The sequence below is a fragment of the Mauremys reevesii genome, linkage group 9 (assembly GCF_016161935.1).
Source record: "Mauremys reevesii isolate NIE-2019 linkage group 9, ASM1616193v1, whole genome shotgun sequence".
Lineage (NCBI taxonomy): Eukaryota > Metazoa > Chordata > Testudines > Geoemydidae > Mauremys > Mauremys reevesii.
In genome coordinates, this window is record NC_052631.1 from 49,273,993 (window position 1) to 49,405,337 (window position 131,345).

General features: G+C 46.2%; 2 protein-coding genes across 3 annotated transcripts; both read right to left on the minus strand.

Annotated features, from left to right (window-relative positions):
- Positions 1–10,215: 10,215 nt before the first annotated feature.
- On the minus strand, positions 10,216–48,494 carry C9H3orf70 (chromosome 9 C3orf70 homolog). Its single transcript, XM_039489903.1, has 2 exons — positions 48,233–48,494; positions 10,216–13,839 (listed from the first exon to the last, which is right to left on the minus strand). Exons 1-2 carry the CDS (start codon positions 48,405–48,407, stop codon positions 13,283–13,285), a joined length of 732 nt encoding a protein of 243 aa, XP_039345837.1. The 5' UTR covers positions 48,408–48,494; the 3' UTR covers positions 10,216–13,282.
- A 10,201-nt stretch (positions 48,495–58,695) lies between these two features.
- Positions 58,696–112,610, minus strand: EHHADH (enoyl-CoA hydratase and 3-hydroxyacyl CoA dehydrogenase). 2 transcript variants are annotated; one of them, XM_039489689.1, is made up of 7 exons: positions 112,435–112,610; positions 101,338–101,441; positions 98,862–99,037; positions 92,951–93,062; positions 91,930–92,034; positions 78,306–78,647; positions 58,696–60,201 (listed from the first exon to the last, which is right to left on the minus strand). In XM_039489689.1, the coding sequence occupies exons 1-7, from the start codon at positions 112,503–112,505 to the stop codon at positions 58,931–58,933; spliced, it is 2,181 nt and encodes a 726-aa protein (XP_039345623.1). In that variant the 5' UTR covers positions 112,506–112,610; the 3' UTR covers positions 58,696–58,930. The 2 variants fall into 2 exon arrangements, with proteins under 2 accessions (XP_039345623.1, XP_039345624.1); XM_039489690.1 differs by having other exon boundaries at positions 78,306–78,428; positions 112,435–112,609.
- Positions 112,611–131,345: the final 18,735 nt, after the last annotated feature.

The window sequence follows — 131,345 nt, forward strand, 5'->3', positions numbered from 1 at the left end:
GGAGTCACCTACTTGGAATCGATATGAGCAATCACTTGAAGAAGAAAAAATGGTTACTCACCTCTTGTAACTCTTCTTCGAGATGTGTTGCTCAGATCCATTCCAAACCTGCCCATCTTCCACTCTGTCAGAGTATCCGACAAGAAGGAACTGAGTGCTGGGTCAGCAGGATCATGTATTGAGCACCATGAAGGCGCCACTCCAGGGGGCTACACAGCTGACCCGATGGATGCTGCTAGGTGAAAACTTTCCAGCAGCCGTGCCCGCGATGCACACACACCTACTTGGAATGGACACGAGCAACACATCTCAAAGAACAACAGTTACGACAGGTGAGTAACCATTTTTCACAATCCTGCTGCCTGGTTAAATAGGTATGTTACTGGCTTGAGGACAGCCCCTCTTCTGAGGAATATCCCACCCCCCAGCCTCCCTTGGGGAATCTCCTTGCTCTTTCAAAGAGCTGCTCCCCACAGCCTAGTGTCTTGGGGCTTAACAGCAGCAAGAGCCAGAAGCCCAGCCCTGAGGCATGGAGAGCAGTCCCAGTTGTAGCAGTGGCTGCTCCAGGAACTGCTAGTCAGCACTAGATGAAGAGCAGGAGCGGCGCAGAGGTCTAGGGCCAACCAGGCAGTAGCCCACTCAGCCCTGCACATTCCAGCTCTGCCAGCCAGAGCCTATGAAATGTGCAGGGTCAGCTGTGGACAGAGGTGAGAGTCCTGGGGTCCAGATCCTGCCTGCACGCTATGTTTGACACCCCCATCCCTGGGCTAGAGAGTGAGATGTGGGAAATGGAAGGGGAGAGAGAGAGGAACAGTACATTACAGACAAGGGAGTGATTGGAAACACTCGCAATCCCAAGAGCTCCAGTGAACGGGAAAGAGAGACAAACTGATGCCTCTATTTCAGAACGAAGCAAAAATGCTACTAACACGTTTGTGAGTGATCTATAAGGGAGGTGATAGTGACCCACCCTTAGGCCAGCTGTGGCTATCTGTGTTTTCTACAGGCACTGACACCACCAACTTCCACGTTTGTAGGCTACAATCTGAATGGTGAAGTCAGGGATCTCTTATGCCCTTAATTCCCTCAAAATGGGGCCCTCCTACCCAACAAGATTGTCTCATGGAAAAAATAAATAGCTTTGTCCTTTGTTAGAGACCAGGGTCCCCTTGGGGAGCTGATAGAAATGTTTCTTTGCCTGTAATCAGCAGTTCCCAATGAGTGGTCAGATTTCAGCCGGCTCCCAAGGACACCTGGGTAGCTGGGAGCCTGTGTCTGAGGATGCACTTGCAGGGGTATGGGAGGGACATTTCTACTGTGGGATTCTTCCTCTATGCAAATGCACATGCATGATTTCTAGCTGAATAGGAAAATGGACACAAACGCAGTCACCTTGTTCCAAGGCATCTGAACTATAAGAAGGCTGTCTTCCCAGACACAAGACATTTGATGTGTACATTGTATAATGCTTTCGCACACACTCTATCTGCAGGTAGCCCAGTTGTGCCATTTGGGCACTAAATGGGCACAGAATAGCCCAAAGTGTCATCCAAAAGAAAGCATTACAAGCCACGTGGAAAAGGCTCTGAGTTCACGAGGCTACCCTAGAAGCAATTAGAAAAAAGCACAACCGCTCCCCTCCCTGGTACTTCTCAGAGCTGTGCATACTGACGGGAGAAAAGCCATTGCTGGGGAATTATCTGGAGCCAGTGCTGCCAGCCCAAAGGGGAGATAAGAATGGTGACCTTTCCCTCTGCTCAAAGGCTGACATTTGATACAAAGAAACAAATAAGTGGGAAATGACTTTTTTTTTTAACTGCAGTGAATTACAGAGGAAAGGGGGAAGGCGGCTCTGATACAATTTTAATGAAGGCTGTATTTTTCCCCTGCATTAGGCTGAATAATCAGTCTCCGGCTAATTGTCAGGCAGGGTGGGGAAAGTGGCCAGCCCTTTCATGTTCAGGAAGTGGAGCGTTGTATGCTAATGTGCTGCAGAAATGCCCGGGAATCAAAGAGAAGAAAAAAGAGTTCCTGCTATTTCTAGATTAAAGGGCTCGCAGTGCTGCGCTGCCCTTTTAGTCCCCATGTCCCTGCGTTAAAGGGCCAGCTCTTCCAATCACATAGATTTCAGTGGAGGCATTTCGAAGATGTTTCTATTCAAATCCTTTAAAGGGCTTCAGACCATAAGGCCTTTGTCACTGTGCAGCTGCTCCCTGTGGGGGGAGGGGTCTTTGGTAACACATCTTCCTTCTCTTCCAGCCCCTCAACACCCACAGTGAATTCTTTTCTGACTAACGAGCCCTGGAGGCCTCCTGGCAGACAATGACATTTTGTTGATGGCAGTTCCCTCAGGAAGGCTGTATGGCCTAGGATCGACCACAGGATGGGGGTGCAAGATAGCTGGGTTCTGTTCCCAGCTCTGTCATTGACCTGTTAAGTGCCAAGTCATGTCCCTTCCCTGTGCCTCACTTTCCCCTTTGTCTTGTCTGTTCAAACTCTGAGGTTCTTGGGCCAGAGACTGTCTGACTCTGTCTCTGTGTAGCCTCTAGCTAGGCTACTATGATACCAGTTTGGTGAGATTTGCCAAAGGGCCATTCTATGAAGACATCTGACCTAGCATATGTCTGCCCCCTGCCAGGCAGCTAAGCTGGGCCTGACATGCCCCAGTAGGAAGTCAGAGCAGTGGCAGAGATTAATGAAGGGGGATTCTCAGCACCTCCCATCAGAGTAGGGCCAAACTCATCTTTCCCTTCCTCCTGCTGGGAGGAGCAGGGGTCACTCATTTATTTAACAGTGGTGCAGTGCTGACTGCCTGATGTTTCAAGGAGCAAGGACCCATAGGGTAAACCTTCTAGATCAAAGTGCTGTCAAGCTGGCACTACAATGGTTTCAGTCCAGCCTAGAGGGCAACTACATCTTGATTCAGTCAGACAACACTGACTGACATGGTTGTATTTGTGAATAACTGCGGGGAAACAAGGAACAGAAGCAATGGAAGTCATATGATGAGTGGAACACTTTCTCTTATACCTCAGAGTGATTCTCATAAAAGGAGATATGAACTAAAAGGCAGACTGGCTCAGCAGCTGCAAGGTCAACTCCTTCAAGTGGGTCCTGAATCAGGAGGTCTTTGAGTTAATTGTTCAGCCTTCCTTCCGAGTGATAGTCACAGGATCTGCAGTTTCCTTGGCAGAGAACCACCAGGTAGCCAGGTTCTTATCAGTCCTATTAGCCATGCTGGCAGTCAGGCTGCTCGTTCCGCAATGGGCCTTACTGCTCAGGTTGAGAGCCCTGACAAGCCATCTTTTTGATCCCCTCATGTCAGGGTCAACGTTCTTTGTCCATCCACTCGTGATTGGTGATAGCCACCTCTGTGATTTTCTGTGGGGCTCCCCTCAGGCCTCCAGCTATCACCACTCTGTGGGCCAGAACCCATTGTCCTCTCCCTCTGCATTACAAGTTTAGGGGTACAGTCCCCCTGCAATTCACTGTGACTATCTCAACAGGTCTGACCTTAGTCCTGCACCTGTAGGTCACTCTCAGGGACAGTGACAGGGTCACCAGTAACAAGCTGGCTTTCACACAGCCAGGGCATTTATTTTAAAACAAAAGCATTTCAGAAATAAACATAACTAGTCTACACAGATGCCATGTTAAGAGGTGTCACCTAGTGTCCATGTGGAGCTCTGCCAGGTTCTAGGTCTCCACACCCTTCCAGCAGGGTTAAACCCTCTTGGATACAGTCTCATGTCAGTTTTGGATCTCTGACTCTGTCCTGGGATCTCACCCCCACTTTGAGCTTGTGGGTTCAAAGATGGGGACCCGCATGGATTTTGCCACCATGTCATAGGGTCTCACCCCCACTTTGAGCTTGTGGGTTCAAAGATGGGGACCCGACTTGGTTTTCCTCTAAACTAAAATTCTAGTTTAGATCTAGTAAGCTGCCACCACTCAATCAGGGAATGTGGATTGAGACACAGTCCTTCCCCAAAATCCTAGGGGATTCCAAGAGCCCCAAATCCATGGAGTTCTTACACCCAGGAGAAACAAACCATTCCCCCTGCTTCCTCCCCCCTCCCTTTTCCTAGGAGAGATACCGGGATCTAACTACAGAGGGATACCCCACCCCTTCTCTTTCCCTGAGAATCCACCCAAGGAAAGACCAAACAAGTCCTTAATAGAAAAGAATTTATTAAAGACTAAAAAGAAAATACAGAATCTCTATGAGCCCAAGCTGGACACTCATAGGGTATAACCTTATCAATCTCTGGAGAGAATCCCCTCTCCCCCTTTCTTTCTCAGTGAAAGCAAAGTAACAGCAAACAGGAATAAAGAATTTTCTTTAGCAAACACACAATTGCAAATATAGAAATTAAATCATAAGACTAATTCGCCTTTCTAATTAATACTCACTATTAATTAGTAGAAACTACTCCAGGAGAACTTGGAGACATGACTGGTCTCTTTTAGATTTAAAAGAGTTCTAACACAGACAAAGGCTTCCCTCCACAGAGATTTGAAATTATCTCGTCTCTGATTGGTCCTTTGGTCAGGTGGTCACCAGGTACTGCATGTTAACCCTTTACAGGTAAAACAGACTTTAACCCTTAACTATCTGTTTATGACAGACTCAGTCCAGGCTTCCCCCATGGTACAAGCTCTTGCTTTGTCTCCTGGGTTTCTTGAACCTGGTCTGAACTAGCATATACAATTTCCCCAGGGCCTGGTACTTCTCTGGTGTTGGTGGCCTGGCCTGGGATCTGCAGTAATTTGCCACCATGATTTTAGTTGCTTGGGGACGCTCAGTAGCCCTCCACGGTGGAACAAGAATCCAATGGCTCGCTCACAAAGACACACAAGCTACCAAAGTTTATGACTAAACATGGTCCCTAAGCTGTCTGGCATATCTAGTTGCCTTTTAGAAGTTTCCATACTTCCAGGGTCTCACCTTTATCACATGCCCTGCACCCCTCTCCCCCGAGAAGTGGTGATAGCAATGGTACCTGACCAGAAGCCTAGGGGAGCCCGCTGACAAAGCTGGTGCCGCTGCCCTTTTCTTGTAATTTCCCATTTTATCTCCACCTATAACCCAACAAGCCAGCATACACTAGTCATGTGCTAGTCCAGCTCTTGGCTGGATCGGTAGGTGGCATTCTCGGGCTCCTGGTTACCCTGTAAGCCTAAACCTTTGGGGCTGAACTTGAGCTCTGGTGCTCCCACTCCCACCTCTTGCTCACGGTGTCAGATACCCTGGTGGTGGTTGCAGGTTTCTGACATTTAAGGTTTTGCATAAGCCTCACTTTAGACAGACTGGGACAGCATGTATGTCTGGCTCTCCGGGACAGGGCTGTCACTATACAATGCTTTTAACAGCACTAGGATCCCAAAATGCTGCCAGGGGACAATTTTCAGTCTTCCCTCAGAGCCAAATGCCTTAGGCCAGGTGCCATTGGGGGGCTGGCACCGGTCTTCTGAGGGTTCCATGCTGCCAAGCGCACACCTCTGTCACCAAGCTCATGATGCTCAGTTACAGGGAACCTTGCCTTTCCCCTACAGCCACTAGTGGGACATGGAAGTTTGGTAAACACCAAGGAGCACAAGGCTGTGATTTTTTTTTTTTTTTTCCTTCACAGGCTTGCCCTCAGCGCCTGTCCCTAGCCCAAGGTGGAAGGGGAACATATTCTAGTGTGTGTCAGGTTTTTTTCCCCATCCCGGTTAGTTAGTCTGGTACTGGGGGCACAGGACTACTGTGCCTGGCCATGGTGCTACTGGCTGACAAGCTCCAAGGGCAGCAGGACCTGCCACCTGTTCAAGGGAAGGCTTTCTTCCTAGGCCAATGGTACCCAGGGCCACGCCATCGATCTATATACACAAAGTATGATTTCCTGCCTGGCTGTACCCACAGGACCGTGCCATCTAGCACCAGAACATGCATGGAGGATGCCATTGGGGGAGGGGGGTAAGACCAGCTGCCTACAACAATGGCATCTTCCTCACAGCATGACCATGCATGCAACATAGACACAAGGCCACATTTTGCATGCAAGTGCCGCAGTGTCTCTCTCGGTTCAGGTGCCTTTCTTAACCTGGCCTTACAGTTTGCTGGCCTCTGAGAGGCCTATTTTGGGATGCTTGCTAACAGCTAACACCATGCTGTGACACTGCTGTTCTGCCTGACAAACCCAGACTACTTATTTTAAAATAGGTTTGACCCCCAATCTTTTCGTAACTGCCAGTCTAATTGTTTTTAATGCTGAAGTTGTTCATGTCTCTGACGGTGTGCTCATCTCATTCGTGACCAAAATGCATGTCACTGTGGCTGAAACTGCCTTGTCCAGTGCACTACCAAGCACAGTTATGTTGCCCTGAGGGGGACAGACGTGTACCGCCTGTGATGCTGGTAGACCAGGTGCCACCTCATGCCAAAGGACCCCAGCTTAATTGCACACTGACAACTCCATAGCTGGAATCTGTTGGATCAACTGAGTGTTAGTATTGTTAAAATAGGTATTGGAATTATAAAAATGTATTTAGCCTTTAGGGAATATTTGTAAATTGCTGCATGCATTAATCTCACTTATGAGCGCTATAGCCCTTAGTGTAAGGTAACATTTGAGCAGGTGTACTGTAAAGTTCTGTGACCAGACAGCACAGAGCCATTAAGAGGTGTGAAATGCTCATCAACAGAAGTTGTTACATCCAGCCCAACACAAATGGTCCATTAACCCCCCAGGGCCACAAGCCAGTGTTGTTCTGCTTCCTCCCATCATCTGACTACAGCACAGGCGGAGGCATTAAAAATCACAAACAAAAGGAACACATCATCTCGATGCTGCTTGGACGCCAGAGGGCAGGGGGTTTAGGCATAAGCAAGAGATTTCCCCCTAGTGGTTAGCCGGGTTAGCCCGAAAGGACATGGGTTAGGGTACGTCTCTACTCCAATCAAGCACCCAGGGCAGGCCCATATAATCTGAGACTCAGGCTGTACTAACGCTGCAGCTCTAGGCACATGTGCATTAAAGCCCCCCTTCCCCCCCCCCCCCTCAGTGAAATACAATGGTGACCATCCCTCTCCCTGCTCAGCTCACCTCACTCAAAAGGCACTGCAGAGCAGTGAATGGGGGCAGTGCTCACCCACAGCCTACTGCTGCTTCTGCTGACATTTCATTCACAGCAATGAGGGCAGGACTGGACTCTCCCTGCTTTATAGACACCACCACTCACTGTGCTCCATTGCATGTGAGTGGCTTCAGCCATAGGTGGTGCAGGAAGTGCCGGGTGGAGAGAGTCAGTGACAAGTCAGTTTTGAGAAAGAGGGAGGCAGAAATCATGGGACAAGAGCTAAATGACTCGCTTTCTGCAAAGTTTGGGGAGTATTTGAAATTTTGACTAATCAGTTTTCTTTGTCCTCAGTCATCAGTCAAGAGGGGTGGATTGGGGGGGTGGGGGGAGAGGGAGGATCAGTCAGAAAACAGTTATGCAGCAGCTGCAGAGCACAGCACAAGGGGGTGGTGTGTTGAAGACTGAAGATAGAAGTGTGCCAAAAATTAACTGTTAACTCACTATCTTGACCCAAACAAGGTACAGCTGAGTTATTCCAGTCATGAGAGAGATCTTCACACCAAGCTCATGTCTTAAAGCAGAGGTGACAGCAGCAAATGGGAAAGCAACCCTGAGGGCAGGGAGGAACAGCCTGGGGATGACAGAACCCCAATGCCATGCGGGGGAGCAGTGGCATCCCCCGCTGCAATGCTGGATGCACTCTACTCACCCCATCTCAAACAGGAGAGTGCAGAAACAGACAGGTTCACAAATGAGTGAGAATGATTAGAAGCTAGGCCCCCAAGTCCACATGACAAGTGATGGGATGGCTCTGCCAGCTGAGACCTGATCCCCAATGGCTGAGTCCCCATATGCTGCCAGAGGGCCACAGGAAGCCACCTGGCCCACCTCAAGCCCCCAATGCCAAGTTTCTGACTTTCAAACACAGGTTTTTAAAGATTATTTTAACTACAACTCTACTCATGCAATATTTATGCTGAAGCTGCACATCTGTCCTCTGCTGTGTCTGCAAGTCTAGATAGGAAGTACCCAAGAACATCATCACTGAGGAAATAATTCTTAGCAAGTCATTTGGTGTCATTTCATTATAAACTTTTCCTCTGGGCTAAAAGCAAGGTGGATGGAGTAATATTTACTCTTTGGTACTAATGTACCTTTCAGCTACATGCCTCTGAGCCCCACTTCTAAAAGTAATCTGGTCCTTTTGATCGCCCTCACTGGCTGATTGCTGTACTTTGCATATTTCCTGCCAGTCCTAAATAGATGACTGGCAAAGCTAGTGGGCTGAAATAGAAAGTAATCTGCAGGTCACAAATGCCTCTCCAGCATTTACTGCATTCAGAATTTTAAGTCCAGAAGGGGCCATATGATAGTCTAGTCCAGGAGTTCTCGTGGCCTAAGAGTGCAGCCACCTACTCTTGCTGGTGGCCACTCTGGCAATTTTTCCTAAAACACTTAATTAACTTTAGGAAAAACAAATAAATATGCACATACACACGTCCAAATCATTGTAATTTATTTATGTAGGGTTTTTTTGGAGACTTGGTAATAAAAATAATGTACAATGTCTTTATTCTTTACTGGACCTAAACAGACTAGCTTTGCACATTCTTGTGGGGGGTTTTTTTTTGGCAGGTTATTTATTTATTTTTAAGATTTGCTAGCTAGGAAGGCTGCTGCTGTGAAAACTATTGTGTATCACTTTTCACAGCAGACTTGCTAGCTGGGAGGCAGTGAAAAGTGATAACCAAACATACAAATATAGCTGTTCACAGCAGACTTGCATAGCATGGGCAAGCCAGAATTAAGCTGTGGATGGAGAGGTGGGTAAGGAGGCAGTGGAGCCCAGGACTGGAGCCTGAAGCCCCCCAGCTGGGGATGGAGCCTGTGGCCAGAGCCTGGTGCCCACCACCGCAGGGCTGAAGCCGGAAGCCCAACCCCACCACCCCTGGGTAGGTGGGGAACTCGCACCAGCTGCCTGCTCCTCCGGCATTTGTGGCTCCAGCAGAGGGCTGGGCCCAACTCCTGTTGGCAGCCCCAGGGGAGGAGCCACTGCTTCCCCCTCCCCCCCATCACTATCCGAAAGGCTGTGGCTGCAAGAAAAACCTCTAGGGGCCACATGTGAGAAATACTGGTATAGTCTGACCATTTACACAACACAGGCCATAGAATGCCACCCAGTGATTCCTGCTTCAAGCCTATAATTTATATTAAGCACAAGAAATTAAATAAAGAGGCATCCAATCTCGATTTAAAAACAGTGATGTAGAATCCACCACATCACTACATAAATTGTTCCAATAGTTAATTACAGTCACTGCTGAAAAGATGTACCTACCTTTTGTCTGAGTCTGTCTAGCTTCAGCTTCCAACCATGGGACCTCGTTATGCCATGTTCTGCTAGATTAAAAAGATCTCTATTAGAAATCTCTTCCCCATGTAGGAACTTGTAGACGGCGATCAAGTTACCGCAACCGTCTCTTAGGGCTTATCTACATTACCCCCTGGATCCACAGGCAGTGATCAATCCAGCGGGGGGGTCAATTCATCGTGTCTAGTCAAGACACGATAAATTGACCGCCGAGTGCTCTCCTGTTGATTCCGCTACTCCACCAGGGTGAGAGGTGCAGGCGGAGTCGACAGGGGAGCGTCAGCCGTCAACTTACCACAGTGAAGACACTGCAGTAAGTAGATCTAAGTACGTCAACTTCAGCTACGTTATTCACGTAGCTGAAGTTGCGTAACTTAGATCGATTCCCCCCCAGTGTAGACTAGGCCTTAGATAAACTAAATAGACTGAGCTTCTTTACTCTCTCATTATATGGTATGATTTCCAGACCTCAAATTATCTTGTAGCTCTTTTCTGAATCCTTTCCAATTTGTTTACATCCTTTTGGAAGCATGGACACCAGTATCCAATAATGGTCTCCCTTATTTAAATTAAAGTCAGAACTTGTGTTGTTTAAACTTTCAGACAATATTTGTGATCGAAGCTCCAATGCTGCAAGGTACTGAAGCATGTGACTTCAACACAGCTACTTCTGTCCGGAAAGCTAGATGTCTTGCTGAATTGGGGTAAGAGTGACTGTTACTTTAAAACTGTGAAACACTTCACTCTAATATATAGGATACACAGTTACTTAAGACAAGCTGTGCTTCAATGGTTTAAGTATTTTATTAAAGAGGAAATACATACACCTGAAATAGGACACTCCTCGGTCACCCAAATTAGAACGTATAACTTTGATATCAGAAAGATATTCTGTAAAAGAAATCTACCTAAATCTGTGCTTGTGCAAAAGAAAACAAATCACATTTATTTAAGAAAGTAGTATTTTTCTGAAGTAGTACACACAGAGCGATCTGTTCAGAGTCTGGTTCAAGAACTGAACATAAATTTGAGAAATGTATTATAGAATTAGTTGTTAAAACATTTGCCAAAATCTTGCCCTTCCCTATCCCCAAGCACTCCACTAAAATCCATGGGGTTCTATAGGGTGTAATACAAGTTAGGATTTAGCCCATTGTGCTTAAGACTTTTAAACAGATCATGGTAAAGAGACTGACACAGTAGTTACTAACAGTTTGGAAAGAGATGTATCCTGGCACAACGATGATATGGAATCTGTGTCACCAGTTAATCTTAGTCATGACTACCTGACTAATTTTCACTAGACACTATTACAGCTCTGCTGACAGCAGGCGTGTTTACGTAAGTTCAAAGGAAGAAGGGAGGTCTCCCCCTTCAGACGACTGAGGTCTCAGGTTGCCCTTTTCAATATTCTGTTCCTACCCCAAAATATAATTTGTAATGATTTCCACTGTTCTCTCCAGCAGGGCCCCTCTGACAATGTTAGATCCCTGAAAATACACTTAGTCATCAACAGGAAGAACCCCTCCAGGGGGCTAAATCAGCCAGGCAGGCCACAAGATGACAGATTTTCAGATTCTTCAGAGTCTCAAATTACATTTGAAGGATTATACTACAAATTCAATAGCATTAATTGAGTTCCATAGGTAGAAGAAAACTAATTTATGAGAATGCTTAAGACAGAACAACACCAAAGTAAAAACCCTGGTTACCCAAGAAAGATAAATCCCATATTAAAAAAAAAATTAAAAAAAAATCCCATTTAAATAGCTTTTTCTACAATCTTCTTTAAATGTCAACCAAACAGCATGTTTCTTGAAGTGCCTGGTAAGACTATATCTGCTCATGCACATGGGCCGAATTCCTCATCTGGTTAACAAACATTGCACTGTTTATATACTTCATCAAAACTATAAAACCTATTATTTCTCCTCTCAAAGTGTTATTTTAGTCAAAAAGTACATTACTTTATATAACAATTCATGTTAAATTCCTACCACACACACTGTAGTCTAAATATTTTCTAAAGGTGTCGATTACAAAGTGTATAAAAATTAGCAATAAGTCAGGATACAGTGGTAAAGATTTTTCCATTCTACAACATAGAGTAAGAGATTCTAGTATTGATAACTAAAACTGTACGTTTATATATCCTTATTCTCTCCAATAATTTTGAAAGGTAAATAGCAAACAAAAGAATTACAACAAGGCTATGTTTACAGTCAGAAGCAGAACTGTTATTACAACTGTACCTAACTGGTTCAGTCATACAGAACTTTTCAAAGAAGAACAATACATTTAGAGGTTGTCAAGGGACTGAAGCATGTCAGAAAAATGTTTATTTTACCATCTTGCTTAAGTGTGATTTAGAATCCATCAGTGTCTAACCGTTGAACTGATTAGAGAGTACCTCTTTATCATTCTCCAGCTAAAATACACACAGAAAACTAAGGTGTCACAGACGTGTATTTCTTAATAGCACGACTATTGGTAACTGTAACCCAGTATTGTTTAACAACTCTACAACAAATACATGTACATTGGGACTTTAAAGTCTTAGTTAAGGTAGATAATCCTTGTTTATCAAGATTTTCATCTAATCAGTGCCAATAAATTTAAATTTGGAGGAAATAGCATAAAAACACTTGAGATCAAATTAGGAAGAAGGGCTTGAGGAAAAGTGTTAGACCAATTAATCATTTTCTGTCCTGCAACTCTTCACCCCAATCTGTTGTCTTTAGCGTTTACCTTAAAGTCAGACAGATTCAGACTTGGTCTTAGCAATGGCAACAGTTTGGACCAATTCAACTAAATCCTAATCACACCAAAGAGGATGCAAATATTCAGACAAAGGACAGAACTGAACTATTCGTTCATCTATCCCACCCCCTTTCAATGCAGGATGGTTCTTCACAGAACATTCGTGTTATTTTGGAACCATTTCTGATTGAGCTCTCTCTCCTTTAGCTGTCACTTCACAGCTAAATCTGGAGTGGCTTTTTTTTTACAACCGAAATCTCCACCTAAAATAAAAACAAACAAAAACTAGTGCCGTTCTTTTTTGTTTACGTCAGAAGAAAGAATGGCTGGCTCTGACTAAATGATAGATTGGCAGCAAAACAATTCACTCATCAGTGGAGTTTAGCTCAGTCCCTGGCTTTTACGTTAGCAGGAGCTTAGCTATTGTGGATGCATTATGCATAGCCTGGAAGAGGGTAGGAGGCACTTTGCACTGCTCTCTTATCAGCTGGAAGAGGGGGAACTGATAGGGTTTGAAAGGAATCACAGAACACTCCTTTCTCCAGTGCAGATATCCGGGGAGCCTTTGGCAGGAGAACAGAGGAAGTACCTCGGATCTCCAAACTGGGCACAGATGTATGCGTTTGTGTGACAGAAGGAGAGAATAAAGACTTCTCGGCCATCAGGCCAACTGCATAACCTTCCCCATGCTGCTCTGTAATGCCCCCTGTGCTGTGAAAGTACATCATAAATGTCCCAACAGAAGAAAACAGCAGGAGGGTGCAATTCTTGTTACAATTAACTGCAAAGGAAGTGACCCAGACTAAGATAAGGCCCACTTTGTCATAAAAGCCATATAATTTTTTTATCATCACTTAAATGTAGAAGTGGGAGATCCGATTAGTGAGGGAGTGCATTAAAATTAATTGGTAGAATTAGTTATTCAAATAACTAACTCACTGATGTGCAAGTCTTGTTACTGCTCTTCTGTGAGGAGGCTGAAAAGTCTCAAGTGCACTGGAAAAAAGGACTTGTCAGAAAGAAAGCAAATATAAATGCTATAAAAGCAATATTGGTTAGTGTATGTGGGACTGATTCTAACACGGCGTGTCACACGGTGGTTTCTATAGTCTCGATCACTTCCAGTTCACACTGTGAGGGTGACAGAAGGGGGCATTCATCTGGCTCCCAACTGCTGTCTGGATTATAATCTTCTTCAGAACTTAGCTCTGCCCCCTCCTCAGTGTCCTCATCACACGACTCCATAAAGGGAACCCCAACAGCATTGATCCCAGAGTCCTCGGAGCTGGAAGGGGAAGAGCAGTGATCTATTTTTGGTTTATTGCTCTCTTTTGAAATTAAGGCATTGCGAACAGCAAGCTCCTCAGGCTTCATTTTATGGGGCGCAGCAGGAGGCTGCCGCTGGACATAGCACATCTTCCCATTGATGCATTTCACACGGTAATTGTCGATAAAGAGGTCGGAAATTGTGCAGTATCGTGGGGAGTCAGGGGGTAACGGCAGCTGGAAGACAGGTGCAAACTTCAAGAAGTGTTCAGTGAGTGAGACCGAGATCTGAATCGTGTTTGTGGATTCCCTAGGTTGGATAGGTATTTCAGTGCTTGGAAGCTGTTCCACAGGAGTCATTGGCTGATAGACATATTTACCTGTAGGGAATATAAAAATAACAGTTAAAAACCATAATTGCTACAAACAGATTATATCATCCTATTATTACTAGTTCATCAATAAAGAAGAAAAATACATGGTGTTTCACCAAACTGGTTTAAAAAACAAAAGAAAGCAGTCAGAAAACTCCTGTGAAGAATATTTCACATTAATCTTGTCCTTTAATAAACAGGGATCAGTTCTGACAGATATTTCCTTTGATGACCTGAATTATTTTAACATTAATTAGTCTATTCTTTGTCAAAATGAGTTCATTTTGTTAGTATATTTGCATTTCCCTTTCTCTAGTCTCAAAACGGCCTCTGTGTAGTTAGTAGATGGAATTTTAAGGCAGAAAACAAGGGAACTCCAAAGCTCTGGGAATGCCTATGGCATTTTGATTATCTGGCTATGTAATAAGAAAATAGGATTATGTTGGTTGTATAGAGCAGGGGTCCCCAACAACCGGGCCGTGAACCGAGCGCACACGGAGCTCCTGCGGGCAGCCCAGAGCCCTTTGAATCCCGGCCGCAGCCACGAAGCAAAGAGCTCTGGGCTGCCCGCAGCCGCGGGGAGCCCTTTGAATCTCAGCCGCGGCCGGGATTCAATGGGCTCTGGGCTGCCCGCAGCGGAGGGGAGCCCAGAGCCCTTTAAATCCCAGCCGCGGCCGGGAATCAAAAGGTTCTGCGCTGCCCGCAGCGGAGGGGAGCCCAGAGCCCTTTAAATCCCAGCCGCGGCCGGGAATCAAAAGGCTCTGGGCTGCCTGCAGCCGCAGGGAGCCCAGAGCTCTTTAATCCCAGCCGCTGCCGGGAATCAAATGGCTCTGGGTTGCCCGCAGAGATTCCCAGCCGCGGCTGGGATTTAAAGGGCTCAGAGCTCCCCAGGGCTGCGGGTAGCCCAGAGCCCTCTGATTCCCGGCCCACAGCCGCTGTTTGCCCCCTCCCCAGACCTCTGCCCCAACTGCCCCCCAGGACCCCCACCCCCTATCTAACACCGCTGGTCCTTGTCCCCTGATACCCCTCTCCTGGGACTCCTGCCCCTAATTGCCCCCCAGGATCCCACCCCCATCTAAATGCCGCTGCTCCTTGTCCCCCAATTGCTCCGTCCCAAGACCCCTGCTCCAACTGCCCCTTGGGACCCCAGCCCCTATCTAAGCCTCCCTTCTCCTTGTTCTCAACTGCCCTCCTGAGACCCCCAGCTTTCCCCCAGGACCCCACCCCCTACCTGTCCCCTGATAAACATTTTCAACATCCTATCTTTGTGAAGCAGGGTTTTCTGCAGTGACAGCAACCAAAACGAGATTACGGAGTAGACTGGACATAAGCAACACACTTCGGGTGTCACTGTCTCCTATCACCCCCAGATGGGACCGTCTAGTTGCAGGAAAACAAGCTCAGGGCTCCCACTAATTCTGCATTATGGTCAGTTGTATAATTATTTCATTATATATTACAATAATAATAGAAATAAAAGTACAAAAATAAATGTAATGCGCTTGAATCGTCCCAAAACCATCCCACAGGTCCGCGGAAATTTTTTTTTCTACAAAACCGGTCCCTGGTGCCAAAAAGGTTGGGGACCGTTGGTATAGAGGACTCCAATGCTGAATTGATCAGGCAGTCTGTAAAGCTATGCTAAAGAAAGAAATAAGGAGAAAGAACTGAAAACCAGTACTTTGTTATGAAAGACAGAAATCTGAGACTACTTCAAAGGACCATAAAATGCAGCATTTAGTTTACATAATTACCTTCTAAAAGGGTTAAGTCTTACTATGACTTTCACAAACTATAAAGCTCAATTACAGAACAGTTACAAGCACAAGGGTTACCTAAGAAGAAAAAAATAAGCTGTAAATTATTTAAATTTCTAATGCCAGAGCTGTAAGTAGGTAAGAACAAAACCCCCTTTTTGTACACATCTAATAGAATCCTTTGGGTATCCCAAGTGCTTTAGAACCTAGCAGAGCTACGTAAGCAGGAGTGAAGCAAAGTAGTCATTATGTGCTTAAGAGCAGCTCAGACTGCGACATCCACCATAGGTGGAGAAGGAGCACTGTTTATCCTACATCTTTTTTTCCCTAAAAGTACCCTGGACTCTAAGCTACCACAGCTGAGCTGTACGGACATCCGCATAACTTTTGTTCTGAAGGGGTGCACTCCCTACCATGAGCAATGGACTGTGTGCGCTCAGCCAAGCCTTGGTGTGCACTAAATTACAATCTTTTGATCCAGAGGCAAAGTACCATAGGTGGTCAGATACCAGAGCGAATGTTTAAGTGTGTAAGCAAGAAATTTAATATCAAAGCCATGGATTTTTGTTGCAGTTCCCCTCATTAGCATCTTGCTCTTTTTGACTGTCTAGAAGTCTCCCAGTCCTGTGGCTTAACCATCCATACCACTTTCTGTAGCGTCTCTCAAAATTATGATGAGCTCAGTATACAATGGAGCAGGGCTCCCCGCAAAGCAGGCCTTTGATGTTTTCACTGTTTGTCCCAGATATTCCCTCCCCTGACTTTTAACTCACACTAGTCAAAACTAGAACCAAAACACACATTTCGCAATGTATTTCATTTGAATCTCAAAAAAATCTCCCACTTACAGGACACTGGAGCCTCTCTAGCTGGATTGTTTCTAGCTCTATTTAGTTTGATTTCTATATTTGCTTTGGGAATTTTTTTAAACAGGGGCCTACCATAAGCCATTTGTTAGCAGATTACGGGTGGTTGCCTTTTTGAGGCTGCTAACCAGGAGGGGCTTTTGAGCAAGGGGACTGTTTCAAAGTGAATGGAAGGCATTTCCTCTTATTCTTACTGTGAAGATGTAGCTTAAGAGGAAATACAGTTATTGGACGACTTTCTGATGACGAGGTGCAGCACTGCCTAACATGGTTCAAAATGCAGATTTTGTCCTTTGAAAGCACAGGATTCTTTATTATTTCAGTCAGTGCAAACATACAGTGCACATGTTGCGCAGAGCAGAGACTTAGGACTCTGTGTGAGAACAGTGTCAGACCACAGCAACCCAACCGGCCAGGGCAGGGAGTGCCTAATATTGCCACCTCTAGCAGACACAGAGCTGGATCTAGTGACACATCCAAGCTTATGCTCCAATACATCTGTTAGTCTATAAGGTGCCACAGGACTCTTTGTTGCTTCATCCATGGTTTAGTAGGTCTTGCAAACAGTCTCCTACCTCTGTACAAGCTGGGCGTCATGGAGATTTATGTATATTTTTAAACTCTCAACTTGGCCTACATCCTGATCATCCTTTTCAAAAGCCCTAATGCATTACAAGGGTGTGAATTATCACTAGGAACAGTGTCACACCAAACTCTCCTCACTTCAACCCTGTCGTGGTACAGGGCTAGGCCTGGTACCAGCAGTGGAATTCATGACTGGATCGTTTGTAGCCATCCCAGCACTGAGTGTTGTGGAGTGTAACATCAGATACCAAGCCCAGAAGGAACCAGTGTGATCATCTAGTCTGACCTGTGTAACACAGGCCAGAGAACTTCCCCAGAATCATTCCTAGAGCAGATCCTTTAGAAAAACAGCCAAACTTGATTTTAAAATAGTCAGTGACGGAGAATCCACCAAAACCCTTGGTAAATTGTTCCAATGTTAATTACTCACTGTGAAAAATTTAATGTTTTATTTCCAGTCTGAATTTGTCTAGCTTCAACTTCCAGCCATGGGATTGTGTTAGATCTTTCTCTGCTAGATTGAAGAGCCCATTATTAAATATTTGTCCCCCATGTAGATCAAATCACTCCTTAACCTTCTCTTAATTATGCTAAGATTCAAAGAGCTCGATCTATTATCATTATAAGGCATATTTTCTAATCTTTTAGTCATTCTCATGGCTCTTCTTTGAACCCTCTCCAATTTATCAACATTCTTCTTGAATTCTGGGCACCAGAACTGGCACAGGATTCCAGAAGCAGTCAAACCAGTGAACTAACAGACATTGGACATGGGCATAGAGACAGGAAAGAGACTCAGACAGCTGCCTCCAGCATCCCACATTTGCTTCTCTTTGATCCTTCTCACAGGAAGGCTATGTCCCACTCATAGATTTCACATACTTGTGTTGAGAGTTATACCCCCCAACGGAAATCCTCACATATGATCAGATATATGAGGCCCCCAGGCAGTGGGATGAGATAACCTTGTTTCATCCAGGGTTTCCTGCTCACTGATTCTAGGGGCTTGTGGGCATTCCAGTGCAGCTATCCATTGCTCTCTTGCTGCTCCCTGCTGCTTTTTTTTGGAGCGGGGAAGAGGGGGACTTCCCTCTCTCTCTGCTCTCAAGAAAGATGGTTTCTTCCCACCACCCAAACCCTGAGTCCAGTGCATTCAGCATTCCTGCCAGCAGTTTAGCATCAGCCAGACAGAAATTATGGCAAAACAAGCACTTCTGCAACTGCCCCCGAGTCCACTGCCATGGGCTATCAGTGAAAACACAATGGGCTTTTCAGAAGCGATCACACGAGCCAGCCAGAAAGTGAAAAACTAGTTTTGCAAAAAAAAAAAAAAAATTCTACATGTTTTCATTTAGAAGAGATCTTAACAGACCCAACGGGGGTTTCAAAAGTGTTTACACAATTCTGGCCCTGATATTTGTCATTCAAAATGACCATCACACTTTTAGTTTACCTAAAACCAGATTTTGGTGAACAAACATTTTCAATTGTGTGTTTAATAGGTTTTTTTTTTTAATTGTGAAAGGCACAAAAATTTTCAAAAACATTGATTTTTTGGTGAAAAGTTTCATTTTCAAAAAAGGACTTTTTAAAAAAAAAGAAACTTTTAATTTGAAAAATATTGGCTGGCTCCAGTTTACACACAGTAGGTTTTTGTTTGTTTTCTAAAACTAACCACACTAGAAAATCAGGAACAAAGGACACAGTTTAAGGTTATTATACCAAAGAAAATCCAGATTAAAAAAAACAACACACACTTCTACCCAATAGTCTACCACCACTCACTGCAGTGTGTGTAATTCTGACAGACAACTCCATTGTGCCATCAATGTCTGCCCAAATAAAAACTGAGTGATGAAATTTCCTAATGCACATACAAGCAAAATTGAACTGCTTTGTCTTGGTTATTTTTAGTTTTTTTCCCTCACAGAACAAGGATAGTGACTGCCCTTCACTGAGTTTTCACTGCACACCTGGCTGGGCATTTTACCATTCAGCAGGTTGAACTGATGGGAATACTGACTTAGCGTGAAGACCCCTGGAGAATTCAGAGTAGGATCTCCCTAAGCTCTAACCCTTCTGGCCACTGACCCTGAATCCCTGGCTCAGCCACGGCTGTTAGATTATCTTTCTGCTAGTCTCTGAGCCCAACATTTCAAGTGTATTATGTCCCACATTTCCCTACTCCTACCATACCAAGGTCCCTGGACTTTGGTGCCTTCAGAAAGAGTACCAACACATTCATTGTTTTCTGCTGAACATGGGGAAGAGCTGCTGGCAAATGACCATGGTGGGTTGGCCATTCCTGACAATGCTGTTTAACAACCTGATCAATGACACTGTACACAACAGGAATCTCCATCTCCTGAGCCGTGAGCAGTATGGGGTCTGCTACTGAAAATGTGTTTCAACCCACCTGTCATAGGCAATGGGGGTGCCAGTAGCAGCTGCGAGGCTCAGGCTTTGATCTCTCTCAAGCAACCCCAGGAGCTCCCTTACTGGTACATTAGGAAGGGTCTCCTTCACCCATGTGCATGGCACTATGCACACCTGTGCACCAGTGTCCCACAGTGCCGCTGCTTTAACCCCATTCAAAAGGCATCAAAGAGGGTTGCCAACTTTCTACTCAAACAAAACTGAACACCCTTGCCCTGCCCCTGCCCCCATCCCTCCTCTGAGGCCCTGCCCCCCCACTCACTCCATCCCCCCTTTCTTCTGTCGCTCGCTCTCCCCACCCTCACTCACTCGCTCATTTTCACTGGGCTGGCTCGGGGAGTTGGGGTGCAGGAGGGGGTGAGGGCTCTGGGATGGGAGCAGAAATTAGGGGTTTAGGGTGCAGGAGCGGGATCTGGGCTGGGATAGGGGGTTGGGATGCAGGGAGTTGAGGGCTGCAGCTTGGGGTGCGGGCTCTGGTGTGGAGCTGGGGATGAGGGATTTGGGGTACGGGAGGGGGTTCTGGGCTAGGGCTGAGGGGTTCAGAGTGTGGGAGGGGTCTCTGGGATGGGGAAGAGGGTTGAGGTGTGGGGGGATGTGAGGGCTCCGCCTGGGGATGAAGACTCTGGGGTGGGGGTGGGGATGAGGGGTTTGGGTTGTAGTAGTGTGCTCTGGGTTGGGACCAAGGATTTTGGAGGGAGATCAGGGCTGGGGCAGGGAATTGGGGTGCAGGGGGGGAGGGTGAAGGCTCTGGCTGGGGGGTGCAGACTCTGGGATGGGGCTGGGAATGAGGGATTTGGGGTGATCTTGACAAACTGGAGAAAAAGAGTCAAATAAATAGGATGAAATACAGAAACAATCAACTGCACAAATACAAAATGGGAAATGATGGCTAGGAAGGAGTAGTGAAGAAAAGGATCTGGCAGTCATAGTGGATCGCAATCTAATTATGAGTCAAAATGTAAAATGGTTGCAGAAAAAGAAAAAAAAAGGCAAACATCATTTGGGGATATATTAAACAAGAGTGTTGTAAGTGTAATTCTTCCACTCTACTCAGCACCAATAAGACCTCAGTTCTGGGCACCACACTTCATGAAAGATGTGAAAATTGGAGAAAGTTCAGCGGACAGCAACAACAACAACAACAAAAAAAGATTACAAGGTCTAGAAAAAAACAGAGGTGAAAGTAAGCCAGTACGGGCCGGTACAGCATACCAGTAAGAAAGTGGCTGAAGCATTCAGTACAAATGGGTAAAATAGGCTAGGTTTAACTGTAGTAATCACAGCCGACAGCGCTTTAACTTGGCTGTGTAGTTGTGGCTCCAGTTCTCCCAGCTCTGTAATAAAACAATCTCCGCAAGGGGAATAGTTCCCAGCGCTGTAGCACTGGCTACACTGCCACTTTACAGCACTGAAACTTGCATCGCTCTGGGGGGTCAAGAAGCAATGGGGACAAGAAGCAATGGGTTTAAATTGCACCAAGGGAGGTTTAGGGAAATCTTCTTAACTGTCAGGGTAGTTAAGGACTAGAACAATTTGCCTAGGGAGGTTGTGGAATCTCCGTCACTGGAGATTTTTAAGAACAGGATAGAAAACCGCCTGTCAGGGATGGTCTAGATAATACTTAATCCTGCCTCAGTGCAAGGGACTGAACTAGATGATCTATAGAGGCCCCTTCCAGTCTGACATTTCTATGATTCTATGTCTAGTTCTAATAGTCCCATGGGTTTCTCAATTTCTTATTTATGGCAACTGTCTCTCGGTGGGATCTTTGGGCTTGGTTGGTCCCTTGAGGTCCCTTTGGAGCAACTGGGTGTAGTTTCCCTTCCAGTCCATTCCATGAGGTATCATTATGATATCCAGATTAGTAGCGCTCTTCATTCCCACACCGCAAACAGTGGTTGCATGTATCACCTTTGCCCCCCATCTAGCAGTTGGGATGGCCTCACCTCTGAAGAGCTTTCTGTGGGATGGATTGGAGTGGTCTCCTGTCATGATGGGGTACCTTCAGAACCAGCTTGATAACAGCCATCTCCATTTGTAGCTCTTACCTCTGCTAGGCTGCTCTTCAATTCTCCAATCTCATCCATTAAGTTGCTGACACAAGGGTTTTTTTTGTTTGTTTTTAAATTGGTGCTGCGATCTCGTCAGTGTCTGGCTCACCAACAACAAAGACCTGTTGTAGTACATTGGGTCTTCAGCTCTTCCTCGTGCCTCTCTTGCTACTTTGTGTTTTTCCTCTTTTCCTGCCAGTTACAGAATTTAGTTTCTCCAAAAGAGCTTTACCTGTGACTGAGCTATCTTGGAAATAGTTCAGTCACAGATTAAGAGATTGTAAAGTCTGAATGTTGTTATTCTGCAGCCCACTGGAGACTGAAAGAAGGAACATATTTTGCACGAGGAGTGGATCATATATCAGAGTGGAATCGGCTTCCTGTGACGCAAGCAGTACTTTCTGTCACAAATCCAAAGCAAGTACCAGGAAATCCTGAGGTGTATCTTTAGGACCCTGGGCAGCACTGGAAAAATTACAATACAGTTCAGTTGCATCCATCACTTCACAGTAGGATCTTAAAATTCTCAGCTTTGGTAATGTCATGGTACTATTTCCTTCCATCTAACTCCAAGGGCTTGTTCCAGGGGTAATTGCTTTAACCACTGCTTCCATTACATCAAGGTTCTGCATAGCCACTTCATGGTCTTGTTCCTATCTGCACTAGAAAAACTTCATCCAACCTTCTGATTCAAACAGACAATCTGTCCTGTCACTTTGAACTCCATTTGCAGCAGGGCTGCACACTGCAGAGCTCGTACTGCTGTTTCTCTCTTGCTGGGATTGCATTCTCTCCGGTTTTCTTCCTTAGTGGCCGACTGGTTAGGTCCAGTGACAGAGACTTGATTAATATATCTAATTAGAGCCAACCAGGTCTTTCCTATAACTCTGCTTCAATTCTCTCCTGAAACATTTAAGTGATCACAAATAATGAGATAGTCACTCTATAGCTGGTAAAACTGCCTCTCTATCTGTATGCATATATTTTCCAGCTCAGCACTAGCCATCTTTGTTTCCTGTGTTCAGTACATCCCCTGAACTATACCTACTTGCAGGTGCTAGATGTATAGCTTTTTAGGTTCTGTTCTCTGGAGGGGTTGTTTTCCAGCTTCAGGGACCAGAAGCTCACAACCCCTCCTGGCTGGCTTGCCAAAGTGTAAGTATCTCAAAATGTGGATCCTATCCTCTGAAAACACAGAATACTTTATTATTTTAGTTAATACAAACATACAGCATGTGCCTGTAACAGGGCTCCAAAATCATGGTGTTTGTCCCCATGCCACAGCAAGTGGACAGGGAGTGTCTAAAAATTACCATCTCTGGAGACACATTGGAGGTTTTTCCAAAAAGTTCAACCAGTGTGTGTATGCCTTACAATTCCAGGATTAGAGAACTGTCATAAATAAACAGATCAGGGTTAAGGTCTCTTTTCCCTGGAAAGGGTTAACAAGCTCAGTAACCTGAGAAACACCTGACCAGAGAACCAATCAAGGAACAGGATCATTTCAAATCTCTGTGGAGGGAAGCCTTTGTCTGTGTTCTTTGTTTGCTCAGAGCTTTCTTTGGATCTAAAAGAGGCCACTCATGTCTCCAAGTTCTCCTGGAGTAGTTCCTACTATTCATTAGTGAGTATTAATTAGAAAGGCGAATTAGTCTTTTGAGTTGCTTTCTATATTTGCAATTGTGTGTTTGCTAAAGGAAATTCTTTATTCCTGTTTGCTGATATTGCTTTTACTGAGAAAGGGGGAGGGGGAATTCTCTCCAGAGATTGATAAGTTTAGACCTGTATATTGTTCCATCTTGGTTACAGAGACCGTGACTTTCTTTTTTTTTGTTCTTTAATAAATTCTTTTCTATTAAGGACTTGGTTGACCTTTCCTTGGGTGGATTCTCAGGGAAAGGGGAGGGATCCCTCTGTAGTTAAATCCCGGTATCTCTCCTAGGAAAAGGGAGGGGGGAGGAAGCAGGGGGGAATGGTTTATTTCTCCTGGGTGTAAGAACTCCATGGATTTGGGGCTCTTGGGATCCCCTAGGATTTTGGGGAAGGATTGTGTCCCAATCCACGTACCTGATTGGGTGGTGGCAGTTTTACCAGATCTAATCTAGGATTTTAGTTTAGAGGGAAACCAAGGCAGGTCCCCACATTGGAACCCAACAGCTCCAAGTGGGGGTGAGACCTATGACAGGAACACAGGATATTATTGGAATGTGCATACTACACATGGAATGTGAATGTGGTTCCCCCTGGTGTAGGCCAACACACCTTTTGTGTTTTCTTTTGGTGTCCATGAATGATGCCCACATCTAAGCCAACCCCTTTGTCAGGCTCCTGCTCCATTCAGAGGACTTTCTGAACTATATGTGGTTTTCTTCACTTTGTTTGAGGAAAAGGATAGCAGAGTCCTAAAGAAATATAGCCAAATAATGTCATATGATAAAAACCACGGTGAATGCAGTACAGCTTAATACGCTTAGAGCGGGGACTGGAAATTCAGGAAACACACATTCTATACCCGATTCAGTTTGACATTGGGCAAGTCAGTTAACATCTGAGAGCTAAAACCCACAGAGATAATACCCACCTTTATGTAAAGTACTTTGAGAGAATTACATCTCAAATATTATTGTTGGGATGGTGCCATTTTATTGTGAATTACTGTGGCTGATATGAATGAATGTGCTAAGCATGAGTTTGGTATGACTTGATACATCTGAATTTGCTAGAGGATTCTGGGGGCAGGATTCTCTTAGCATCAGACAGTTGATGTGGAAATTTACTGAAAGTGCTAAAATTGCACTTGAATGGTTAATAAAGGCTCTATCTGTGTGTATGTTTCAGCATCGACCTTTGAAATATATCAGCCAAGAACAAGCTCACCAGGTAAAGAAAACGTAAAAACATGCTATCAGTGAGCTTGGTACAGGCTGACCTGGGTCAAAATGACCCTTCTGAATGGCATCACGCTCAGGGCTCAAGTGAATGTTTGATGAGCGGGTAAACATCAATTGATATTTTGTCTGTCTCCGTTTTGCAGCCCCCTTCTAAAATATTAATTAGAGAAAACCAGTAATGAAACACCCACAGGGCATATTTCTGGGACCTGTGACTCCTTTGAGAATGAGGAGTCATAGGTAAGCAGAGTAAATTAGTTAGCTCCCCAATTAACATCAGAAGAGGTTCATGATGCTGTAAGACAGAAGGCCTTGGGGTAACCAAGAGCCTGCTTCAGGGGACATTTGACAGACCAAGTACCTGAGAGGGGAGAAGAAGAGAAGACAAGAAGTCTCCATCTAGGACTGGTAGCTATACCTGCTTTGTTTGCCAATCAGGATACTGTGTAAGGCCAGCATTGTTACTGAGATTTTATGTTTGGGGAATTATGGCTTATTAGGGAGATGTGTATTCTATAACCCTTACTGTTTTTGTGATTCCTTCTCAAATAAATTACTCAAATACTCAAATAAATTAAGCATACTGTTTCCAAATTTTCACTGGTACCAGTAACAATCCGCCTAGCTGTGGGCCATTAAAGATCCGTTTCAACAATTATTATATATACACAACATGTGATTACTAGGACGGTAGTTACAGTATAATAATGAGTGGCCTGACTGATCTATGGTGTCCAAGATTCTGGGCAATCACCAAGTATAAAGAGGTTTGGTTTGCACTGTCTGGGTTTCCTTTTCTAGCACTGTCATTGTTCAAATACAAGGGCCCAATCCTAAAGGGAATTCTTGGTCAAAAACGTTAAGGCTCCATTTTTGTTTGTAGATAACCAAAGAAGCTCCTTAGTCATGCATTTTTCCCTCATATTTTTTACTTTCAAAAAATTAAATTACATTACAAATTTCTACCCTTCCTTTATAATCTCCCCATTCTAAGCAGAGACGTCACACCAGGATATTGTAAGGCTGACCTATCTCAGTAAGATTTCTACAAACTACAGTGGTTATGATATGAAAATAACAAAGAAGGAATATTTTAGATGCCCCCATCTTCTCTATACATGATTAAAAAGCCACCACAGGCTTTTCTCAATGCATTAACAAAGTGAGTTGTATTGTGGTGAAGGGACATGCTAGCCATTACTGATTTATGCTGTGAAGTTGTAGCAATGTTGGTCCCAGGATATTAGAGACACAAAGTGGGTGAGGTAATATCTTGTATTGGACCAGCTTCTGTTGGTGAGAGAAACAAGCTTTCGCGCTTATCTCATACATGAAGAAGAGCTCTGTGTAAGTTCTAAAGCTCGTCTCTCTCTTTTATTGGACCAGCTTCTGTTGGTGATAGTACCTCACCCACCTTGTCTCTCTGATAGATTTATGTCACACATAAAAGAAGAACTTCCTGTATAGGGCTTCTCTGTTGCCAAATGAGTTCTGCTGGGATCTGGAGACAAGAGATGAACAGAAAAGGTTGAAAATGCCTTAAGTTATGCAACAATTGGTATAAAAGTTGCTCTATGTTTCAACAGAAGTCTCTGTCTTTCTTCAGTCACAGTCCTTCACTTACTTTGATTTCCAACACTCATTTTTCAACTCTGTTATTCTAATTTTCTTTTTTCTTGAAATTGGACTTGGTTTACAGACTTTATAAAGCTTGTGTATCCCTCCAGCTTAGGGAGGCTGAGAATATGGGGTAATATTGATCAATGCCTTGGCCAGGTAACCTAGGGTATGGAAGGATAGACTCTTCTCCTTTCTAGTGCCAGAGCACATGGGAGGCATTTATACTTAGATACTAACAAGCCAGGGGCCAATGCAAAAGCTGTAACTCTCAAGCTGGGTCGAAGGAAACCACTGTGAGGAATCCCAGAATTGGGAGCAGGGGGCTAGCTTCACAGCTGGCTGATGCCCCTTCCCAGTGGAGGGGACAGCCCCATTTTTTGTATCTGACTTTGGCTAGTAGGCTTCATTCTCTGGTTATTAGATGTTTATTAGATTTTTCCAAGCCTTAGCTACGGATGTCAGGGTGGGCAGGAGAAAGAGGGAGAAACTGATGGAATAAGCAACAAAAAATAAGTCTATGCAGGGAAATGTATAATGCAGGGAAAGGGAGAGAGCAAGACAAGACTTACCGCGTGCTGAAATGTTTAGTTTGTTCGGGAAATTACTGTTCACTTTAGATGGGAAATAATGTCCTCGGCTTCAGAAGTTCTCTCTGACCATTGCTAACAAAGTAGCAAAAATCCACTGATTAGTGTTTTCCATTGTGAACCTAACGCAGTTTGATACATACATGGGCAGCTGATCAGAACTGCTGAATTCACGCTAGTGTTTACATTTGGAGTCTTTTCTTTGCACTCAAATATAAAAAAAGTAAAACACACTCTGTGGTACAAGATATATAGGGAAAAGTCTTGAATTTCCATCTATATGTTCAAAGTAATAAACTTTATTACTTTGGTCAGAGTAAATGGTGGATTCTCTGTAACTTGGAAGTCATTAAATCATGATTTGACAACTTCAGTAACTCAGCCAGAGGTTGTGGGTCTATTGCAGTAGTGAGTGAGTGAGGTTCTGTGCCCTGGAATGTACAGGAGGTCAGACTAGAGGATCTGACCTTAAAGACTGAGTCAACAGCCTTGTTTTCCCATATATGGGGGGGGTGCACCAGTCTAAATTACTCTTCTGAAAGAAAAGCTGAGAAATCAAAATGAGGGTAGGGGACAGATCAGGTGTTATCTGAGATGTTTGCTGTTTGTTACTGCATGCTGCTAGCAATGGCATAATTCACAATATGTCTCTGAAATCTGCCACGCTGGCACTAATTTCAGGGTAGAGGGAAACAGTAGCTATTCTATTAAGAGAGGATTACCAGCTAAATTGTTTGACCTTGTAGTAGCTGAAAATACATTCAAACATATCCCAAGACAAGCCATGAAGAATAGCATAATGGAGAGTTGGAATCACCTTAGGCAAAAAAATCTACAAACCTTTATACAAAAACACACACCCAGATGAGCTCTGCATGTTATGAAAAATAAATCATCTACATAAACTGATGTCTGCTGCTGTTACTGGCACCTGGAGCATATCTTTAAAAAGCCGTGAATATATTTTATTTTTAAAAATACAGCTAGTTTTAAGCCCAATTTGATTTTTTTTAAACATACAGACAAATGAAACGTTTGTTTTATGTGATCAGTTCTCTCTGAGAAAGCCATGGCCACCAAGCTCTGCAGCTAGGAAAGGTCAGTCAGGATGGAGATGATGAGAAGGTATACTCCCTGAAGGAATCATGTACAAAAGCTGTGACAAGTAATGCTAGCCTCCTTACTCTAACATAATGACTGTAAATGTAACCAACTAACAGTGCTATATGCCTACTGACAAAAACATATGGGAATTTCAAAGAGAATAACTTTCAACTTATTAAAAATATCACCTCACACAAAGCTGGAATGGTTGCATTGGAGGGCATCTCCTTTCTATGGAAAAGAAATCAACCAAAGCCTAATTTACCTCTTTCTATCTTAAAGGCCAGGACCATCAGTTCTTATACCAAGGACACAGGGCCTAACCCAACTCCCACTGAAACAGATAGAATCTTTCCACTGATGTTAATACGAGTTGGATCAAACCCTTGAGATGTTTTTCCCCACCCATCTTTAACAATTTATACATGTTTTAATCTGCCATTTAATGTATATTTTTAACTCATAATTACACAATGAGCTGAAGGATTCTGCTACAGAAGACCACTTCCACTGATGAATGCTTGCTGTAACTTACAATGCTTTGTCAAGATGCAGGTATTGAACCAGGTAAATGCACAGGAAATAGATTGTTGGAACACCTGCCATTTCTGCTTATGTGGAAAATGTAGCTCTGCTAAGAAAAACCTGGGACATATCTAAGATGTGCTCTTTTATCCTTTCGGTACTTGGCTTCTGGTCTAAAAGATGGAAAATAATGCATTCCTGTATTCAATGGAAAGCAGAGTTCACAGTGTATATAAGGTCCAGGAAGCGATTAAGTTCTGCTGTATCTTTGTTATAGTAGAGACTGGTAGTGGCTACATAGTTCATGTTGTGTTTATAATGGGATAAAAATCCTGGGTGTCTCTCGTAAATGTTTAACAAGAAGTGTTTGAAACTGAGCTCTGCCTGATATTTGTCCATGACACTTTTTCCTTTGTCAGCAGATCTCTTCACAAAAGTTAGTGGAGAGGTGAATGGTGAATAGATGTGGTGCAATGGGTAATGTTTTTAAAATATGGATTTAGGATAATTTTTAGCCATTGTTTGTCATAAGGAAACATTACTCACCCTATGCAGTAACTGTACTTCTTTTAGATGTTTCCCCTTATGGATGTTTTACTTCAGATGTGCATGTGCTGTAAGCTCAGAGGCCTTTTCCTGCAGTCATACTGTAAGGTCTGAGACTACTCTCCCCCCCAGCATCCATATTAGAAGAGCAGCAGCCGTGACACAGGAAGTCACATCCTCACATTCCTTCTAAATTACCGTATATACTTGTTCATACGCCAAATTTTTTTAGTAAAAAAGGGAAGCACCAGAGAAGGGGGTCGGCTTATGAATGGGTATAGAGAGGGAGAGGTGGGACACAGCCCCTCCCCCCAACAGAGGGAGCAAGGAGAGGCAGCACAGCCAGCAGAGACAGAAGGGAAGAGGTGGGGCCAGTCTCTCTCCGCTTCTGGCCAAGCTGCTCTCCCCCCAGCCTCCAAAGCAGCTGCAGCTCCGGGGCTGGCAGGCTGCAGCCATGCCGCTTGGCCCCCACCCCCAGAGCAGGTTGTGGCCTCGCAGTCCGAGTGCCGGAGCACGCTGCGGCCATGCCACCCGGCCCAGCCCAGTGGAACATGCTGCAGCCGCACCGCCCGAAGCAGCTCCAGCCAGGTCAGAGACATCTTCCCCTGGCCCTCCCCAGATAAGGGATGGGATGAGGAGAGTGTGGGGGTCCCGGGGTAGGGTCATGGGGGGGTGGTCACAGGGGTTACTCCCCTGACTCCCAGCTTCTCCCCCCCAAAAAATTTCCTCACCAGTTGCTGTCCCAGCCCATCAGGGTAAGCAGCTGGCACGCCAGGACACTTTGTTTACTTAGGTTTACCTCCGAGCCTGTGGATGCTCGAGGTAAACAAACCATCACAGACCACCAGCGACTTATCCTGATGGCCTGGGAGCCAAAGTTTGTTGACCCCTGAATTATAATAATTATAAATTTTTCATTTTTACTTATCCATCTTGGGGGTTGGCTTATAAATGAACCGGCTCATGATCAAATATATACGGTATATCAAAACAATGTAATATTGGGCTGTTAAGAAAGTACCCCTCCTAATAGTACCCACCATCACCAGATAAGTAAGGAATCTCTTAAGATGGTTAAAGAAAATTTTGCTTGATGGCATTCTGCCTGGCAACGAATCACTTAACAATTGTGATTGTAAAATCTATACTTCTATTGTTTTGCCTTTATGGTCCCTACTTCTCTATTATTTATCTGTATTTTTTTTTATTGTTTGTCTGTTGCATAACTAATTTTGTAAGATTTAAATCAATTAAGGTGGTGAGGTATGATTGGTTAAAGAACTATTTCGCAATATGTTAAGATTGGTCAAAGAATTATTTTGTAATATTTTAGTTAAATGATTGGTTAAGGTATAGTTAAGCAGGACTCAAATTTCACTATATAAACTGGGGTCCACAAAGGAGACCAGCTGAAGAAAAAGAAGAAGAAAAGACCTGGAAGAAAGAAAAAGAAAAAAGAAGAACTACTCACCTCAAAGACACAGCCTAAGATCAGAGTAGCTAAGACTCCTCTGCACGACCATGACACACAACGAAGTTATAGACGAGACTGACCTTGCCTGGCCAACAGGGAAAGTCCACCTGCATGATCAGGATTGGTGAGCTTAGCATGTGTATTCTGCTTGGTAATTGTTAATAAATATAAGATAACGATATTACTGTGTAAGCCTCTTTCACCGGTCTAAGATCCTGAAAACCCGCAGAAGAGTACACCCTTAGCCCTAGGAACTGGATAAGGGTGGATACTTAAATTGAGCAGATTTTGCCCTGAGCCCAAGATGGGAAAGGGTGGGATACCTAAATCAACCAGGTTAGGCCTTGAGCTCACAGAAGGGTAAAGGTGAGGTGTCCTACAGTGTGCGGGTAACAGTGCCTCTTGAGTCCTTGATTGGCAGTTTCTAGCTAACAGTACCGGTTCAACCCACACATGTACCTTATGCCTCCTAGTGGCAGACACCAAGGCTATACAAGGGTATGCGGGTGAACCACCCTCAGTTCCGTCTCTACTCAGTCATCCTTTAGCGAACAACTGAAGCAGAGGGGAAGAAGGGTGGGTAGTGGAGCAGCCACAGGGACACATCTCAAAAGAGCTACATTTACTGCATAGGGTTAGTACATGACCTTCTTCTTTGAGTAGTGCCTCTATGAGTGCCACTTCAGGTGGCTTCTGAGCAGTATCCCTGGGCCCAGAAGAAGGGTGCTTTGGAACAGGATCCAAAACTGAAGACAGTACTGCAGAGCCATGTGCCGCATCTGATCTGAAAACACACTTGGGGCCGAGATAGGCCGAAGGGAAGCACTCAGTACTGAAAATGATCTTGGCCTATGGAGAACTGTAGGTACTTCCTGTGCAATGGGTGTATAGTTACATGGAAGGAGGCATCTCATAAGCAGAGGGATGAAAATAAATCCACTTTCTCTAGAGAAGGACTTATAGTTGCTAAAGTAAACATCCAGAACTTTTGAGGCTTCACAAACTTGTTCAGTTGTCTTAGAATTAAGATCAGCCTCCAGCCTCAGTACTTCTTTGGTACTAGAAAATATTTTGAGTAGAACCCCCAGTCCCTGTAAGGGGAAGGGACCAGTTCTATTGCTCCTAGCTGAAGAAGAGAGTCCACTTCCTGCCTTATTAGAAGCCTGTGAGAGGCTCAGGGAAGTGGGATGGAAGAGAGGGAGTGCCAAAAACTGGATGGCGTAGCACAATGTTATGACATCCAAGAATCATTGGTCCACGGTGATCCGCTCCCTAGCCTGATGGAAATGGACAAGTCAGTCCTTAAAGGGCAGGACATGGGCTAAAGGACACAACTGTAAAATCAGAGGAGTGGGAGAATTTGAATCCTTGCCCAACCCATCAAAACTGCTGTTTGGATGATGCCTGGGTGGTCATGGAGGGCGGTTGGGCAGCCTCTTCCTCTGAAACCTCTCTCTCTTTCTGAGGGGTTCCCCTGGGACTTTGGTACCCCAAGAACTGAGCACGGCGTGACCTCTGGGCACTCAGTGACCTACTGAAACATTTCTTGCTCATGCGTGTGTAATCTGGGTTAAAATGTCTGACAAAAAAGGGAGCAAGCTTGTTGGTGGATAAATGAGAGATGAGGAAAACAGCATGTGCTCACTTCACCAATTGTGTTGAGCCTTGTGTCTGGGCGAACCCTGGGGGATGGAAGGCTGACTAAGTTAATTGGAAGGGAGATGAGAGGAGGACTGCTCTATCTGAAAGGAGCATGGGTGATCCCCTGCCTGGTGTGTTGCCTATTTTGCCCTGAAAAAGGTTTGCCAAACTACTCTGGGAGAGAGCAACTGGTCTTGGAAACACTGAGGGGGCCCCCTACACCGTGGGGACTTTTCCCATGAGTACTGCCTGTTGCTGCCACAGAGAGGTTGGCCCCCTGGGCAAATCAGCACCCTCATCACCTCACCACACTCAAGCAGCTTCAGGCCTGCAATGCTTCATCAAAGTATGTGCATTCCTCTATGTTACAGAACCCACTAGTATGGAATAAACAATTTGTGAATCCAAAAAAAATCAACCCTGGAGATTGTTTCTTGCGAGTATATGCTGTTACTGATGTATCCTCTCCAAATCCATCTTCCCCTTTCTTTATATGCTTCCTCTATATTTTACCCTTGTAAATAAAGTGTACGTTGGATTGTTGGTTCATCCATTATGGAGGTATCAGAAGAGTACATGTATGAGATCTCAGGCTAGGCATAATGGTAAGTATCGGGTCAGGGATAATTGAAACCAGAGAGGCAGCTTGTGGGTGGAGGGATAGAGGATGTGCAATTGTACGTGGCTTAACTCTTCATTTTCTTTCTTTTGCAATGTTACATTGTGACTGTAGCAACCTTAACTACTTCACAACAACTTTTTTTGGATTAATGGAAATACAGAGTATGCCTGCTCTATGACAATATTCCTAGCTCTGACACTATGCTAGCTGAATTAATTGTGTCTAGAACTATTCCTCTGAAAGGAAAGAAAATTTTTACCCTTGGAGCCTGAATGGAGGTTGTGCCTACAAGCGTATAGTACTGAACTGAGTTTCCATGTGGGACACATGACAGAGGAAGAGATCAAATTATGGCTCTTAAAAGCCTTGACATGAGTGAGCGAAATGTTAATCAGCAGCTTCCTTGAGAAGTGTCTCTGTGACTTAGTGTTGCCTCTTGCTGTTAAAGTGCTCCGTGGATTCCGACTACTCATTTTGTAAATTGTGTTGGCAACTTAACCAGCCTGTTATGAAATTGTAGCTTTCAAAATCAAAACAACAGTTGTCTACCCATTGGAACAAGGAAACTGTCTCTCAGACACCATGAGAAAGTATCGCACTACCATTTAACTCCTTTTTTTGATATCCATAAAAGGGGAACACTTTCCCACCAATGGCTGAAACAAAAAGTTGTCCCCAATCCATTCTAAGAACATTTCCAACAGATATCTGGGTAGTTAAAGTCCCCCCATTACTACCAGGCTTTTTGTCTTGGATATGTCTGTCGCTTTTGTACTTCACATTGCTTAATAATGTTACTACATAATTTTCAAAACTGTTTCTTTAATATTTGAGAAGTACTCTGTCAATATAAAAGACTTTATAAACTAGGTGTGATTATTTTTTTAACCATGCAACCAGTAATCTTACTATTTGGTTGTAATATCCACTTTTATTATACACCATGCCATAAATAGTCTTGCTATTTTGTTGTTACCAGCACTTTTATTGTTTATTCACTGGGCATAAAGGACTGTTGGTGCTAGAATAATTTGTGTAACCTGTAAGTTTTTTGAAAATACTAGCACATTTTTTTAATGACTGCTACTAACATCTTCAGTTATTAACAGTGAAATTTCTAAAAAAAGAAAAATCTTTTCAACATTTATGCTGTGGGTTACTTTTCCTTAATTGGGCCAATGAACACAAAATGGTCATGTTCAAATTCTGTTTCATTGTACTAATGCAGTCTTAGTTCACAGCATTTCAGCAACATGATTAAATAAACTGTGTTCATTTAAATATGGACGGTCAGGATAATATTTATTCAAATGATGTAAAATTCTTCTGTGAAAGCCATGTCCACCAATCCTTATCTCAGGGCTGGTGCCTTCCTTACAGCACCTTCAGGAGTGTGATGGGCCCCAAACCATAGTCCATCAGGTACAAGTAGCTGTTGTAGTTAACTCCAGTAGTGTGGTATGCTGCTTTTCAGTTGGAAATGTATGTTTCAGCAGTGGTGAAGCCTCAGATTTCTGGACAAGGATATTTGTAATTTAGAAATGCAAAAAATTCTGTAGTTACAACAACATGTGCCCCTCCTGCCCTGCACGCGTGCGCGCACACATCACTGCTTCCCAACTTTTTTACTGTGGCGACCCACCAACTGCATTTTGTCTTTTGTGTGTGTCTGTGACCGACAACCCTAATCCTGGCCCGATGCAGAGGGAAAGACAGGTGGGAGGTGGATTGGCGAGCAAGCCTGCCCTGCACTCATCCCTGCAGTGACAGGTCCTGTCCCACAGGGCTGGGACTGGCTCCAGGCATTGCACTCAGGCACACAGGGTTGCAGTGTCTGAGTGGTGCACCAAGTCACAACAGTTGGAATGAGGAGCCAGGCCCAGCCCTGGGAGCCAGGAGCCATCAATGCAGGTGAGTGCGGGCTTGCTCTCCTAACCACCCCCACCACTCTGGAGGCTTCCCTTCTGCACTGAGCCGGGAGAAGTGTATGTTTGTCTAGGTCCAGTGTTTGGTCACCATGTCCAGGGCTGGATTTACTCATCTAGAACCTTCCCATGACCCACTGGTGAGTCAGGATCCCCCCAGATTCATGGAGGAAGGGAGAGGTCCCAGAAGACTGGAAAAGGGCAAACATGGTACCTATCTTTAAAAAGGAGAACAAAGAGGATCTGGGGAATTATAGACCAGTCAGTCTAACTTCGATATCTAGAAAGATACTAGAACAAATGATTTAACAACCAATTTGTAAGCAGCTAGAAGATAACAGGGGAAATTACAAGTTAAACTGGAGAAGATGGGGATTAAAATCAGGATTGAAAGGTGGATAAGGAACTAATTTAAGGGGCAACTACAGCAGGTCATACTGAAAGGTGACCTGTCAGGCTGGAGGGAGGTTACTAGTGGAGTTCCTTAGGGATCAGTCTTGAGACCAATCTTATTTAACATTTTTATTAATGACTTTGGCACAAAAAGTGGGAGTGTACTAATAAAATTTGCAGATGACACAAAGTTGGAAGGTATTGCCAATATGGAGGAGGACTGGAATATCATACAAGAAGATCTGTATCGCCTTGTAAACTGGAATAATAGAAATGGGATAAAATTTAATAGTGCAGTGCAAGTTCATGCACTCAGGGATTAACAATGAGAGTTGTTGCTATAAACTCGGGATGTATCAGTTGGAAGCAACAGAGGAGGAGAAAGACCTCGGTGTATTGGTCGATCGCAGGATGACTATGAGCTACCACTGTGATGCAGCTGTGAAAAAAGACTAATGCAGTCCTAGAATGCATCAGGCGAGATATTTCTAGTAGAGACAGGGAAGTGTTATTGCCATTATACAAGGCACTGGTGAGACCGCATCTGGAATACTGTGTTCAAATCTGGTCTCCCATGTTTAAGAAAGATGAATTCAAATTGGAACAGGTGCAGAGAAGGGGTACTAAGATGATCAGAGGAACGGAAAACCTAACTTATGAGGTGAGACTCAAAGAGCTTGGCCCATTTAGCCTAACCAAAAGAAGGCTGAGGGGAGATATGATTGCTCTCTATAAATCCATCAGAAGGATAAACTCCAGGGAGAAAAAGAAGTTAAGTGCCAATGTGGACACAAGAACAAATGGATATAAACTGGCCATCAACAAGTTTAGGCTTGGAATTAGATGAAGGTTTCTAACCATCAGAGGAGTGAAGTTCTGGAACAGCTTTCCAGCGGGAGCAGTGGGGGCAAAAAAACCTAACTGGCTTCAAGACTGAGCTTGATAAGTTTATGGAGGGGATGGTATGATGAGACTGCCTACAATGGCATGTAAGTGATCTGTGACTGCAAGCAGCAACTATCTCCAATGGCCAGAGATGAGACTCTAGATGAGGAGGGCTCTGAGTTACTACAAATAATTTTTTCCCAGGAGTCTGGCTGGTGGGTCTTACCACATGCTCAGGGTCTAACTGATCGCCATGTTTGGGGTCAGGAAGGAATTTTCCTCCAGTCAGATTGGCAAAGACCCTGTGGGGTTTTCACCTTACTCTGCAGCAGGGGCATGAGTCACTTGAAGGTTTAAACTGGTGTAAATGGCAGATTCTCTGTAACTTGAAATCTTTAAATCATGATTTGAGGACTTCAGCAACTCAGGCAGAGGTTATGAGTCTATTACAGGAATGGATGGGTGAGGTTCTGTGGACTAGATGATCACAATGGTCCCTTCTGACCTTAAAGTCTATGAGAAAAGCAAAAATACTCTATCAAAGACTATCTGGTCTTTATACCACACATAAAGACCTGACATGGGATAGTAAGTATACATGTAGCAAAGATATACTGGCACCTGAAGCCCCATTCTGTCAAGATTTTAAAACTACAACTCTGTGGCTCCAGACTTTTCCTTTCTTAATATGTGTTTTTACCTCTCAAACCCTTTCCAGTAAGAGACTTTCCATAATGTCCTTCAAATTAAGTAGTCTAGGTTAACCCTATTAGCATAAAAAGTGTCAATTTAAATGGCACTCAGTGAGGCAAGTCAAGCTCAGTATAAAGGACAGTATCAATAACATACACAAGTCCATTTAAATAGCATATAGTTTTTAGGCACTAATGCAAAAATAGTGGAAAACAAAACAAAACAAAACCATGCCTCAAACTTTAAATCATAGAGCAACAGATATTCAAAGTCTTTGTTAAATGTGAATCTGAAAAGAGTTCACAGAAATGCCACCAGGATCAGAGTTCTTATTCAGCCAGTATCAGAAAAGCCAAGAAAGGCTACAAACAGCATCAGCTCATTATACAAGTTTTTTTTTTAAAAGCAGCCATCAACCTACTTCTTTATGGATTGCTCAGTTCCAACAGCCTCTATTTACTCCACAGAGTTTGAAACAGATTGATTAAAACTTCATTCCTAGTAACAGCAGGGACTTTTCCAATGCCTATAAGAGACAAAAAGTTCAGAGACCCAATTTCCTAACAATTGTACTCAACTTGTAATTGTGGAGTACTTCCAGCTGTCTGCAGAGCTACTTCCATCACAGTGGGGAAGCATGTATTATTGAAGCAATCCTACCTTCTTAGAAAGTTTTGACTGCACATGCATCCACCTGCAAGCAGGCTCCCTTATATAGCTGAGCCTGTCTGTATTGCTGAACAAGAACTGAAGCCTATACAAGAGTCTGTGTGCCTGGCTGGTGTATGCAAATTCAACTATGATCAAGTATGCTGACAAATAAATCAGAGTGGTAGCACACACAAAGGAGGACAGTGCCAAAGTACAAACATTTAAAGAAAATGCCAGACTAAAGCTCTTAGAACCACTGAGGACTTTTAGGCAGAGTTTGCAGAATAAGGTCGTAACGGGCAAGGGAGTGACATTGCCAAGATGATAAAGTGGAATTTCAATACTGAGCCTTTAGAAATTATCATGGCTTCACTTTAGCCTTGAAGAAAAATTAGTCTAGTGGGCGTGGGGGGCTGCTTTATATCTATCACTGTATCAGGGGCAAGGTTTTTATTCCTTCGAAGACTTAAATAAGAGCTATAGTCTAAACTGAGGGGCACATTTTCAAGAGCTCAGCACTCAAAACCTCCCATTCTGACACTTATTGCCAAATTTTCAGAAGAGCTCAGCACAGTGGATACAGAGCTCTTTTGAAAGTCTGGCTACTTATATTTTGGTGCCTGAGTGGGAGGTAGGTCCTTTGAAATCCAAACACCCCTTGTGTATTGGAATAGCAGATGAAAAACTATACATACCCTGGGACCAAGGAGCTATATTCTCAAACTATTTTCAAACAAAGATTGAGCTAACCAAACAATCCGCCAAGAACTATAATTGCTCCACATTACACTGGAGTTTAGTCAGTGATCAGACAAAGCAACAGCCTCGTTGTGCAGGCTAAAACATTAGGAGGAAAATTTTGTGTTGATTTGTGTGGATGATGACGGGGGATGGTGTGGTAAGGAGGTATGTATGTTTTTGAAGAACTGCTGGAGTTGGTTCAAGTAATCCATGTAGTCTTCTTCATACAATGAATGAAACTGTTGCATGCAAATTAACTGTAGAGTAAGGGTGGTGATATCTCAATGGTCAAGGCATTGGCATAGATACAGGGCACAAACACATGCTTTGCGGTAGCTGTACAATGTACACCACACAGATATAATTCATCAAGTCAAAATGGCTGAGAACTTAAAAATGGGATGGTAACAGACAGCCAATCCCAGTGATGATTTAACCTGAATATGCTGAACAAAAAGAGCTCTCTGCCCTGCTTGCAGCTGTTTCCATCACTTCACACTGAATCAGACATTTCAGATTTCAGAGTGACAGACAGATGACAGTTCTGGAATCTTATATAAATCATGCATATACGACACCTTTTAAATTGCCTAAACTAAAGAAAAGATACACTAAAAACAATCCCTAGCTGCCACACTCAGACAGGCCATTAATATGGGGAGAGAAGCAACCTTTATGCTACTCTAGGCATCAAGTTGTCTTTACGAACATTTTTATGATATTAACTGGTAAAAACTCCTCTTTTCTATTTCTTACAGGCTTTATATAGCATTCATCACCCTAGCATCTAAGTGTTTCTTCACCATTACTTCCAGATACACCATCTTAAATTGGATTTGAAAATTAATCCAGTTCATCATGTGAATTCTTCTTTGCACAAAGTACATGATCATGGTGAATAAGTATCTACATGGGAAGATTTCTGATAGTAGAGGACTCTTTAATCTGGCAGACAAAGACCCAACCAAATTCAATGGCTTTAAAACTGAATATAGACAAATTCAGACTAGAAATAAAATAAAATGGCCAGAAGTTGGTCCCATAAAAGATATTATCTCACCAACCTTGTGCATGTCAGAAATAAAATGTACAATTTTAATAGGGAGGGTAATTAGATATTGAAACAATTCATCAAGGGATGTGGTGGATTCTCCCATTATTTGACATCTAGTTCAGCTACACATTATTATCTTGATGCAAGAATTCACTGGGTGAAATTCTATAGCCTGCATTATGCAGGTGGTCAGACTACATCAGGGGTCGGCAACCTACGGCATGCGTGCCAAACACGGCACACAAGCCAATATTGAGTGGCATGCTGCTGCCTGCCGCGGTCCCGGCCCCCAGCCCCACTCAGCCCCCCCTGCCCTCCCCTGCGGGGGCAGGAGGCAGAAGCTTGGTCCTGCAGCAGCCAAGCTTCTCCCCTCCCCCACTTCTTCCCCCAGTGTGCTGCTTTCCTGCCCCTCCTCCTCTGCTTCCCTGCGCCAATCAGCTGATGGCCCTTGTGAGGGGGAGGGGGAGGAGGAAGAGTGGCAGCATGCTGGCTGCTCCGTAGAGGAGGCAGAGAAGAGGTAGGGATGAGGCCTTGGGTAAGGGGATGGAACGGGGCATATCCCTTCCAGCCCCCTGCCATAAGCCACTCAGGGCAGGGGGCTAGAAGCATCCCCACGAGCCGAGCACCCCAGCCCTCTGCCCTGACCCCTGAACCCCCCCAGCCCTCTGCCCTGACCCCCACACACCCCCAGCCTTCTGCCCTACACCCCCACACCCCAGCCCTCTTCCCTGAACCCCACACACCCAGCCTTCTGCCCTGACCCCTGAACCCCCACCACACCCCAGCCCTCTGCCCTGACCCTGAACCCCACACCCTCCCAGCCCTCTGCCCTGACCCTTGAAACCCCCCACGCACCCAGCCCTCTGCCCTGCACCCCCCACATGCCCCAGCCCTCAGCCCTGACCCCTGAACCCCCACACACCCCCAGCCTTCTGCCCTACACCCTCCACACCCCCCAGCCCTTCCCTGATCCCTGAACCCCACACACACCCAGCCCTCTGCCCTGACCCCTGAATCCCCACACACCCCAGCCCTCTGCCCTGATCCTTGAAACCCCTCATGCACCCAGCCCTCTGCCCTGCACCCCACATGCCCCAGCTCTCTGCCCTGACCCTGAGCCCCACACACCCCCAGCCTTCTGCCCTACAGCCCCACACCTCCCAGCCCTCTTCCCTGACCCTGAACCCCACACACCCAGCCCTCTGCCCTGACCCCGAACCCCAACACACCCCAGCCCTCTGCCCTGACCCTTGAAACCCCACACACACCCAGCCCTGTTCCCTGACCCTTGAACCCCCCACACACCCAGTCCTCTGCCCTGACCCCTGAACCCCCCCACACACCCAGCCTTCTGCCTTACACCCCCCAGCCGTTCCCTGACCCTTTAACCCCCCACACACCCAGCCCTCTGCCCTGACCCCTGAACCCCCCCCCACACCCAGCCTTCTGCCTTACACCCCCCACACACCCCAGCCCTCTGCCCTGATCCCTGAACACCCCCCACACCCAGCATTCTGCCCTACACCCTCCCACACCCCCACTGCCCTCTGCCCTGACCCTTGAACCCCCCCACACACCCAGCCTTCTGCCTTACACCCTCCACACACCCCAGCCGTCTGCCCTGACCCCTGAACCTCCCCCCACACCCAGCCTTCTGCCCTGAACCCCCCCCTACACACACACCCAGCCCTCTGCCCTGAACCCTGACCCTCCGCTCAAGGTCTGGGGTCCCGGCTGCCAGCCCCTTGCCAGCCGGTGTCCTGGCCGCAGGCCTCGCTCAGCCCGCTGCCGGCCTAGGTGAACAGAATCCCAGGCTGAGCAGGCTGGCAGTGTAAGATCAGCATTTTAATTTAATTTTAAATGAAGCTTCTTAAACATTTTGAAAATCTTGTTTACTTTACATACAACAATAGTTTAGTTATATAATATACAGACTTATAGAGAGAGACCTTCTAAAAACATTAAAATGTATGACTGGCATGCGAAACCTTAAATTAGAGTGAATAAATGAAGACTCGGCACACCACTTCTGAAAGGTTGCCGACCCTTGGACTACATGATCATATTGGCCTTGTCTAGCCTTAAACTTATGTGTCAACTTAGTTTATCAGAAGAGAAGAGGTGACAATCAGTCTTTAAACATACAGACAGGGAAAAGATATTCAATTTTAGGGAGATCTACATTTCCTACATACATTCACTATGCAGGAACAACTTCTGCTCACCTGGCAAGTTTAACAGTCACAGAAATCAGATATGGAAGGGATCTTTTAACTCATAATGTGTAGCTTGCTAATGAAGGATTATTACCAACTGTATCTTGTCACAGAAGTGAGCCCTATATTTAAAGACTTAGGCAGATTTCCGTTATAAGTCTTATTTTTGTTGTCCCCCCTCACTCTTTTTATAGCTCAAGTCCCTTTGTGCTGCTAAAGCAGTATACAAAGACAAATTCTTAGCACTGAAAATGGCATGAGAAAGATCCGGGGAAAAGTCAAATTGGACCCAGTTTTCAAGAAATTAAACACCAGAAACTGTGTGTGTAATGGGGATTGTTTGAAAGGGAAAATAAATTTCAAAGTCTCTTTAGTATTTAAAAGAAGAGCAGCAAAAAAAAATTATTGCTATAAAAATGAGATTATAAATTATGACACAAATTATGTACAAAAATGTTTGATTACTCTAAAGATCTTTATCCAGCACACCTAAAGGGGGAACAAAGTGGGAAATATCTCCCTTGCAGCTGAAACATCTTTGGCAATGAGTTCTTGAAGAAGTCTTTTTCACAAGCAACTCAAGTTACAGTTATCTAACACTTGCCATTATATATCCCTGCTTTCAGTTGTTTATAACTTTGCCAAACTTTACCATACCAGGTTGCCTCTGGTTTATTTATTTTAACATTTCAGCAAAAATGGTTCAGCTGTTTCTGAAAACAATGTAAGAGGGCAATGTTTTCCCCATATTAAAAAACTCTTACAACTGTTTCATGGAGAAATTCTAGCACTTCCATGCTTTGAAGCTGTGCCTTTTGCCATCCGTGTGAAAATCCATCTGAATTTTGCCAATTATAAACCCTCAAAAAAACCACAACCAAATACAGTTTGCACATGCTCAGTAGAGGTTTGTTAAAGGCTGACAGCTAAATTCTCAGAAGATTCCATCTGCACTGAGCATGTTCCATCCTCACACAGCTCCTGTGTGCTGACTGGACTGAACACATATGATCTCCACAGAGTGACTGTGCATGCACCGTTCCAGAGCGGCAAGGGCTGAGCAGGACATTTTTTGCAACTGCTCCTCCTGGCTGCCAGGGACCACTGTGGCACTAGACAGAAACAGAGCAGGGAGAACATCTCTCTTTCAGTGCCCACTCTGCTGGTACCCAGACACGCTAAGGGATGGAGATGGATTTGGGGGAAGGTGTGGCTAGGAGCAAGGAAGACAGGGCAGGATCAGGACCCAGGGGGAGAGGCAGTGTTGCAGGAGAGCAGGGCAGAGGCAAAAAGGCTACAACCACTAGAGCACACTTTCTTCCAGAATCTAGAATTTAACCCACTATCCCCAACTCTTACTATTCCCTCTGTTGTCAGCATATAGCTGTGTAACCCTGTGGCAAAAATGTACCTTCATCCTCTAGTGGGTGGGCCACCTAGAGCATAACAGCTTACTACTGCTATCAGTTAACCTATTAACTAAAGTGGTAGAGATCTGTGCTATACCTCTAAAGGTTGCAACCCTGCCAATGACCCATATAGGAACTAATATGGTTCCACATGACGGAATTTGTCTTTTCAGTTTGCATTTGTAAAAAGTTAGGAACTTACAGACAAAAATTACTATGTTAAGGTTGCCAAGTCAAGCACTCAAAGTGAGGAAATACCAGAATTAAGGTTGCCTGTGCAACCTCAATTTGCCCCCTATGTATGTACACATTGTGATACACTCTGTAATTGGACGATTACATACTACTATGCTTCAGTCAATAGCTTGGCCAACTGAAATAAACAAAAATTTCTTAGGTGGTGGGAGAGTTTGGCCTCCCTTGCCTCCAAAACAGGCTCTGGATCAGAGAGAGTTTAAAATGGGATTCACTCTTGCAGAGTTTGCTCTTTGTAAAGAGAGAACCATGTTATTGCCAAGCTGTGACATGACTGGCTACACCTAAGTCCCTTCGCAACAACAGGGAATGGATCACTTAATGATTACCTGTTCTGTTCATTCCCTCTGGGGCACTTGGCATTGGCACTGTCAGAAGACAGGATACTGGGCTAGATGGACCTTTGGTCTGACCCAGTATGGTTGTTCTTGTATTCCCAACCCAAAAGTGCTCAAAACTCTATTTTCACATAGCAGTGTTAAAATACCACTAAATATAAAAAGTATTCCTACTCCAGGAGGAAAAAAAGAAAGCTAATAAGCAGAATTATAGACAGGAAAAGGTGAAGCATTCATTCAAAGCAAGTGAAAATATTAACTAGATTGGAAAAGACTTGAAGAAATCATGAAGGGAGAAGGTAGGCTAGAAGAGGATGATACACAGCTGCACAAATAATTAATGTTTTGGTTTGATGGCCAACCACTCCTACCTCCCCCGCCCCAAAAAACCAAGACTTGGTTTGTTTGGAACCCAAACTCATTTTCTTCTGTTTTTCTTGCCAAAATGAAAACCAAAAAAATTTTGTTCAGGTTGATTCGAATCAACGTTTTCAAAACAAAATGTTGAAATGGTTTGTTTTGAAGATGTACAATCTTCTTTTGACGTTTTTGAAAAAAGTCCTCATTTTTTCTTTGGCTGAAACTCTTTGCCAAATCTGCAAATAAGCGTTGGTCACCCTGAAACTGCATTTTTCAGCAAATTTACTATTCACCAAAAAAAAATTGGCCAGCTCTACTGAAGGACACTTGTCACATTTAGCAAAAGGTCAATTCCACTAGCCAAGATCTGTAACAGGAATATTGTGACTGCAAACAAACCTGCACAAATTAGGCAAAAAATTATTCCTTGGGGCTATAGTCAAGGAAACCTATACACAGACTTCTTCCAGAACTGTGTTTGGTTATATTTAATATGAAGGATGATACTGAGTTTCCAAAATCAAGAGCGGGTCAGAAGGGAGATTAAAAAACTCAAAACCTTGGCTCACTCCCCCACCCAATGTCAATACCACTGATATAATATAAAATGGAATAGGCCCACTTGAGACCAGAAGGAAGAAATGGAAAATACCAAGAGAGAGGAACTGTATAATAATGATTGAACATGTATAACAACTATACAGTCAGAAAAATAAAAGTATTGTTCATCAAAAGTGATACATCTGGATTTCCAAAACCAAGTTTTAAATTTAAATTTTGTTTATAGAAAGACTTTCACTTTCTTGAGCCATCATATATACTTTTCAGGATTGTCACTTTTTGCTCCTCCCTTTACACAAAACCTGCAGCTTGAACAGTGCTAGAGATAAAATGCCAAGTGTTTTATGCTGCAATTTATAAACCCTCATGGGCACAACCACTGTAAGAAAAAACAATCTTTCAGGCTGACAGCCTGAAACCCAGCAATGTTTTTGTGATAGGGCAGAGTCTCATAAAGAGAAACAGTTTTACTAGATTGATCCCATTAGTATTTTAGGAGAAAGGAGGATCTTTAAAAATGCATTTACACAAAAATACAAAGAAAAAAAATAAAGAAGTTGTAAGATAAAGGAAAACTACAGTGAATCTTCCTGTAAAACACAAAAGCTTCCTTTAATAGCATAAGCTGGGACATGAACATATTGTATTTTCAGTAGACGGAAAACAATCTATTTGCAAGGCTGGTTGAGAGTATCAAAAACAGAACTGGGAAAGCAACTTTTCTGGCTCAAGATAAACAAATGGTAACCAGGACCACCTGGAGTGGGGCAAAAGAGGCAGTTTGCACCCACCCCCCAAATTACAAAGAGATCTCTAGGCTAAATTTGAGCCAGAGGCATTGCGACCTGGCGCACAGGGTCACAGATTGCAGCGCCACTCACCTTTGGCCCAGATCCCACCATTGCAACCACTGGCTTCATCACACCAGGTCCCGAGGCAATCTGCCAGGCCAAGAGCCTGCATGTAGAAGTAGAGTCAGGGATACCACTCCCACCAGCAGTGGAGCTGGAGCTCAAGGAAAGACAGGACCAAGAGCAGACTCTGGCCACACATAAGGCAGAGACCCACCATCCCAGCAGGGTGGGCAGCATCCCCACAGGCCTGGGTCCTCTCTGACCCCCCCCCTTTGGCCCCCAATCCCAGCAGGGAGGGAAGTGACCCCACAGACCTGGGCCCACTCTGTGCCCCCCATTCTCCTCCCCTCTTCTTAAACTCTTTCATCTCCATGGTAACTTTTTTTTTTGAAGGGCGAGAGGCCCTCAGTTTCACATTTTGTCCCAGGTTCCCAAAACCTTTGTGTGGCTCTGATGATGACTCCAGTTAAGATCCATCATATTTTTTGCTACTAGAGACGTGCTTGACTGGAGGGGGTTGCGGGGAAATGTGCTTGCATATGTGATGGTTATGTCCAGGAATTAAATGCTCTGGGAAAGAAATTATTAGTGAGATTCATCTTATGACAAAATGCCAATTTCCTAGAGATCATAGGCACCGACTCCATGGGTGCTCTGGGGCTGGAGCACCCACGGGGAAAAATTGGTGGGTGCTCTGCACCCACCGGCAGCTCCCCACCCTGCCCTAGCTCACCTCCGCCTCCACTCTGCCTCCTCCCCCTAGCTCCCAGCACTTGCTGCCGCAAAACAGCTGTTTTGTGGCGGCAAGCACTGGGAAGGAGGGGGGAGGATGGGGAACGTGGCGCTCTCGGGGAAGAGGCGGGGCCAGGGAGGGGATTTGGGGAAGGAGTCCAATGGGGCATGGCGGGGGCAGAGTTGGGGTGAGGACTTTGGGGGAAGGGTTGGACTGGGGGTGGGGCAGGGGCGGGAGGGGGCAGGGCAGAGGTGGAGTCAGGGCTGGGGTTTGAGCATCCACCGGAGCTGGGAAAAGTTGGCGCCTATGCTAGAGATTCCCTGACCTGCTTACTTAATGCACCAATAAAATCAATCTGCATTTTAAAGAGAACATTTTATTAATTATTTTTATTAGCAGTTGCTAAACTCTATTGCACATTATTGGACATGTGTGACCCACCCCCTCCTCCTAACATACTGTGGTACAGTAAAATATGGACTGTCCTTGTAATAGAAAAGTTTTCACAGCACTTACGTACCCAAGAGATGCACCAAGGAGAGTCTAGGTTTTGACAAACTTGGTCTCCCTTTCTATCAGAGGAGGGCTCCCCAGTCAGCAAACCAAAATCTTTAGCCAGGATCTTGGAACATTAACCTGAGCCTTCATAAGCAATGTTAACTTTTTATTGTAACTTTGCCCCAAGTTAAAAAAAAAAGAAATAAATGGTCATGGCATACTGATAAAATTTACTTTTTGACCAGCCTCAGATAGATGAAAATTATACTGAAAAACTCACTAACTATACCAGTCAAAATGTGAGAGAAAGTGCAAAAAAGTAATATGACGCAAATGTTATCCACTTTCTTCTACATAGTCGGTGTTACTGACATAATGTCTCCCCATTACCATACCTCAAAATGCAATTCCCAAAAAATTTATCCTTGGATTACCAAAAAACTTTACATTTAATAATTTTATTTTATAAGACTTTACAATTAAAGAATGCATGAGTAAGTTCAAACCAAGGTGTTCATTTTTGGACACCTAACTATGGAAAGCATTTATTTGGTCTTAATTCCCATTTTATATCAAGTTAAGGTGGAGATCCTTAAATATCACAAAGACTCAATAGTGATGTACTATGACTCTAAGCCTCACTGATCGATGCTTGCACTGTATAAGTATTTGTACATTTAATGAATTTTAAGACCATAAGTCCAACCTCCACTAGCCATAGAATTTTATCCCACAATTCCTGCATCTAGACCAACAACCCACTTTTGTACAGCATGTCCTTTAGAAAGACACCCAGCCTTGATTTAAGGACTCAAAATGATGGAGAATTTACACGCCTCTAAGAAATCTGTTCTACTGGTTAATTATACTCACCCTTAAAAAAATGTTATTTCCAGTTTTCAACTGCTGAATTCAAACAGTGAATTGACAAAGGCAGTTGTTGAAGCAGATTGAAGCAGGCGGAGCGCATGATACAAAGAAGAGGGACAGCTGTAGGGGTATGCTGCTTGCTCCCCGAGCTTTCAGCAGAGGGATGGCTACCCTGATTCCCCCCCTCTGCACACACCACACTGACTAACTCGCACATCTCAGTCCCAGTCTGCACCAGGCTCAGTTTTAAAATCTAGGCTCAATTCTCTGATCAGGGTCTTCAGTGGCTGGCCCAAAGTCCTTGTCCGGAGCACACAGGCACCACCCTGGGCCATCAATTGCACAGTGCCATGGTGAAGAGAGGACAAGGACCACAGACCAGCAACCGCCTTTTCACTCATGGCCACCACCAGGGCTGAGCGGGCTCAGCCAGACCAGGGAAGGGCACAAAGCCCTTCCTGGAGTGGGGCACCGCCAATACCTACCTCCACAGCCTCCCCTGCCTGGATCAGCACCATGGTCAAGGCCACTGAATGCGTCCCCAGCCCAAGCGCAGTGCCCCACCCCGTGCCCATAGCTCTGACCCTGCACTGGCCAACTCCCACCCAGCGCCAGCCCCGAACCCCTCCCCAGCCCCACTCTGAGCCCAGCCCAACCCCACCCCTGCCCTACTCCAGTCCCAGCCCCCTTCCCCAGTCAACCATCTCCCCTGCCCCATGCCATCCCCGCTCTAGCCATGGCCCCATCCCTGGCTAACCTCATATGACAGCCCCACTCCAAACCAAACAACCCCTTTCCCCCAAGCCAGCACCACTCTGGCTTCCTCCATGGTCAACTCCCCGCCCCTGTGACTGCCCCCTCCATGGCCAACACCCCCGTGACAGCCCCTCCATGGCCAACACCCCCGTGACAGCCCCCTCCATGGCCAACACCCCCCGTGACAGCACCGCTCTAGCCCCCTCCAACCCAACCCCCTCACCAGCCCCACGCCAGCCACGCTCCCACCCCCGCCAATGGCGCTGGAACAATTTATCCAGCAAGGGATGCTGAGAGCCATTGAACCAAACTGTAAACCCTGCATCTGACAGTAACTGCTTCAAGCAGGGGGGCGCGGCCGCACCCCCACACCCTTAGTCCCAGCTCCGACCCGGCCCCGCGCCGGCCAACTGCCCCCAGCTCCGACCCCGGCCCGCCCGGTCAACTCCCCCCCCACCGGCCCCGCGCTCCCGCCCAGCTCCGACCCGGCCCCCGCACTCACAGTGGCACCAGCCCAGGTGGCAGCACCAGTGCAGGCGGAAGCAGCGGCCGTGGCTGTGGGTGGCGCAGAGCGAGCGCCCAGCGCAGGGCTGGAAGTCGGGTCTCCCCGCGCAGCTGCGGGCCAGCGCCTGAGCCTCGTCCCGCTTCTCGCTCTTCCCGGCCGCCGCCCCGCTCATGGCGCCGCCGAGCCGGGCTGAGCCGAGCCGAGCCGCCAGCGGGGAGCGTCCCCGCGCCACAGGGCAGCGAGCGCCGCGGGCAGAGCCCGGCCAGCCCGCCCGGCTCCGCCCAGCGCCCGCCCCGCCGCGCAGGGGCCCGGCCAGCAGGCGCCTCCCCCGGCCGGCCGGCCAGTGCGGGGCGGGGCTGCGGCGTTCCGGAGCCCGCCCAGGGGCCGCAGGCGGCGGGACCGCGGCCCTATCCCGGGGGCTCCCGCGCGCCCCGACCCCGATCGCAGCTGAGGAGCCTCTGATCCCCCGCCAAATCGACCCTGCCCCCAACACGGCAGTTCCCCCACAGCTCTGCCTCCCCCGCGCCCCAGCATCTCCGCTGTCCCCCCCCCCCACACACAGCTGGGCAGACTCTGCCTCCCCCCGCCACAGCGGCTTTGCCCCCCATATACACAGCTGGGAGGGAGCCACTGCCCCCCACACCCCCTATCAAGTCACTAATGTGTGTTAAGCTGAGAGCCGGGCGGCCAGGATGTGCCCTGTGCGGGGCTTGGATGATCCGGATCCCTTTGTCCCTCTGACAAGGATGCTCCATTGCTGAGTCAGGGGCGGTTTGCTATGTAACCTGCTGCTGAGTGGCCTATCCCTGGCCCCACGCACCCCCTGCCCCCCACTCCTTGTACAGCTGAACAGCATCCCCCCCCCCCACACACACCTCTGTGCCCCTCCCCACTGCAGAGACACTGCTCCTTCTGCACCCTAGCAGCCCCCTTTCCTCCTCCAGCAAATTCATAATCAGAATGATCTGCTGGGATGACAAGACATAGCAGTGCTGGCAACGTGTAGAAAAACCCAGGCAACTGAGGTCTCTGGCAGAGGTAATTCAGCATCTTCCCAGGATAGATCATCACAGCAATCTTTGGGTTTTATTCCCTTGTAGCCATTTGCCATTAATATGTCTAATTTGATGGCAAATTATATGACACTATTTCTCCTCTCATCTTATTTCCCCTAGTATGAGAGCTTTTTTTCATTCGCTTCAGCGCCAAGTGTTATTTATTATTTTTATGTATTTATTTGTGGTAACTCAAGAAAATATCATTGGTATATTACTTCATATTGTGGACACTGGAGTAGAAAATATCTTTCCATTTCAGTTTCTTCTCTCATGGTGGTTGCACAGTCATTCCTCTTTGGGTTTGCATTGTGCTTTGTTGTTCCCAGTTTGTGGTCACTGATTCTGTATTTGGGAACAGTCCGCCTCGTTTTCCTGATCTCACTGCAGTGAGTTGCTTGAGAGTTGTATGTAGAGATCTATTAAAAGTCTGTCCTGTTTCTCATCTGTTCTCCCCTTCCACGATTTGTATAGAGGTTTTGGGTTTTGTCTGATGTTTTCAGTAGTCAGTCTGGAGTGAGCCTACACCCCACTTCTCAGCGCTGTAGTGATGCTGATGCCTGGATGTAGAAGCAGCATGTCTTCCCTTAGTTGTCATTTCTGGTAGTGAAGCACTTTATTTATTAAAAACCCACAGCTGACTCATGTCAGCTGAGTCTGGCTCATGGGGACCCTCCTTCTCCCACCCCCACCATCCCAGAGCTCAGGCTCCAGCCCGAGGCCAAAGATCTACACCGCAATTAAACAGTCCCTTAGCCCAGCAGTTCTCAACCGGGGATTTGCAGCCCCCTGGGGGTCCATGAGCCCTTTCAGGAGGGCCGCAGAGCCTCTTGACTGAAACCCGGTGCCCCAAGCGCCAGCCCAAGCCAGCACCCCTCCCCCAAGTTTGGGAGCAGCAAGGGGCTGAAGCCAGCGGTACCACCCCAAGCTGGGAGTGGCACAGGGCTGCAGCTGGCAAACCTTCCCCCCTCCACCCAAGGCAGGGGCAGCAGGGCGCTGAAGCTGGGAGCCCCCCCCCACCCATACACAGCCCCTAACTACCCCCTGCCTGCACCCTGAGCTACCCCCTTAATTTCATACAGCCCCTAGCTACCCTCTCCCTGCATCCTGAGCGGTTTTCAAACTTTTTGAACTGAGTACCCCTTTGAGTTATATTTTTTGGTTGCATCCCCCCACAGCCCAGACAGGCTGAGTGGCCTCCTGAGTGAGTCAGGGGATGGAGGTGGCGCTCCCTCCCTGGACTCTGCTATGCGGAGCTGGCTTGAGCCCCACCAGCCCTTACCCCCCACCAAAATAGAAGTAAATCTATGCCTATGCCCAAGGGTCCGTCCCCCCCCGGCCCGGAGCCCTGCACTTCCCTCTCTCCTCCCGGGCCCTGGCATTTTTATAGCATGCTGGGGGGGGGGGGGCTCAGCAAGAAAAAAGTTGAGAACCCCTGCCTTAGCCCAAGCCTCATGAACCCAGGTCAGCTGGGATGGTCCAGCTGAGGGTATATATTGCAGTGTAGATGTATTATGGAAAGAGTATCTTCTGCTTTAGTTCATATGGTACTGGAAATTGAATATGTGGTGGTGTTAATTAGGAAGGGGAATTGTCCTAGTTCTGCTCTTAACAGCCATTGCTGGGTGAGTTCTGGTTTGTAAACACATTTGTTTGCAGAATGGTAGAGTTAGGGTTTCCATTGCCATTTTCTTCTGATAAGCGCAATTAGCTGTTAAGATTTGGCCCCAGACTTTGTACCTGAGTGGCAGAATTAGACTAGTGAATAATTTTATTTATCCAGATTTTATTTTAAAATAGTTTAAGACCTCCTTGCCTTTCCTCTTCTAATGTTTTCATAGCCAGCTTGAAATTCTTTGTGATATTTATTATCAGGGCTAGCTATGTAACACTTCAGCATGTATTCAGCATCTCTGCTTCCAAAATAACATTTTAATTTGGTCTGGGGTTTTCTTGTTTTGTTTTTCTAATTATGATTTCATTCTTTTGTAGGATGACCTCTAGAGCCTATGTCTTGCAGTGTGCTTCTGGTGGGAATAAACTCCTTTATAGACAGTGTTGCATTGGCAAGAGTATAGTCAAGTCATCAGCATATTTTTTAGTTGTTAGTCAGAATCCTGGGTCTGAGGACTGCTCTAGTAAAATGGACTATTGATAGAACTGATCAAACAGTTTATTTGGTCAATTTAGCCTTTTATTCTGTTCATGACTTGTCTGCAAACATAATTTTTATTAGATGTTCAAAATCATTTGATGAATAGCTTTCACTAATATATTTGAGTTTATAGATTGTTCAAATTGTCCCCAGCAAATATTCAGTTGATTATTAAATATCCAGACAAAAACTATTTTAACTCTATCTTAAGGCGAGAATACATATCAGTAACTTAAAGGCAAAAATGTTACTGGGATACAGTAGTTTATCTCAAAATGAAGCATTATAAACCCAGGAAACATAGAATTATGGTTACACTTAAAAGAAATGCAAACATGTTAAGGTCTGGAAATTGCACAGTTTGTGGCTCTTTCCTGCACCCTTTTCAATTTTTCAACATACTTTTTAAAATATGGACCCCAGAACTGGATGCAGTGTTCCCATATCAGTCTCACCAATGCTGTACACAGAGGTAAAATCACCTCCCTACTCCTACTCTTCTCTTTCATGGACTGCATTAGCACTTTTTGTCACAGCATGGCACTAGAAACTCAAATTGTTTAACCATTGTGACCCCTAGATCAGGGTTTCTCAAACAGGGGTTGCCGCTTGTGTAGGGAAAGCCCCTGGTGAGTTGGGCTGGTATGTTTACCTGCCCCGTCCGCAGGTCTGGCCGATCGCGGCTCCCACTGGCTGCAGATCGCTGCTCTGGGCCAATGGGAGCTGCTGGAAGTGGCGGCCAGTAAGTCCCTCGGCCCACGCCGTTTCCTGCAGCTCCCATTGGCCCGGAGCAGCAATCTGCTTGTCGGTGGCAAGCGGTGTCATCCAGAGGTGTTGCCGCCGAAATGCCGCTGAATTTTGGTGGATGCTCGACCGCCGTCCAGGACGCGGGCACATTTAGATGCCCCCGTGGGCGCATTGCATTGGGGACCCCTGGATTAAGGCAAAGAGCAACCTAGCACACTACTTTCAACAGTTCCCCAAAAAGAAACTACCCCACAAAACTAACAACAATGCAGCCTGTCTTCAAAGACTGAACAAGGCTCCCATTCTAAGAGAAAAACTTGTAACCATCTGGTGACTAAAACTCAGTGGTGGATGGAGCCTCCCATTTCAATGGGTGCATTCCTGCTCCATGGGCACCACCTCCTCCTCTTCACCACTAAATGACCACAGCAGCACCTTCTGCCCTCACCCTAATCCTGACCTGCTGAGGATGGGAGGCCCTGTGGGGGAGGCTGGAGAGCGAGCTCACCCTGCAGCAGCGGCTCCAACCCCTGTGCCAGGTTGCATCACTCAGAGCAGGGAACTGGGCCCAACCCTGTGAGACAGGAGCCCCTGCTGCAGGGTTTCTGTGGCTGTAGTTACACCCATGAATTCCTGCGAAAGCTGCCCTTGCTCCCACCATACCATATTAACTGACATCACCACAAACACCCTGGTCAGATTTCTGTCAATATCTGGAAGAAAATATAAAATCATTGCAGATAAAGTTTTCAAGTGACATAAAGATTGGTAGCAAGTGATAAATAAACAATCAAGACAGGTGAGAGTGATCTGGATTGCTTGGTAATCTGTGCTCAACTAAACAACTTGCATTTTAAAAGGCAGGTCAGAATGTTGTGCATACTTATAGGATGAAGAATTGTATCCTGGAAAACAGAGACTTTGTGGAAAAGTCTTAGGGGTTATTGTAGATTACTAACCAAACAAACTACCAAGAGATGTCAGATGTGGTGGATTCTCCATGACTGGAGTATTTAAATCAAGACTGGATGTCTCTCTAAAAGATACACTTGACAAGTACAAGGCTCCTTTTGGTGGGCTCAGTGCAAGAATTTTTCATGGGCTTGTTATGCAGAAGGTCAGACTAGAGGGTTAAATGGTCCTTTTGGGTCTGAACTGTCTCTCGTGCATGTGTACACACACGCTGAAATTGAGGGTGTGTGGATGGGGAAAAGGGGAGGGAAAGTGCAGAACCAGGAATGTACTTGACACCTCTGCTCCTCAGGCACAATGGAGCTCTCTATAGCAAGGCTAGAAATCTTCAGGAGAAGATTGCAGGGTATCTCCATGGATGTTTCATTGAGATCTCTCAGGAGGATTCAAGGGACATCCCTGTGTACATAACACACTGCTCTGCATGGCCCCCTCTGCATAACTCCAGAGGGGAATGAGAAGCAGATAGCAACTCTACTTCTCTTGGTTGTACCACTACCTCTTCTAGCACAAGTAAATTAATGAAAAGTTGAAAGCTGTGTCCTGCTAATTTGGTGGCGCCATCCCTGTAATGGAAAATTTATTTACACACTTATCTGAGGATCCTTCCCCTGCACCAGGCTCACCCGTGCTCGACTACCAGCACTGACTGGACTGTGCTGGAGTCAAAAACAGGTCCTGGCTCACTGTGCAGCTGGATCCCCTGGTCACCTGCCCCCCATACTCCTCCTCCTCACTGTTCAGAACAGAGGCCTGTGACTCAGGCTCCTTGGAGATATCTACAGTGGTGTGCAGGCTGCTGGTGGTGTCTCCTCTAAGTCTGGCATGAAGCTCTTTGTAAAAGAGGCAGGTCTGCGGCTCTGCACTGGATTGACTGTTGGTCTCCCTGCTGCAGGTCCATGGTGTAACCCTTCCACTGTGTCCTCCAAGCAATCTGCTTGTAGATGTCGACATTTCTACGGCTGGTTCTAAGCTGTTCCTGCACAACCTCTTCTCCGCCCGGCTCAGGATATCCAGTTTCTCCTGTCTGCTCCAAGCAGGAGCATGTCTGGAGCATGTAGCCAGCACGGTCAGCTGCGCGCAACAATGGAGAGCAGATAGAGGTGTGCTCACCAAGCTGGACAACCAGGAAAAGGCATTTAAAAAATTGGTGGGGGTTTTAAATGTGGGGGGAGATGGGCTTTGGTCTATGTAACTCCTGGGCAGCAGCACTCACAGTTGTGACCAGAGCAGTCAGTATCAGGTATTGAGGGACAGCTGCTGGAGGACTGTTAGTGCAGAGATAATTAATGCGATATCTACACTTGTGCTAAATCAACCTCTGTACATCAACCATGGCTCAACGCCACATGGGGAGGTGGTGTTACTATGGCTGCATAATGGGGCATTTACATTGGTGGAAGATAAGTTTAAATGTAGACACATGCACAATTAGGTCAATACAAGGTGGCTTACATTGACCTAATTTTGTAATGTAGACCAGTCCTAAGAAACTCCACAAACCTCTGCACCTTCCATTTCAGGTGCAAGACACTCATCTTTAGCCTGCCTTTTGCTAGTACACAGGGCACACAAAATAAAATGTAATTAAATTTAAAAAATCCTTACAGTCTTCCATCTGAGGACAGGAAAAAAGAACCACACATATGGCAGATGCTAGTTATGTCTCTCAATATACTGCTGGTAGTGTTCAGACCAGGGGCCAGCAACCTTTGAGAAGTGGTATGCTAACTCTTCATTAATTTAAGGTTGCGAGTGCCAGTAAAAGGTTTCGTGTGCCAGACCGGCAGCGCGGGCAGCAGATGGAACTCCAGACCGGCAGCGGGATGAGCCACTCATCTGTCATTCTGTCCGCTGGCCCCTGCCAGCCAGGGTCCCAGCCGCTGGCCTCACTCCGTCTGGGTTCTGTCCATCCAGGCCAGCAGCAGGCTGAGCAGGGCCGGCAGCCGGGACCCCAGTTGTCAAGGGGCTGGCGGCCGGGACCTCAGACCGGCAGCGGGCTAAGTGGCTCATCCTGCTGCCAGTCTAGGGTCCTGGCCGCTGGCCTTGCTCAGCCCATTGGTGGCCTGGGTTCTGTCCATCCAGGCCAGGAGCGGGCTGAGCAGGGCTGGCAGCCAGGACCCTGGCTGGTAAGTGGCCGGCAGCCAGAACCCAAGACCAGCAGCGGACTGAGCGGCTCATTCTGCTGCTGTTCTGAGGTTCCGTAATTCAGGCCAGCGGTGGGCTGAGCGGGCTGGTGGCCAGGACCCTGGCTGGTAGCAGCGTTCCACTAAAAATCAGTCCGCATGCCCCCTTTGGCATGTGTGCCACAGATTGCCAACCCCTGGTTCAGACCATGGAGATGTTCGTGGCATATAAATCCGAATAGAACAAAATGGGAGCTGCTGAGTACTCAGGACTTTTGAAAATGTCTTAGGAGTCTTACCTTTACACTCCGATTTTGAAAATCTTGGCTGTAGTTTCTTGACCAGGGCCAATGTTTGGGCTCTTCAGAAAAGGTTTGTACATTCGTACTATTGTGCTTAATTAGCCAAAACTAGAAGGTTGCACATTTGGTAGCTTGCGTAGGCTGAGCACGTTGCACGCACCAGGCACTTATTGCATCTCTCCATTCCTCCCACAAACTCCCTGTGTGCCGGCCCCTCCTATTTCAGGAACTCCCGGCAGCCTATTCCCTCATGCCAGGGGCTCTGTCACCCATTCCCACTTCCACTATGTGCTAGAGGTGCTGTGTTTCCTTTCCAGTCTCCCTCTCCTGCCAGGAGATCTGTATGTCCCCTATTTCTCCCTCCATTTTATTTTCTTTCTTTGTAGGACAGGGGTTCTCAAACCAGGGGTTGGGACCCCTCAGGGGGTCGCAAGCTGTCAACTTCCACCCCAAACCCCGCTTTGCCTCCAGCATTTATAATGGCGTTAAATATATAAAAATTGTTTTTAATTTATAAGGGAGGGTCGCACTCAGAGGCTTGCTATGTGAAAGGGGTCACCAGTAAAAAAGTTTGAGAGCCACTGTTGTAGGAGATGTGTCATTCAGGATGTCAGTGTTTTAAAACTCTCTGCCCTCCCTTCCAATAGCTGACATGGGGTGCATTGTTATGCTGGAAGGTGTTGATGGCTACCATCAACTGGTTCTTTTATCTATAGACAATCACAGGTGGCTGAAGCTGTTGGGTCTGCCAGTTTCCTGGGGGCGCTGTGGGTGTCTACCCCCAGGAAACTGACCTGCAAGACCCTGATATCTGATACCATTGGGCAAAAAAGTGACCAGTGTACATGTGGGAGGACAATGCAGCAACACCTGATAATACAATGTAGGTGATGACAGAAAATGAAAATCAGCTTTATTAAAAATTAATGAAACAAAGCAGAGTCTGATTTCAGATATGGCTTTTGAAAAGCTGCTTTTCCTAACAAGAGAATCTGTGTGTTCTGGAGCCACCAGGCTCAACCACCAGCGACTGGGAGCTGTGCTCTTTGCACAAGAGCAAGAGGAGTCCTTACCCCTCAGGGCCAAGTTCAGAAAAGCAAATATTTCTCTTCCTGTTCTATCTGCTGGAGACTTCCCTCCCTGCCTGCAGCACAACTCCTATCTGCAGAGCTCTTGAGCCCATTTACTTTCCATGGTGCCCTTTGTACACCTGAAACACTGAAGTGCCACAAAAAGGCTTTTCTCCTGTCACTTATAGTGCACAAAGCCCTCCATGCCTTCTGCGCTGAGCAGCTGCCAGCAGTCAGGCTAGAAAAGCAGGTGAGGAGTTCTGGAGACACACACACACTCCCTCTTGGAGAGGAGGCACTTTTGTCTGGAGGAAGAGGTTGGAGGGCAGGAAGGAGGGGGAAAGGATGTGATCTTCCAGCCACTAGCTAATGAGCAGGTCATAGTCTTCTGTGATTGGGCTGTGTTTATTAGTGTTATTTTGGGGGTGGAGGTAGGTGCTGATGCTAGCCCTGGATGCTCTCTTCACTGCATCACAATTTACTTCCAAAATGCACAGTTCCATTTTGTACCATTCTCCTCTCCCTCCAGCCAATCCAAAACCCTACAAACGTGCACTCCGTGAAGAGACCATTATCTGGGACAGTCTAATCTGTTCCCTTTGGGAGGGGAAGGTCCATCGTGTAAATGAATCCTTAGTAAACTGGATGGTTCCCAGATGGCTCTCCCACAGGGACTAGTTCCTACGGTTTGCCTTTGGTCACTAGAGGGTTCTGTGGCAGGAACAAGAGGAGAGCTGTAGCTGCTGGGAGGCAGAGCTAGGTGAGGATACCTGTCTGCAGTGAATCTTCACTGGCTCTGTCTCCCCGAGCCAGGACCCCTGGTCTACCCTCCCACTTTCAACTGTCTCAAGAGCTGTCAGGAGTTGCTCCCTCCCTCACCAGAGGAATGACGAGAGGCAGGCAGTTAAGAACACCAGCTGTTAGGATCCAGCAGTCAGGTGAGTGCAGCTTGTCAGGAAACAGTCAGCCAGAAGTGGTCTCCTACCGGCAGCTTGAGGGCATGTGTAGTGCACTAGTGAGGTGGGAAGGATGGATGCATTGTGAGCAGGGAAAGGAAAGTGACAGCAACTACCATTAGAGGGAGTAGTTACTCCGCTCAGCTGAGCCAGACATTATTCTTCACCCATGGGCGCCAACTTATATGGGCTCGTGGAGCTAAAGCCCCAGGAATATTCAAAATCAGGGGCTCTGCTCCACCAATATTTGGAGCTAGGTTTCGCCCCTTTAAATCCCAGCCGCGGCCGGGAATCAGAGGGCTCTGGGCTGCCCGCTGCTGCGGAGAGCCCAGAGCCTTTTAAATCCCAGCCGTGGCCGGGAATCAGAGGACTCTGGGCTGCCCGCTGCGGCAGGGAGCCCAGAGCCCTTTAAATCCCAGCCGCGGCTGGGAATCAGAGGGCTCTGGGCTGCCTGCAACCGCAGGGAGCCCAGAGCCTTTTAAATCCCAGCCGCAGCCGGGAATCAAAGGGCTCTGGGATGCCTGCAACCGCGGGGAGCCCAGAGCCCTTTAAATCTCAGTCGGGGCTGGGAATCGGAGGGCTCTGGGCTGCCCGCAGGGGCAGAGAGCCCAGAGCCCTTTGAATCCCAGCCACGGTGGCTGGGATTTAAAGGGCTCAGGGCTCCCCGTGGCTGCCAGCAGCTCAGAGCCCTTTGAATCCCAGCCCCTGGCCGCTGATTGCCCCTTCCCCAGACCTCTGCCCGAACTGCCCCCCCAGGACCCCCACCCCCTATCTAAGCACCACTGGTCCTTGTCCCTCGTTACCCACTCCCGAGACAACTGCCCCTAACTGCCCCTTGGGACCCCAGCCCCTATCTAAGCCTCCCTTCTCCTTGTCCCCAACTGCCCCCTCCTGAGACCCCACCCAACTTCCCCCCAGGACCCCACCCCCTACCTGTCCCCTGATAAACCTCCTAGACTCCCATGCCTATCCTACTGCTGCCTGTCCCCTGACTGCCCCTCCGAACCTCTGCCCCATCCAACCCCCCCTGCTCCTTGTCCTTTGACTGGCCCCTGGAACCCCCTACCCCTTCTCCAACCTTGTAATCTTGTGGCACTGACGTGTTGTAGCTTCATTTTATATCGGCTTACAGGGCGGGAGTGGGGGGGGCCCACCATTTTGGGCCCCACCAAAAATTATACAAACCTGCCGCCTATGTCTTCACCTGCTGTGCTTTGGGTTTGATTGGAACAGACATCACTGATTATGGCAGTGAGAGATACTTGTCACCACGAGACAAGTGGCTGAACGCGTAGAGCAGGCTGCAGGGACATCACAGCTTACTGCTCTGGTGTCCTGCATGGGACATCCACTCCTTCAAGGGAGGGCTTCCCACGAACACCAATTTCTTCAGAAAAGCACTGGGTTGCATTCTGGGAATGTCAGGATGGGCCTCAGAATATTTTTGCAGTTTAGCCAGAATGCGAGGTAGCCCGATGGTGGAAGCATAAAACATGGGGCCACCTCTGTGCTTTGGCCATCCGTAGCCATGGATGTAGATTACATCAATATCTTCTGGGGCAGAAGCTATTCCATCATCTAAGATCTGGAAGCCCTCATTGATGAGGGTATACAGACAGCGCTCCAGGATTTCCTCCTCGTCTATGAAATGTGCCTTAATATGATGGGCATCTCTATACCCAATCAGGAAATTGTGAAGCCATGGATCTGGATTAGCTATTCTAGCCCCAGGTTTCTCATATTGGTACCAGCCCATGCCAGTCTTCTGGCCATACCTTCCATTCTCACATAGAAGATCAGGCAGTGGGCTGTATCTCCTCCTGCCACACAGGCGAGCAGGAGTTCCTGGAGCCAGTTCGGGGCCAGTCAGGCCCTGCCCTTTCCGAGATCTCCAGCCCACATCAAGCCCAGCAAGGTCTGACATTCGGAAGGGCCCCATATTGAAACCAAATCCCTCTAGAGCTTGATCTACTGCTTCTGGTTTACATCCTTCTTCTAGCAGAAAAACTGCCTGTTCAGCATAAGGAGCCATCATTCTGTTCCCAACAAATCCAAAGCAATTCCCTACTACAACCCCTATTTTGCCTATAGTTTTGGCTAAACCCATGGCAGTGGCAATGGTGATGGGCGATGTGTGACGACCACGGATTATTTCTACCAGCTTCATTACGTGGGCAGGTGAGAAGAAGTGAGTACCAATGACCTGGTGAGGGCGACTGGTGGCTGAAGCAATCTCATCAATATCCAGGGTGGAGGTGTTAGTGCACAAGAAGGACCCTGGCTTGCAGATTGCTGACAATTTATGGAAGATCTCCTTCTTCAGTGCCATGTCCTCAAACACAGCCTCAATAACTAGATCTGCATCCTGTAACACACTGAAGTCCAGAGTGAACTGGAGAAGGGCGGGATCACAGGCATCTGGGCGTTGGCCAATCCACTGCATTTTTGAAGCCTCATGTTCTAGAAGGGATGTCACAGCTCTTGCTCCTACCTCCAGCTGCTTCTGATCCTGCTCTAGAGCTACTACGGACATCTTGGCCTTCACCAGAGAAGTCACAATGCCTCGGCCCATTGTTCCCAGTCCTAGTGATAAAAGCAAGAGAGAAACAGAGATTGTAAGTACTAGGAATTGTTAAGTGCACCTCTGCAAATGGGCTCCTTTGGTACTTCCAGCACATAAAGTAGGTCTCTGTGCAAATAAACACGGGAGTGTAGATGGGAAAAAAGTAAATGGAAAATTGGGGGGAAACCAACATTTTAATTCTGTCTTTGAGTGCACTTAGAGCGCTAATTGGAGCACTGTTTGAAAAGTGAAGATGTAATGGCAAGCTAATGTCTATTCAAGGATGAAGAACCATTTTGCGGTGGTGTGACGTTATGAGTGTGATATAATATCTCACTGAAAGATGATAGGACCAGAAAGAGTTAATTAACTCACCTCACCGACTGACCTGACCCATGGGTGAACCTTAAGGACTAGTTAGGAAGATATGTAAATGAATAGAGCTTTGAAATGCAAGTCTGCATTGTTAGAGGTAGAAGGGTAGATGTTTGCTCAAGTCTTGTGATGTAAGCAAACAAGTCGTGTCTATTGCTATAGTTTTAATTCAAAGATCAAAAAAGGAATATTAACATTTATGATGATACTTGAGTGAAATAGTATTATTGTCTATGTGTCTCTTTGAAGGTTGTGGTAACCTGTATCTAAACTGTTTAATGAATAAATTACTCTGTGCTAATTGCCAGGATGTTTGGGAGAAGGAGTTAAGCCTATTGTTTCCTTAGGCCGAAAGGCTGCTGGAAATGTATAAGAAGCCTGGGACATGAGCCTGCTTCATCTCAGATCTGCTTTGGGTTTCAAGAGGGGGAAACCTTAAGCCACAAGGATTGAGATCCCCAGTCATTGACTGGAGCCACCCTGAATATGGACATTGGACTATAACCTAAGAACTATATATGAAAGGACTTTTGGCAACTACAAGATCACCTCTGCTATGTATCTGAACTTCAAGAATTGAATTCAAATCTGTATGTATATTGATCTTTTAACCAACACTCTCTCTCTTTTCTTTTTAAATAAATTTTAGCTTAGTTAATAAGAATTGGCTATAGCGTGTATTTTGGGTAAGATCTAAGTTATAATTGAACCTGGGTATGTGACTGATCCTTTGGGATTGGAAGAACCTTTTCTTCTATATGATGAGATAAGATTTTCAGGAATCATCATCATATATGACAGGTGTGTCTGGACGGAGGCCTAAGTCTGGGTACTTTAAGGGAACTGCGTGGTTTGGACTTCTAAGTGACCAGTGAGGTACTATAGAAGCTGTTTTGTGCTGGCTTGGTAAATCTAAGTATTGGAATAATCACCAGCTTTGGGGTTTGTCTGCCCCGTTTGGTTTGCAGTTCACCCTGATTGAGTGACCTCAGCTGGCTCCCACGGGCAGCACCGTCACAGGTGGTATCCAGAGCACATATACCCCTGTGTAATTTAAGTCGTTTCTCCAATTCATACATTATCATATGGGAGGTACCTGGAGCAGGGCAGTAGAAATCAGGGAATCTGGATTCTATTTGCAGCTCTGCCACTGATTTCTAGTGTGACCCTTTTGCAAGGCACTTTTGAGTACCTAAGTTCTCCAGCTGTAAATTAGGGCTACAGAACTTTTATCTGTTTTTGGAACATGCATGCAGAAAACTGTCATACCTAAGCAAGAGGAAACAAGAGTTTAACCCTAGTGAAGTACAGAACTTGATCTTCCAGACCCTGTGCTACGCGGAATTTCAAACTCTAGAAATGGAATTTGGCATTTGATTTAAAATTAGAATATCAGCCAGGAAAAATCATTAATTGTTACTGATACTCTTTTTAGAGTTTATGATATAACCAATGTAATTGAAGAGGAAGATGTGGCACATGTAGTTGTATTTAAAATTGTTTCCTATATCAGAAAGAGTTTGGGAAGAAATTGTACAAGCAACTAGACAGACTGAGAATTTACAAAAGATTATTACAACTATTGAAAAATGATATAATAAAGTGATACTGAAGCCATGTAGTCAACTTATTAAAGACTTTTCAGTAATTCAAGGAATGCTGTTTAAAGGCAATAGGGTAGTAATTCCTTTAGTGTTAACAGCAGAGATATTGAAACACATACATGAGGGACATTTAGCCACAGAAAAAAGTAAAGGTAGAGAAAGAGAAGTTCTGTATTGACCACAAATGAACCAAAACATAGAGGTTTACATAAAAGAGAGTGACATACATCAAAAATGTAGAAATGCTCAGTCTAAACAGCCTATTACATTTATTCTAGAAAACAAGACTTTGGTCTAAAGTAGGTTTCAACCTATTTGAATATAAAGGACATGCTTATGCTATAGTTCTTGATTATTTTTTGCATTTTCCTGAAATAGCTATACTAGAAAACACTTGTGCCAAACAATTCATTAATAAAATTAAATCAGTTTTTGCATGGCATTCTCCATGTGGTAATGATTGATAATGGACTTCAATTTCACAGTCAAGAGTTTAAGTTTTGCCATAGCATATGATTTCAAACATATTACATCTAGTCCAGGTTACCCACAATCTACTGGGCTAATTGAAAATGCTGTTAAAATAATACAACTATTACAACAAAAGTTAAATTTGGGTAATGGGAGGGATAGCTCAGTGGTTTGAGCATTGGCCTATTAAACTCAGGGTTGTGAGTTCAATCCTTGAGGGGGCCATTTAGGGATTTGGGGATTGGTCCTGCTTTGAGCAGGGGGTTGGACTAGATGATCTCCTGAGGTCCCTTCCAACCCTGAGATTCTATGATCCTCCAAAGGACAAGCTGAAGGAGCAACTAGACGGGTAGGAGGAGAACCAGGTGAAGACAGAGTCCTGAGAGCTAAGGAAGGACAAAATTTCAAGAAGAGCATGGTCGATTGTGTTGAAGGAGTCTGACAGATCAAGGAGGAGACAGATGGGGTTCTGGGCTTTGGCTAGGAAGAAGTCATTACAGACTTTGCTGAGAGCAGTTTCAATGGAGTGCAGGGGGTGGAAGCCAGATTGAAGAGGGTCTAGGACGGGGTGGGCAAACTGTGTCCCACGGGATTGCCGTCAGGGCTTTGGATCCAGCCTGTGGGATTGCCAGCCCTGTGGCACAGCGGGGCTAAGGCAGGCTCCCTGCTTCCCTGGCCCTGCGCCACTCCCAGAAGCGGCCAGCACCACGTCCCTGTAGCCCATGGGGGAGGGGATTCCGCAAGCTGACCTTGCCTGTGGCCAATGGGAGCTTTGGGGGAGGTACCCGCAGGGCAGTGCACAGAGCCCTCTGCTCCCCACTCCCTCAGAGGCTGCAGGGACATGGTGCCAGACACTTCCGGGAGTGGCGCAGGGCCAGGGCAGGCAGGGAGCCTGCCTTAGCCGCGCTGCTGCCACCCCGCAGTTGCTCAAGGTAAGCGGTGCCAACAGGGCCGGCTCCAGGCACCAGCCGACCAAGCATGTGCTTGGGGCAGCACCGCAGGGCGGGGCGGCGCTCGGGTTTTTTGGTTCGGCGGGGCAGCGCTGGAGGAGTTTTTTTGTTTGTTTTTGTTTCCACCGGGCAGCGCTTGAAGGGGCGGGGGCTTGGGCGGCGCGGCATTCGGGGCCGGCGGCATGGCGCTGGGGCCGGCGGCACGGCACTTGGCGGGGCAGGGGCTTTGGGTGGCACAGCGCTTGGGGGGGCGAGGGCTTGGGTGGCGCTCAGGGGCGGGGCTTGCATGGCACTTGGGGGATGGGGCTTTGGGTGGCACGGCACTCAGGGGCAGGGGTTTCGGCGGCGCTCGTGGGGGGGGCTGTTACGGCAGGGCGGCGCTCTTTTTTTTTGCTTGGGATGGCAAAAAAGTTAGAGCCAGCCCTGGGTGCCAAACTGGAGCCCACACCCCAACCCCTTGCCCTGAGCCCCATCCTGCAAACTGCACCCCCTCCCACATCCCGCACTCTCTCCTACGCCCCAACCCCCTGCCCCAGCCCTACATTCATGGCCCTGCATGCAATTTCCCCACCCAGTTGTAGCCCTTGGGCCAAAAAATTTGCCCACCCCTGGTTTAGGACATAACTCCAAGAGAGGAAGTCCAAACAGTGACTGTGAACAGCACAATCCATGAGCCTAGAGATGAAAAGGAGCCAGGGGAAATAGGAGGAAAAAAACAAAAATTGCCATAAACATGCTTTAGTCTCTCCTGTCTTAAAAATCCTACCCTGGACCCCACTTGCCTCTCCAACTACTGCCCCATCCCTCAACTCCTTTAGCTTGTCCTTTGGAGGATCCTCCTCATCCTCTCTCAAACTTCTTCTGGGGGTTCCACAGAGCTCTGTCTGCGGACCTCTCTTCTCCCTCTGTACCTTATCTCATCCACAAACATAAATTCAACTATGCAGATGATTGTCAGGTCAGATCTCCACTCCTGTCCAAACTAAAATCTTGGCCTGTCTCTCTGACATCTCCTTATGGATGTCTAGCCATCAGCTCAAAGAGAACATGGCTAAAACAGAGTTCTTAGTCTCCCTCCCAACCCTCTTTCTCAACCACTGTGGACAATACCACCATCCTGCCTGTCCCTCAGGCCTGTAATCTGGCTGTCCTCTTCAACTCACACTGTTCTCTACATCCTCACACCCAGGCTAGATTTAAATCTTGCAGACTCTTTCTACATAACATTGTTCAGAAATGGTCTTTCCTATACATCCTCAATTCTAAAACTCTCATCTTGCACCTTGATAACTGCAACATCCTTTTCCCTGTTCTTGCCAAATGCCATCTTGGCCTGCTCACATCCATTCAGAACTCTGCTGGAAAGATCAGTTCCCTAGCCTATTTCTTTGACTATGTCGCCCCTCTTTTTGCATCCCTCCACTGGCTCCTGCTTCTCTAGCACATCAGACATACGTTACATGTCTTCATTTTCAAGGCTGTTTATGGCCTAGCCCCACCCTACCATTCTCTTGTTTGCTATTGAAACATTGATTCCTGCCTTCAGCTGGTCCATGACGCCAGCCTCCATTGCTCATTTGTCAAATTTTCAAACAAACACCTTTGTGCTTTCTCCCACGTTGCCCCTCATGCTTGGGAGGAGCTCCCTGTAAACATCTACAAAACTAACTCAATATCCTCCTTCAAATACTTCATTAAAACTCTTCTTTGCTGCGATGCCTACAAAAAACTTGACAATGGTTGGGCTACTGGCCCACTGCCTATCACTCATATTGTCTCATTGTACTCCCCTGTCTTTCTCCATGTTTTGTCTCTTATACTTAGATTGTAAGCTCCTTGGGGAAGAGACAGTCTTGTTCTGGGTTTGTGCAGCACCTAGCACAATGACTAGGGCTCCTGCATGCTACAGTAATATAAATAAATCAAAAATAGTCTGAGAACCACATAAAAAGTAAAATGCCAGTGGAGTTTAAAGGTTTTTTTCATGTGCCATGCACTCCTATAAAGCAAAGGGGAACTCTGAATGTGAGCACTGTTAACATCCAGAATAAAGCCACAACTAGACAAGGTCTGCAGTAATTCTATCAAAATGATTTTTTTTAATCCAAAATCCAGCTGACTGGGTTTTCAAATGAAAGTCTATCAGCCAAACAAAGAAACACAAACCAAGGGGATTAAAAAATTAATCTAAAGCTGCTTTATGAAGAATGGCTGAAATTATGTCATCAGTAAAACAAGCTCAAGTCTCCATAATGCAGGTCAAACAAGGTGGAGTATTTTTTCCACAAGCAGCCTGTCATCACTGATGTAGCTCTGACCGCGTGTTATACATACAAACGTGCTACACAAAACATTTCCTATCTTGACAACAAGAACGAAGATTTTGAAAATGTGTTTTCAAAGACAGCCATTTTACTTCTGATGGGAAATATCAGCAGAACTCTTATTTATGCCTGTGTTGGGTCCAATAATGGAAAAATAAGATCTGTAACATCATAATCAAAGTTAACATACCACTAAAATTTCATTTACAAAACCAACAAAGGTAAAGTAATTTAAAATGATTGTACGTGTCCTTCTGTCCATTCCCATAAACTGAATGCATACAGAATACAGATGTTAACACTAAAAACATGCTGCCAGCCTGCTGCCCCTCCTCCCACCTCCACCAGATCTTTCGTCAACAACTGGGGGTTTGAAAGTGGATTCGGCATCAGGACCTCAGATCTTCCACTGGTGAGCCACAAAGAGTATTTTTTGTCCTAGGCAGTGAGACATCCTTGTGGTACTTCATCCTCTAGGACACAGACCTGAGCCCATGGACAAGACCTGAGCTTGCCAAGTTCATTTTTGGCCCAGAATAGTTGGTTACCAAGTTACTATCTGACTCTTCAATGGCCTGTATGAAAGGAGGTTTTCAGTAGCATGGTGATAAGAGCAGTGGAAGCATCTGGAGCCTTGTTACACTAGAATACCCAGGAGGGATAACACTTGTGGGTTTTTTTCTAAAATTGGGTGGTCGAGACAAGGGGAGACTTGGACATTTAGCAGGTTAAGAGGCACATCTGCTGATGACCCCATTAGATCCTCTTTGGTTGTAAGGCTGGTGATCTTGAGGAAGAATGTACACCTCTACTCCAATATAACGTGACCCAATATAACATGAATTCGGATATAATGCGGTAAAGCAGTGCTCCGGGGGGGGGGGGGGGGAGATGGGAGGGGGCTGCATGCTCCGGCAGATCAAAGCAAGTTCGATATAACGCGGTTTCGCCTATAACGCGGTAAGATTTTTTGGCTCCCGAGGACAGCATTCTATCAGGGTAGAGGTGTATATTTGATGGGGTGTACTCCCCACACTTGCCCTAAGAGGGTAAATTAGGCCAATTAATCTATCGTATAGGCAGCACCTGGAGGAAACCCAGGGAGTGCTAGGGTCTAATTGGTTGATGAAGTCCAGCTGGGGGAGGAGCTGAGCTGGATTTATAAAACCAGGAAGCTGGCAACAGACAGGGCTGCAGGGAAGTAGGCTGCAGTCACTCCTTGAGAGAAGGGAGGTGTGTTAGCGGCTAGAGAGTAGTCCATAGTTACTTCCTGAGAGAAGGGAATTGGAAGGCTGGTGAACCCAGAGAAGGGGGACATGGCACACGCCAGGTAGAGGACAGTGGACTGCCTGGGACAGTTTGTCCTGGAAAGACTTGGTTACACACACTCAGACACACACCAGGAAGGGGAAACCACGTAATGACAGCCCTCCATAGGAGGAGGCTGCAATTCCTGGAGCAAGAGGGCTACGCAGGGTGAGAGGATGACAGGAGAGACACCATCAAAGGAGGGTGCAATGTCTGGCTGGAGCTAATCCTCAGAACGACCAGGAGGAAGTGCCACCAGCAGTGAATGCACCCCGTCATGACAGTATAACAGAACAGAAAAATGGTAGAGAATCGTCAGGACTCTCTGGGGTGTGGAGGGACCTGGGGGAAAGAAGAAAAAGAGAAAGTAACTTCTGCTCAGATGGTCCAAAATGACTGAATCGCACCTCAAACTATGCAGTCTCCAGGGATGTGACCAGGAAACACTCCACAAGTTGTATGGATTGGGGTGCTTCCTCAGAACTGTGTGCTCAGGGATTCAGGGCTGTCTTCTCTCATTTCCTCTTAGCTATCTCAATAATAATAAACCAAGCTCTTATCAGAACTGTCCTAGCATATTTCACACCCATTGCAATGCCAACAGCAGCAGGCTCATGTCTTCCTCAAAAATACAACCACCACATCAGATCTTCCCCCTTTCAGTTCTTTGCCATACAGCCAAAAACTACTCTTCTACCCACTTCATTATACAATAAATATGTACGTGACAAATCCACTTGTTGGGCAGATTGAGCAAATCATGGTTTTCAGTTATTGATCAGTCATATAAGATACAACTAATATAAAGTGACTCCGTATATTACAGAAATAGGTACTAAATTCAAACTATATTAAATTGTAATCTGACTTTAAAAGTACAATTACATTAAAAATGCTACGTTAGGGAAATGCTTTGTGGCATGTTCAGAATATGCAAGTATTGTTCCAGCATTATGTTTAAAATCATGCAGAACAAATGCTGGCAGACTGATGTAAATGGAGGCTGCTCCATTTCAATGATTATTTGGGGTTAATATTTCTGGTTGAAATTATTAATGTGACATAGCAGGTGAACAGTAGGGGCAAACAGGGGACTTCTGTATGGAGTTCACAGGAAGGAGCCTGAGAGGTTCTCTTTCTAGGTACAGTTCTATGCTCAATAGTGTGATGGCCAGCAACAGATCAGTGATTGCAACCTGCAACAGATGTGGAATGTTTTTTTTCCTGCCTGAAGCGAGAAGGGACTTCCTGGGTACAAAGTGTGAATTGGTGATTGTGCTGGAAGGAAAGATTTCTTGTTTGGAATTACAAGGATTGACACTGCAGAGCATCAGAGAGGATGTAGAGTACTGGAACAACCAGATTCAGGGAGCATCATCACCCCAGAATCAAGGAAGAAATTAACTGGTGGCCAAAGAATGAGAGAGTGTGGAAATCAGAGAGTTTGTAACCACCAGAGGCAAGAGGTTGAGTTGGCATTCTACTCTGTCGGAGGCAGATGAGGACAGGCAGGCTGTAACTACCAGAGAGGACTGGGAGGAATTCCACACAGCTAAAAGTATCCAATCAGCTTCTCAGCATGGAAACTGCAGCAAATGTCTCTGAAGAGACAGCTAGTCGAATGGAACAGGTGTATTGGACATTCCTGAGAATGGCTGCTCAGCTCAAGCTGAAAGACTATCAAGTGTACCTGTGAAGAGATCTCCAGCCATCCACAGAAGACAGATAATACCTAGATGGGGATGCTATGCAAAGGAGAATGGAAAGAACATTCTGCAAAGAACAGGCAGATAGCAGGATGGTGTGCTGCCTTACTGGAGCCAAGACATGAGACATCACTCTAAGATTGACTAGGCTTCTGAACTCAGCAGGCAAGGATCCATTGGCCTCAATGACACTTTCACAGGATACCTTGCAGACTATAGACAACTTTACAGAACTCAGCATGGGGCTGAAGGAGAATATTCAAGTGATCTCTGAGACCCTTCCTGTCTCATGAGCAAAGAAAGACGGAAGTCAGACATTCCAGAGGTGAACTGCTGCCAGGGCAGGAATGTAAGATAGAGGGTTTTGGTTTTGTGGAACATTAGTCTACCTTCTATGAGGAGAGAGAGCTATATAGTTTGGATGGCCTCCATCTCAGCTGAAGGGGAACCAATCTCCTCAGGGACAAACTGAGTAATCAGAAGGGCATTAAACTAACATGGAGGATAAAAAGGGGGAACAAATGAGCACTCATTTAGTACAAAATCAAGATGTCAAAGCACCAAGGGACATGAAAAGAATACATTCTTTAGTTGCCTATACACCAAAGCTAGGAGCCTGAGTAATGAACAAGAAGAATTGGAACTGTTCATTTATTAACATAAATTTGATGTAGACAGTTGTCAGGGTTCCCTCCCCACTCTTAACTTTAAGGTACAGGTGTGGGAACCCACATGAAAGACCCACTAAGCTTATTTCTACCAGCTTAGGTTAAAACTTCCCCAGGGCACAAATTCTCCCTTGTACCTTGGATTAGGTAATGCTGCCACCACCAAGTGATTCAAACAAAGAATCAGGGAAAGGACTACTTGGAGTCCTATTTCCCCAAAATATCCCCCCAAGCCCTACACCCCTTTTCCTGGGGGAGCTTGAGAATAAACAAGATGAGCACAGACCAGCCTTGGGTTTTTAGGATACTAAAAAACCCAATCAGATTCTTAAAAAAACCCAGAACTTTATTAGAAAGAAAAAAGGTGAAAGGAGTACCTCTGTAAGATTAGAATGGAAGATAATCTCACAGGCAATCAGATTCAAAACACAGAGGGTTTCCCTCTAGACAAAACCTTAAAGCTACAAAAAGAAAAAACAGGGATACACATTCCCCCCAAGCACAGAGAAATTCACAAGTCAAAACAAAAGATAATCTAATGCATTTCCTTGCTAAATACTAACTCTATAGGAGTTGGATTGCTTGCTTCTTTGACCTGTCTCCGGCAAAAGCCACACGGAACAGACAGACAAAGAACAGACAAAACAAAGCCTCCCCCACCCGATTTGAAAGTATCTTGTCCCCTTATTGGTCCTTTTGGTCAGGTGCCAGCCACGTTACCTGAGCTTCTTAACCCTTTACAGGTAAAAGGATTTTTGTGCCTCTGTCTAGGTGGGATTTTATAGTACTGTATACAGGAAGGTTGTTACCCTTCCCTTTATATTTATGACAACAGTATTACTGAAACCAGGTGGGAAGATTTGCATGATTGGAATATTAAAATCAATGGTTATAATTGGTTTAAGAAGGGTCTAGTGGGTAAAAGGGGAGAGGGAGAGTCACTCAGTCAAAAATGGTATTGCCTGTTTCTGAGTCTCTGCCAACTAGGAAGTAAATTATCTTGAATGCTTGTTATAATATGGATCTATGGCTAAAACACAAGAGGGGTGTCTGCTACGGACACCAAATCACACTTGGAGACAGGATGACCAAAAAATAAGACCGATTGCCTACTGGGTCAGACCAATGGTCCATCTAGCCCAGTGACCTATCTTCCGACAGTGGCCAGTGCCAGATGCTTCAGAGGGAGTGAACAGAACAGGGCAATTTATCAAGTGACAGTCCTTGAGCACTAATCTATAATGTGCAGGGGGAAAAACCTGGGTTGTAATGAGGGTCTTCAATCTAACTGACACGTACTGGAGGTTTCCTGCTGCCAATACTAAAAATGTCACTGGAATTTCTATAAGTTATAGATGACAATTTTCTAACTCAAATAGTATTGCATCCAATCCAGGGGGATTCTATATCAGACTTCACCTTGACAGATCATGAGGAATTGATCATAGAACTAAATGTTAGTGGTTGCTTATGTGCAAGTAATCAATATACTTGGTGGTTTAGAAAGGCCAGTTTCACAAAGATGGAAACAATTATGAGCTGAATCAACTGCAAGAAAGAAGATATGTATATAAAATGGAAAAAGGGGAAATTGTTAGCAATGAATATAAACTAGAAGCTAGAAACTGTAGAAAATGGATAAGGGATGCAAAAGGACACTGTAACAGGGTGCACTCATCACTCTGGTGCCTCCTTGTGGGTAGCAATCAGCTCTTGTCTGGCCTACCACCCCCTTCCATCGGTCATTCCATTGCTTGCCCGCCATAGCTGAGCTTCATCATCAATTAGCCTTATCAGTCAAGCCTAACTCTCCCCCCGGTGTTAAGATTAACTGGCTTTTTCTGAGCCACCTTAAGCCCTTCAGGGTTGGTGTAAGGTGCATTCCCCATCACAAACAAAAAGAGAACTCTATGGCCAAAAGAGTTAAGGACAATAAGAAGAGTATTTTTTAAAAAGTTTATCAGGAGCAAAAGGAACCCTAACAATGTTATTGAAGATGGAAATGGTAGAACTGTCAATAATAATAATGCAGAAAAGGCAGAAGTGTTCAATAAATATTTCTGTTCTGTATTTGGGAAAAAGCCAGATGATGATGGTGACTGTCTTTCCATTCCACTAATATTTCAGGAGGATGTTAAGCAGCAGCTACTAAAGTCAGACATTTTTAAATCAGCAGGTCCAGAAAACTTACATGCAAGAGTTTTAAGAGCCCTAGCCATGGAGCTCTTGGGACCATTCATATTGGTTTTAATAAGTCTTGGAACACCAGGAGAACTTCTAAGTGGACTGGAAGTAAGTTAATGTTATGCCAATATTTAAAAAGGTAAAGGGAAAATTACCTGAGTAATTATAGGCCTGTCAGTATGACATTGAACTTGGGCAAAATTATGCAATGATATGATGATGATACAGCACTCAGTTAATAATGAATTAAAAAACAATAATAGAATGAATGACAATGAACAGGAACTTAGGGAAAACAGATCTTGTCAGACCACCTTGATATCATTATTTTATGCGATAACAAGTTCGTTGATAAAGGTAACAGTGTTGATATTGTCACAGTTCAAGACAACTGCACCTGTATTCCACTGTTGTGATTCCTTGAGGGCATCCACTTTTAGACTCCTGACTCCTCAGCCATGGTTTCTCTTGAGCAGAGACCTATGCCTCCCTCCCTCCCTGACCAGGCATTTTCCAGGCTGTACAGTTCCCTCCCTGCATTGTAATATTCCCTGCAAGCCAGAGTGCCTAAACAGATCAATGTGTGTGCTTTGCTTTCTAGCCGAAAGGTATGAAAAGCTGTAATTGCCAGCAATCACAATTTACCACACAACTCTTTCTAAGCACACACATTTATTCCTAAAGCATTACAGTGAAAACAGAGGTCACCCCAACTCCAACATTAGGCTCTGGCAGGTGTCAGTTCTTCCAATCCTTCCACAGGGACTGTTCCCTCCCCTTTGAACAGAAGATCCTGTCCATTTGCTAGATCAGAAATAAGGCCCTGAATCAGTTTAAACTCAGGCTATTTATCCAAAATTCCTTTCTTTGTTGGTCTCTGGAGAATCCAGTTTGAACTAGTATGTGAGCCTCTCCAGGTGGTGGTACTTCTTTGGAGATGTTGCAATCTGAGTGAATTTGCCTAATGACCCCCATTTGTTCTTAGATCTTGGAGGAGCTGTGGTTACTGTCCCTCATGGAATTACATACAATCCCTCAACCACAAAGATACATCAACTGAATTCAGTAAGATCTCCCAAAGGTATTGTAGGACATTGCCATTTTTGTCACAGTTGTAAAATACTTAGACTCCTGTAAGGCATTTGATTTGGTACCTCACACATTTAGCTTAAGAAACTACAATGATACAAAAAATCAATATGGCACATTTCAAATGGATTAGACTGGCTAACTGGCAGGTCTCAAAGTGTAATTGTAAATGAGGAAAAATCATTGAGCTGGTGAGTTTCTAGTGAGGACCTGCAGGTATCTGGTTTTGACCCTATACTGTGTAACATTTTTATCAATGACCTGGAAGAAAACATAAAATCATCACTGATAAAATTTGAAGATGAAGCATAGATTTGGGGAGTGATAAATAATGAAGAGGACAAATCACTGATACAGATTAATTGGGATTGCTTTGTAAACTGGGTGCAAGCAAACAGTATGTATTTCAATACAGCCAAATGTGAGGACAAACATCTAGGACAGTAGTTCTCAAACTGTTGATCTGGACCCCAAAGTGGGTCATGACTCCATTTTAATGGGGTCACCAGGGCCGTCATTAGACTTGCTGGGGCCTGGGGCTGAAGCTGAAGCCCCAGCCCCACCACCTATGGCCAAACCCCAAGCCCGGGGCCAAAGCCTGGGCTTCAGGCCTGGGCAGTGGGGAGGTTACAAGCCCCTACACCCGGGGCTGAAGCCCTTAGCTTTGACCTCCTTCCCTCCCCTCCCCCCCACCTTGGGCAGTGGGACTCAGGCTTTGTCCCCAGCTCGGGGCAGTGAGACTTGGGTGGGCTCAGGCTTCAGTCCTCCCTCCTGGGGTTGTGTAGTAATTTTTGTTGTCAGAAGGGGGCCGCAATGCCATGAAGTTTGAGAACCCCTGATCTAAGAACAAAGAATGTAGGCTATCATTCAGGATGGAGGACTCTGTCTTGGAAGCAGTGACTCCGAAAAAGATTTTGAGGTCATGATGGATAATCAGCTGAGCATGAGCTCCCAGCATGACGCTGTGGCCAAAAGGCCTAATGTGATCCTTGGATGCATAAACCAGAATCTTGAGCAGGAGTACAGAGGTTATTTTACCTCTGAATTTGGCACTGTGGTGACTGCTGCTGGAATAGTGCATCCAGTTCTGATATCCACAATATAAGAAGGATGTTGATAAATTAGAGAGGGGTCATGAGAATGATTAAAGGATTAGAAAACATGGCTTATAGTGACAGACTCAAGGAGCTCAATCTGTTTAACAAAGACAAAGTTAAGCAGTGACCCGATCACAGTCTGTAAGTACCTACATGAAGAACAGAAATTTGATAACGGGATCTTCAATTGAGCAGACAAAGATCTAACATGATCCAGTGGTAGGAAGTTGAACCTCAACGAGTTCTGACTAGAACTAAGGTGCAATTTTTAAAGTGAGGGTAATTAGCCATTGAACAATTTACCAAGGGCTGTAGTGGATTCTCCATCACTGGAATTTTTAAATGGAAACTGGATGATTTTCTAGTAGATGTGCTCTAGGTCAACCACAGCATTTAGACTTGAAGAAGGAGTCTCAGTTCAGGGCAACCGCACCAGGATTTCCCCTCAGGAGTCCAGCACAGGTGCCCAATCTCAGGCTTCTAGCTCCTCTGCTGTTGCCTTTCCTGGGTGGAGACAGGTGTCCCCCTCTCTTCTGACTGGGGTATTCCCAGGCTGTACAGTTGCCTGCCTTCACTGTATCATCCCCAGCACAGTCTGCCCAAACAGACTTGCTTGGTTTCTCTTCAGAGACAGTTGTTAGGTATAACATACCACTTCTCACGCAAGCCTGCTATGTTCGTAAGGTAACAAGCCTTACAGAGAAAATATATTAAAAACAATAAAAAGAACCTATATGCATGCTAAAAAGCTTATCAGAGTTAACCTCACTCCTAAGACAGGCTCTGGCAAGAGAAGACCTTCAATATCCCACCCAAGGGGGATTCCTTGTGGTTACAAGTTAATCACAGCTTCAGCTCAGAACAAGCATCCAGCCCTTCCAACCCTACCCTAAGGATTGGGGCCCTGCATGGTCCTGGAGTCCTGTCCATTTGCTGGATCAGGGAGAAGGCCCTGAGCCACTTAAAAACCAGATTATGTATCCGACCCCTTTTTTGTCAGTTGGTCCCTGGAGAAACCAGTTTGAACTAGTATATGTATATCTCTACAGAGGGTAGCTTCAAATGGTTGCTAATGGAGGAAGTACATTAACATCCCCTTCCCAACTGGAGAAGGTACATACAATGCCACAATAACACATAAACTATTATATTTTTGATACAATGTACCCTAAAGGTGTTAACCCTCATTCAATAAGGTTTAATTTAACTCAGTAAAGTTTATCTTAATTCCTGAAGGTTTGTTCAGCATATTTCAGGACACCGTCAGTCTGTCACAGCAGGAATTAACTCAGAGAAGTCCAATGGCCTGTGCTATGCAGGGGGTCAGACTCCATAGATCACAGTGGCCCCTTCTGGCCATAAAAATCTATGAACCAATGAATTTCCATGAAGGAGTGAGGTTTTGCAAATGACTCACTTATCTAAGTGGGATTTATCCCCCAAACAGCAGAGAATCTCAAGTCTAAGCTCTGCTTCCTGTCACCTATTTCTTCTTACAAAAATGCAAAATGGAGCCCTCCCAGGATAGGACAGATAATATTTACATGAATTCAATCATTTTGCTCAGCAATGAATCACAAGATAGACCCAATAGTACTTCATGCTGCTTGCATAAATGCCATCTCACCAGTGAAGGACCTCATGACAATTTAATATGAGCTTGTTGAGAGATTCATGTTTGCCAGATTTAAGTACAATACTTAAAGTCCAAAGATTCATGTAGTAAATGACCATTCAATATATGACATTAATTAACTCAGCAAAACAAATGAGGAACAGGGACATTTCAAGTAACACCATCTGTAGCTTCTTCTGGCAGAGATGAGCTTGAAGAGGTCTCTGAGTGCACTGCAGGAAATGAAGATCCTGTATATGATAAGCAGACGGGGAAAAGCAGTGGCAACCTGACTGGATATCTCTAAAATTGAAATGGACACTTTCCCAGTTTTCTATTCTTGTCTAGCCATTTTACACAGAGTGTAGCAATCAACATGCAGAGCAGAAAGGTTGATGGTGTTTGTTTTTTTTTAGATCTGTGCAGTGCATCAAAGGGTTTTATTTAAATTGCACTTATAAAAATTTAATGAAAGCATTATCTTCCAGGGGGGAGGGTGCAAAATGGCAAGGGTGGATCATGATGAGATGAAAGCTTCTTAAAATGCAGCTGTCAACAAAACATTTTTGTATTAATATATCCCTGACAAACACACACTCACTCTCTCTATACACACACACTCACAGATGACAAAACTGGACTAGAAGAAGAAGAATTTCATACAGATCTCTGTTTATAATATGGAATTAAGTAAGCTCTCAGGACAACACTATTTCAAAATGAAATCATCTATATATGAACTGAGTATGAATCTGTAGTTGAAGTGATATCAGGATAGCTGGAGGTAGGAGCACACAGAAATGATCTGATACTATGGGATTAAGCCATTTAACCTCATCTCAGTCCTCAGCAGAGGTTTATACTGTTACAAGCAGTTAGTACTAACAGGTTTCCTTCCTAGAATATACCAATCTTGTGTGTTTTAACTTGGGAGGCTGGAGCTCTGCCTCCATGAAAGCGGGTACCCCTGGAGGGTATATGCAGAGGCACTGATGCCTCCAGAGGACTCTTCCTCAGGTCTTCCATCAAAGGTAAGGTCTTACTGCAATGAGGCCTTTGGGAGGAATGGAGAATAAATTAAGGGGGAAGCTGGGAAGCTTCAGGACTCCAAAGCAGCTCCCAGAACCCCGTTGTAGGAAGTCATTCAAGTTTCCTGGGGCTGCCGTGGTCCCACAAGGTACCCAACATTATTCCATTGTTTCCTTTCCCAGCACTCCTGGGAAAAGCCACACCTCTCCAGTTCATTTAGACTGGCATTTGCCATGCTGGCAAGCAGGGCCGGCTCTAGGCACCAGCAAAACAAGCAGGTGCTTGGGGCAGCACATTTGCAGGGGGCGGCATTCGGGCCATCTTTTTTTTTTTTAACTCACTTCCTCCCCTCTCACAACCCTCCAGAAGCAGAGCCACGGAGCAGCTGGGGATCCAGCATGAGAGCTGAGAACCCATGGGACCCTGGGAGCTGTAGTTCCTTGCCTAGCTCCCTGCCTATAGAGCCAGCCCTGGAGCAGGGAAAGAACAACATTTCCCAGCAATCCCTTGGCCGCTATCAACAGGAAAGGGAGGGGGTAGGGAGTGAGGTAGCTGAGCTATGCCGCAGCTTGCTGTGAGTCGAAAGGGGTGGCACTGTGAATGGGGAACAAGTGTGCCCATGGAGTAGAAGGCTTTGCCCCAGGTATCTCCTTCAGAAGACTTCCCCAGACTGGATTAGGGATACTGGTGTGACCTCACCTTGCAGCCCCTAAAGAAGGAATTGGGTGGACTAAATGGACAGTGCCCCTCTCTATCTGAAGCCTAGCAAGGGAGGTACATGGATCCCACTAGAATTTAAAATGAAAAGTAAGGGAGGGGAGGCTCTGGACCTGGGCAGCTTTAGATACAGTACCAGGCATGTAGAAGGATTTCCACTTCTGAGCCATGGAAGCAGAAATTGACTTTTCCTTTCCAGATTTAGCTAATATTCAGAAAGGGAATCTAGCACCTGCCTTCCATATTTGAACACCCTCAAAATTCAGGAGTGCTCAAGCTCAATTCGGGCAGCTGTTACTTCATTTCTCCCAAATCAAATATACTGATCCATTGTAACTTGCTGTAGAAAAAGTAGGATAAAATTGAGCAAGAAATGCTTCCCAGTGGTTTTTAGGATTGGAATTGCTATTTTCAACAGCCATTGCCTTTTTTTTTAAGTTTTATTTGTTTAAAAGGAAGACAGTGATATTGCATTGGCAAATTCCTCATAGAAAGAAAGAGTGAAACAAAAGAATTATAAAGGCACCTCAACTTTTCCTCATTTATGTAGGACAGTCTTATAATATGCATCCAGATATCCTTCAATCACACAAGCTGAAAATTGTTCCACTTTACTGTAGTTCTGTAACCATATGGGAACCAATCCTGTCTGTGTTCTGTGCACATCCAAAATTCCTGCTGAATGACCCGCCCTGGGAGTGAGTTACCAGTGACCCAGGCCTGGGACAGCAGGATGGTGCAGGTTGGGGGGAGAGCCCAGGGCTGGGGCAGCAGGGAGGTGGGGGGAGGGCACTGGTGGGGGGAAAGGAGGAAGCCCAGCACTGGGGTGGTGGGGCGGCGGGGGGAGAACCCAGATCTGGGGCAGCAGGAGAGTGCAGGGGGGAGCCCAGGGCTCGGGTGGGGGGCAGCCAAAAATGTTTTTGCTTGGGGCAGCTAAAAACCTAGAGCCAGCCCTGCTGGCAAGCATACTGGATCTCACCAACTTACCTATCACAGCTACTTTTCGGATGGGCTGAGCTGAAGCAGTTTTCCAGGAAGTTCCAGAGGATGTTGTCCACTTCTGTGCTGCTCTCTGTGCGAAGAACACATACTGCAGTGCTTTGGCCTGGCCTGAGGACAACAGGAGATTAAACAGCTCTCTCTCCTTCCGAATACCTTCTGTGAAGGGTAGCTGCACAGAGGCCTTGACTGCTTGGACACACATCTCTGGAGACAGACACCCCCGGGCCTGCTTTTTCACTTTCACAAGAGCCTTGCTGAGAATGGCATCCATGTTGGACAGACTTTGAACCTGCTTCAGACTGAGTCTGCGAGAATTTAATGGCTGACCTGAGTGGGAGAGTTGAGAAATATAGTTACAGAACTGGCAAGCCTACTGTTTTCCTGGTAGACTACAGATTTTTTCCCCTTTCTACATGGAAGTCAATGCCTTCTGCTGGTTTGGTTGATGCTTGGTGTGTAAAAATTTCACATGACACTGGAGAGTAATTTGTAAAACGTCTAAAACTCTTCTTCCATTTCCTGACTTCTCTCACAATTGTGATTCTCCAAATGCACAATCCCCAGATGTTCCAGCAAGGCAAAATTCCAAGCAAGCACTTCTCAATTTCTGATGCTCACCTATTCAGGAGCATAAACCACCAAGCATGCTGTATTCTCTGTCTCCACCTCTCCATTTCCCATACCCCTTTGCTAACATCCGTTTCCAGTGTTGTATTAGTAATTAGTTTGCAATTTACTTTACTACTCAGACACATCCCAGTCAGGGGTCTGGTCCACAGGGTGTTCATGTGAAAGATTTGGGAATGTCATTTGTTTCTGTATTAATTCTGACCTAACAGCATGAATTTCCCATGACACTTTTGGGAACATTCAACAGGATTACACCCTATCAGAGGGCAATAAATGAATAGCCAAGGACAGTTTGTATCTACACACCAGCAAGGGGCTAATCAGAGTCACACCAGTGCATGAGTTATTAAAAGACACTGGTTGCTATGGTGATGGCACAAAGGGATTTTAATTGACCAAAATAAGTTACATTTCAGGCACCCCCTCCAAAAATACAAACTCTTCAGGTCTTTATTTCATTTTCACTCACACAAACTCCCTGTGTTTTCAGGGGAAATTTGCCTGATTAAGGATGGAGAGAAAAATAAAATAAGAACCTCAGGATCCATTCCATTCATGCTACTAAGGATTCACATGGTGCTTTACAGCATCATAGTATTGTACAGACCATTAAGTAATTAGCCCTTCCAGCACCCTGAGACGTAATGCTGGACACTGCCACACCAAACACAACAGAGCAGTTCATAGTGGGCTACCACTTATGATATCAGCTCAAAGACAGGAGCAGTTACAGACCCACACCTAGCAGTGATCTCCTTGCCTGGTGCCCAGAGAAGCATATTAGTTCTGTGGTCTTCCACTGGAGTTTCTTGGCCCCTGCAGCATCAGCCCAACCAGAGGAGAGCATTTGCTTCAACGATGGCAGATTACTAGAATCTGCCCACCCAGCTGTTCCTCTCTCATGGCATCATCTTAGCTATGACAGAGGTTGTGCAGCTGCCTTTTTGGCCTGTCAGCCTGAAGAGACAGAAAAGCAATAGAGTAGTGCCCACTCCATATTAGCTGCTGAAATACAAGTGGAGCCATAATGGTAGCTGCCAATCTCAGCTCCAGTTCTTCTTTCAAGCCAATAGAGCATTTGAGAAAAATACTAGGCACATGATAGATTAATTTCCAGGGTATGAGATAAGTTAGACAGCCAGGAAACAAAGAGCTTTTATTTAAAAAGTTCAAATTTATTTATTGAAAACTTGTGAAGAATCCAAAAAGAGAAGGAAAAATACCTCCTGTGCAAGCAGCTCAGCTTTTCTTCAGAGTATATCTGAAGAAAGATTTCTGACTGAGATTGAACAGATTTTGGTTTAACCTTCCAAAACTGGATGGTTTCATTCTTCTCCAGCTTTATTCTTATTTATTCTCCTTTCCTGAATCTACAATTTTTACCTGCAAATCTGCAGTCCTCAATGTCAGGCCATATATACAGTGGGTTTTCATCTGCTACTCAAAACTGTACTTCGGGATTTGTGGGAGGATCTGATAACTGAAAGCAACTGATACTGATGAGCTATACTAAGAGATTTTACATAAAATTTCTGTTGATTTGAGAAGGCCCATGGAAAGAGATGCTACCATATGCTATGGGAGACATTCAGCATAGCCCTAAAGTAGTGACTATCACTTGTAGTTAGGAATATTGAGACTAAAGACCGGACAAATAAAGTTCCTTGCACTGGTGACAAAACATAAGTATTTAACACCCTGACAGTGGTGCTGGAATAATTTGTATAGTGGGGCTGCTGAGAACCATTGAACCAAACTGTAAACCCTGTATATAATGGAAACCACTTCAAGCCAGGGGGTGCAGCAGCATCCCCAGCACCTTAGTTCCAGCACCTATGCAACCTGATCAGATTATCATAACATAACTCCCTGCTTAGATTGTAAAATCTTTGGTGTAGGGACCAGTTTTTGTTCCGTGTCTGTACAGAACCTAGCACAATGGGGCCTTGACTAGTCCTTGCCTGGGGCTCCTAGTTACTATCACAATAAAAATAACTGAAAACGATCAGCACCAAATTACTAACACAATGAGAAATAACCCAAATCCAAACCTGTGAGGGAGAGACCAGCCCAGGCCACTTCTGGCCTGGTAAGGAAAATAAGGGAAATGGGGACAAAGGGCAACATTGTCAGCCACAGCTACCTGGAGGGCACAAGAACCCTCAGCCAATGAAAGCTAAGAAAGATATAAACTACCAGCAGCTATATTCTAGGTGGTACCAATTAGAAGCCAAGGATGTAAAATGTCCCGATCTGTAAAATTTGCAACAACAATAACTATCATGCCATTAAAGTAAGAGAAATAGGTGCCTAAATTCTTGAAAAATTATTCGGCTCCATGTGCGAGACCCAACCCCGCAGTCTGGTTCCAGCACAATGAACTTCCAGACAAGGGACTGAAGACCAGCTGCTAAGATTGGTCCCCACTCCCCAGGCCAGCAGAGACAGGAAGCACATAAAAGGAAGGCAGTGCACCCAATCCATCAGAGGGACAAATGCCGTTCCTTGCTCTCAATTGCTCACCTCTGATCAAGCCAGGAGCAACACCAGTTGGCTCAAGAGGGCAGTATGTGCATCCCTCTTTTTCTAGAGCAGTAGGCAGCCACAATGGTGAGCCTCAGATTGGGACTGAAAAGAGGCAAAGCTACTGGGAATGTCCCCCGAGGATGGTTGAGAGATACAGTTGGTTTGTGCCTACCTCCAGTGGTCACCACTGAAGAGTCAGGATCTGCCCAGTTACCCTGCAATCGTATCAGTGATACCCATAGGCACCCTTCTACTCAGACAGGAGACACACATCACCACACCTGGCAAATAGGCACTCAGACTTCCTCTTTCCCACCTACAGCCTGATGCCAGGAGGTGCTGCTTTGACCCAAATCTGCCTCAGGTTCTGCTTGGCTCCCAGTGTGGCTGGTCTTTGAAGAATATGTGCTTTCCTGCACTGAGAGCAAGCAAATAGCCAAGTGACAGTTGAATGTCAATTTTCTGGTGCCATCCAGTGGCCACACTGTGTAATGCAGCGCTAAATTAGCAGCCGAGACCTTTATTTAAAAAAAAGCAAACCAAAACAAAAAAAAAACCCAGCCTCATGAAAGAACATTCCACTTATAAATTACAGCTTGCAGCTCTTCAAGAAATTAACCTATGTCTGTAGTTTTCAATGTAGTCTCTGTTCCTTTCTTATAATGGATATTTTCAGAAGTGAGTATATTTATTTTGGCTGAAAAAGCTAAGGCTTGAAGACTATGTTAATTTACCTGACCTGCAGCATATAGTCTTGATTTTCACTGAATAAGTAAACGTGGAGTATTACTTCTGTAGATGGTATCTGTGTATTCTTATCCTTAAATACACAAAACTGTACCTGAGTAAGTGTCCTTCGCTAGGAACATTCCATAACAATTTGTGGATGAAGGATGTTCCTCTAACAAGTGAAGACTGTATAGACAATTCTGTTAAGCACATATTATATTAAACCAAGGAAGCCTTGCACGGTACCAGCCTATCACTATGAAATCTGAAAGACTGAGCTTTAGCCATAAAATCTACAGCACGAGCAGACAGCAAAGCTCTGAAGGAAAATAATCTCCAAGTTGACTTTTTGAAACTGATCTTCCATTTACTTGGCTAAGTATCTGACCGAGTATAGAAATTCTAGCAGTTCCACCACAAATTATTTTACATAAGCAATTATCCAGCTTACATGTGAAAAAAGGTTCTTCACCAGTCCTATCAGAAAGTGTGCCTAGTGTTATATGCAAGGATAATAGACTCATATCTTGGTATTTCCTATGCAACTTGGTTGTTGGTTTCCATAAGATACAAGAGCCAGTTGGGAAGCACTCACAGAAATTTGAGCTCATGAGTTCAGCCCAAGTAGCTGAGATGGCTGCATCTTTTTTTAAGGTGTTTGGCATGGATGCTGCTGGTTTGCCATAGTATGACAGAGAAGTATACAAAGATCCACGTCATAAATCTATCCTATGATTTCTCTGCCAGCTCATTCTTTCATCTTGATCAGGGATCATGCAGTTAAATAGTGTACTGACACATTTTCAGATTTCAGTGTTCTTCAACAAGGCTTGGTGGCAAATCCTCAGAGTAAGTGGGAAATCAGGGCTGACTCTGAAAATGCTGTCTGGGAAAAATAGACAGCTGAAGCAGATACCATGAAAGCTGTAAGGAAAGAGTACATAGCAGTTTAAAAAGCCCTGAGCTTCTTGCTCTAAACCTTGTTTGTTACAGTACTCATGGAGTTAATTTTGTTAGTCATTGAGGATGAAATTGAAGTATAGAAATTTTCTGGTAATGACAGTAGATATGTAAATCCCAAAAGCAAATGGCATCAAAGAACAGAATGTTGGATGATTCATCCAGTCCTGAGGTTCTCCTCTGAGGTCATGCTGGCTTTCAACATTCTCAGTCACTGCATAATGCATAACTAACTTGTCACAGAGAAGAAAATAAGCATTCTAATGTCTGGGGGGTTTATCTGATTTCAAATAATATTAAGCTGAAAACCAGAGTATTTGCCAAGTCTAGCAATGTGTCTACCAAAGTTACAGATCTCTGCTATAAACACTGGTATAGACCCTACACAGGGTCATCAACCTGGAGCATACTTCAGAGTGAATCCATTGCTTCTTGGAAAGACATTGCTGAGAAGGGTGAGAACTTCTCTAAAAGATAGGGGAGGGACAAACATGGAACCTTCATCTAAAACAGGCAGGTGGGGTTGATGAGCAGAAGTTTCTTTGCCTTGCTTAGAACCAACAGCAAAGTATATTAACACATATCTCTAAGGCCTGGTCCACACTAGGACTTTAATTCGAATTTAGCAGCGTTAATTCGAATTAACCATGCACCCGTCCACACCAGGAAGCCATTTAATTCGACATAGAGGGCTCTTTAGTTCGAATTCTGTACTCCTCCCCGACGAGGGGAGTAGTGCTAAATTCGACATGGCCATGTCGAATTAGGCTAGGTGTGGATGCAAATCGACCTTAGTAGCTCCGGGAGCTATCCCACAGTGCACCACTCTGTTGACGCTCTGGACAGCAGTCCGAGCTTGGATGCTCTGACCAGCCACACAGGAAAAGCCCCGTGGAAATTTGAATTCCTTTTCCTGTCTCGCCAGTTTGAATCTCATTTCCTGTGTGGACGTCGTGGCGAGCTCAGCAGCACTGGCAGCGATGCAGAGCTCTCCAGCAGAGGTGTCCATGCAATCTCAGACTAGAAAGAGGGCCCCAGCATGGACTGACCAGGAAGTCTTGGATCTCATTGCTGTGTGGGGCGATGAGTCTGTGCTTTCGGAGCTGCGCTCCAACAAACGGAATGCAAAGACCTACGAGAAGGTCTCCAAAGCCATGGCACTCAGAGGATACAGCCGGGATACAATGCAGTGCCGCGTGAAAGTCAAGGAGCTGAGACAAGGCTACCAAAAAATCAGAGCGGCAAATGGACGCTCCGGAGCCCAGCCCCAGACATGCCGGTTCTACGAGGCACTGCATGCCATTCTCGGTGGGTCTGCCACCACTGCCCCACCAGTGTGCGTAGACTCTGAGGATGGGATACTGTCGACGGACTGTTCCTCGGAGATGTTCGCGGACGGGGAAGATGAGGAGGACGAGGCAGTCGACAGCGCTTACAACACTGATTTCCCCGACAGCCAGGATCTCTTCATCACCCTCACTGAGATCGCCTACCAACCCTCCCCAGCCATTACCCCGGACCCTGAATCAGGGGAAGGATCAGTCGGTAAGTGCTTTAAACATGCAAACATTTTTTCTAACAGAACAGGAATATTAACTATGCGAAAAGAAGGTCAATATATATGGGGATGGAACAGAAATCCTCTTGGGAGATTTCCGAGAAGCTCTCCTGCAGGTAATCGAAAAGCCTCCGCATGAGGTTCCTGGGGAGAGCTGCCTTATTGGGTGCTCCGTGGTAGCACACTTTTCCGCACCAGGCTATCATCAGGTACTCCGGGAGCATTGCCTCCACGAGCATGGCCGCATAGGCCCCTTGTTTGTGCTGGCTTTCACGCAGGATGCGCTCTCTATCTGCCTCAGTGACCCTCCTCTGGGTGATCTTGCTCGGAGACTCCTGCATTTAATTACAGTAATTTGTGTACTATTAGTATTGGGAGTGCTTCACTGTTCCTTTGCATAACAATGAGCGTCACTTTACAGCCACGTGGTGGAGGCTGCAGAGTGGCATTATACAGGGATCTTTCACAGTGAACAGACGCGAGGGGGTGCAACAGGGGCAGAGTTTATGCTTTCAGGATTGCCTGCAGCAAGAGGACAGTGGTATATATTGACTTTTAAGCAGCCAAAAGTTTTTGGCTTACCATGCCTGGCTGCTCCACGGATTCTGCTGTCCTGCCCCGCTTGTCTGATCTGCAGTGCAATCCCCCAGGCAATGAAAGCGAATTCCGAAAATTCGAACTTTCCCTGAGTGAGTGCTGTGCATGGTCTAGTTCACAGAGACTGACTAGACTATGTTTCCTCTTTGCGGAAATGTATCTTTATAAGGAAGTCAATCCCTTTTTCCCATCACACAGCTGCACCTGTATCCCGACCTGCTCCAGCATGCCCCTCAGAGAGGCTGGCGCAGATTAGGTGGCGCAAGAAAAAGACACGGGACGAGATGTTCGCAGAACTTATGGGCTGCTCCCGAGCCGAGGCGGCCCAGCAGAGCCAGTGGAGGGAGAACCTCTCCCAGCAGCAGCGCTCACACAGCGAACAGGAGGACAGATGGCGTCTGGAGGACCAGCAGGCGACTCAAACGCTGCTTGGACTAATGAGGGAACAAACGGACACGCTCAGGCACCTTGTGGATGTTCTGCAGGACCGCAGGCAGGAGGACAGAGCCCCCCTGCAGTGTATCTGCAACCGCCCTCCCCCACCACAAAGTCCCATACCCCCCTCACCCAAAATAACAAGAAGGAGGTGTGCCAGGGGCCGTGAAAACTGTCACTCCACCCCAGCAGAGTGCTCAAGTACCAAAAAGCTCTCATTCGCTAAATTTTGAGAAGTCCTTCCCTTCCTGGATCACCCAAGCCCAAATCCCAGTTTCATTCCCTCACTGTGTAGTTGATTATTAAAAATAGTTTGCTGTTCATTACTGTTTACGTCATGTTTCTTTACAGAAGACTTTGTGTGAAGGGGGGGAGGGGTTTGGTAATTGCATAGGATGGTCACCATTACCTGGATACATACACGGGGGCAGGATCTACAGCAGGTCACACGCACATAGTGCAGTCACTAGGCACCCTGGTCAGTCTGGGAGGTGTTTTTCATGTTATGTGCATAGGCAGAAGGTGCCCTGCTCCAGCTATATTTGGAGCTGGGTCTCTCCCCCGCTCCTGCCTGGATCGGGCCCTGGCCCCCACGGGTCTCCCCTCCGCCCCGCCGCGCTCCGTACCTGCCTGACAGTAGAACAGCTCCCCGCAGAAATGCTGTCTGGTGCCCCAGGGTCCTAGCGCCTGCCATACAAAAATGGCAAGGCAGGCTGCCCTTACCCTGCCCTTCCACCATAGCCCTGAGCCTCTCCAATGCCCCAAACCCTCAGCCCCAGCCAGAGCCCTCATCCCCCTACACCTCCTCCCCCTTCCCACACACACGTCACCCCTTCCTACGCCCCTGCACCCCTCACCCCTTCCTTCACACCCACCTGTAAACGTCCTGCCCCCAGTCCTCCCCCGCCACAAGGCCACATAGCCCCCGCACACAGAGTCCCGAAAAGGAGGGATGGCAGTCTCTGTTGGAACAACCAGTCCGGCAGTGCAGACCGCTCTAGGGGCAGGAGCCTGTCATTCCTCGAGTGTAGAAGCGGTCTGTACATCACTGCACACCCTACCCACCACAGTCTGCGTCCCTGTTTCAACCCTTTAACGCGAATTCATTAGTAAAGAAAACGTTGCTAATTAAAAATATTCCATTAACTTTATTTTTAAACGTGTGTTGGAAGGGGGGAAACGTGGTGAACGGGGTATGTCACCGCAGAAGAAAGTCAACAGTAACTGAAGCAGGGGCAGGTTCAGCTTCTCTGTAAAGAAACTGAACAGTCACAGGTTACCCCGCTCCCTGAGGAACCTAGCTTTCAAAGCCTCCCGGATGCACAGCGCTTCCCGCTGGGCTCTTCTAATTGCACGGGTGTCTGGCTGAGCGTAATCAGCAGCCAGGCGATTTGCCTCAACCTCCCATCCCGCCATAAAGGTCTCCCCCTTGCTCTCACAGAGATTGTGGAGCACACAGCAAGCAGCAATAACAATGGGGATATTGCTTTCGCTGAGATCCGAGCGAGTCAGTAAGCTTCGCCATCTCCCCTTGAGATGTCCGAAAGCACACTCCACCACCATTCTGCACTTGCTCAGCCGGTAGTTGAAGAGCTCCTTGTCACTGTCCAAGGCGCCTGTATAGGGCTTCATGAGCCAGGGCATTAGCGGGTAGGCTGGGTCCCCGAGGATCACTATAGGCATCTCCACATCCCCAACACTTATTTTGTGGTCCGGGAAGAAACTACCTTCCTGCAGGTGTCTAAAGAGACCAGAGTTCCTGAAAACACGCGCTTCATGAACCTTGCCCGGCCACCCGACGTTGATGTTAGTAAAACATCCCGTATGGTCCACCACTGCTTGCAGCACCATTGAAAAGTAGCCCTTTCGGTTAATATACTGGCTGGCCTGGTGGGCCGGTCCCAGGATAGGGATGTGAGTCCCATCTATAGCCCCACCGCAGTTTGGGAATCCCATCGCAGCTAAGCCATCTATGATGACCTGGACGTTTCCCAGGGTCACTACCTTTGAGAGCAGTAGCTCAACGATTGCGTTGGCTACTTGCATCACAGCAACCCCCACGGTAGATTTGCCCACGCCAAAGTGGTTCGCTACTGACCGGTAGCTGTCTGGCGTGGCAAGTTTCCAGAGGGCTATGGCCACTCGCTTCTGCACAGTCCGGGCTGCTCGCATCCGGGTGTCCTTGCGCTTCAGGGCAGGGGACAGCAAGTCACACAGTTCAAGGAAAGTGCCCTTACGCATCCTGAAGTTTCGCAGCCACTGTGATTCATCCCAGACCTGCAGCACTATGTGGTCCCACCAGTCCGTGCTTGTTTCCCGGGCCCAGAATCGCTGTCCCATAGCATGAACATGACCCATTGCCACCATGATCTTCATGGCGCGGCGTACCGTGCTTTCTGAGAGATCTGTGCCACTCTGAGACTTCATGTCCTCACCGCGCTGCCGGAGCCTCCTCGCCCGATTTCTCAGCATCTGACTGTTGAAGAGGTGGACGATAAGGTGCGAGGAGTTGACAACGGCCATAAGTGCAGCGATGATCGCAGCGGGCTCCATGATCGCAGTGGAGTGCTGTGGTGTCCGCGCTGTCACTAACAGGAAAAGTGCGCGAACTGATTTCCCGCCGGCGGGAGTGACGGTTGAATGCTGACAGTTACCCAAGACCACCCTCGACACAGTTTTCCCCCCAGCATGCATTGGGGGAAATCCCAGAATTCCAATGGGCAGCGGGGAGTGCGGGAACTGTGGGATAGCTTCCCACAGTGCACCGCTTCCAAAGTCAACGCTGGCCCCGTTAGTGTGGAATCACAAAGTCGAATTAGTGTCCTTAGTGTGGATACACAAATTCGACTTCGTAAGGTCGATTCCACAAATTCGAATTAAGTTGAATCGAACTACTCTTGTAGTGTAGACATACCCTAAGAGTTTTATATTTCCATAGAACTTGGTCGTCTGAACAAAAAAAGCGAGAGAAAGAAGGACTGCTTATGGAAATGATTGATTGTTACTAAAGATAAAAATTGAAAAACTTAAAAATAACCTGAACTCAGTGAGAGGGGAAAGTATCTATTGCAGGAGACCACTTCTGCTAGAGAGCTCTTGGACAAAATGTAGGTGAGAATGTTACAAAACATTGATCTTGAGCAAGAACCCATAAATTAAATAGTGTTAAAAATGGTGCATACAGTCAGGGCCAGTGCAAGGAAGTTTCGCGCCCTAGGCGAAACTTCCACCTGCCCGCCCCCCCCAGCCCTGGGGCGCCCCCCACCCCAGGAGCCATGCGGTACCTCCCCACCTCAGCTCACCTCTGCTCCACATCCTTCCTGAGCTTGCCACCCCAGCTCTAATTCTCCTCCCAGGCTTATGGCACCAAACAGCTGATTGGCGCTGCAAGCCTGGGAGGCGGGAGAAGTGGAGCAGCAACCATGCGCTCGGGGAGGAACGCTGTAAAAAAAAATTGGGGGCAACTACCTAGTTCGCCTTAATGGTAGCACTGGCCCTGCATACAGTCATCTAGAATTCTAGATTCACCCTTTGGACTAAGCTAGCTTTTGTTGGCATAGCTCTTGCCACAAGGCCCGAAGGTCCACTAGGAAAGAGGCTGCAGCAGGGCAAAGTGTCTGCAACCTTCTTTGCACTGGGAAGAGGTGGAAGTGGACGAACACCATTCCAGAAGAAGGTGGGGTGTTGACAGAAAAAGGTATGTGGCCAGGACAGCCAAGGAGCGTGCTGACTCAGTGATTCCTGGCTTGTCTCTCATGTGCAAAGCTCCGGCGGAGTTCATAGAATCATAGGACTGGAAGGGACCATGAGAGGTCATCTAGTCCAGTCCCCTGCACTCATGGCAGGACTAAGTCTTATCTAAAACCATTCCTGATGGGTGTTTGTCTAACTTGCTCTTAAAAATCTCCAATGATGGAGATGTCACAACCTCCCTAGGCAATTTATTCCAGTGCTTAACAACCCTGACAGTTAGGAACTTTTTCCTAATGTCCAACCTAAACCTCCCTTGCTACAATTTAAGCCCATTGCTTCTTGTCCTATCCTCAGAGGTTAAGAAAAACAATATTCTCCCTCCTCCTTGTAACAACCTTTTACATACTTGAAAACTGTTATCATATCCCCTCTCAGTCTTAACTTTTCCAGACTAAACAAACCCAATTTTTTCAATCTTCCCTCATAGGTCATGTTTTCTAGACCTTTAATCATTTTTGTTGCTCTTCTCTGGACTTTCTCCAATTTGTCCACATCCTTCCTGAAATGTGGTGCCCAGAACTGACAATACTCCAGTTGAGGCCTAATCAGCGTGGAGTAGAGTAGAAGAATTACTTCTCATGTCTTGCTTACAATACTCCTGCTAATACATCCCAGAATGATGTTTGATTTGTTTGCAACGGTGTTACACCGTTGACTCATATTTAGCTTGTGATCCACTATGACCCCCAGATCCCTTTCTGCAGTACTCCTTCGTAAGGAGTCATTTCCCATTTTGTATGTGTGCAACTGATTGTTCCTTCATAAATGGAGTAATTTGCACTTGTCCTTATTGAATTTCATCCTATTTAGTTCAGACTATTTCTCCAGTTTGTCCAGATCATTTTGAATTTTAATCCTATCCTCCAAAGCACTTGCAACCCCTCCCAGCTTGGTATCATCCACAAACTTTATAAGTGTACTCTCCATGCCATTATCTAAATCATTGATGAAGATATTGAACAGAACCGGACCCAGAACTGATCCCTGCAGGACCCCATTTGTTATGTCCTTCCAGCATGACTGTGAACCACTGATAACTACTCTTTGGGAATGTTTTTCCAACCAGTTTTGCACCCACCTTATAGTAGCTCCATCTAGGTTGCGTTTCTCTAGTTTGTTTATGAGAAGGTCATGCGAGACAGTATCAAAAGCTTTACTAAAGTCAAGATATACTACGTCTATCGTTTCCTCCCTATCCACAAGACTTGTTACCCTGTCAAAGAAAGCTGTCAGATTGGTTTGACACGATTTGTTCTTGACAAATCCATGCTGACTGTTACTTATCACCTTATTATCTTCTAGATGTTTGCAAAGTGAATGCTTAATTATTTGCTCCATTATCTTTCTGAGTACATAAATTAAGCTGACTGGTCTGTAATTCCCTGGTTGTCCTTATTTCCATTTTTATAGTTTGGCACTATATTTGCCCTTTTCCAGTCTTCTGGAATCTCTCCCATCTTCCATGACTTTTCAAAGATAATCGCTAATGGCTCAGATATCTCTTCAGTCAGCTCCTTGGGTGCATTTCATCAGGCCCTGGTGAGTGAAGACATCTAATTTGTCTAGGTAATTTTTTAACTTGTTCTTTCCCCATTTTAGCCTCTTCTGATCCTATCTCATTTTCACATGGATGCTCTCCCCAGAAGAGGCACCAAAGCAGAACAGTGGTGAAAACATTTCCTGCTTCAATGAATTTGGCCTAGTGACCTTTAGGTTCTAAATGACCTCTTCATAGGATTGCCATTTCTGATGTATTTCCCTTCTCCACAGCTCAGCCTCTTCTCAGACAATGGCAAAGTAACAACAGCTTATGGCTAAAAAAAATGAAGAAATTGGCATTTAGAGACAGATTTATTGGGTCATTATGCCTGGCTGGGGATTTGCCATTATCAAGAATTCTTTTAGTGCAGCCAGTATTGATTGTGCAGTGGAGCTGTGCACAGCACCAACAAGCCTGGCTGTCCAAGAATGTATTTTATATGGAAAGTGTGCTTAGTCCTCTTATCAACCCAGAAAACCACCTGGGGAGGAAGCAGTGCTGTTCCTCAGGGGTATGGAAGGGTGTATGTTTAGTATGCATGAGCCATAGGGAATCTTTGTTGCTTTAACTGTATTTGGCCCCATCCCTCTGCCTCATCTGAATTTGTTGAGCGCTTTGATGCTCACCAGTATTTTTTAGTTTTTCAGACATACTTCAGGAAAAGAATTGCTTTCTATTTAAAGCTTGTTTTCTGTGGAATTCAAAACCCAGCAAAGAGGCAGGAGATCGAAACGGTGTTTGGAAAATAGCAAGGGTGCTCTTTTCACAGCAGGCCTTCTTCCAGTTAGCACCAGCTGTTCTCCTTCTGGCCCGCTAACCTGACTAGGCTGAGCTGCTCCTCACCAATGGGCTCCTTGTCATTATTACACTTCTTCCCTTACCTGACACTTTGTTTGCCAAGTGGATTGCTGCATCAATTGTGTTTTCTTCCACAATTTCGTCAATGATGCCCAGCTTCAGCGCTTCAGCAGCCAGCACACGTTTCCCTGTAATGAAGAAATAAGGTGGCTTCAGCTTCCTGCTGTCAGAGATTTCATTTCATTCCATTTGATAAAACTTCTGTATTTGGCTGGCCTGAGATATGTTCCCAGTTGGGATGCATTAGTCACACCAGACAGGAACATGCCCTGCTAACTAAATCATTAACTGGCTTTGCTCTGGAATGGCAAAAGCAGGTGTGCTGAGATAAGACAGACTGGGAAAAAACAAAGGGGAGCTAGCAGTAAAAACTGAAGGCTGGGTACATCCTGTTCTGTCAGTTTTCTCCTGTTCTAATTAACTTTGAAGCTGATTATACACCTTATATTTCCCCAGTTGTGCTCTCTCAGCACAGCAGGGTACTGAGGAGCAAAACCGCTTTTCATTTAAAACGTCCCACTGTTTTATTACCTAAAGATTTCAGTACTCTATTGTGTACAGACAAAATGGCAACTCCCTCTTACAAGAAAGAAAATGGTAATAAAATATCTAGATAGATGTTACAAAGCCATTCCTTTTGTCCCCCAGTTAGACCACAGCTAATTCCATTCTGCAAGAGATGCATAGGTATGAACGCATGTACACACGAATGTACCATATAGTGTCACACATAAGTATGCCTTGTGAGTGTCTGCAGACATCGTGTCTGTGCATTCACACATATATACAGTCTATTCTAACATTCTGGCTTTGTCTAAACCAGGATTTAAAGGTTAGATTGTGTTAGCTAGCTCAGGCTAACATCTTCAGAAACTCAAGTTAAGACAAGGCAAGTTGTTTTGACTCAACCAGATTAGCATGTGTTAAAATACAATTTGCATTGTCTGACTAGAGTTTTTGAAGATGTTCAGTAGATTGAGCTAGCTAAAATGATCCCGTGTCACATCTTTCCATCCTATTCTAAACAAAGCCAAAGAAATTTACCTGTGGTGATTAGGTCAAGTGCGGCTCGGACCCCAATCAGTCTGGGGAGTCTCTGGGTTCCTCCAGCACCTGGAAGTAGCCCAAGGGTGACCTCTGGAAGACCTACCCAGGCCTAGAGCCAGTGAAGGTAAACAGAGGGTCTAATTAAAGAAAACAATAATTATATACTATATACAAAAGATGCAAGCACAGCAGAACCACAGTCACACTCCATTCCTTCTAGCAAACTGCTCTGCGGAGCCCCAGAAAGGTGCAAATTGTGTTTTTCAGCAGTTTATAACTCTGCTAAATCTGGATACAGTTTAATGGGAAAAGTAAAAGATACCCCCCTGACTCCACAAACATCACCTGCTAAGTTTCAGGTTCCGGCTTCAAAAGTAGGGACATGTTAGAGCTCTTTCAAAGAAATTGTTAAAATAAAGTTCAACATTGGCAAAATTGCCTATTTCCCCCTAACCTAATTCTTGAGAACAGCTGGATTATTTTTGTTGAAACTTAAAAAAAAACAACCCCACCATTCACATGATTAAAGTTTAGCAAATTATAAGCAACTGAAATTAGGTGATTATAATGGAAGTATTTGGTAATATTAACTAGGGGTGTGGCCACCTACTCTGCCTCTATTTGTAAACTTTCAAAAGAACTGTAATGCCACAACAAAGTGGTAGAAACTTGAAGTTTGGTAGGGATATAAACTTAGGTCACAGATCTGCCTTCAGTAGTTTGGTGAACACCTGTGATGATTTGATGAATTATGCCGGTTTAAAGGTGCTGTTTTTTCGCTGGGCACTATTGGCACTCATACATTCATCAGCTGAATGGAAATTCAGGCTTTCAATATTCCATTGGTTTTCTACATGCGTGCATGAAAAATTTGAATGGCCTTTTGTTTTTAATGCATAGGTACATGTAGAATATGATCTGTGAGATTGTGTATGGGATGAGGCATGACTCCATCATGGGTAGGTATCCCAGTGTGCCACATGCCATCCTCCAGTGCTGTGCCTTTTGGGAACTTCTTGCAATGTGTTGTGGGATAGAAATGACTCACCTAGGGATCTCTAGGAACTAGGAGTCAAGTTCCCAGCATGCACCTTTCTCCATCCCATAATGCCATCCATATCCTAAAATGATTGTGCTTTTTTTATTTCCATAAACCTGAGTGGCCCTTTTCGCTGTCTGCCATCTCTGACAGAAACCTGGAGCCTGCAGACCTCTGTGCTATTCTCATGAGCACTGCAAATACAGGACACACAATTCTCATGTATTTGCAAATCCACAGGACAGGGGCGGCTCTAAGAATCCCGCCGCCCCAAGCAGGGCGGCGCGCCGCGGGGCGTGCTCTGGCGGTGCCGGTCCCGCGGCTCCAGGGGACCTCTGGCAGACGTGCCTGCGGAGGTTCCGCTGGTCCCGCAGCTCCGGTGGAGCTTCCGCAGGCACGTCTGCGGGAGGTCCACCCGAGCCGTGGGACCAGCGAACCCTCCACAGTCACGCCTGCGGGAGGTCCCCCGAAGCCGCGGCATGACTGCGGAAGGTCCGCCGGAGCCGGCTGCCGCCCTGCCGGCAAAATGCTGCCCCAAGCGCGTGCTTGGCACGCTGGGGTCTGGAGCTGGCCCTGCCACAGAAAGTACTGCAACAATGGGGGACATGACGATTTCTTGGAGGACAGTTTGCTGAGGGACACAGTGAAATAATTCAAGGCTTTTGGTGGCATTCATGGAGCAGTTGCAGATGGTGGAGTGCTGCTTCTCAGCCTGAGAAACAAGCACTGGCTGGTGAGATTGCATCATAATGCAGGTTTGGGATGATGAGCAGTGGCTGCAGAACTTTCGATTGTGAAAGGCCAAATTTCTGGATTTGTGTGCTGAGCTCGCCGCAGCCCTCCAGTGCATGGACACCAGAATGAGAGCTGCACTGACAGTTGAGAAACGAGTGGCAATCACACTATGGAAGCTTACAATGCTGGATTGCTACTGGTCAGTGGGAAATCATTTTGGAATTGGAAAATCTACAGCAGGGGCCATTGTCATGCAAGTGTGTAGGGCCATTAACCATCTCCTGCTATGCAGAACTGTGACTCTGGGCAACGGTCGCAGGACATCGTGGATGGATTTACAGTTTGGGGTTCCTGAACTGTGGTGGTATGATAGATGGAACGCACATCACTATTTTGGCACCAGCCCACCTTAATACAGAATATATCAACAGAAAGGGCTACTTTTCTATGGTTATGTAGCATTGGTGGATCACTGGGGATGCTTCACTGATATCTGTGTGGGCTGGTCAGAGAAGATGCATGATACTCGCATCGTTAAGCACACAGGATGGTTCTGAAAACTGCAAGCAGGAACATTCTTTCCTGACCAGCGAATTACCATTGGTGATGTTGAAATACCAATAGTGATTCTGGGAGACCCAGCCTACTTCTTGCTTCTCTAGCTCTTGAAGCCAGATACCTGCTACCTCGACAGCACCAAGGAAAGATTCAACTACCAGCTCAGCAGGTGCAGAACAATGGTTGCATGTGCTTTGGTAGACTGAAGGGATGCTGACAGTGTTTACTCACATAGCGGCCTCTGATGTCCTGCATAATATCTGTGAGCCAAAAGGGGAAAAGCTGCTTCCAGGGTGGAGGTGGAGTAGCTGTAAGCAGACTTTGAACAGTCAGACACAAGGGCCATTACAAGAGCTCAATGTGGAGCTATACGGTTGAGGGAGGCTTTGAAAGAGCACTTTAACGGTCACTCACAGAAGTGTTCTGTGCTTGCGCGATCTCTGGGCCTGGAGCTCTGGATGCTACTAAGAAATGTCTAGTGCTTGCTGTGCATTTATAACTATTACTATGTGTTTTAGTGAAATCAGGAGTTCTGTGGTGCTGTACATTTACAAGTACTGTATGCTTTGAGTACCATTTCACATTCTCCAATATGTGTTGTGAACAGATAAAGATAGTTTTGCTTAAAAATATATAGAAATTTATTGAGTGGCAAAAACAATGCAGAAAGACAATGAGCAAAACACAACAGGCAATGCAATACAAACTTTTAACACAGACTAACAGCATGGAACTTTAAAATTGGAAAAGCAGCAAACATATCTGTCCATTCCAGTGCACAAATGTAGTCCCTTGTGGCTACACATATACCAACTGTGGTTCTCACAGGCCAATGGCTGTGAAGCTGTGGTTTTCCTGGCTGTCCCTAGATGAGAAGTGGTAGGGGCAGGGATGCAGGCTGTGATGCCACATGGTATGTTGGGGGGTGTAGGGAGCTGCTAGCATCGAGTTCTCTAAGGACTGCAAAGGGTGGGAAGTCTGGGACTTTTGGACCTGTAGGTCAACTAGGGTCTGCAGCATTTGGGACGTGCAACATGTCTTGCGTAGTCCTCTTCCTTCTCCTCCTCATCAAGGTCAGGCATTCTCATGGTGTGGAGGGGGCAAAGGTTGCAATGGCAGCAGCTGCTGATAAACACAGACATATGTGTCATTGGAATTACAGTCACAAGAGAAAGGGGAAGATAAAGACAGGGGGGTTGAAACTAATTCCCATAAAAACTTTTAAAAAGACATACTTATTGACATGTCAGCTTTGGAGCACATGTGCACAGCACCGCTCTCCAGCCCCAGCCATAGTGGGTATGCCCACCAGTGGAGAGGGGAGAGGGACTGAAGGAATTTTGGTTTCATGAAACAATAAAATGTCGGTGCCTATTTCAATGGGTACAAGCAAAGGGCAGTGATACTGAGTATTAGGAGTATTTTTCACCGGTAGTGGTGGTTTTAGCTGATATCTCTCTCCTAAGGGTCACAAAGGTACAGTGAGCACAGCTGCTACTTGTGTCTCAAAGCTGCCCGGATCTGGATGCCACTAGCCTGTTTACTGCAGTGGTGCCAGCCAAACTCATCACAGAGTGGCATGGGAGAGTGTCCCACCACTGAGGAAGAAATAGGGCAGCCATCCCTATAAACCCTCGGCAGAGGATCAAAGAGTATCTCTATGAAAGTTTTATCAAGATTTTCCAGGAGGATGCAGCGTACATAAACAAACTGCTCCGCATGATGCCTCCCGCCTAACCCAACAGGGGAATGAAAGCAAATACCAACTCAACCTCTGTTTGTTGTACCTCTACCTCTTCTTGTACATGTAAAATTGAAAAGTTGATATTCGTGTCTTGTGAACTTGGGTATGGGCTGGTGCCGTCTTTAGATTTAAACACAGTAAGAAAATAATGCATGCACACACTTACCAGAGGTTCCTTCCCCTTCATTGGGCTTGTCCAGGCTCAGCTGCTGGGACTGGCTAGACTGCGGTGAAGTCCTGAACAGGTCCTGGCTCATGGCATGGCTGGATCCTTCCACTGCATCTCCCCCCTTCCCCGCAACTCCTCTTCCTCCACCAGCTCCTCATTGTTCGGGCTCCTCCAAGGTATCCATGGTCAGGGGCGGCTCTAGAAATCGGGCTGCCCCAAGCAGCGCGGAGCGCTGCGCCGCCCTTCCCCGGTCCCGCGGCGGGTCCCCTCTTCCCGCGGCTCCGGTTGAGCTCCTGCCGGCATGCCTGCGGGAGCTCCACCGGAGCCCGGACGAGCGGACCTGCCGCAGCCGCGCCTGCGGAGCTCAACCGAGCGCGGGAAGACGGGACCCGCCGCAGTCATGCCTGCGGCAGGTCCGCTCGTCCTGGGCTCCGGTGGACCTGCCGCAGGCATGCCGGCGGGAGCTCCACCGGAGCCAAATGCCGCCCCCCCGGGAAACGGCCGCCCCAAGCGCCTGCTTGGCGCGCTGGTGTCTAGAGCCGCCCCTGTCCATGGTGGTCTGTGGGGTGCTGAGGGGATCTCTAACAAGTATGGCATGCAGCCAGTTGTAAGAGTGGCAGGTTTGCAGCACAGCATGAGATTGATAGTTGGTCTCCTTGTCTCTGTGGTATGTCTGGTGCAATTCCTTCACTTTGACACTGCTGCTGATCCCTGTTGTACCCCTTTCCCTGCATCCCCAGTGCAAATATTTTTGCAGATGTCCACGGTTCTACAGCTGCTCCATAGCTGTGCTTGCACAGTTTTTCTCCCCATAGTCCCAGGAGATCCAATATCTCCTGTCTGCTCCAGGCAGGAGCAGGTCTAGCGTGTGCAGCCAGCATGGTTGGTTGGGCAGTTGCACACAACAAGAAAGAGCTATTAGGAGTGCTCATGAGGTGGGCAATCAGGAAAAGGCATTTCAGATATATGTGGGTAGCTTTATAAGGGCTGGGATGGCTTCTGGTCTTTGTGACACCTGGGCAGTGGAGTTTGCAATTGTGACCAGGGCAGACACTGTTGCAAGGAATGGGGCATAATGGGACAGCTGCTGGAGGATTGTTAGGATGGACCCATGTCATGCAGTGTCTACACTCGCACTGCATCCACCTCAGTAGGTTGACTGTGGCTCTATGCCAGTCAGGGAGGTGGTTTTACTGTGTCATCGCAATGGGATGCTTATGTTGGCTGGAGACAAATTTGAGTGTAGACAGATGCACAAATTGGTTGACACAAGGTGACTTAAGTTGACTTAACTTTGTAGCGCAGAGCAGGCCTAAGTCTCACTCTTCCTATGCACCTGCTTCCTTACTCCCAAGGGCAGTGTAGAGAATGGGAGGAGGTGGGGGTGAAGCTGTGAAGTGGGATCCTCAGCAGGCAAATGAGGCATTTAGTTATGAGCTCTTCCCTCTAGCCTTTCTTCTGCTCCCAGGAAGGTCATGCAGCAGCACTCTTATTAATTCAGCGTCAGGTTCCCCTGGGCTCCCTGTCCAGATCCTCCCATTTCCCCTTGCATTTAGAGCACCTCTAAGCACTTTACGCTGTGTAGGACCTTGCGTAGGAGGACATACCTTTCTAATACATTTGTTGCCCTTTGTTGGACTGTCGATGGTTAACAGCATGTTACCTGCGCATGTGCAATCCTGTAGTGACAGCCCAATGCCACCTCCAGTGCTCCTCCCAATGCCATGCCTTCAATGGCAGCCACCACCGGCTTTTCACTTCTCTCTATTAGATCAACTACTGATGTCAGACTGGGCCTGTCTCCTGCCTGAATAGAGGAAAACCCTCGAATGTCAGCACCTGAGGAAACACAGAGGAGCTTAACAAGACCATGAAACACTTGTCATTGCTTAGCACACCCTTCCTTCCAGACAATTAAGCATTAATACTGACAGACTATGGGCTCCTATTCAATCCTGAACTTGAAGGACAGCAGCCACAATGAACAGATGTGTGGAGTAGGTTGGATGTGGTGAAGAAAGCAGTAAAGATAATCAAACCCACTCATGAGCACAGAGGACCCCTTGGGGAGAACCCTGATCTCAACCTTCTCTCTGGGCCTAGTCATAAAACCTTAGGGATAGATAAGCTACAACTAACTCCAAGGCTGGTGTAATAATCACCATCAATGTGGAGTTAGCACTGAAATTCCCAAAAATGTTTGGTTAAAGAAGAGGTCAGGCTGACAGTATGCAGTCCAGCTCACAGCTGAAGAGCAATATTACCCTCTCCATGAACATCCCACAGGTTACACACTCTGGAAGCGAACATGTAAGGGAACCAGCCACTTAGTTCCCCACTGGATTCTCACTCCCCACAGGCTCCCGGCATGTGGGGTCTGCTCCTTCCCCATCTGTTGGGGAAACTCAGTGGTGGCTCAGCTGAGGAGAGACCCCTACTGCAGCAGCTGCCATCACAAGACACCTCTACCACAGCCTGAGAGTTTCAGGGGTAGCGACAGGTCTGTACGCAGACATAAAGCCACGTGGCATAAAATAACATGGCAGCCGTGCATCAGGGAGAAGGTGAGGCTGTCCTGCCACACCCCACCTTCGGCATACAGCAGCTCTCAGTTCTGGCCCTGGATCCGTCCTCAGCCCAACTCCTGGGACCACCAGGGGCTCTCAATGCCAGTGAAAGTCACAACTTAAACAGTCTCGATTTGCAGCTCTGTAAAACAGCCCTTTCCATTTCAGGGCAAGAGGCAACACTACGATATGATGAGTCGATAGTTTCTCTTTGCAGATTATCTTGATGGGGCTACACCTAATTAGCTCCCTGCAGGGAGTGCCTCCCTGAGTTGATCTCAAATCATGATGAGAGTTACACCCGCAATCACAGGCCACTGTCTGCCTCAGCAGAGCCTCCGCCTATGGGCAGTGTGTGCGATGCTCTCTAGGGGGCAGCAAGAGACTCTCTAGGCTAGTTATACTCAGGCCTCAGTGGTTCAGAAGCCAAATTAGTGATCAACATTACCCAAAAGAGCCACAGTAATATGAGTTCATGGTTTCATTTACTATAGTACTGTGTATTCACATTCAAACAGTATGATGGGGAAATGTTTATATATTTATATATTTCTCACAGCAAAACTACTGACCAAGTATTATTATTTTATCAACTGCAATTGGTTAATAACATACTAAAAGCATCCTGATTGGTTAATCACTTAGATTGGTTAATAATTAAATCACACCATGTTTTAATACTATGTGCTGCAAAGAGCTGCAGAAGACACATTAAAGAGACACTTGCGGCTCTCGAGCCTCAGTCTGAGTATCGCTGCTCCAGGCAAAGAGTGAGGGATCCCACCTGCCCTTCCCAATTCCCCTGCCATCCAGTCCCACTCCACAGGACAGAAAATCAAGGCTGGGCCGAAGCTTCAGGAGGAAACTTCCCAACGCACATGGAAATTGAATATAAAACAGGAAACACCATGCTGGGAATTTTGGGTGCTGGGCTTCTAGATTGGGGAAGCACCAAATGAGGAGAATGAACTCTTAGTTTAGTTGGAGGCTGATCTAAGCGGGTAGAAAGTACATGTAAAGATCTGAGTACCACCTAATGTCTGTAGAGCCCCAGTGGGATGAAAAGACTTTGGAGAAGATCTGAAGACTACGTAACTGTTGCAAGGTCCTGGTTCCTGGAGACACTTATCTATAAGTGCTGAAGAACTAAAGAGAATTTTTTTTCTTTGTATTGAAATGTTGTGTATTTTTCAGACGTTGGAGTCAATGTTTCTGGTTTATATATAGCCTCTATTCCTTGCCCATGTTTGTAAACACTAATGTAAACAAATCCTATATTTAATGTTACACAGTGGGAGGGCTGACTACACGTGAAGATGTAAAAAGAATCCTCTGTAGCCTAATTTGGTCTATCTATTAAAAACACGACATTAAAGACACATCTGATCATTGTTGACTGTTACTGCTAGAATAACGTAAGCATAGTGAGACTACAGATCATGCTTCTACTCTGAAGGATCACAGAATTGTTCACCATGATACTTTTAATTACTGTGAGAAAATTCCCATGGGAGGCTGGAATAATTATTGACTCAACATGTGTGTGTATACTAAATAAAGAGAGAATCTTACCTGCACTGAACGTCTCATTTGTCCCACAAATCACAACAGCTTTCACAGCAGGATCTACATCTGCTTTCTTCACTCCTTGCTCTAAAGCCCGAACAACTGCAGAGCTAAAATAAATCAGAGAACCATCAACTGATACTTACCCACACCAAAAATCTGAGGCATTCACATCTAGCCTCTTCCTCCTTTCCCCTTCTCTGTGAAGTCCCACAGGGCCCCTTTTCTCCTCCCCTCTTTCCAGGTGATCTCATTGACTCATGCTTACCACCTGTACGCTGATGACTCACAGATCTACCTCTCCACTCTTGAGCAGCCTCCCTCCATCCAGTTCCACACCTCAGCTTCCCCCTCTGGTCTCTTCATCAACTTAAACCAAGATGGAACTCCTGATCTTTCCTCCCAAGTCCTCCTCACTCCCTCTGCTCAGTCTGTACCATTGACAATGCTACCATTGATCCTGTCAATCAGGACTGCAACCTGGGGGCCCTCTGGAAGCATATGTGCTATCTCTCCCCGCAACCACATGGGCTTGGGTAAAGAAACCGAGGGGAGAAGACCGCCAGAGACTGAAGCCAGCAAGACCAGCTTAAGCAGGGACCTATGGATGCTGGTAATGACATCAATATTTTGGACAGTTTTGATGGGGCTCTCTCTCCCCTGTCCTGTTTGGCTGTTTGCTGCAAGCCCTCCTTTACAGTCTCCTCATCTCAGCCCCACTGCACACATGCCCCCTGACCTTCAATGTCTCCTCCCCTTCCTTGGTCTTTCCATTTAGACAATCTTTTCCCATCAAAAACCCCACCCGCAAAAAATAAAAAAAATTGTGTAATTCTCATGACATCTGCAGCTATCACATTGCACATTCTGCCTGGAGTGTCTCTTTGGGGTGTAAGAGATCTGGGGCAGGAAGTGTCTGCTACTATTTGTACAGTACCTAGCACAAGTGGGCCCTGTTCTCAGTGTGTCCCTATGCACTACTGTGATAAACAAAATTAATAATAATCTCAACTCCAACCTGTCTCTCACCCATGTAGCCAGGCTCCAAACTGAAGTGACATATAAATGGGAAGTAGCCCAGGGCAGCGGACTTATACTGGCTGCTGGGAGGACCCTGCTGGTGTTAAGTATCGGTGGGGTAGCCGTGTTAGTCTGTATCCACAAAAACAACAAGGAGTCTGGTGGCGCCTTAAAGACTAACAGATTTATTTGGGCATAAGCATTTGTGGGTAAAAAAACCCACTTCTTCAGATGCATGGCATGAAAATTACAGATACAGGCATAAATATACTGGAGAATGAAGAGAAGGGAGAACCAGTGTTGACAAGGCCAATTCAGTCAGGGTGGACGTGGTCCACTCCCAATAACTGATATAGGTGTTGCTTCCCACAGGGACGTGGAGTGGGAGGGCCTGGGTCTTCCTACCAAACCCCCTTAAGTAACAAGGCCCAGGATCAGGTGGAGAGCTGAAGATTCCTGGCTTAGAGTCACCTCTACTACCCTAACAGAGAGCAAGGGTCTGGAAGTCAGGTGTGCTAACTGCTCTACCACCTGGCCCTCCAAGCACCCAGCACATCATCTACGGTACTATATGTATGACAATCAATCAGCAATTAACAAAGGGCTACATTGCTAATGGCTCTGAAAGCTGAAATCAGATAATAAAACCAATTTTGCCATGATGCAGGGAAACAGACTAGATGACTCACTAAAGGTTCTTTTCAAAGAATATAATTATACGTAGCTGGATATCAAACCTTTCTAATTCAGCCATTTCATCTTCTACGGGATGAATGCACATTAACAAGTTTTTGTATTAGCCCCTTTGTCATATCAGGTGCTGTGGTGAAAAACAAGACCTCAGGCTGTGTCCTGTGTTGCATCCCTACTCCCATGATATCAACTATGTACCATTTATCTCCTCTACCAGCAGAGCTCAGGACACAGGAGCACCAAATTCAGCCACTGCTGGACAGATTAAATAGAAGAACATAATGAAACATTACCATAATTTGTAAGCAGGGGAAGGGGGCACAAAAACCCACACATATAGTACAAAGTGTGATATTTTACACCCATTCAGTTATTCTTCTGAACATACTGTGTAGAATAAATGCACAGAAACAGAAAGTGCCTCTGAGGAAGAGGCATTGAATCTGCTCTAAGCATTTCTGTGCCTGTGGTATGCATATGATCAGCAGTTATAACATACTGAGTGTGCTCAGAAGTGTGGTAAACAAGGAGTTAATTTGGGGGGTTTTATGCAAAAAAGTGTTTGTCACAGGTTACTCCTTCTGCCAAGCCTAGGGAAAACAGTCACTTAAGGCTGATACCAAGGGGCAATTCTACCCTCCATTCCCTGTCTTTCCTATCATAGCCCAAAACAGAACTGATTTTCCCAGGGAATAACTGACACTCTGCTAGTACATAGTATTTCCTTTCCCCTCACACAGCGTGTAGCTTTCATAAATGGGATCATGCTTTTTTTTTTTTTTAAAGAATTTTAGCAAGAAAAACAACGTTTATTGAAAGCAGGACAAAGGCCAGGAGCAACACCTAATTCTCCAATAGCCTCTCACTCTTGTCAGGTCCAGACAACACACTTGCTCCCATGACAGATGCGACAGGCCCAATGTACACAAAGTTAGCCACATGCATCCCTTATTAAAATGTGTTTCCAAAAATACATTACTTACAATGAAGGTTCCTAAAATAAGTAATTATAATAATACACAAGAACATCAGAGTTGAAAAATGAGCATAAAAGGAACAGAAGTGGCCAGTTATATTTACACATGTATTTCATTCCCATGACAGCATATCCATTCAGTTAACAATGGTGTGAAAATTCACTGTACACATTCCTACAACTGTAACCCTTTCAACATATGCCTATCTAATATATGTATGTATTTGGGCAAAGCTTATATAATGAGAAATACGTTCAGAGAGTTCATAAGGGTGCATGTGGTTGACTGACTGTAGATATATTGGAATGTATATGGTGAATTTTCACTTCACTACTGTTAACTAAATGTATGCCCTGCAAGGTAAGAGAATACTTATGAAGATGACCTTAACATGCTATTCCTATTTCTTTTATGCACAGGGTTTTCTTAATTGTAATGATCTTGTCCCGTATTTTATAAACAGCTTTTATATTATTTCTAGTAGCAATTTCAACTAAGTTAGTTAAGCTTTTTGAGTGTGAACTTCATTCAATTTTTTAAAAAGATAAGAAGCCCTGAAGGTTAACTAGGCTGCCTCTTAAAAAAAACAAAAAAAAGTGCCAAGAACAAAATTTTTCTCTGTCAAACATGTAGTATTCACAAGATGGGCGCTCCTCTTCTCAGATGTTCACAGCAGAATACTACTTAACATACACAGAAAGGGAAGAATGGAAGGTGTGCAAAAGTTTAGCTCTCCTCCTGTGAATCTACTAAGATGTGCAACAACTTTGCTGCATGTCTTGCATGACTGCGTATCTAAGGAGGTGCACTGGTGGATGCACAGATGCATAATTTAAGACCACAAAGGACTACTACGCACTATGGTAATACAAATAAGAATAATCTAGCCTAGCTCTTGTATATCACATTTCATGCTGTTACCCAACCAAGCCCAATGACTTGTGCTTTGCTAATGCTTATCTTCCCCAAAGAGAACCAGTCTTGATTTGAAGATATCAAAAGGTGGAGAATCCCCCACTTCCTGGGGTAGTTTGTTCCAGTGGTTAATCATCCTATTAAAAAAGCGTGCCTTATTTCCACTTTGAATTTGTCAGGCTTCAGCTTCCAGCCATTGGTTCTTGTTCTGCCTTTCTCTGCGAGATTAAAGAGCCCTTTAGTACCTGTTATTTTCTCCCTGAGAAGGTACCTGTGACATTGCACTCCATATGTTTTAGGAAAATATGCTTATGAGTGTAAATATGATGTAACTGGAATATGCTTTATGCAAAAGGTCTCTTGTAAGGTATCGTTTCAAGGGTTATAACCTACTGAATATATTCCTCCTATTTGTATGCATGTAACATTCTTGTATCTGAAGCTAGAAATGTAAAGTATAACTCTGAGGTCTTATTGTAATTATGCAAAGTGTGGTCCATTAATGGTAGTTTAGAATCTTGATGGCTTTCATTTACTAGGACAATTGATTGTAGATGGTTTATCTATCTGCAACCTTCCTGGGTTCCTGCAAGCCAGCCCTGGAAGAACGGAGGCTGGGGGTCCACATTGTCCACATTGATACTGGAATCCATCTTAAACCTGGTGCTTTTCCATTTAGAAGGAGGGGTGGGGACCCAGAGAGACAAAAGATTCCCGCCTTGGGCCAAAGCTATAAAAAGGGGTGAAGCAGGACAGAGGGGGCTGCCAGTGACTTGATAACAGTGAAAACCCCTAGTTTCCACCTAAGATGTCTGCTAAAACTAACAAGAACTGTACCAGGTTAAAGGATTGGGCCCAGACTAGGAAGAAGTCTAATCTGTGAAATAAGCTTATTGGAATGTCTCTGGGGGTGAGATATTATCTATAATCAGTTTCTTAATGTATTAGGCTTAGACTTCTGTGTTTTTGTTTTATTTTGCCTGGTGACTTACTTCGTTCTGTTATTACTTAAAACCACTTAAATCCTACTTTTTATACTTAATAAAATCACTTTTGTTTATTAATTAACCCAGAGTAAGTGATTAATACCTGGGGGAGCAAACAGCTGTGCATATCTCTCTATCAGTGTTATAGAGGGTTGAACAATTTATGAGTTTACCCTGTATAAACTTTATACAGAGTAAATCAGATTTATTTGGGGTTTGGATCCCATTGGGAATTGGTGTCGGGTGCCGGAGATAGGTGACCTGCTAAGCTGGTTTTGGTTAAAGTCTGCAGCTTTGGGGGTGTGGACCAGACCTGGGTCTGTGCTGCAGCAGGCTAGCGTGTCTGGCTCAACAAGGCAGGGTTCTGGAATTCCGAGCTGGCAGGAAAAATGGGCTCAGAGGTAATTCCAGCACGTCAGGTGACAGTCCCAAGGGGGTCTCTGTAACTGAACCTGTCACAGTACCTGTCATAAACATACAGTAAAGGGTAGCATAAAATCCCTCCTTTACCTGTAAGGGGTTAAGAAGCTCAAATAACCTGATTGGCACATGACCAAAAGGACCAATAAGGAAAGAAGATACTTTCAAATTTTGGGGGGCGGGGGGGAGGCTTTGTTTGTGCTTTTGTGTGTATGTGTTCCTTCTTGAGACAAAGAGAGAGATCAAGCAGGTAATCCAGCTCCTACTAAAATGATACATCTAAAATTCCAGAAATTGTAAGTAATAGCAAGGAAATGAGTTAGATTATCTTTTGTTTTAGCTTGTGAATTTTCCCTATGCTAAGAGGGAGGTTTATACCTGTTTTGTGACTTTAAAGTTAAGCCTAGAGGGGAATCCTCTGTGTTTTAAATCTTTTTATTACCCTATAAAATTACCGTCCATCCTGATTTTACAGAGGTGCTTCTTTTACTTTTTTTTTATAATAAAGTTCTTCTTTTAAGAACCTGATTGGTTTTTAGTGTCCTAAAAACTCAAGGGTCTGGTCTGTGCTCATCTTGTTAACCTATTTGGTTGGTATATTATTCTCAAGCCTCCCAAGGAAAGGGGGTGAAAAGGCTGGGGGGGGGATATTTTGAGGGGGATAGGGCTCCAAGTGGCCCCTCCCTGAATGTTTGTTTAAATCACTTGGTGGTGGCAGCAATACCATCCAAGGACAAGGAAAGGAATTTGTGCCTTGGTGAAGTTTTTAACCTAAGCTGGTGGAATATAAGTTTAGGGGGTCTTTCATGCAGGTCCCCACATCTGTACCCCAAAGTTCAGAGTGGGGAGGGAACCCTGACAGTACCTATATACTGTTATCAAGTCACTGCTCAATCTTCTTTCTGATAAACCAAAGAGACTGAGCTCTTTCAGTCTCACTGTAAGGCATTTTCTCCAAGTGCTCAAATCATTTCTGTAGCTCTTTTCTGCAGTGTCTCCATTTTATCAACATCCCTTTTGAAATGTGGACACTGTCTATGGAATCCCAGTATCAGTTGGAGAGCTATTCTCTTGTGGACAAGAAGAGCTGGCTCCAATTTTTGTCAGGATGATTTTCTGACAAAAAAAATACCCTTTTTGCAAAATGGATATTTTCCATTTTGCTGAAATTTTTTTCCATGGAGGTCAATTAAAATGACAGCACCCTGCTGCAGGCAGAAAATGAAATTGACAGATGGCTGCCAAGGCTCTGGGGCCAAAAAGGCACAGAGCCAGGGCACTCAGCCTCCCTGCCTAGCTCTACAGAGTTGGACAGGAACAGAGCTGGGGTGCTCAGCTCCTGTGGCTCCAGGGTTGGAAGGAAGCCGAGAGGATGAGCACGCCAGCTCTCAGGCAGCCAGGTAGGAAGGCTCTTGTCAATTAAGTAAAACTGACAAGAGTCTGCTCCTGCCCTGAAGGGCTTAAAATAGCCCAGGAGAGGGCTATGGCTGGGGCAAGAAGCCTGGGCTGATTAGGGAAGGTAGGCTTAGCTGTGGCCATGCCCCAATCAGGCCCAGCTGGCCCCTATAAAAGGCTGTGAGCCAGAAGCCCAAACAGTCTCTCTCTGCATGTAGAGGGAGAAGGGCCTGGTGCAGGAAGCTAGACACAGGGTACCTGAGTGGAGCAGGGCTGGGGAAAGGCTGAGGAGCCGGGGAGCTCCAGCCTGGAAAGCCCCAGGCTGTGGCCTAATATTGGGCTAAAAGGTACTGGGGGTTGCAGAGGGCAGCCCAGGGGTAGGCCAAGGCAGCAGGTGCAAACCCAACCTTGCCAGTGATGAGTAGGCTGATACTGTAGTCTGCCCCAGGGCGCAGGCGGCTAGGTGATGACTGGCAGTAGCCATGTACTGAGGCAAGGTGGGGATAGTGGGTGGGGGTTCCCTGGGGAGGGGAGACCCTAAGACTGAGGGGATTACTGCTAGAGAGCAGTACCCCATGTAAAAGGGCACCGGGTCCAAGGAGGGACACGGGGGCCAGAGGACAGGTGGATCATTGGCCTGCAGAGGGTGCTCCAGAGCTGGAATTGAGCTAATTCCCAGAAGTCACCAGCAGGAGGCGCCGCAGGGGTGAGTACACATGTCTACAGACATCAAAATTAGAACCTCAAAAAGTAGGCCTTTTTAAATTCCTTCAAAGTCCTAAACATATTTAATTTCCAGAATATTATGCATTCTAAAAGTGGGTAGTATTATTTTGGATATGAAACACATTTATTTTCATCCCTAACAAAGAAAACTGAAACTTCACTTTGAAAATCTCAGAGAAAAATTTAGTTGATGATGATACTCAAGTTCTTGTGCTTCTTTAAGCCAGACTGGGCTCCCTCCTGCTTTACGCAGACTTCCAAAAACGTATGTGTGCCATAGGTGCTGGAAGTAGGGTTGCGGGGTGTGTGTGTGCTGCAGCACCTCATGACTTGAAGTGGTTTCCATCATATACAGGGTTGACAGTTTGTTTCAATGGCTCTCAGAGCCCTCACTATAAAAATTTGTTCCAGCACCCCGATGTGTGCTCCTGTTTCTTTGTATCAAAATGGTGAAGGACTGTACACATTTGAGTTAATTTCATGGACGATTATAGTACCTGTGGTTAGGGGGGGGGGGGGGTGTGAGATCTCCCTGTGTGCTGCCCCAGCTCTGTGCAGACAGACCTCAAAGGAATCACCCAATGACCACAAGATCCATTAAGGTACGAAGGCACCAGGCCAGGTTTATTGTCAACAAAGCACGGTAATAGCACCTGGCAGACTCTACAAAGATACTAAGACATCAAGGGAGGTGGGTATCATAGGCTGGAGGAGGCTGAGCCTATCCAAACAGCCACATGTGGCCTTGCCTACGCTCCGCCCTGAGTTCCCCTCCTGCTTCCCGTTCTGCTAGCAACTCCTGTGTGCCATCGCTGCGCTGCCCGCCCTCCTGGCGCTGCAGGACTGGGGAGGCTTGGACCACGTTGCCGGGCCTCCTGGCACTCCGGGGCTGAGGCTGCGCTGCCCGGTCACCCGGCACTCCGGGGCTGGGGCCATGCTGCCCGGCCTCCCAGCACTGGGGCCATGCTGCCCAGCTTCCCAGCACTGCAGGGCTGAGGGAGCTAGCCTGGGGTGGGGGCCAGCCAGCGGTTGCAGTGGGGGGACTCTGGGCTCTGTCGGGGCACACACAAGGGGCGGAGTCTTGGGCAGAAGGAGCAGGGTGGGATGCGAGCTAGCCTCCCTGAGCCAGCGGTTCACGCGCTGCCCATGTAAGACATATATGCCCATCACAATGGACGCAACTCAGTGAATGGCAACACTTTCCATTCCCCCCTCGGCTGGACAAAGATAATCCCTCTGAGATACATCTTTATACCCCTGATACAAACAAGTTACGTACTGCCTCTGACATAGTTACTGCCCCTGACATGGCTGGTTATCACCCACCATCTTGTACATGTTGGTTTGATTAAAACATCTTTATTGCGTACAGTACTGTTCTCCTGACCTTATCTTTTAAAAGGGGTCAGTGTGTTCCTGTTATCCTTGAGGAACATTTTTGTACCATCCTTGATATCAGGATATGTTTGCGTGAGTATGCTATGCCTAGTATTTCTTAGGAATGTGTATTTCTGCAATATCAGCCCTGTTTTGCCAGATTCTGTGAGCAGGTCTTGCCTCATACCAGGCCTCTGATACAAGGGCTTATGTCTCAGGCTCTCTTCCTACTACAGTACCCACACAGGGAATTTTTTTTTTTAAGTAATTCAATTGATTTTTACTGCATTATAAAGTAAGCAGGTTTATGTTTAGACCAGGGGTTGGCAACCTATGGCACGTGTGCCAAAGATGACACACAAGCTGATTTTTAATGGCACGCTCCTGCCTGCCAGGGTCCCGGCCACCAGCCCCACTCAGACCGCTGCCGAACCCAGGCAGGCAGCAGCGTGCCATTAAAAGTCCTGCCCGGCCCGCTCTTCTCCACCCCTCCCGCCAGCATTTGCACATGCTTTCCTGACCTCCATCACTTCTGGCGGGAGGTTGTGCTTCCAGGTTAGCATGTCCATACCGCTACTTGGTGTCCATGGAGTCTGAGCGGCCCCGGAAGCGGCCCCACCGGTAGGGGCAGGAAGAGTGACCCAGCCCCACAGGAGTTGCAGCACCCGTGAGCCCTGTAAGTGGGGAAGGGTCCCAGATCCCAACTGAACCATGCACCCGCCTGCCCCAAGCACGGCCGGCTCCGCTCCCTGGACTCAGGTGCCGGGATGAGCTCAGCTCTGTACTGGGGCAGGCCGTGTTCCACAACCCAAACCCGAGCCCGGGGACTGTGGCTTGCCGCCCGCTGGACCCTGGGAACAGCCGGGTCGTGCTTCTTTCCCCACCGCAGCTCACTGGACCCTGCTCCCCTCCGGCATTGAGGGCAGAACCCAGGAGTCCGGACCCCTAGTCTCAGTCTTCCCCCCATCCCCTCGAACAACTAGAGCCCAGCTGGAAACCTAGGAATGCAGAGTCCTCACTCCCAGCACTCCTCCCCCGAGCGTCAGACCCCAGCCCCTTCCTGGAGCCCAGGAGTCCTAACTCCCACTCCGCTCCCCGCCCTACCCCCATACACCCCCCAAACACCTGCCCTGATCCCTGCACCCCCTCACACATCCCCAGCCCCCACCCCTGCTCCCCCCATGACCCCAGCCCTGACTCCAGCACCCCCACACATACCCAGCCCCCCTACACCCCATGCCCTGACTCCTGCACCCCCCTCACATGCCCCCAGCCCCCTGGCCTGACTCCTGCACCCCCACACATACCCAGCCCCCACACACCCCATCCCCTGACTCTTGCACCCCCCACATCCCCACCCCCACCATGAGCACCAAATGGGAGCTCCTGCACCGCCCCCGCCCACATTCCCACCTGCACTCCTCACACCAAATGGGAGCTGCCCAGGTAAGCACTCCACACCCAAACCTTCAGCCCCAACCCTGAGCCCCCTCCCTCATTCTAGCTCCTGGCCAGACCCTACACCCCACCCCACCCAGCCTGCTCCTTCACCCCCAGCCCTGTGCTCAGTGCACGCCCACCCTCAGCTCAGTGCAGAAAGAGAAGAAGAGAACGGGCTCGAACCAGGGAGAAGGTAGGTACCCACTCTGTGGGCAAGGCCGGGACCCCAGACCGGCAGCAGGCTGAACCGCTCAGCCCACTGCTGGTCTGGGGTCCCAGCCTCCTGCCCCGCTCAGCCCGCTGCCAGCCCCGGGGTCTGGCTGCCAGCCCCTTACCAGCTGGGGTCCTGGCCGCCAGTCCCACTCAACCTGCTGCTGGCCTCGGTGAACGGAACCCCAGGCTGGCAGCAGACTGAGCGGGCAGGCGGTGTAAGATCAGCATTTTAATTTAATTTTAAATGAATCTTCTTAAACATTTTGAAAACCTTGTTTACTTTACATATGACAATAGTTTAGTTATATAATATAGAGAGAGACCTAAAACACGTTACAATGTATGACTCGCATGCTAAACCTTAAATTGGAGTGAATAAATGAAGACTTGGCACACCACTTCTGAAAGGTTGCCGACCCCTGGTTTAGACAAACAACCAGCTGATTCTGCAGCATTGCCAAACTCCTGGCCAGTGCCAGGGTTCTGTTAAGCCACGGCCAGAGTACAGTGTCAGGGTATCTCTGCACCCCACGCGTGCACCCGGTTGTACCTGTCCGAACGGGGCACACCTCGCACTGCGCTACTGGGGGTCAGCGCCGAACCCCGGCCTGCCCCTGCTGCGGCCGGAGCTGTGCGGCGGGAGGTGCTGGAGCCCAGCCCCAGGCGCGGTGCCCCAGGCGCGGTGCTGGAGCCCAGCCCCAGGCGGGCGGAGATGCCAGCTCTGCCCACCACCGCACAGGGGCAGCAGGAAACAAGGGGTGCCCCGCTGCCCTTCCCGGCGCTGCAGCGCGCCCCATCGCCCCCAGGAGCTGCTGCCGGGCTCCCCCGCTGAGGGGGCAGTGAGTGCAGGCTCCCCGAGTGCGAAGGGGAGGGGGCGGGGAGTGCCGGAGCCCCCACAGTGCGGGGCGGGGCGTGGGGGGGCAGGAAGCACCGGCTGTTACCTCAGCGCGTTGAGTGGGGGGTTGTTCAGGCGGATCACAGCCACGGCCCCGCGCGCGTACTGCTGCGCCATTCCCGCTGCGAGCGGCCTGGACTGTGCCCTGGGCGGGGCCCACCGGGGGCGGGGTGGTCCCGCGCTCCCTGGCGGCTGCTGCAAAGCCACGGAGAGCGCCCGTGTGCTGCCAGCGACCCGCCGCAAGGCACGTCCCCCCCTCCGGAGCACCCCCGCCGCAGGGTACAGCCCCCCCCACAGTACCCCGCCACAAGGCACGTCCCCCCCTCCGGAGCACCCCCGCCGCAGGGTACAGCCCCCCCCCCACAGCACCCCGCCGCAAGGCACGTCCCCCCCTCTCCGGAGCGCCCCCGCACTGCACCCCGCCGCAAGGCACGTCCCCTCCCCCCGCAGCACACAGCAGCACCACAGGGTACACGCCCCCTCTCCGGCTCACACCGCCACTGCTATACCCCCCCCCCCCAGCACAGTCACTCTTCCCAGAGCACACCTCCATTACATACCCCCCCCTCCCAAAGCAGGTGCCATTGGGTACAATGCTCCCGCAGAGCACATAACTGCCCCACCCCAAAGCATACCACCCCCCAGAGCGGACAAACCACGCGCCCCGGCACACCGCCACTGGCTACATCCACCTACATCCAGTCCAGAGCACATTGCTATCGGGTACAACCCCTCCCCAACCCAGGAGAGACATGCGCCACTTCATCACACCATGTATTCCTTGTGTCCCTAGACCTGTGCTGGTAGAGTAGGTGGCCGGCTCCTGTGGGGGAAAGGATTTTCTGTGTACAGTTTTCTGCTGCAGGATCTTGAAAGGGCCAAGGAATCAAAAGTCCAGCTTGCAAGCCGGTCTGTCCCTGCAGAGATGCTCTGTAGAGAGCCATACCTTTTGTCCCACTGAGTAGGTGGGGCCTTGGTGGTGCTGCTTTGCATTCCATTTATAGTCTGCTCTTGCTTTTTCCAGGTATCCCATCACTTGACTTCTTCCCAGTCCCAGTGCATCTGCTGTATCAGGTCTCACGAGGCCAGGTTGGGAGAGGAAGTGGGTAATTGCAGGTGGAATTGGGTGTGGTACCCATAGTCGTATGGGCTGACTTGTTGTAGGCAAATTTTGCATAAGGGAGAAGCAAAGACCAATCATACTGGTGGTGACTGATGTAGTACCACAGATCCTGCTGAAGAATTCTGTTGGCCCTTTCTGTTTGGCCTTTAGACTGTGGATGGTATGCAGAGGAAAGACAAGTGCGGACTCCCAGCAGGCACAGCATCTTGCACCAGAACCATGTCATGAATTGTGATCTCCACTCAGAGGTGATGTGTTCCAGAAGACCAGGCAGAATACGTGGCTAATCTATAGCTGGGCTGTCTCTTCAGCAGAGGGGAAGCCTGTGCAAGGGATGAAGTTTGCCATTTTGGAAAAGTGGTCCACTACTGTCAAAACTGTTGTGAAATTTTTGGATTCTGGTAATTCTACAATGAAGCCTATGGTGCCGACCACCCAGGGTTGAGTGGGGTGTCCAAGGGTTGAAGACCATAGGGCTTGTGGCTTGGTGTCTTGGCGCCTTGGCGCAAGCACAGACATCACAGAAGGCAATTGTTGGGCATATCTGGGGCCACCAAAAGGAGTGAGCTATTAGTCATTGGATATTGAAGCATCCCAATTGTCCTGTTAAGGGAAAAATGTGGCATAATTGCAGGACTGCAATTCTTGCAGGTCCAGGGGGAACATAGGTACAATCCTTTACGTATGTGATCCCTTCCTGGAAGTCATGCTGTTGCTTGCTTGTGGATAATAGCCTGTTCATCAGGCAGAATTTTCAAGGCAACGGCAGAGTATATCAATCTGAGTATATCCTGCTGATGAGCTGCACTAAAAAAGTTCAGTGATTTGAGAATGAGGGTGGGACCTCATGGGCTAGAATCATATCTTTTGGACAGGGTGTTTGCCTTGTAATTTTTGGATTCGGGGCAATAGGTGATAATGAAATTGAATTGTGAGAAAACCAGCGCCCATTGAAGCTGTGACAGGTTTAAGGGTTTGGCCCTACGTATATATTCCAGGTTCTTATGGTCAGTGAATACCTGGACTGGGTGGCAGGCTCCTTCCAGATAGTGCTGCCATTTTGCAAAGGCAGTTTTTATCACCAGGAGTTCCTTATCAAGTATTTTGTAGTTTAGCTCTGTGGGGGCGAGTTTCCTTGAGTAACAAGCACACACTGTACCAATTGTTTGGGACTAAGTCGCTGGGAGAGGACTGCCCTGATCACTGTATTGGAGGCATCAGCTTCTACAATGAAGGCTTGTGTGACATTGGGATGAGCCAATACATGTGTGTAGTAAAGGTTTCAGTTGATTGAATGTATGCTGGGCCTCAGGAGACCAATGACATTGGGCATTTTTCTGGAGGAGAATGGTGAAGAGCTCAATGTGTTCTGAAAAGTTCAGGATAAATCATTGATAAAAACTGGCAAACCCAAGGAAGCGCTATGAGTTGCATACTGTGGGTGGAGTCAGCCAATCTTGGATGGCTTGGACCTTGTGTGGATCCATCAGGTTCCCTTCTGAGGATAAGATGAAGCCCAAGAACTCCGTGGAGGCCTGATTGAAGGCATACTTCTTGAGGTTGGTAGATAGACCATGCTGCTGTAAGCATTCCAGGACCATTTGGATGTGAGCAGTATGCTGTTCAAGGTAGCCAGAGAAAAAGAAAACTGGAGAAAAAAAAACAAAGATTTAAAATCATGTAGCATCATACAAACACCCACATGGGTCATCAGCAGGGTTGGTACCTTTAGAGCCCACCACACAGACCTCTGCCACTTTGGCTAATGGAGTAACTGATAGCAGAAATAGGTTGTCATCCTCTACAGCACTAGAGGGGATGGGACACTTTGCTAGTGGGTTTCACAGATATTTGCTGACAGCAGAGGAATGGTGCGACTTGGTAATCTTGGATTCCATTCCAGGTTCTAGTGGGCACAGACTCTTCTGCCCATTCCCCTCAAGTATGAACTCTGCTCCCCAGACCTCTCAACCTGTCCTGTCCCAGTCCCATTTTCTTTACCTAGCCAGTTCCAGTGTGTACTCCTCTGATTTCTCATCCCAGTCCCAACCTCCTAGCCCAGCAAGTCCTAGAGTAATCCCTTTGGTCATCTCCCTATCGTCCCGTCTTCTCCCCAGTCCCAGTTCCATCCTCCCAGTTCCTTGTTCCCCCATTGGTCTCCAGTTGCAGAAACATCAGCTATGCCCACTCTACTAATACCATGGCCAAGAAAGTCAAATGTGGTGTATCAAGACAGAAAAAGGGACACTGCAGCTGAGAGAGCCTGGTTGGAAAGCTTTTGGAGCAGAAGGCTGGGTGTTCTCTTTGGAAGGCCCTCCATTATGGAAGTCACAGCCAATGGAGATCAGGATGAGCCTGAATCTTGCTACCTTGAGGACAGAAAGTAAGAATCATCTGTTTGTGCAAGCCTTCTTTCAGTACTAGGGCAGCAGAATGACTAGCAATAGCTCTGTTGCAGAAAAATAAACTAGAGCAAACCTACTTGGGAAGAACGAGGAGTACTTATGGCACCTTAGAGACTAACATTTATGTGGGCATAAGCTTTCATGGGCTAAAACCCACTTCATCGGATGAAGTGGGTTTTAGCCCACGAAAGCTTATGCTGAAATAAATTTGCTAGTCTCTAAGGTGCCATAATTACTCCTCGTTCTTTTTGCTGATACAGACTAACATGGCTACTACTCTGAAACCTACTTGGGAAGGTGGCAAAACAGCGGGGGGTGGAAAATATGATTCTTTCTTATGGAAATGATGCAACTCTTAATTGTGAATATAGCATCTGGACAATATACCAAAAAGGGCACATTAGAAATACACAGATGAGGCACCGATAACCCTCTGGTACAAAGCAATGACACACATTCACCCTGTAAAGAAATAGATATCCAGCACAGAATAACACCATACTGTGCTCTGAATGAGGCAGTGATCCTCCCCTCCCTACCAAGGCACATAACAGTGAAATACAGACACACATGTATGTATAACAAAAAAAAAAAAAAAAAAGGCACAAAATAATGAGATGCAAACTCTTCCCTCTCCCACCACTGGTAAAGAGCAATGAGATACACGCCATCCACCAGGTATGAGCAATGAGACAGGGGCACAGAACAATAAACTACAGAATCCTCTGAGGCACAGAATCATGAGATACAGTTCTCCTCCCCACCACCGCCAAAGAAGATAGACTTCACTCCCCAGACATTATCATACTATATGGACCTCCTGGTAGAACAGGGAGATAGCAACCTGCACCCTAAAAAGAGCACCATAAGATACAAACCTCTCCTGCCACAGTGCAATGAACTATGGAAACCACTCCTGAGGTTGAAAGCAATATGATAATATATTCCCACCTCTGGCATATAGCAATGAGATAGTGACCTCACTTTTCCTCTCAAAAGAACAGACCAGAGCTCAGGTACATTGAAATATTGATTCTCACATAATCACAAGGCAATTATATCCATACCCAGCGGCGTATTATCGCCTAGGCCGACAAGGCCTAGGCCTAGGGCAGCAAATTTGCAGGGACGGCAAATTTGAGCACCCACGGAGAAGATCCTCTTCCCCCCCCCCCCACTCCAGCTCGCTTCTGCCTCCGCGAGCGTGCCGCCGTGTCCTATTTCTCTCCCCTCCCTCCCAGCACTTGTGCTGCGAAAACAGCTGTTTCATGGAGGGGGGAAGGAGGGGGAACACGGCACACTGGGGAAAGAGGCAGGGCCAGGGCGGGGATTTGGGGAAGGGATCCAGTAGAGGTGGGGAGGGGGCGGAGTTGGGGTGGGGACTTTGGGGAAGGGATTGGAATGGGGGCAGAGAAAGGGTGGAGTTGGGGCGGTGCTAGGGGCAGGCAGGGCAGCAATTATTTCAGGGCCTAGGGGCGGCAAAATCATTAATCCGCCACTGTCCATACCCCACCCTCTACTCAGGCCCAGTACAATGAGATAAAATCCCTTCAGCTCCTAGAACAAAGTTGTATGATATGGATCCCTCTCTCCCAGCACAGAACCTACCAATATGGACTCCTACCTTAGGCACAGAGATATGAGAGCTGATGCTTTGCATTCCCTACCTTTCCTATCTCCTACTCCACGTGCTGCAGGTGTTTTTCAAGTCTAAATAATTAACAGAAGTCACCAGTTCAAATTAAGCATCTTAGTGGTTGCCAGAATCATAGCTTAATGGTTGCTGGTTTTTTGTATGTACCCGCTGCTTATAGGTGATTTCAAAGTTCTGAAATATTTGAGTGGTTTCAGTGCAGCACCTTCTGGAAAGAGTCAGTATTGCAGTCCTTGCTGAGATCTCTTCCTGATGTTTTAATGTTTGAAGAAAAGTAAGATTCACTAGTGATTTTCAGTTGTGTACACTTGCCTTTAAAAATGCAGAATGACAATGTCTGATTTTGTATGCAGTGTAGTTGAAGACATAGGCGCCGACTTCTACTGGCGCTGTTGGGTGCTTGACTCCCCTGTGCCCCCGCCCTGACTCCACACCTGCCCCGTCCATTCCCCCATTCCAACCCCTTCCCCAAAGTCCCTCCCCCAACTCGGCCCCCTTCCTGCCCCATGTCTGACTCCTTCCCCAAATCCCTGCCCCAGCCCCACCTCTTTCCCCGCCTCCTCCCCTGAACGCGCCACGTTCCTGCTCCTCCTCCCTCCCTCCCTCCCTCCCTCCCGGAGCTTGCTACGCTGCCAAAGAGCTGTTTGGCGGTGGCAAGCGCTGGGAGGTAGGCGGGGAAGCTGGGGCGCTCAGGCGAGGAGGTGGAGGTGAAGTGGGGCAGGGGGGAGAGGAGCTTGGCTGCTGGTGGGTGCAGAACACCCACTAATTTTCCCCCGTGAGTGCTCCAGCCCCGGAGCACCCATGGAGTCAGCACCTATGGTTCTAGCCATGTTGGTTCCAGGATATTAAAGAGATAAGGTGGGTGAGGAAATGTCTTTTATTGGACCAACTTCTGTTGGTGAGAGAGACAAGCTTTTGAGCCACACAGAGCTCTTCTTTAGGTTTGGGAAAGATATTTACAGCTAAAGGCAAGGTGTTTAACAAAAGTGTTAATAGACCACTCTACTTTGAATGGTCCCTTAGAATATGTGCTAACTAATTATACTAAACAATCTGTTCCACCTTGAATCAAAAGGTAATAATTGGAGATATACCAATCTCCTAGAACTGGAAGGGACCTTGAAAGGTCATTGAGTCCAGCCCCCTGCCTTCACTAGCAGGACCAATTTTTGCCCTAGATCCCTAAGTGGCCTCCTCAAGGATTGAACTCACAACCCTGGGTTTAGCAGGCCAATGCTCAAACCACTGAGCTATCCCTCCCCCCTATGTATGGACTTCCTCGGCAAGTATTTCTGTTTGCAGTCAAGAACAAACAATGATTAAAGGAGTATGATGGTGAGTGAGGATGAAGAGAGCAAGTGGTAAAAGAAACACAAAAATTAACCCAATAGTTAGAAAAAACAAGTTATATAGTAAGTGTCAGAGTTCACTCATGTTTCCCTATAATTGCCAGAATTCTGGCTGTCATTTGGCAGGACATTTCACTTATGTATTTTATAATACTGGGTTTTCAAAGAACTTAACTAAAAGTGAACATTAAATCTTAAATTTTGGGGGGAAAACTGATGCTGTAGAACTCATGGATTGATTTGATGGCTTTGCCACTTCTCTAACTCTTCAGAATATTATGTTTTGGTTGGGAGAGGAATAAATTTAAATGTCACATAGTTGAGGTGCTGGGGGAGGGAAATCACAGGTTTTGAATTAATACGGAAGTTTATATTCAAGTATAAACTGTAAATAGGATTGTTTTTCTCTACCATAACTCAGTTACTCCTTCAACCTCTAAGGAGCTTAATTGTCTGGTAATAGTTAATATGCACAAATAAAATATCTTGACCAGTAGGAGCAGAAGAGAGATCTTTTGTCTACAGTTTTTGACCACTGAAGGACAAGTCTACTGTATTAAATCAAACTGTACCATAGAATCTCTATGGCTAGAAATTCCATGATTGAATAAAAAGAGTACAGTAGTAGGAACATTCTACCAGCCACCTGATCATGATGATGTCTGTTAACTGCCCTGGGAGATTAGAGAAGCTATAAAAATAGAAAACAATAATAATAGAGGATTCCTGTTATCCCCATATTGACTGGTTACATGTCACCTTAGGACAGGATGCAGAGATAAAACTTCTAGACATCATGAATGACTGCTTCTTGGAACAACTAGTCTTGGAACCCACAAGGGGAGAGGCAATTCTTGATTTAATCCCAAGTGAAGTGCAGGATCTGGTCCAAGAGATTAATGTAGCTGAACCTTAGTAATAGCAATCGTAATTAACTTTAAAATTCTTTTGGGGTGGAAATACCAAAGAAGCCCACCACAGTAGCATTTAACTTCAAGAAGGGGACTATACAAAAATGAGGAAGATACTTTAATTTCCATTTAACTAACAAAAGTAAAATGCCTGCAAGCTGCATGGAAAATTTTAAAAAAACACCATATTAGAGGCTCAAATTAAATGTATTCCCCAAATTAAAAAAAAAAAAAGGTAAGAGGAACAAAACAAAAAATGCCACCATGACTAAACAACAGAGTAAAAAAGGCAGTTAGAGGCAGAAGGAATCCTTTAAAAATTGGAAGTCAGATCCTAGTGAGGCAATCAGAAAGGATCATAAACTCTGACAAGTCAAGTGTAAACATAAATAAGGCAAGCCAAAAAAGAAGGTGGAGGGATAGCTCAGTGGTTTGAGCATTGGCCTGCTTAAACCCAGGGTTGTGAGTTCAATCCTTGAGGGGGCCACTTAGGAATCTGGGGCAAAATCAGTATTTGATCCTGCTAGTGAAGGCAGGGGGCTGGACTTGATGACCTTTTGGGGTCACTTCCAGCTCTAGGAGATTGGTATATCTCCAATTATTATTTTAATTTGAAGAGCTATTACCAAAAGACACAAAACTAAGGGCTTGGCTACACTTGCAAGTTAGAGCACATTAAAGCAGCCCCAGGTGCCCTAACTCCTGAGGTGTCCACACTGGCAAGGCATGTAGAACACCTGGACTCTGCAGCTGGAGCTCTCCTGGTAATCCACCTCCATGAGAAGCATAAAGCTTGCTGTGCCCCAGCAGAAATGCCCAGGTTTCAGTGTGGACGAGATGTTGCATTACTGCACTGTGATTGGCCTCCAGAAACATCCCATAATCCCCTGAAGTCAAGTGGCCATTCTTCTCATTGTTTTGAAATTGTCTGTAGTCATGTGGATATCCCCTTTCAAAGTTCTGTTTCTGACAGCCGGCATGCTTATCTGCTCTGGGACAAAGCAAATCATTAGTGTGGAATGCTGCTGTTGTGAGTGTGTGTGAGAGAGGTGGGGTGGGAGGGGGGTCTGCTGCTATCTGAACTTACAAGACAGCTTGCTGACACACTTTCAACCCCCCAAAACACACTGTCTCTCCACATACACACAACACACTACCTGTCACACTCTACTCCCCACATTTGAAAAGCACATTGCAGCCACTTGTGGACTGGGATAGCTACCACAATGCACTGTTCTTTGTGGCGTTGCAAGAGCTGCTAATGTGGCCACACCCGTGCACTTGCAGCTGACAGTATAAACACAGGGCAGCGTTTTCCCTGCCGCGGTCTCTGATGGCTGGTTTAACTCCCAGCACTTTACATCTGCAAGTGTAGCCAAGCCCTAAGAGAAAAAAGTACATCAGAAGCAGGAAACCCGCCAAACAATCAGTGGGTCCACTGGACAATTGAGGTGCTAAAGGAGCACTCAGTGAAGACAAGGCCATTGTAGAGAAGGTAAATGAATTCTTTGCATTGATCTTCACTGCATAGGATGTGAGGGAGGTTCCCACCTGAGCCATTCTTTTTAAGTGACAAATCTGAGGAACTGTCCCAGATTGAGGTGTCAGTAGAGGAAGTTTTGAAACAAACTGATAAATTAAACAGTAATAAGTCACCAGGACCAGATGGTATTCACCCCAAAGTTCTGAAGGAACAGAAATATGAAATTGCAGAACTGTGGTATCAGATTTCAGAGTGGTAGCCATGTTAGTCTGTATCAGCAAAAAGAATGAGGAGTAATTGTGGCACTTTAGAGACTAGCAAATTTATTTCAGCATAAAGCTTTCGTGGTCTAAAACCCACTTCATCGGATGCATGCAGTGGAAAATATAGTAGGAAGATATATATATACCCAGAGAACATGGGAAAAATGGGTGTTGCCATACTAACTATAAAGAGAATAATCAATTAAGGTCGACTGTTATCAGCAGGAGAAAAAAAACTTTTGTAGTGGTAATCAGGATGGCTCATTTCCAACAGTTGACAAGAAGGTGTGTGTAACAGTAGGGGGAAAATTAGCTTGGAGAAATAGGTTTTACTTTGTGTAATGACCCATCCACTCCCAGTCTTTATTCAAGCCTAATTTAATGGTGTCCAGTTTGCAAATTAATTCCAATTCTGCAGTTTCTCGTTGGAATCTGTTTTTGAAGTTTTTTTGTTGGAGTATTGTGACTTTGAGGTCTGTAATCGAGTGACCAGGGAGGTTGAAGTGTTCTCCGACTGGTTTTTGAATGTTATAATTCTTGACGTCTGATTTGTGTCCATTGATTCTTTTGCGTAGAGACTGTCCGGTTTGGCCAATGTATATGGCAGAGGGGCATTGCTGGCACATGATGGCATATATCACATTGGTAGATGTGCAGGTGAACGAGCCTCTGATAGTGTGGCTGATGTGATTAGGTCCTATGATGGTGTCCCCTGAGTAGATATGTGGACAGAGTTGGCAACGGGCTTTGTTGCAAGGATAGGTTCCTAGGTTCGTGTTTTTGTTGTGTGGTGTGTGGTTGCTGGTGAGCATTTGCTTCAGATTGGGGGGCTGTCTGTAAGTGAGGACTGGCCTGTCTCCCAAGATCTGTGAGAGTGAGGGATCATTCTTCAGGATAGGTTGTAGATCCTTGATGATGCGCTGGAGAGGTTTTAGTTGGGGGCTGAAGGTGACGGCTAGTGGCATTCTGTTATTTTCTTTGTTGGGCCTGTCCTGTACTAGGTGACTTCTGGGTACTCTTCTGGCTCTGTCAATCTGTTTCTTCACTTCAGCAGGTGGGTATTGTAGTTGTAAGAATGCTCGATAGAAATCTTGTAGGTGTTTGTCTCTATCTGAGGGGTTGGAGCAAATACAGTTGTATCTTAGAGCTTAGCTGTAGACAGTGGATCATGTGGTGTGGTCTGGATGAAAGCTGGAGGCATGTAGGTAAGTATAGTGGTCAGTAAGTTTTCAGTATAGGGTGTTGTTTATGTGACCATCGCTTATTAGCGCTGTAGTGTCCAGGAAGTGGATCCCTTGTGTGGTCTGGTCCAGGCTGAGGTTGATGGTGGGATGGAAATTGTTGAAATCATGGTGGAATTCCTCAAAGTCTTCTTTTCCATGGGTCCAGATGATGAAGACATCATCAAAGGAGCGCAAGTAGAGTAGGGGCGTTAGGGGACGAGAGCCGAGGAAATGTTGTTCTAAGTCAGCCATAAAAATGTTGGCATACTGTGGGGCCATGCGAGTACCCATAGCAGTGCCGCTGACCTGAAGATATACATTGTCCCCAAATGTGAAATAGTTGTGGGTGAGGACAAAGTTACAAAGTTCAGTTAGCAGGTTTGCCGTGACATTATTGGGGATACTGTTCCTGACGGCTTGTAGTCCATCTTTGTGTGGAATGTTGGTGTAGAGGGCTTCTACATCCATAGTGGCCAGCATGGTCCTTGTTGTTTTTCCTAAATTCAGTATTAGGCAAATTGGTTGTATAGTGAAGAACAGAAATATCAGACACATAGATGAACATTATTTGTTGGGGAAGAATCAACATGACTTTTGTAAAGGGAAATCATGTCACCAATCTATTAAAATTCTTGGAGGGGTGTGACGCTGGTAGATCAGGTGACAGCTCATGCCAAGGTTCCTAGGCTTCAACTGAACACTATCAAATGCATAGTTGGAAAACAATCTGACTCACCTGTGTGTTAGTATTGCTAAATTAGGTATTAGATTAGACTTGTAACGTGTTTAGACTTTGCCATGCTTGTACGTTGCTGCATACATTAATCTCACATATAATATCTGTAACCCATGCTATAAGCTAATACTTAAGTGTTTGTTCTGTTTCTGTAAAAATGTTTGCTCTGAAACTGCAAATCCAGTGAGGAAAGAATCATCACCAAGTGTGAAATATTGGTTTGCACCTATGATCTATTACTCACAAGTGGTAAGCTCATCAGGATGATCCCATCACAGTTGTCTCCAGCACCAGACAACACAGCTTCAACCTCCCTTTCTTATACAAACTTATTTATAACTTTTTAAAGCGACAAAGAGACCTGTGGCACCTTATAGACTAACAGACATTTTGGAGCATAAGCTTTCATGGGTGAATACTCACTTCGTCAGATGCATCTGACTTTGTTGTGCATCTGACGAAGTGAGTATTCACCCACAAAAGCTTATGCTCCAAAACGTCTGTTAGTCTATAAGGTGCCACAGGACTCTTTGTTCCTTTTTACAGATCCAGACTAACATGGCTACCCCTCTGATACTTGTAACTTTTTGTTATCTTTTCTTACACATATGTATTAGTCTCTCATTTCCATGTTAAATCTCCTCAACATCAGTTCAAACCAGTCTTTTCTAGCTTTTTAGTTACTTTGTCTTTTCTGTTTCTCACAAACATGATTACTCTGCAATTTCTTACACATGCACAACACTAAACATGATTACTGTGCAGTTTCTTACATATATGCAGTTCTACTTATCCTTACGCTGTTAAATGTTATCAGAATGTAAGAACAGCCGTATTGGGTCAGACCAATGATCCATTTAGTCCAGTAACATGTCTTCTTACAGTGGCCAATGCCTGATGCTTCAGAAGCAATGAACATAACAGCAATGATCACATGGTCCATCCTGTCGTCCAGTCCCAGCATCTGGCAGTCAGAGGTTTAGGGACACCCAGGACATCCATAGCCATTGATGGACCTATCCTCTATGAACTTAATTTTTTTTTAACCCAATTATACTTTATGCCTTCACAACATCCCCTGGCAATGAGTTCCACAGGTTGACTCTGCATTATGTGAAGAAGTACTTCCTTTTGTTTGTTTTAAACCCTATGCCTATTAATTTCATTGGGTGACCCCTGGTTCTTGTGTTATGTGAAGGGGTAAATAACATGTCCCTATTTACTTTCTCCACACCATTCATGATTTTATAAACCTGTCTCATATCCCCCTTTAGCTGTCTCTTTTCCAAGCTGCATAGTCCCAGTTTCTTTAATCTCTCATATGGAAACTGTTGTACCACCCCCTATCATTTTTGTTGCCCTTCTCTATACCTTTTCCATTTCTAATATATCTTTTTTGAGATAGGGTGACCAGAATTGCATGCAGTATTCAATGTGTGAGTGTACCATGGATTTGTATGGTGGCATTATGATATTTACTGTCTTATCTATAACTTTCCTAATGGTTCTTACCATTCTGTTAGCATTTTTGATTGCCACCACTGCATATTGAGCAGATGTTTTCAGAAAACTATCCACAATGACCCCAAGTCCTCTTTCTTGAGTGCTAATAGCTAATTTAGACCCCATCATTTGTATATATAGTTGGGATTATGTTTTCCAATATGCATTATTATGCATTTATCAACACTGAATTTCATCTTCCTTTTTCTTGCCCAGTCACCCAGTTTTGTGAGATCCCTCTGTAATTCTTCACAGTCTGATAAAGATTTAACTATCTTGAGTAATTTTGTATCATCTGCCAACTTTGCCATTTCACTGTTGATCCCTTCTTCCAGATTATTTATGGATATGTTGAACAGCACTGGTCCAAGTACAGATGCTGGGAGGACCCCACTATTTACCTCTCTCTGACCATATGCTCCTACCTTTTGTTTAATGTGTTTTAACCAGGTACTGATCCATGAGAGGACCTTCCCTTTTATCCCATGACTGCTTATTTTGCTGAAGAGCCTTTGGTGAGGAACCTTGTCAAAGGTTTTCTGAAAGTCCAGGTACACTATATCCACTGGATCACCCTTGTCCTCATTTGTTGACCCCCTTGTCACACAGTTTGGAGTAGCTCATGAGCAAGAATATTAACTTCAGGCAGACTGTTAAGAAGCAAGGCACAAACCCCAAACTGGTTGTGAGTTCTATACTTAGATCTCAGCAACCACGTAACAAGTGTAAACTCAGGCACCATAAAGCCTTAACATGGAGTCACAGACCATCTCCTTGGACATTCTGATCTCTCTTGCCCCTATAGGCAAGCTTGCCTCTGTGGTTGATGGTCATTTTACACCAAATATCACAAAATATTCAGGTTACTCCCAGTCCCAAAGGATCAGTCACTTACACCAGGTCAATTTGCACTTTAGATCTTACACCAAACAGTTGTAGCCAATCCTGTAGTAAACTAAGGATTTATTAACAAAGGAAAAGAAGTAACGGTTATTTACAAGTTTAAAACAGGTAAACAGATGCACACAAATGAGTTGCAGTCTTAGGTTTCAGATAGTGATAGAGCTGCTGAAATATGCCAGCTCTATAAGTCTTTTAGGGCTAAAACAGGTTAATCCTAGAAATCTCTTGCTTATGTTTAGGAATTTTTGTCCCTTAGAGTCCAAACAGCATAAAAATACCCTAATTCCTTCTTGTCAAGGATTTTTATCCCCATCTCCCTAGAGTTCAAGCTGATAGGACAAGTGCTTCTGTACCCCACTCTTCAAAGGTGTGCTGGGAGCAATCAACAAAGTCCTTGTTTTTTGATGTCTTACAGTGGTCCATTTGGATTCAATAGGCCTCCCTGATGGGCTGGAGATAATCATTCCTCACCACTTGCTAAGTAAGTGCTTTGCCTTAATAAAGATTTATTAGACCCATCTGCTAAGTACATTATTCTCAAACCAACATTCTGATGAGCGAGGCAGTTTGCTGATTGGACTAACACCCAATATCCCAGAGACTGTGATGTAAGGATATTGAGGGGTTTAAGGCATTTTTAAGGGACAATGGAGTCACTGGGGAGATATGTAGATAAGTATCTGACTGGACATGATGGAGGTTCCCTTAAGGAGATGAACATCTTCACAAGACAAATCAGCTTGAAGCAGTGGTTAAACTTCTGGAAGGCAACTTCTTTAAAAAAATAAAAAAGATTGCTATAAGAAAAGGGTAAAAACTGCAGTTGTTCGGGGTTTGATAGTGACAGCCAGAGCTTTTATGAAACAAAATGGAGCATTGAAACTGGAATGTAGAAAATATAAAACTGAAGTTAAATGCAGGCAGGTGAGATTCAAGAATTGAGAGACAAGGTCACTGAGCTATGGGCACAATATGTTACAAGTTCTGAGGCTTTGACTGAGAAAGCTCAAGAATGTGAGTCTCATAAGGAGCAGAACGGTGCTCTGCAAGCACAGCTAGAAGCAGTGCAATTGGAGAATACAGAACCAACAGTGAAACTTTTGTAAGGAGAAAACATTGATGTGGATAGTATTGTCTGAGGAGGCTCCACCTCCTTATAATCCACTTTTTCTTTCCTTGAGCAATCTGGACTCTAAAAATGCCCCTAAGATGCCTGTCCCTTTGAAGCCTGTAATCACATCCACAGTCCAAAATAATCAGGGTGAAGGTACACGTACAGAGGTGAAGGTTAAACACCTTTCTCTAGTGGAGGTATCAGCCATAATGAAAGAAATAGGTCCTTGTCCCAGAAGCAGGGGCACAGAAGAAGTGGATTAGGAAAACCAGTGAGCGGGTTGAATTTTGTGATCTGTCTGGAGGAGATTGGGGGAGAATTTTGCAAAAGGGAGTCGGTTCTGAGGTTTGGTTGCATATTCCATAGGGTTATAGAGGTCTGTGACCATGCCAGTTCCTGTGTTCAGAGATTATCTGAGTTTTATTTGGATCTGATGCAGTAATCACCATTGCCAGTGCTTGCTAAACTGAAACCTAACAAGCCCCCTGCAGAATATGAGTAATTTATGTGTGTACTTATTCTCTGGTTACGAATAATCCATTTTGTGATGATCCAGACTACCCACAACTTGTTATAGATTAACATCTTGAAGTAGCCAAGGAAGTAGTTAAAATGGTGTTTGATAGGGAGTTGTACTAATGTTCAGACTTTAGTTGAAAAAGCAGAATGTGCTTTTTGCCATGTGCTGTAGGGTAAGAATAAGGACCCAGTGGATGAGACTAAAGGGTTGAAAGTGGCCAGGAACCCAAGCTAAGGGTAGTATAGGATATTGTAGAAGGTGTGGCCGAGAGACAGGAGGCAGGCATGAGTGCCCATGGATTCCCTCTTATGAAGTACAGAGGTGTAATGAGGTACTGAAGGAGGAGGTGCAGAGGCTTCAGGAGCTGACCTTGGGGATGGGGAGCGGTCTACCAACTGGAACCACTTTCTTCATTCCCCGATAGGGATACCAAGCCTCCTCCCACTCATCCAGGATTCTTACCTGTATTACCTTGTATGAGCAGGGATGTCCCCAGGTGTTATCAGTTACAGGAGGCATTTGTAAACAAGCTTTGCTTGATCCTGGGGTGTCTGTCTCTTTTTTTTGGTTACATAACTGCACTCAAAAACAAAACAATGTAAAACTTTAAAGCCTACAAGTCCACTCAGTCCTACATCTTGTCCAGCCAATCACTAAGACAAACAAGTTTGTTTACATTTACAGGAGATAATGCTGCCCTCTTCTTATTTACAATGTCACTAGAAAGTGAGAACAGGTATTTGCATGGCACTTTTGTAGCTGGCATTGCAAGGTATTTACATGCCAGATATGCTAAACATTCATATACCCCTTCATGCTTCCATGCTGATGATGCTTGTTAAAAAAAAAACATATTAAATTTGTGACTGAACTCCTTGGGGCAGAATTGTATTCTCCTGGTCTGTTTTACCCGCATTCTGCCATATATTTCAAGTTATAGCAGTCTTAGATGATAACCCAGCACATGTTGTTCATTTTAAGAACACTTTCACTGCAAACTTGACAAAATGCAAAGGTACCAATATGAGATTTCTAAAGATAGCTACAGCACTCAACCCAAGGTCTAAGAATCTGAGAGGGACGAGGTGTGGAGTATGCTTTCAGTAGTCTTAAAAGAGCCACATTCCGATGTGGAAACTATAGAACCCGAACCACCAAAAAAGAAAATCAACCTTCTGCTGGTGGCATCTGACTCACGATGATGAAAATGAACGTGTTGATCCGTACTGCTTTGGATTGTTATCGAGTAGAATCCATCCTCTGCATGGACACATGTTCCCTGGAATGGTGGTTGAAGCCTGAAGGGACATATGAATCTTTAACTCATCTGGCACATAAATATCTTGTGATGCCAGCTACAACAATGCCATGAGAATGCCTGTTCTCATTTTCAAGTGATGATATAAACAAGTGGCAGCATTATCTCCTGCAAATATAAACAAACTTGTTTGTCTGAACGATTGGTTGAACAAGAAGTAGGACTGAGTGGACTTGCAGGCTCTAAAATTTTACATTGTTTTGTTTTTGAATGCAGTTTTTTTGGTACATAATTCTACATTTGTAAGTTCAACTTTCATGATAAAGAGATTTCACTATAGTACTGTACTTGTATTAGGTGAATTGAAAAATACTAGGACTTTCATCATTTACACTTCATTTCTCAATTTCTTCTGCATTGGGATGATCACTACTGCCTAAAGCCCAGTCTGTGTTGTTCTGTTTCAGATATTTTTCCCATCAAATTTGCTCCTTGCTGCAAACTAGGTTGCAATTGAGCTTTTCGCTTCCTATACTGAACTCCTGAAGGCTTCTTTGGGGGCATCTTTTATTTTCTATGGGGAAAACAGACAGCATTAGAGAGAGCAAATGTCTACGTTCCTCTGTCTTAGAAAGTCATTAAACATAAACATGGCAAAAGAAGTAACAACATTTCTTTTATATTGATAGGGGTTCAATAGATATCTGGCGTCTCATTAAATATGTTTATTAGTCACTACTTACACTTTTCAAGTCTTAAAACACAAGTACAATTACACAATAAAACTAGGTTCACAATATCGCAGCGGGGCTCTCGCTTCATTCTTATATAAAGGCATGGCAGACAACATTCTGGGAGGTTCAAGGAAAATGTAGTTTCTCAGAAAATCTGGAAAGTTCCATGAGATTCTACAAAGGTCCAGAACATTCTAGGAAGTTAGTGAAAAATGAATCCACACAGGAAATGCCCTGAGGCATTTTACTTCAAACATTCTATTTTCCCTTTTGTCGCTAACAACAAAAACAGCACTGAGAGCCTGGTGCGCACCCCCCCCCCCCAGCCAACCCTCCAAGCCAGGCACCCCAGGCGGTCACCTGCCCCTAAGTTTGGCCCTGGGCAGAGTAAGGGGCAGAGTGGAGCCAAGGCTGGGCTGGGGGCAGAGTGGGGCTGTGGCTGGGGCCAAAGCTGGGCTCAGTGAAGCTCCCTCTCCACCTCCCCAAACATTCCTCCACATCCCCTGGGAGGAATGCCCCACAGTTTGGGGACCACTGTGGCAGATAAACTGCAGAGTCCAGAGGAGAGCAACAAACATGATAAAAGGTTTAGAAAACCTGGCCTGTGAGGAAAGGGGGAAAGAAGTGGGCATGTTTAATGTAGAGACAGCTGAGGAGGACACACCAAGTCTTCAAATCCATTAAGGGCTGTTAGGAAGAGGATGGTGACTCACTGTTCTCCTAGGGTTGCCAGCTTTCTAATCTCACAAAACTGAACACCCTTGCCCTGCCCCTTCCCTGTGGCCCTGGCCCCACCCACTCCATCCCCCACCCTCACTCACTTTCACTGGGCTGGGGCAAGGGGTTGAGGTGTGGGAGGGGGTGAGGGCTCTGGGATAGGGCTGGAGATAAGAGGTTTGGGGTGCATGAGGGAGATCAGGGTTGTCGCAGGGGGTTGGGGTGCAGGCTCCAGGAGGGAGTTTGGTTGCAGGAGGGGGTTCTGACCTGGGGCAGGAGGTTAGGGTGCGGGAGGGAGTTCAGGATGCGGGCTCTGCCTGGGCGGCACTTACCTTAGGCAGCTCCCAGTTGGCAGTGCAGCAGGGCTAAGGAAGGCTCCTTGCCTGCCCTGGCTTTGCGCAGCTCCCGGAAGTAGCCGGCATGTTCAACTCCTAGGCCGAGGAGCCAGGGGGCTCTGTGTGCTGCCCGTAGGCACCGCCCCTGCAGCTCCCATTGACTTCGGTTCCTGGCATAGGCACCGACTTCCCCTTTGCCCAATGGGTGCTCGACCCCCATATCCCACTCCACGCCATGCCCCTGAACTGCCCTTATCCCATTCCTGGCCAATGAGAGCTGCAGAGTCGGGGGGGGGGGACAACTAAGAGGGGGGGGGACAATGCATGGAGCCCCTGTGGCCACCCCTGTGCCTAGAATAGGGTTACCATGCATCCGTATTTTCCTGGACATGTCCGACTTTTTGCTTCTTAAATCGCTGTCTGGGAGGAATTTTTTAATACCTAAAAACATCTGGAATTTTGCCACATTGGTCGGGACACCCTTTGTCCTGATATCGGGGACCGCTCACCTCACCGTGCGTATCAAAGTCCTGGGGCTGGCAGCACTTCCTGGGGCAGCTCCTGGTGCCTGCCCACCAGCAGAAGCCTGCAGTGTGGGCGGCCCCTAGGCACAGAGGCGGAGGGGGTCTCCACGTGCTGCACCGGCTCCCTCCTGCCCAATCAAAACTGCGGAGGCAGGGCTTGCAGGCGCTGGCAGCAGGCAGAGAGCCCTCCACCCTCCCTGAC

What these genes read in the sequence shown, in the direction of transcription:
- C9H3orf70 (XM_039489903.1), bottom strand. Translation starts at nt 48,407, where the DNA reads ATGAGCGGGGCGGCGGCCGGGAAGAGCGAGAAGCGGGACGAGGCTCAG. An exon ending in CCACCTGGGCTGGTGCCACT is followed by an intron (nt 13,840 to 48,232) that starts GTGAGTGCGGGG and finishes TATTCCCTACAG; the next exon opens with GTAAATATGTCTATCAGCCA.
- EHHADH (XM_039489689.1), bottom strand. Translation starts at nt 112,505, where the DNA reads ATGGCGCAGCAGTACGCGCGCGGGGCCGTGGCTGTGATCCGCCTGAAC. An exon ending in AAATGAGACGTTCAGTGCAG is followed by an intron (nt 99,038 to 101,337) that starts GTAAGATTCTCT and finishes GTGTTTCCTCAG; the next exon opens with GTGCTGACATTCGAGGGTTT. An exon ending in ACAGGATTGCACATGCGCAG is followed by an intron (nt 93,063 to 98,861) that starts GTAACATGCTGT and finishes CACTGGCTCTAG; the next exon opens with GCCTGGGTAGGTCTTCCAGA.